The sequence below is a fragment of the Polyodon spathula genome, chromosome 4 (genome assembly GCF_017654505.1).
Source record: "Polyodon spathula isolate WHYD16114869_AA chromosome 4, ASM1765450v1, whole genome shotgun sequence".
Taxonomy (NCBI): Eukaryota; Metazoa; Chordata; class Actinopteri; order Acipenseriformes; family Polyodontidae; genus Polyodon; species Polyodon spathula.
Genome location: NC_054537.1, coordinates 64,555,770 through 64,699,948, shown reverse-complemented (window position 1 = coordinate 64,699,948; position 144,179 = coordinate 64,555,770). Strand labels below are relative to the sequence as shown.

The 144,179-nt window shown below is 38.6% G+C and overlaps 5 protein-coding genes and 1 long non-coding RNA gene across 9 annotated transcripts; 3 read left to right on the top strand and 3 right to left on the bottom strand.

The window, feature by feature from the left end:
* Positions 1-23,460: 23,460 nt before the first annotated feature.
* LOC121314747 lies at positions 23,461-27,014 on the bottom strand. Its single transcript, XR_005950147.1, has 3 exons — positions 26,848-27,014; positions 25,808-25,936; positions 23,461-24,685 (listed from the first exon to the last, which is right to left on the bottom strand). It is a non-coding gene; the product is annotated as an uncharacterized LOC121314747 (long non-coding RNA).
* A 15,977-nt stretch (positions 27,015-42,991) lies between these two features.
* LOC121314746 (transmembrane protein 158-like) lies at positions 42,992-45,875 on the top strand. Its single transcript, XM_041248383.1, has one exon. It carries the CDS (start codon positions 43,219-43,221, stop codon positions 43,888-43,890), a length of 672 nt encoding a protein of 223 aa, XP_041104317.1. The 5' UTR covers positions 42,992-43,218; the 3' UTR covers positions 43,891-45,875.
* A 9,013-nt stretch (positions 45,876-54,888) lies between these two features.
* On the top strand, positions 54,889-75,770 carry LOC121314745 (CUB domain-containing protein 1-like). Its single transcript, XM_041248382.1, has 9 exons — positions 54,889-55,120; positions 64,029-64,241; positions 64,554-64,910; positions 65,714-66,076; positions 69,582-69,779; positions 70,059-70,424; positions 70,882-71,247; positions 72,369-72,456; positions 74,333-75,770. The coding sequence occupies exons 1-9, from the start codon at positions 55,048-55,050 to the stop codon at positions 74,898-74,900; spliced, it is 2,592 nt and encodes an 863-aa protein (XP_041104316.1). The 5' UTR covers positions 54,889-55,047; the 3' UTR covers positions 74,901-75,770.
* A 10,112-nt stretch (positions 75,771-85,882) lies between these two features.
* exosc7 (exosome component 7) lies at positions 85,883-96,313 on the bottom strand. 2 transcript variants are annotated; one of them, XM_041248379.1, is made up of 8 exons: positions 96,212-96,313; positions 95,840-95,941; positions 95,102-95,196; positions 90,273-90,438; positions 89,722-89,792; positions 87,683-87,806; positions 87,103-87,258; positions 85,883-86,284 (listed from the first exon to the last, which is right to left on the bottom strand). In XM_041248379.1, the coding sequence occupies exons 1-8, from the start codon at positions 96,266-96,268 to the stop codon at positions 86,180-86,182; spliced, it is 876 nt and encodes a 291-aa protein (XP_041104313.1). In that variant the 5' UTR covers positions 96,269-96,313; the 3' UTR covers positions 85,883-86,179. The 2 variants fall into 2 exon arrangements, with proteins under 2 accessions (XP_041104313.1, XP_041104315.1); XM_041248381.1 differs by lacking the exon at positions 96,212-96,313 and adding an exon at positions 96,028-96,143.
* Positions 96,314-100,526: 4,213 nt separating this feature from the next.
* LOC121314743 (palmitoyltransferase ZDHHC3) lies at positions 100,527-127,549 on the top strand. 3 transcript variants are annotated; one of them, XM_041248376.1, is made up of 7 exons: positions 100,527-100,860; positions 104,409-104,737; positions 105,642-105,766; positions 108,386-108,482; positions 108,838-108,919; positions 110,506-110,636; positions 125,350-127,549. In XM_041248376.1, the coding sequence occupies exons 2-7, from the start codon at positions 104,435-104,437 to the stop codon at positions 125,557-125,559; spliced, it is 948 nt and encodes a 315-aa protein (XP_041104310.1). In that variant the 5' UTR covers positions 100,527-100,860; positions 104,409-104,434; the 3' UTR covers positions 125,560-127,549. The 3 variants fall into 3 exon arrangements, with proteins under 3 accessions (XP_041104310.1, XP_041104311.1, XP_041104312.1); XM_041248378.1 differs by lacking the exon at positions 125,350-127,549 and adding an exon at positions 117,517-118,889 and having other exon boundaries at positions 100,528-100,860; XM_041248377.1 differs by lacking the exons at positions 110,506-110,636; positions 125,350-127,549 and adding an exon at positions 109,096-109,787.
* An 8,312-nt stretch (positions 127,550-135,861) lies between these two features.
* On the bottom strand, positions 135,862-143,424 carry LOC121314741 (transmembrane protein 42-like). Its single transcript, XM_041248375.1, has 3 exons — positions 143,125-143,424; positions 140,610-140,756; positions 135,862-137,850 (listed from the first exon to the last, which is right to left on the bottom strand). The coding sequence occupies exons 1-3, from the start codon at positions 143,302-143,304 to the stop codon at positions 137,707-137,709; spliced, it is 471 nt and encodes a 156-aa protein (XP_041104309.1). The 5' UTR covers positions 143,305-143,424; the 3' UTR covers positions 135,862-137,706.
* Positions 143,425-144,179: the final 755 nt, after the last annotated feature.

The window sequence follows — 144,179 nt, the reverse complement described above, 5'->3', positions numbered from 1 at the left end:
AACTCCTGCACAGCAAAAAAATTTTATTTTATAAATTTAGTCTCCAATTTTTTTCTTTACACTGGTTTATCTTCCCAATTTAGCGTGCCCAATTATTATCTATATCCTCGGCTCACCGCTCGCAACCCCCCCGCTGACTTGGGGAATGGAGGCTGGAGCACGCGCCCTCCAAAATTATGCTCCTGCCAATCTGTCATTTTTCGTCTGCAGATCCACATCGAGGCCACCAGACCTGGAGATCTGGAGGCTCCACTGCAGAACCACAGGCGCCCTATCGGCCACAGGGGTTGCTGATGCACGGTGAGCCGAGGACTCCCCTGCCGACCTAAGCCCTCCCTAACCTGGCAGCACTCGGCCAATTGTGCGCTGCTGCCTAGAAACTCCTGGTCAAGGTTGGCTGTGGCATAGCCTGGACTTGAACCTGCGATATACCCAGATTATAGGGCACATTCTGCACTCCACGTGGAGCGCTTTTACTGGATGCGCCACTTGGAAGCCTTAGTTAAAACGCCCGTCTTCTGCATTTCGTGGCAGCATAATGGTCTACAATCTTGTCCGTGTTCAAGTTGCGAGTTCTTGTTCTATGCTCAACAAGGCTAGTCCTGATAGTCTTTCTTGACACATGGTACTTCTGGTGTATGTTTTGATCAGCTGAAGTTTAGAAAATGATCTATCAACAGTGGTAACAGTGACAGGAATGGTTAAAATGATGGTCTGTCTCTTTGACTGAAGTAACTTTCTAAATGTTATCCTTTAGTGATGCACGGAAACATAAGAACATGAAAACATAAGAACATAAGAAAGGTTACAAACGAGAGGAGGCCATTCGGCCCATCTTGCTCGTTTGGTTGTTAGTAGCTTAATGAATCCCAGAATCTCATCAATCAGCTTCTTGAAGGATCCCAGGGTGTCAGCTTCAACAACATTACTGGGGAGTTGATTCCAGACCCTCACAATTCTCTGTGTAAAAAAGTGCCTCCTATTTTCTGTTCTGAATGCCCCTTTGTCTAATCTCCATTTGTGACCCCTTGGGTCGACATTGTCAATACCTTTTAGTATTTTGAATGCTTGAATTAGGTCGCCGCGTAGTCTTCTTTGTTCAAGACTGAACAGATTCAATTCTTTTAGCCTGTCTGCATATGATGCCTTTTAAACCCGGAATAATTCTGGTTGCTCTTCTTTGCACTCTTTCTAGAGCAGCAATATCTTTTTTATAGCGAGGTGACCAGAACTGAACACAATATTCAAGAAGAGGTCTTACTGATGCATTGTACAGTTTTAACATTACTTCCCTTGATTTAAATTCAACACTTTTCACAATGTATCTGAGCATCTTGTTGGCCTTTTTTATACCTTCCCCACATTGTCTAGATGAAGACATTTCTGAGTCAACAAAAACTCCTAGGTCTTTTTCATAGATTCCTTCTCCAATTTCAGTATCTCCCTGTCACAGAGACGGCCGAAGTGGGCGGCGTCAGAACCAGGAACGGTAATGCAATACACAAAACACAGGACGGATGAAATGAAGTGATGAAGACGCCTGTTGGCGCCGGTTTAATACAAAATAAAAGGTTTAACAAACACGAAAAACACAGGACACGGCACTCTACGCCAAAATAAATAGACAAACAAAAACAGACTAAACTTAACAAAACGGTGCACGGACAGACACTGACAAACACGGTGAGCGGATACTTTCTCCTCATTATTATTATTATTATTATTATTATTATTACTACTACTACTACTACTACTGCTGCTACTATTTCCTCCGTCTCCAATCCCGTTCTCCGCTCACCGAACACCCAACCCCAGTATGTGACAACGTGCATCTATATATACTATTGTGCTGGGATTCAATTACCAATTAATTATTCACTTGAATCCCAGCACGTGAATTAATAAAGTGCAATTCCCCGTGCTCACATATTATTACATTTTACTTGCACGTGAAGTGCTGTGCAATCCTCGTGCCTAAATACACATATACATTTTAAACACTCGTGTTACACAGACCCGTTTATATCCCGTGTACCAATGTCTATACACCAACATTTAAACACACCACACGCAACACATAACAGATAATATACACAGGGGCGGGCACTTTGTTACATATACCCCCTCCTGTGCAAAGCACACATGGCCTCAATGGCCACCTCCCCCCTTAAAAGCCCAAAAGTCCCGCCCAAAGTCCTTGGCCAGGACCAGAGGCTTCCAGGGGCCCACAGGTCGTAATGCTGTCAGCAGGGTAGCATTCTCCTGCCAGGGTAGTCCTAGCAGCGGAAAGGCTGCTTGGGGTGTGGTCTCCTGACCTTCCCCCTCCTTCGGCGCCGGCAGCTCCCCTTGGTGGGGCTTCAACCACCGTTCTTCCTGCAGGGAAGAAACTGCAGAGGGAGCAGGTCTCCGGACCTCCCCCACGATCTCCGGCGGAGAAACTGCTGCTGGGGTTGGCGGTCTCCAGACCTCCTCCCCCTCCTCCGGCAGCGAAACTGCTGCTGGGGTTGGCGGTCTCCAGACCTCCTCCGGCAGCGAAACTGCTGCTGGGGTTGGCGGTCTCCAGACCTCCTCCGGCAGCGAAACTGCTGCTGGGGTTGGCGGTCTCCAGACCTCCTCCCCCTTCTTCGTGGCCGGCAGCTCCCCTTCGTGGGGTTCCGGCCACAGTACTTCCGGCTGTGATGCGGAGCGGCGGGCAACCCCAGGCGATGCAGAGCGGCGGGCAACCCCAGGCGATGCAGAGCGGCGGGCAACCCCAGGCGATGCAGAGCGGCGGGCAACCCCAGGCGATGCAGAGCGGCGGGCAACCCCAGGCGATGCAGAGCGGCGGGCAACCCCAGGCGATGCAGAGCGGCGGGCATCCTTGGGCGAAGCGGCAGGCGAAGCGCATCCTTGGGCGAAGCGAGGCTGGCATCCTTGGGCGAAGCGAGGCTGGCATCCTTGGGCGAAGCGAGGCTGGCATCCCTGGGCGAAGCGAGGCTGGCATCCCTGGGCGAAGCGAGGCTGGCATCCCTGGGCGAAGCGAGGCTGGCATCCCTGGGCGAAGCGAGGCTGGCATCCTTGGGCGAAGCGAGGCTGGCATCCCTGGGCGAAGCGAGGCTGGCAGTCAGGACAAGCTGGGGTGCGGGTGTTGGCCCTCTTTTCGGCCACTGCAGCCGGGAGGTTCTTCCCCGTGCTTCCCTCAGCAGCCTATGCAAGGGCTGCTGAGGACCGCCAGCATCTAGTCCTGGCCCTTGTGGTGCAGGGAGAGGCAGCTCCTGCTCCTCTCCCCCTGATGGAGGTGGAGGCAGAGGAAGCTCCAGCTCCTCTCCTCGTGATGGTGGGGGAAGTGATACCAGCAGGCATTCACCCTCTGCTGGTGGGGGAAGTGATACCAGCAGGCATTCACCCTCTGCTGGTGGGGGAAGTGATACCAGCAGGCATTCACCCTCTGCTGGTGGACAGGGACCCAGCAGGCATTCACCCTCTGCTGGTGGACAGGGACCCAGCAGGCATTCACCCTCTGCTGGTGGACAGGGACCCAGCAGGCATTCACCCTCTGCTGGTGGACGGGGATACCAGCAGGCATTCACCCTCTGCTGGTGGGGGAAGTGATACCAGCAGGCATTCACCCTCTGCTGGTGGACAAGGATACCAGCAGGCATTCACCCTCTGCTGGTGGACAGGGACCCAGCAGGCATTCACCCTCTGCTGGTGGACAGGGACCCAGCAGGCATTCACCCTCTGCTGGTGGACAGGGACCCAGCAGGCATTTCCCCCTGCTGGTGGGGGAAGTGATACCAGCAGGCATTCACCCTCTGCTGGTGGGGGAAGTGATACCAGCAGGCATTCACCCTCTGCTGGTGGACAGGGACCCAGCAGGCATTCACCCTCTGCTGGTGGACAGGGACCCAGCAGGCATTCACCCTCTGCTGGTGGCGGAGGCAGAGGCAGCTCCTGCTGCTCTGCTCCTGCCGGTGGAGGTGGCGGAGGCAGAGGCAGCTCCTGCTGCTCTCCCCCTGCCGGTGGAGGTGGCGGAGGCAGAGGCAGCTCCTGCTGCTCTCCCCCTGCCGGTGGAGGTGGCGGAGGCAGAGGCAGCTCCTGCTGCTCTCCCCCTGCCGGTGGAGGTGGCGGAGGCAGAGGCAAAAAAAAAAAAAAAAAAAGCTGCTCTCCCCCTGCCGGTGGAGGTGGCGGAGGCAGAGGCAGCTCCTGCTGCTCTCCCCCTGCCGGTGGAGGTAGGAGCGGCGTGTAGTCTCCTGGTGGTGGAGGTGGGAGCGGTGTGTAGTCTCCCCTTGTTACAGGGGACTGGTGCGGCTCTCCCTCACTTGCAGGGGACTGGTGCGGCTCTTCCTCCCTTGCAGGAGACTGGTGCGGCTGTGGAGACAGCGGTGGGACCTCTGCCTTCCTCTTCCGTGGCAGTTCCTCCTCTCCCTCCTGGTAGGGGCAGCGGAAGGGACAATTGGCAAAGAGATGGTCCTGGTTGCAGAGGAGGCACCCCGGCAAGGACTGGTTACATCGCCGGGGATGTCTGGCCCTTAGGCGGCACTCCTCCTCCCTGTCCCTCACCTCTTTATCCTCTTTCCTGCTTCTCCCCATTTCTCTCTTTTTTTTTTTTTTTTTTTGTAATCCAAAGACGCCCCCTTTTTTTTTTTTTTTTTTTTCCCACACAAAAAAAACCTCTCCTGGTCTGACGCTTGGAGGCGCTGTTAAATCCCACGCAGGACACCACGTGTCACAGAGACGGCCGAAGTGGGCGGCGTCAGAACCAGGAAAGGTAATGCAATACACAAAACACAGGACGGATGAAATGAAGTGATGAAGACGCCTGTTGGCGCCGGTTTAATACAAAATAAAAGGTTTAACAAACACGAAAAACACAGGACACGGCACTCTACGCCAAAATAAATAGACAAACAAAAACAGACTAAACTTAACAAAACGGTGCACGGACAGACACTGACAAACACGGTGAGCGGATACTTTCTCCTCTTATTATTATTATTATTATTATTATTATTATTATTACTACTACTGCTGCTTCTTATTTCCTCCGTCTCCAATCCCGTTCTCCGCTCACCGAACACCCAACCCCAGTATGTGACAACGTGCATCTATATATACTATTGTGCTGGGATTCAATTACCAATTAATTATTCACTTGAATCCCAGCACGTGAATTAATAAAGTGCAATTCCCCGTGCTCACATATTACTACATTTTACTTGCACGTGAAGTGCTGTGCAATCCTCGTGCCTAAATACACATATACATTTTAAACACTCGTGTTACACAGACCCGTTTATATCCCGTGTACCAATGACTATACACCAACATTTAAACACACCACACGCAACACATAACAGATAATATACACAGGGGCGGGCACTTTGTTACACTCCATATGATATTTATAAATGCAATTTTTATTTCCTGCATGCAGTACCTTACACTTTTCTCTATTAAATGTCATTTGCCATGTGTCTGCCCAGTTCTGAATCTTGTCTAGATCATTTTGAATGACCTTTGCTGCTGCAACAGTGTTTGCCACTCCTCCTATTTTTGTGTCGTCTGCAAATTTAACAAGTTTGCTTACTATACCAGAATCTAAATCATTAATGTAGATTAGGAATAGCAGAGGACCTAATACTGATCCCTGTGGTACACCACTGGTTACCACACTCCATTCTGAGGTTTCTCCTCTAATCAGTACTTTCTGTTTTCTACATGTTAACCACTCCCTAATCCATGTACATGTGTTTCCTTGAATCCCAACTGCGTTCAGTTTGAGAATTAATCTTTTGTGCAGGACTTTGTCAAAAGCTTTCTGGAAATCTAAATAAACCATGTCATATGCTTTGCAATTATCCATTATCGATGTTGCATCCTCAAAAAAATCAAGCAAGTTAGTTAGACACGATCTCCCTTTCCTAAAACCATGTTGACTGTCTCCCAGGACCCTGTTACCATATAGGTAATTTTCCATTTTGGATCTTATTATAGTTTCCATAAGTTTGCATATAATAGAAGTCAGGCTTACTGGTCTGTAGTTACCTGGTTCAGTTTTGTTTCCCTTTTTGTGGATCAGTATTACATTTGCAATTTTCCAGTCTGTCGGTACAACCCCCGTGTCAAGAGACTGTTGCATGATCTTGGTTAGCGGTTTGTAAATAACTTTTTCATTTCTTCGAGTAATATTGGGAGGATCTCATCAGCCCAGGGGATTTGTTTATTTTAAGAGCTCCTAGTCCCTTTAACACTTCTGCCTCGGTTATGCTAAAGTTATTTAAAACTGGATAGGAACTGGATGACATGTGGGGCATGTTGTCCATATCTTCCTTTGTAAAAACTTGTGAAAAGTAATCATTTAATATATTTGCTATTTTTTTTCTTCATCTACGATTTTGCCATTTGTATCTCTTAGACATTTAACCTCCTTTTGAATGGTTTTAGCTCCCTTAGCAATGTTCATTTCTATTTCTCTCTTGGCCTTTCTAACTTCCTTTTTGACTTGCGTTTGCAGTTCTGTGTACTCTTTCTGTGTACTTTCTTTTTGGTCCCTTTTTAACGCTCTGTAAAGTGCCTTTTTTCACTGAATATTTTTTTTAATTGATCTATTAAGCCATTTTGGCAATTTAGTTTTACATTTAGATTTGTCTACTTTAGGGATGTAATTGTTTTGTGCCTCTAGTACTACATTTTTGAAGAACAGCCATCCTTTTTCTGCGGATGTTTTCTCTATTTTACTCCAATCTACTTCTGTTAGTCTCTGTTTCATACCTTCATAGTTTGCTTTTCTAAAATTGTAAACCTTAGCTTTAGTCATTACTTTGGGGGTTTTAAAAAATATTTAAAATGAGACCATGTTGTGGTCTGAGTTTGCTAGTGGTTCGCTGACCTCTGTTTTAGTTATTCTGTCTTCGTTATTTGAAAAGACTAAATGAAGGCATGCCTCCCCTCTAGTCGGTGCCTTGACAAATTGTGTTAGGAAGCAGTCATTTGTCATTTCCACCATTTCAATTTCATCCGTCGTGCTCCCCACCGGGTTTTCCCATTTTATATGGGGGAAGTTGAAATCCCCCCATTAGTATGGCTTCTCCTTTGCTACACGCATTTCTAATGTCATTGTATAACAGATTATTTTGCTCACCGTCTGAATCTGGCGGTCTATAGCATGCTCCTATTATTATGCCCTTTTAATTTTTGTCCGTTATTCTGACCCATATTGATTTGGCTTTGTTTTCTTTGTCCAGGTTTAACATAGCATTTGACTTGGAAATGATGGTGATTTGTCACTGCTGTACATTTTGTGGAACTCTTCTGCTTTGGCAAAGAGCCCATCACCTGGCACAGAAACCAGGGTCCGTACTTGTAGAATTCCAAATCTTTGAACAATCGCGTCCATGCCACGAAATCGGTTTACCAGCTGCTCCGTTACAATGTCCAAATAAGAATAAAACACTGTAACTTTAAAACTTTCCTCTGGATCTGTTAGTCTCTAATCCTCGCATAAATTGTGAAATTGTCATTTCACTTTTCAGACTCTCTTTTGTTCCATGCATTCTCAAAGTCGTTGCAATAGGCCGTCAGTGTTTCAGTGGCACTTTGAATCAGTTCTGCAGCTTCTGCAGATAATCAGAAAGGTAACACTGGGGGCTTGGTCCAGTATAATAGCATGCATGTTTAATTTGTGTCTGTGTATATTTTTGCACTGCAGGTTATTATTTGTTGATTTATTGTGCACTAAGTTGCTTACTGTTTGTTAAGCATGGTTGGAAATTCTGTAGAGAAACAATGTGCTTCAGGCATTGCATTTGGAATTAACTCCTCAATGTCTGGTGATAAAAATACTACTGTAAATAATGAATACACTGCTAATGCAAGTACTTTGAATCCATTCAGTGGTTACTTTGTAGCAAAGTCAAGTACGTACAAATCCATTTATAGCAAACAATCCTTTTGCAAATTAACAAACTGATGCAAATCAAGTGTCAAACCCTGCGCAGCTGGGCTTAGAGAGCAGGGACACTGCTAACACTCCAGTGAGTGTGGCCTACAGTCACAGCAGTCTGCTTGCTGGCTCGAGAAGCTTGCTGAGTATGACTACAAAATAGTGCACTGCCCAGGATGGTATCAAGTAAATGCTGACAGCATGTCTCGTAGACCTTGCCCAAAGTCCTGTCCCTGTACTACGCCAAACACTGTGCTAGAAAACAAGCAGTGCCATGACCAAGAGGTTCAGTGTGACCTGGGTTACCAGAAAACTGTCTACCTGAAGAATGAGGGAGCTCCAGGTTGCCAATCCCATGTCTAGTGGGGGAAGAAGGACCAGATGAAGATGGTGCTGATGATTTGAGCTCCAACCAACCTTCAAACTGTCCGGTAATGGATTTTTGAGACCACAGTTTGGAGCCAAGTATGCAACCAACATGCACAGCCAAAGTCTCAACACAGTAGTGAACCTTTCAGACCTGTTTAGTGGATGGACCATGGAGTATTTAAGAGAAACACAAATAACTGATCCAGATACTGGACTGGTGCTAAAGTTGAAAGAGCAAAGAGGGGTCCAGCCTAAAAGGTCTACAATGTCTCCTTTCAGTTCAGCCACTAAGGCATACAGGACTCAATGGAAAAGACTGCAACTGAGAGATGGCATCTTGGTTCACCTTTTCTATTCCCAAGATGGTTCCCAATTTCAGCCGCAAATCATTTTGCTCAGAGAATTCCATGCAGGTGTCATGAAGTAGATGCATGATGGTCTTGTTCGGGGACATGTTGGTGTGGAACGAACTTTGTCTCGCATACAGACCCGATACTACTGGTACAAGCTGAGTGAAGACATCATCCTTTGGTGTCAGACCTGTACCAACTATGCGGCCAAAGCAAGGCCTCCTAAAACTCCACAAACTCTGATGGGAACTGTTCATGTTGGAGCGCCAATGGAAATGATTGCCATGGACTTAATGGGCTCACTTAATGAGATTGATAGGTATAATCGCTACATATTGGTGGTGCAAGATTATTTTACAAAGTGGGTGGAAGCATATCCTCTTCCTGATGACAGTAGCTGACACTCTGACCTCCAAGTGGGTATGGCGCATCTTATACCCTTGCACTGTGATCAAGGCTCCAACTTTGTCAGACGTTTTACAGAGAATGTGTGAACTACTGGGAATCGAGAAGACGAGGGCCACACCCTTCCGACCCCAATCTGGCGGTCAAGTGGAAAGGTTTATTGCCTCTCTACAGACGATCCTGGCTACCACAGCTGAATGTAACCACTGGGACTGGGATATCATGATTCCTTTTGCTCTTATGGCCTATTGTGCCACCATGCACAGCTCTATGGCAATTACACCTAACATGATGTACTTAGGCGTGAGATCACAAAGCCCATTGATCTGGTTGCAGGCCACCGATCAGATGACAAGTCCTACCTGACCCAGCCTGAGTATGTTGTAAAGCTACGAGAGCAAATGGAGCAAGCTCACCAGATAGCTCGAGACGTACAAGCTTTAGAGCGAGCAAAGAAGCAATATGACAAGAGAGCCCAGCAGTTTCAGTAACAGATTGGTGACGCTGTCTAGTATTTGGTAAAGGGCACAAGGCTTGTGAAGAATCAGGTTTGCAAATTCCTGCCAGCTTACAGTAGGCCATATTTTGTACTGGGCCAGTTGGACGACCTTGTGTACTCCATTAAAAAGGCTCCCAAAACTAAAGCAAAGATTGTGCACCATGACAAGCTCAAACCTTACAAGGCCCGAACACCGCTAGACAATACCTGGGGGTGTTTAGAGAGGCTGGGGTGTGTAGCCCAGTAGAGGTTCCACCACCAGTACTTGAACCAGACCCATTAGACACTGACCTGAATCTCTCAAACCTGTTTGACCCAGCTGAGGTCTCACATGACAGTCCGCCAACTCCAGCTAGCCTGCCCAGAGATCAGGCTAGTGGGGGTAGTATGGTGTCTCCTAATAATATTTCAAAGAAACCCAAGGGCTCATTTAATAAAGATAAAACAAGTGAGAACCAACCATATGTTCAAAATAGATCCAAAAGATGCAGAAAACCACCTAACAGATGGTGTAGCTGACAGTTAAAGTGTGAAGTGTGAATGACAAACTGAAAAGAGGATATGAATGTTATTACTGCAGACATGTAGCATGTTCAATGTAAAGTTTCCCCTTTATCTATGTGTTACAAAAGTATCTGGAAAAAAGGGGGGGGAAGGGAAGTGGGAAACATAAAAAAAGTGTGTAAATGTATTGATGTGTGTAACTGCAGTTGTATTCTTTAAAAGCAGGTTTACAATCTTGCCATTTTCTATGCATGGTTCTGTATACTGTGTTCTAATGGCATGATCTGATTAAAAGATTAGAAATCTGTTATTTGTACTAACTAACTAAATTGCATAAAGAATGCTGGAACTAATGGAAATCATTTGGTACAATTAAGCTATAAATTATACTGATTAACTGCATAATGTGTTTGTACTATAATGTAACCTTGTTTCCAAATGCCTAAAAGCTTTAAATAGGCACAGCCTTCTGTTTCACTATGGATAAGTGATCATCCTACTATGGGACAAGAGAAGGATCTGCTGTTGAATACTGGATTTTTTTTTTTTTCGGGGGGGTTGTAACATGGACTGTGCAACTGTTAGAAGTTTTCTTTCAAGGATATGGATTTTGCCACAAACTTTTGGACTTTTTCTAAGGACTTTATCAGTTTGTATCTGGCATGTCCTGGGTGTGCATGCTGGCACCTTTTTGACAGACTGTGGACATTGTTACTAAATAGCGGGACATTCATATGAACTGTTGCAAAGCTTTTAACCAGCTTATACTTTTGTTTTATCTGCTCATTTGGAAATATGTGCTTTTTGCATTTATGACCACTACTGTATATTCAAGAAACTGATGGGGAAAGATTGCTTTGAACTATGCTATGTATTGCCAATGTTGTGAAATTCTTGTTTGCACATGTTGATCAAAAGTATTACTGTTTATACCATGTTCTTGAACCTATTCTAATATGCTGGGTTGGTGTCAGGGGCTGACAACCACCCAGAGTAGGGGTAGTGTTATAAAACTATCGGGGGAATCCTGGGTACAATGAGGGAGGGGTGTTTGTGTTGTCAGGGAAGTGATCTGATCTAATGCTGGCTTGACAGCGACAGCTCCCAGGTGTTTAGCCGTCTAATAATTACAAATAAACAGTTATAAACACAAACAAAATACAGAGCTCACGGTTATCTTATTTCTATACCCCTTTTACAGGTCCATTCGTACCCATAACAAAAGGAACAGATCGCTCGGCAACACACCCTGATATACCTTCAGTCACGCCCCCTTTGGTAGCAAGTGCAACCACGTCTCCTCAAATCCTTGACTGACACATCGCCTACCACAGTAAGGAACTGACTTCTAGTATTATGGCTTCGCCCCCTTTTTGGATGGTTGACCTCAGACTACTGTAGGCAGTGAGTTCCACAGTCGAGGTGCATAACGACTATAGGCTCTGCCACTAGCGACTCTACAATTCTAACAGTGTTTGCAAGAAATTTCAGTAGTGATTTTTTATTTTTTATTTAGTGTGCACAATTATTTTACCCACATTTTTAACCCCGATATAGAATTTACAGTTATATTCCCTCATCGCAGAAATTCCCACAACAGCTCAGAAAAAAGGTCAGTGCATGTGCCCAGTTTTGCACAATCAGGACCCTGCGCTTCCCTGACAGAATGACTCACCTTGCACACAAGGCTGTAGTGCCTTTACCAGGTCGTGGCCCCTGTCTTCTAATTAAAACGACAGCTGTATTTAGATTCACCATCTTTTTCAACAGAACCCAGAGCTGGATAATTGTGATTTTCTCCTGTCTACATTTCTTCTATGTGGTATCTGAAATCAGGTGATTTCTAATGAAGCGATAGAGCCCATCGATGTGGGCTCTACCGTGTGGCAGATTATGGAGTTATGCATCCCGAGCCATAGCGTTTAAAAAAACTTCAAAACCTATATTTACCTTGAACTTCTGATATTTCAGCAGGTAACATTCCGCTGAGGAAAATAGTCCCTAACATAATTAGAATAGAAAAACGACACACATAGAGAAAACGTTATTATTAAAATTATTTATTTATTGGGGTCTTACTCTTTCTTATTATAATTTATCTGGACATGTACAATTGTTGAAGAGTCCGTGTATATGGTATTGAGTCTGACTCGAAACTTGTTGTTGGAGGCGGGGCGTCATTCAAGCAGGCAGGGAGTGGATTGGCTGGTGCAGAAAGAACTGCAACAGGGTTGGCAGTTTGACTGGCTGGTTTTGAGGGAGGGTGTTGTTTGATCCAGCTGATGACAGAACTGTGCACCAATCATGTCTTTGCTGTTGATTTGCTGTCCAGTAGCCGCGAATTGAGCCTTCATTATGGTGTCCTGTCACAGACATGATTTCCGTTGTCTCTAGACCAGCGTCAGAAAGTATGTTTAAGTAGCTTTTTATGTTATCAGATTAGTTGTAGATTAGAATGTTAAGGGAAAAAGCCAGTATTTATGCGCGGATTGATTTTAAAATGTAATTCACAGTTAAGATAGAAGTTAATAGAAGCCCACCTAGAAGCCGATTGGCTGTTCACACTCAATCGTTTTCTAATAAAATGTTTAGACCCAACAGGAGTGTATGACAATTCTAAAATAAGTGACCGTTAAATGAGTTTCCAAGTGAGACTGCATTAACTGTATTTAATTTTGGGATTATCTTTCAAAAGACTCTCTGTAAAGATAAAGATACCAACTGTTACAGTGATCTTACAATCACTGTAACATCTTACAGTGATTACAATCATGATTACTATCTTACAGTGATTACAACATCATCTTATCTTGTTTCAGCAGAACATGTTATTATTGTAAAATTCTTTTTTTTAATGTCAAACTTCTGACTTTCCAAAACGGTATTGTCAGTGCCCAAAGAAAGCTGTTTTTAGAGATTCAGGGCATACTTAACTGTAGGTGTTATGGGACAAAACCATCAAAAGGTTATTTTAGCAAAATGCAAGTATGGCTTTCAAATAACGATACACTTATATCCGAAACTGTATTTAAAATATGTACCTGCTATTAGATTGTAACTATTTCTACAGGTGGGTTGAAAGTACAGTGATTTAACTGTGACTTCTGCCATCTTCAGTCACTCTATCATGCAGTGCTTTTTCATTTAGCTCACAAATTATATATGCTCACTTTACTATCTTTTAACACTGTGGGTTCTAGAGAGTTGCAAGCCCATGTTAAGCTCATCCCCATGAAAATGTTCTCAGTGGGAGGTTTGTTTCAAAGAGGACTTGGTTCAAATTGCACAGCTGCTTTAAGAAATTAACCGCTATCTAGAGAGTGATACGGGAATGAAACCTCAGTCCTGTCCCATCCTGTGCTGTCAAACATGTTCTTGTCCCAACCCATACCATTAAAGAGTCATCATTTCCAATCATGTCCCATCCCGTCCTGTAACTGTTTTTTTTTTTTGTTTTTGTTTTGTTTTTTAATTCCTGTCCTTTAAAAAAAAAATCCTGTCGCACTCCCTCCTGTGATATATAAAAGATCAAGCATTGTTTGGAGGTACAGATATTTTTGTATTCATGTATAAAATGAGGGTTTATACGGTTTTGCATTAAACGCTACTGGTATACACTGCTTGTAATTTGTTTTTAGCTTTAGTTTTTTCAGGAAAAACACAGTGCAGGCACAGGGTCTTTATGAGCACAACATGCAATGTAATGGTGTAATATATAAATTCTGTAATATAAAACAACTGAAGAGTTTTGTGTGGCAGTTTCAGTTTCTAAACTGGTTGCTAAGCAACCCGGCTCAGAGATTTTAGTATGTCAATGCCAGAATAAACTGTCAGTGAAATACAGTATTAAGAACCATTAATTCATAAAAAAAAAACATGGTATTGAAATAGTATTTCTTAAAACGTTCAAGGAGTATCCATCTGTGCAGGAATAATCCCAGGCAGACAATTATAATCCAGTTTAGGAAAGGACGTTTATTTTTTAATCCGGGTCTGGTGACCAAAGAATAAGCCCTGGCAATACACAGCAATGTGTAATGAGTGGAGCTGAAAATAACAACGGGTTGCAGCCCAAAACAATAAACACTTTATCCGCCCCACAATAATACTAAACACGGTCACCTGTCCTGGGTGTGTGCAATAGTGCTTATGGTGGGTGATAACAGGCTATTTTCAGTGACTGTAGTGCAGTGTTGATCAAGGTTTTCGTGCTGGCCCAAGGTGACAGCTCCGGATTCGTGATTAGCCGTCTAGTGACAACAAACATATTGGTTTGAGGATGCAACATCCATAATGGATAATTGCAAAGCATATGACATGGTTTATTTAGATTTCCAGAAAGCTTTTGACAAAGTCCCGCACAAAAGATTAATTCTCAAACTGAACGCAGTTGGGATTCAAGGAAACACATGTACATGGATTAGGGAGTGGTTAACATGTAGAAAACAGAAAGTACTGATTAGAGGAAAAACCTCAGAATGGAGTGTGGTAACCAGCGGTGTACCACAGGGATCAGTATTAGGTCCTCTGCTATTCCTAATCTACATTAATGATTTAGATTCTGGTATAGTAAGCAAACTTGTTAAATTTGCAGACGACACAAAAGTAGGAGGAGTGGCAAACACTGTTGCAGCAGCAAAGGTCATTCAAAATGATCTAGACAAGATTCAGAACTGGGCAGACACATGGCAAATGACATTTAATAGAGAAAAGTGTAAGGTACTGCACGCAGGAAATAAAAATGTACATTATAAATATCATATGGGAGATATTGAAATTGGAGAAGGAATCTATGAAAAAGACCTAGGAGTTTTTGTTGACTCAGAAATGTCTTCATCTAGACAATGTGGGGAAGCTGTAAAAAAGGCTAACAAGATGCTCGGATACATTGTGAAAAGTGTTGAATTTAAATCAAGGGAAGTAATGTTAAAACTGTACAATGCACTAGTAAGACCTCATCTTGAATATTGTGTTCAGTTCTGGTCACCTCGCTATAAAAAAGATATTGCTGCTCTAGAAAGAGTGCAAAGAAGAGCAACCAGAATTATTCCGGGCTTAAAAGGCATGTCATATGCAGACAGGCTAAAAGAATTGAATCTGTTCAGTCTTGAACAAAGAAGACTACGTGGCGACCTAATTCAAGCATTCAAAATTCTAAAAGGTATTGACAGTGTCGACCCAAGGGACTTTTTCAGCCTGAAAAAAGAAACAAGGACCAGGGGTCACAAATGGAGTTTAGAAAAAGGGGCATTCAGAACAGAAAATAGGAGACACTTTTTTACACAGAGAATTGTGAGGGTCTGGAATCAACTCCCCAGTAATGTTGTTGAAGCTGACACCCTGGGATCCTTCAAGAAGCTGCTTGATGAGATTTTGGGATCAATAAGCTACTAACAACCAAACGAGCAAGATGGGCCGAATGGCCTCCTCTCGTTTGTAAACTTTCTTATGTTCTTAATTATTCATCTAAACATGATATATTTTCATATTTTAAAAGATAATTCTGAATTGCAACTTTTAAAAAAAGGAAACAATAAACACTGGGCTTAATAGGAACACAAGTGGGCTTAAATGGTACATATTTTGAAAGTTATTTTTTTGTCAAAAATAATATTAGTTTATATAAAAGTCATGAAACAGCAAATTAATGATTAATCTTTCATTTACACTACTCTTAACTGGCAGAAAACCTGAGCTAAATATGTAAAAAAAACTAGATCTGATGGGCTTAAAAGGTACACTTACCCTATTTATTAAAAATCGTAGTATTATATATATGGTACCAATGTAGCGCCGTAGCAGAACCTCCAAATAGTAGCTGCTAAAGCCAAATTACAGCCGTTGGCATCTCTGCCTTATGATTAGGGGTAATATTTATAAAAAACGAAAATGTGCCTATCCTTAATATACTGTACATATGTATATATAGAGAGATATATTAAATACATGCCAGTAGCAATCCACAGTGTTCGATTATTTTGTTAGTATCAATAATTCAAGTATCAATATTGTTAACTAAAGAACTGACATAACTATACAATTATGGGTAATATGAAATATTTTAAGTATCAATCTGTGTTAAGCGTAAGGGTTTTTATTAACCATTCCGTGTTGCCAAGACGCTGATTCTCCATGGGCATCGCTGTCCCTCCGGTCCCCCTGCGTTGGTGTTGTCAGTCTCTCTCAGAGTTTGACTCTTCTAATTCGGAGGCATACGGCTCGAATTGATACGGGAGAAAATCCCTGTTTTCTCTCTCTACGTCAGCCCTTACCATTTAATTTGCTTTCCATGCAGCTGGGTTGTTTTCCTAAAGAGCTCTGATTAAGAGAAAGTGTAGGGGCACTTAAGATCTTGAAGCTTAGACACTACAGAGTGTGATTATTACATTCAGAATTACCAATCAAAGCCTTTGTGACTGAGTCAATTATAAAGATTGGAATACATGATGAGTTAAAGGTGTACGGCTGAAAATACAAGGCCAAGAGAGCCAACATCATAAAAAATGTACACTCACTAAACAATAAGTAGTTAGTGATACATTTATGAAACAGTAACCATTACTCTATATGTTTTTTCTCCCTAATAGATTCTCTTCATTTTGACAAAGCCAAATTCAATTTGCACAGGTATTAGGAAATCTGTTTAGATCATTACAAATTAAGGGCCTTGTGGCAGGAAATGGTGTTGCGGTGACCCAGACCAGAAGGAGGAACAACAAAAACAAAGGTACGGTGCAGTGGCGCGTGCGTAGTTTGATTTACGGCAAACAAAAAATAAATACAATATTTGAACAAAAATAAACACTTGCTCGCAGAGCAGAAAGAAAACAAACAAAAATAAATCTCGAACACAAATAATGAATTAAGGTCCGGCTGGGCAGTAGCCTTCACAGATCCTTATATTCTTTTAAATTTAGTTTCTCCTCTCTCGCTTCTCGCTCGCTCTCGTTCCTCCTCTGAACACCCACCCAGAATGCAGAGAGCTGCAGGTATTTATACAGGTGACCATGTCCCGATTAGCAACAAATTAGTCACTTAACTAATTCGGGAGATGGCCACCTTCTGCACGAGTTTCATAATGTGGATGGGGCTTCCCATCCACGCTGCAAAACTATAACAAAACTAAAGTACTGCTACGCTGTCATACAAAATAATAAACAAACAAAACACACGGCGGTTCGCCGTCATCTATAAACACAAATATAAAACAATAAACAAATACAAAATAACAACACAGGGGCGGAGGGGGAGACCCCATTCTAAAAATAAACAAACAATACGAATAAACAGCAGGGTTTTCCTACTGCCCTGCTACAGGCCTTGTGCAATAAACAGCGGTAATCAGTTTACCACGCAGTAAGCCCGTTACTGCATTCTTTGTACGCCTGCTATATTCACTAACCTGTTTCAAACGACTTTATACGCGAAATGAATTGCGTGCAAGTCATTTACATACAATTAATAATGGTAATCCCTGGAAATGTATTCAAATTCTCTTCCCTAAAACCGCGAGGGAGGGACTTAATATGAAAACCGTATTTACTTAAAGGTGCTAACTTTCCTAAGTGTCTCACCGCGTGTTAAGTTTACCGCTTATTGAAACCCAAGCGGTGTCTGTCTAAATCACAATATAAATAGAGCAGACCACAAGTAGTGCTGTGTGGGAAACATGATAAACCGTGTATCTGCTTTCAGGTACTGTATTTCATTTTTTCCAGGATAAACGGTTGCCCGTGTTCCACAGAACGCTACAAATAAAATGTAAAATGTAGGTTACTCAGGATGTATTTTGTTGGTTTTGTGGATTAAGGGCAATATTTTAACATACAGTGTTGTAATACTATACATAATGATACAATTCTGGAAATGCAACTTACCAAAAGATGACAGCATGTGAACTGCATTACATAATAATTTCCTTTATTCTGATTCCAAACGTGTTGCTTTCTCAATGCAAGATGCTTCGGCCCCTAAATAAAACATTTGATGTTTTAGATTTCAATACATTTTCATTGAATTACGCTACCTTAAAAAAAGATAAACCATTACTCATTTAAACAAAAAAGGCCACTGATCATTGTTTATGAAAGTATCCTTGATTTAAATGAATGGCTTCACAACATTAATGAAGCGATTGCTCAGGTTAGTAACACAATTATTTGTCAACATTTTCTGGTGAAATCGAGTTTAACTCAAATTTTAAAAATTTATTTGAGAAATTCTTTTCAGGCTTTTTTAGGGTTTAACCCTACAATCAGGACCGCAATATACAGTTTGATTATTTTGTACTGTAGTGAATTTCTCTATGCTCGCTTCAGCAAGCCAGCTGTCTGTTGCGTGTCTGGTCTGGCGTAGCTTATTGGAGCAAAGGGTGTGTAGAAATCAGCAGGCAGGGGCTCAAATGATGCCACGGCTGTGAAAGTGAGCATGTAAAAAACATGGCTAAAACCACTGCTACGTTTTGAAAATCAGCATTTCAGAATGTTTTACATTCATTGTCTGGAGACAAAAGTATTTATATTGGTTTACTTTTTGTTTTGATTGCTTTCCTATGTTATATATTTTGTATATTACATCTCAGGCATGTTGCTCAAGTTTTTAGGACAATGTTTTAGACTGAAGACATATTGAAACGTTTGTTAGTGAATTTACTAAGCTTATGTAATGCACTGTTAGAAAGAAAGCAGTACTATCTTAACCCAAATGTACATACCTACTGTATGTCAAATCTAATCTAACCTAAATAAAATTATAGTCAAACTCTTCTTTTGCATTCACTGTAGCACCATCTCTAAAAGTTACCTTTTCATCCATTCCTCTGGATCCAAACCTCGTTCTACTGCCGCATTTTCAGCTGGAATTCCAAATGCATCCCAACCCATCAGATTCAGGACCTGTATCAAAAACAACAGCAGTTTAATTCCACCCGGCAGGATGTTTGCAGCAATCAGAGCTACAAAAATACATAAAGATGTACAGTGATTTAATAGAGTATTCAATCACACCTCCTGGTTTGAGTGGGGCATTTGTTTTTCATTTTAACCCACTGCTCAGACCACTTCCTTAGTAATTATCTTTATATTACTGATAACCATCCACTATCAAACTTATGCAAATGATTTTAATGAGCCAGTCGTCTTACAAGAGCAGTGAAAATGTTATCTACTTTCTAGGAACAATGGAGGTGAGATATTCTATGCCCATGAACTCCATTTAGACCCCTTGTTTGTACCCCTTTATGCAAAAATGGATGAATACCTTTTAATTTGGTACCAATGTACTATAAGTTAATACGTTGTTTGTAGGGTATCTCCTACTGTGCTAACAGATGTCATCTTGTATAGTTTTGATGCAAGGACAACAAAACCTTCTCAAACTGTGCAAAATGAAGTCTCTCATAATACAGCGTATTAAAGGTACATTCTCATAATACAGCACATTAACTGTATATCCACCCATCTGTATATCACACAACATGTGTACATGTATTGTGAAAACACTAGGAGTTAACCCACATACTGCAAGTCAGACATTTTGATATGCTTTGCCATTATTCTAACACCTCATTTGGCTTTCTCTAAATCTTAAATACAATTTTTCATCAAACACTTCAATTTCATTTGTTATTCTATTCTAATCTGTACATACTGGTGATATGTATTACGGGGTCGTCAATTTTTTTCGTCATACTGATGGCTGTAATTCTGAATTTACAGCCATGGCGGGACATGTCTGTTACTGTTACCTGTTATCTGCTGTTCTTAGCATTATTAGAAAGCTTGCGTGATGTGACATTTAAAATACAGAGCTGTCAGCAAGGGAATGCTACATGCACACTGCCCAGTAATTTAGTTTGGAATTGTTTGTTCCAGCAAAAACAGGGTGCTGTTAAAATAAACACCACACGCACAATCCAACTAACAAGGAGGCTGTGATTGCGACAGTACTTAATGTGTATCCTTGGAAACAGCGAAGGATGTAATTTCGGCATTAAATACCATATTGGCATGCTTCAAATCTTAACCTTGAACCTAATGAAGTACTGTACTGAGCTTCCGTAAGATGTTAGCAGTCCTGATTTCTTAATTGGTAAACAGGAACACAATATGAGAGAGAGAGAGAGATCAGATCACTTCCCTGACAACACAGACACCCCTCCCTCATTGCATTAAAACCAAGAAAGATTTCTACAAACAAATTGTTGTTTTTAATAGGCTCTGTCTTAACAGACTAAAGGCCATATTGCTGTTTAATAATGCAGCATCCTCATTTAAACAAACCCTATCGAATATGAGCAGGATGATGCATTCTCACTTTGTGTGTCTACTTGAAAATGAACACCACATTAGAAAGTTAATCCCAGATAATCTCCAACCAGTCCAGACTAGGAAATGCAACCAAATAAACTTTTCATTATTTACCAAACAAAATATCAAAACTGCCCTTGCAGCACTAACTCCAGTTCTAACTATACCGGATGGCTAAGTCGTTTACCGGTTAACAAAAAACTCTTGTAATACAAACAAGATTCACACAGTGCCTTTTTTTTTTCTCTGACCACCCTTACAGGCTTCACACAGACACTCCACTCCAATAACCTCCCCATACTGAGAACACAGGCTCGCTTTTATGCCAAGTGGAAATTATATATATCTATATATGTGTGTGTGTGTGAAAATGAACATCCAGCACTAGCTTTAAAATGTAATTTAAAAAATAAATGGACATTGTCTTGATAACAGAACAGTCTTTTAGCAGCTGTGGGGGGGAATGTAGACCTCGGTTTAACATAGACAGGAGGACTACAAACCCCAAAAGCCTCTAGGGTTAAAGGGCATTCAGCCTAGGGCTAAAGGGCATTCAAGGGGAAACAGATTTACCTCTGATAGGAATGAGATGATTGTTTAAGTGTATGGGTTGTAGAGGAGTGTGGGTGACTAGGAGGACAGTGGAGTGTTTACAAAAGAAAACAGTGTTTAAAGCAAATAACGGCCTGCTTGATTGTCGTATATATTCCTGTAGGGAAGAACTCAGAAACTGGCTTTTGTTTAAAATGGGAAAACAGCTTACCTTAGTCAGGGAATTAATCATCAAAACGCATAGCAAGCATCTTCAAGTGTATTTTGTTTTGCTTGTACCAGTTGTGTTAATAAAAGTGCACAGAAAGCGCTGACCTGCAGTTTCTGTGTCTGGGTCTATTGTTTCAAGGGCCAGTTTACAGCAGGTTGAAAAGGGTTTTGCAACACCATGCAAACTAGACAAACACTGAACACTTATTACCAAGTGATGCTAATATATTCATCTGCCAATCAAACCATCAGGTCACATTATGAATATAGCCTTTTTGCTAATCAGAGATGAGGGGTCATTATCCAAGACGTTGTCTCGCTCCACCTCCTCCTACGACAAACAATTGGGAAATCAAGGATCAGAGGTGCAAATTTGGAGCTAGATTCCTATCGCCAGGGTAACTCATATAGAGCAAGCGACATTAAATTCTGCCACTAGTTGACATGTTTAATTTATTATTATTATTATTATTATTATTATGATGTATTATATTATTATTATTTATTAGTAACCATTTATGACAATAGTTTTTCATTGGGTCTGGACTACTGAAATGACCCCGCCACACTCATCCATATACACAGGAGAGAAGGGTCGTGTGAGAAGTTGTGAGGGGGGCTGGGGGCTTGATTAGAGTGGTATTTCATAATTTAGCACCAGTAGGCTCTCTGGTGCTAAATTTTCAAAACAGTTTAGCACCAATTTTCAAAACGATTTGCAGGGTGGAGCCGCCATCCAGAGAGGGTGGAGCCGCCTTCCTGAGAGGGAGGAGCCGCCGCTCTCAGAGCCCAAAGGAGGAGCCATGGACCAGGGAGCCAGAAGGGGAGAAGGCTGATGCTCTACAGCAGCCTCTACATGTGCTGCTGAGAGAAGCCCAGCGGAGGCGCACCTGATCGTTACGGCAGGTACCAGCCCTGCCTCAGAGGCCACTAGAATGGCCACAGCTCCCACCGCCGGTGGTGGAGGTGCTGCAGCCGTTGCCACTGGAGGAGCTGGAACTGCCGCTACCGGAGTGGCCACAGTCCTCGTCTGCTGTTCCCGAGGGTCCGCCGGTCCCACCTGCTGTTCCAGAGGGAGCCGGGCTAACGTCCCCGTCTCCGCCACCAGAGGGAGCCGGGCCGACGTCCCCATCTCTCCCACCAGAGGCAGCCGGGCCGACGTCCCCGTCTCTCCCACCAGAAGGAGCCGGGCCAACGTCCCCGTCTCTCCCACCAGAGGGAGCCGGGCGGACGTCCCCGTCTCTCCCACCAGAGGGAGCCGGGCCGACGTCCCCGTCTCCTCCACCAGAGGGAGTCTGGCCGCCGAGTTGGCCGATTTGCAGCCTGCATACTTTGTACGTGGGGGGAGGTGTGTGGCAGAGCTCTGCCCTTTATAGATTGGCAGGGATGGGGTTAAATTCCCCTACCTGCCTGGGTTTATTGTGTTCAGGTGGCTGGGGCTGATTGGAGAAATTAAAGATCAATCAGCACCCAGCCACCTGATTATAAAAGGAGGCCACAACTTCCCGTTAGGGCGAGGAGGAAGCAAGCAGATGGTTGTGCTTGTTGTTTTTGAATTTTCTGATCCAGTAAAGGCATCGCCAGCCTGGAAACCTTTTCTGTAAGTTTTGCTTTGTGTTTTTGTTTTGTGTTTAAGTCATCTTAGATAAAGACAACAGCCCCATGATGAAATAATAATGATCATGTATTTTTTATTCTTATTAAAGTTCATTAGTCTATCACCATTGTTTGTTTTTATTTATTTTTAGTTTACATAAAGCTTAAAATTCCTATACAAAGTGTGGGTAAATTGATGCTTAATACATATGAGCCACATTTTAAACATATTTTGTTATAGTCATTTAAGTGTTTATAGGTGTACAAAGATTTTTTTTCTTAAAGGAAATAAGCATGTAGCTCTGAGTGATGTTGCTTGAATGTTGACTGTTTTATTTTTGTTCATAATGCCTGGGTCAGTGCTCTTGAATTGTACTGTTTTTAACAGCCCAATAGCTTTAGATTTTGTCAGTACTTCTAGTTTCTCTTGTTGTGCATCTCATTGAATTTCCATGGCTACAGTAATATTGGTGTCCCCTTTGTATGAACCCTCACTGCTTTGTTTCTTGAAAGTTGAGCCCTCTGCTATTTTTTAATGCAGGTTTACCTGAGTAATAATTAAATGTGTCAATTTTTATATCACTATGCGTTGTGTCTCTGAGTTGAGGTGCACAGATTTAAGAAAACTTCTAAGCATACGGCTGTTAGGATGCTGGTTGCTTTAGAATAATAACTCCAGGAAAACCAATCATAATTAAAAAAGAATGACACTTTTATTAGCAAAATACAGCATAACACCACTCACTCCGCTCCCAATCCCCTCTGCCCACTGCTGGTTCAATGACACCTTATCTAGTGGCCCATCCAACCAATCACCTTTCAGAACAATTGGCGCTGTTTATTCCTAATATGGAACTCATTTATTAGTACTTTCCAACTCTTAAAGGACTTCATATCCCACACTGTTTGTAGGGTCCATGACCTATGTGTTAAATCAGATAATAACTGACAGAAACCAATTGTTTTGGAATTTAGATGACACTGAGGCGTCAAGAAATGCTACAGGCAACCATGGAAACCTACTTCAAGCGTGAATATGAAACAGTTTGTTGTTAATCCAAAGCATTTTGTTTCTGCACAGTATATACACCAACTAAAATAAACTATAAGTCTCAGAAGTATGTGTCCCTTTGATACTCAAAGTGTCTGGCAGATTAATATACAAAACAGTTTATTCAATTAAATTTAATCTTTAATGCAATGAGAGCAATATACACGGAGGATGCACAGCTTTGTGAAGTAATTACCAATTATATTACACTGTGTTGCTTGTCTCTCCCATTAAAACATTACATTTTAAGCATTAAATATACACAGGGCTACATAATGGAAGATGTAGAAATGAATGTAGTCAGTGCTTTTAGGCATTTCACGACTATGCTTAATTTCACAATATGCCTGATATATATATAAATATAGATATAGATATATATTTATATTTTCTTGGAACCTCCAGCAGGAATTCTTTAAGTGGCTATTTAGAAGTGCTCAGGTTTTAGGATCCCTGGCCAAACCCCTCCAGACATGGTGCTGATGGCAACACCTGAACTATTCATAATTGCTGTTTTTTTGGGCATGCATGAAAACACAATCTCGTCTGGCAATCGGTTAGGCTGAACGATGGATGAAGTGGATTTTGTTATATTCTACTCAGTGGGTTGTAGCAGAAAACAAACTCTTATGTAAATCATACAATCCTTATTCAATAAATGTTTATGTGGGAGATGACATGTTATGTGTAGGTCAGTTGACAGTTCTGTTGCATGCAGACCCATGCAGAGAGTCGGCTTATCACTCTTAGCTGCAAACCAATTAGGTTGCATCTGAGGAAAATGATAGCAGGTGAAAGAAAGGCAGTGCAGTGATTGTGAAGAGCATGCACAGCGAGCCTGGCAGCTAGGAGAAGGCAGTGTAGCCAGTGGCAGATGGTAAATTAGGCACCACCCATCAAGCCTCTACTGCTGCAGCACTGAAACAGAGGGAAATGCTAGTCAGAGGGGTTCCTTGCACTCCCTGAGGGAAAGGAGCTGATTAAAACATATCCCCCAGCACAAGGAGCATGGTCCTATCCCCTGCTGTGCTGTTTTCTACAGGAACAATCTCAGACAACAGCATTAATTCTCTTTCTGTAACTTAAACCTTCCTTCTAGGTTTCTTTTTAAAAGTTTTTCCATATGAAGTTCAGGAGAGTTAGTGTACCATGCTTTGAAATGGAATTCAGAGGCTGCTCTTCACTTGTAGATGTGTAATCAGCCAAACTGTCTTTATGAGTAAGTGCAGACGTCATCCAGAGAACTGCAGTGGATTGTCAACAAAACTACAGAAAACGTGGCTCTTACTTCCATAAAGACGTTTGCTGGTCTAGCCCAGGTTACATATATCTCTGGATGGCAACCACAACTAAAGGGCAGAACCTGAACTCAGATGAAACCAGCTTAAACAGCAGGTAGCAGGATTTCGAAATATATAGGGTTATACGTCTCCACGTGTTGCTGCAACTGTTTAAATAACGTGGCTGTAATGTTTATTTTTATTGATAACATCCTGCCCATTTTGTACACTTCTAACTTTAAAGTCTGTTTCAAAGCCCTTTTCAAAATGTCTGCTCTAGTGCACTTGGGTTTGAGATCTGTCCTCTGAATCACTGCAGGAAGAGCGATTGAAAAAAAAAAAAAACATAACAAGTGCTCTGGCTTTTCTGTTCCATACCACAAAACAGTTCCACAATGTGTGCAACAATCCTTACAGTGTGAGTGCACTAGAGAGGACATTTTGAAAGGAGCTTTGAAACAGACTTTAAAGGTTAGAAGTGCAAAAAGTTGTCAGGAACCTAACAATGAAAAGAAAAATGACAGGTCTGTTGTTTAAAGAGTTGTAGCAACACGTGGGGACGTGTAATTATATCCTTTTCATAACCCAACTACTAATGATTTAGCAGACTTTAGAAATACATTAAATATTTAGATGAATTTCAATGGGAACCACATGGGAATAATTGTGTAAACTAAATTAAAAAAAAACATTTAAGTAATTTATGCTCCGTGGTAAATGTAACAAACACTGAACTGCCAGAACCAAAGCCATGCGTTACCTGATTTCCTCTCATCCTTTGAAAGCGTGCAATCATGTCACTGACGGTGTACACACAGACATGGCCCATGTGCAGCTTCCCTGGTGGACAGGGGAACATCGACAGCATGTAAAACTTGGGCCAGGATTTCTGAATCGAAAGATCAGGGAAGCAAATCAGAGATCCATGTTAACCATGATGAAGAGCAACTTGGCACAGGTATGAAATAGTACATCTCTGCTATCTTAACTCATGTGTTCTTCTTCTTGTTAACATTCACATTCTCAGAAACACCTCTTAGTACAGCTGGCACATCAGATGATTATCAATTAAGTAGAGATATACTGGCTACCCATTTCCTGTCATTGCCAGATGATGAAATACAAGGATATGTTTAGTTGTTTCGTTTCAGTAAACAGATAATATTTAAAAGGAGTTTGCTGGAACGACAATAGATGAGCGATTAAATTGCTGTTCTCTGTAGTTTCTTGCTGGTTGCATACTGTTAAGATTATTTTATTCCCCTTTGAAAATTTACCTTTGCCTTTAAATTTGCTTAAAAGCAAGGCCATTCTACTCTAGCAGTTTCTCTTGTGTGTTTCATCAGTTAGGGTTCATTACCAGGCACAGCGAAATCTTGAGCACATTGCCTGCAATCTGGACTTTTAAAGGATAGACTAAAGATGAATGCAGTAACAACTGGAGAGCACAGAGTGAGACAGAAACCAAGAACATTGAACAGCACAAGAATCATCCTTAAATTAGCATAAATTTCTGAGCTAGTCACAGCTTTTTTCTCCAGGTTGTTATTCGCAGAATTTTTTTGTCTCAAAAGAAAAAAAACAATTCTAAAAACGAGTAACTGCTTACTTAAAAGCCCCTAAGTTAAATGCCTGAGTTGCTAAAGACACTTTAACAATAAACTTCCTATAATCATACACAAGACATATTACTCTCATCCTGTTGCCATTGTAACACTGAGTTGTAATAAAAGCATATACATCTGTTTCCGAAGCCTTGAGCCACTGCTTTTTAATGTGAGGATGCCACAACGTCTTCACCTTGCTCCTGGTCTCTGCTTTGTAGTGTCTCTCCCACACGCCCGCCTCGCTGTATATAGTTCTGCACTCTCCTCAGAGTGTCATCCATGAAACTTCCCAGCACAGGGAGCATGGTCCTAGCCTCTGCAGCGCCTGCTGCTTTACTCTGATGTAGGGAGCACATCTCACACCTGCAACGCAGCACAAAAGCAAACAGTGTTAATAAACCCAGCACAGGGAAGAAGTATTCTTTAAAAGAGCTGAAGTACCCCTGGAAAAACTCTACTACTTTTCATTAACGTTTAACCTCTGCAGTACTCGACTGTGTTAGTTTTCCAGTTTGTTTGTATTCGCTAAAGGGTTATTTCAGCTCAAATGGACCAACAGGGTTGCTTAATCTCTTAATCCTAATTTTTTTTTTTTTTTTTTATTGTTGTAAAGCCAGTGAAACATGCATGTTGTAAATCCTGTGAAACAAGTGTAAATGGTAGGAACAGATGGAGTCATTGCTGCCAAATGACGAAACTTCCACAGGTGTGGCCAGCCTTGCATAACCGAATCCCAACCCTCCTACCTACTTGTCTTTCAAAAGCCCTCCTAACACATGGGGAAGAGTCTGAGCCTCATATGGTAACAACCCACACTCCCCAGACTGCTGTATCTCAAGCTATTCAACTTGCAATGCCTGTCTGGAAGAGCCAACATGTTGCTATGGTTACAGTGTTTGAAATCGACCTCTGAAAGGTACTGAAAATAATTCAGTAGTGCGTTTGTAATATATTGGAAAGAAAGAAACAGTGCAGTTCTCATAGATTACAAAATCATGCTGGGCTTGATATCATGACTTACTTTGATGCAAGTTCAATATTTGACTTTGTTTTTACTAAAAGGAATACAAAATGAATACAAAAAAAAAATTATATAACCGAAGGCTTTAAAAAAAATATTTTCTGTAGAGACCCTTTTAAGAAGATGAAATAGAGGCTTTCTCTAGGTTGTACCAATAGGATGGCAAAATAGTCATTAAGACACAACAGAATGCCTTTTTTTTGCAGAAGGTAGCATTTATTACAGTGGAGTTCATCCATTGATGCAATTTCTGTACTGTAAACATACACATTCTGCATGCTGTATCATGCTAGCGTACTGTGTCATTTCAACACTTTACAGGAACGTACATACTATAAGAAGCGCTTTTATTATTTACCAAAGTGATATTAAGGGGTGGAAATCAGTTGCACGACTGCTTAATGTGAGTGATATTAGAGTGTGATGATATCCAAACTGCTATTATTTGCAAACATTCAAGTGGGTTAATATGAAGGAGTCACTGTAGCTGACACCACTCTAAGTGCTTTCCACAGCTAGTATTTTGACAGTCATTTTTCACAGTTTTGTCAATTGAATTAACCCTCATAAACACAACTGATACATAATACTTCAACGGATCTTTGCAAAGTGTGTCTGATGTTGAAAATATGTATAAAAACATTTGGAAAACTGTCTTGTTATAGATGGAGCACAGAGTAATAGAGATGTAACTAGTCCCTTTGGTGATGAAGAGAACTGTCAATGTAGTGTATATTTCAGGGCTGAAGTGACTTCATTAACACTTATCTAGTGTGGACATGAACATGCTCAGCATGCAGCAGCTAGCGTAAAACTATGAGGTGCCATTAGGGACAAACTTCAAATTGACACCTCATATACAGTGCCGTGAAAAAGTATTTGCCCCCTGTCTTGCACATTTGTCATATTGAATTTGGTCAGATCTTTTTGTGGGTTGTATTAGTATATAGAGGGAGTTTGAGGGAAAATATGACACCAAAGTTTGCAGTTCTTTAAATCTGTAAATAATATTCTGTTAGATATTGAGTCTCCCTGCTCCTGTCTAGAAAGTATTGTATAGTCTGCGACCCATCACGAGGACTACGAGTTTACGTGCTCATAACAGCCTTATCATAATAAATCTGAGGGTGATACATTATCAATAGTCATGGTTTGGTTCAGAAAATTGATAGCATCTTTAATATAAGAGAGCAATGATAGTACTAAAGCATTAATGTGGTAATCAGCCTACTGAGATCATGTTATTAATTTTGTCAATGAACCAATTCCATCCACTATGGATGCCCTGATGGATTGAATAAATCTGTATGTATCTTGGCTAATGTATAGGTTACTGGACGATAGGATTACTTTGTAACAAACAATCAAACTTATCTTTATCCGGTAATTCTGAAAACATTTTTGTAAGATATCTGGAATTTATTTCTGTATTTATTAAAATGCCCATGATGATTGTGTTATGTTGGTAAAACAAAAAGTGAATTAAAAAACAGAACTTGTGAACACAAAGGTGCAATAAGGAACCGTGACCCTAAATCATCAGCAGCAAGACATTTTAACCCAATGGGACATGGCATCTGCGCCCTTAGAGTCTTAAAATAAGTTATTGAGAAACAACTGTGTACTATTTTACTGTAATGTTGAATTTCTCCCTTTAAGAATGAGTGAATCAACTAATTGTAATAATCACCGATAACATGATACAAATGTTATTAAGTTGTTTGAATACACACTGAGGAAGACAAGAGCCGAAAGGCCTCTATGCTGTCTGTTGTTTAAAACAAAAAAAAACATACTATGAAGAAGTAATGATATGCGATTTCACTGCCGAAGCGTATTTGATTTCAGTATGTAGAGTATGAGATTTCACTGTAATGCATCCAATTTCAGTATGTAGTGTATGAGATTTCACTGTATGCGATTTCAGTATGTAATGTACGAGATGTAAGTTTGAATCTTGTCCCTAATGGCGCCTCATATACAACAGTCAGAAATAATCAACACATGAACCTGGAGCCAAACCCCACAGTAGAAAAAAGTTAACCGATTATTAACGAGGTACGGTATTTTATAAGCCATGTTCATTACCACAGTGACATTGCGTGGAGTGAGTGAAAATGTAATGCAGCTGCTGCTGCTCCGATATTTAGTAAATAATCTTTATTAAACAATAATGTGGTCAGAGTAAACCTTTCCACTATATATATATATATATATATATATATATATATATATATATATATATATATATATATATATATATGTAGATATAGATATATATGTAGAAATGTACATCAATAATGAACTTTTAACTTGTCAATTTGTACAGTTCTAGTAGCTATTAACTGTGTGTGACCACACGTTGCTGCCGCCGCCGATCTTACTTACTGTATTTTATTTCCGGTGACGTTTTTATTTGCATTGCCTCAGATGAACTTCGCTAAGATTGAACAATCATACGCTCTGTAAATATTATATCATCATTATTACTGAATTTGGAAATGTGTCTATGATTTGCAGTACCAACACAATAAAGTCACAGCTCATTCTTTCCTGATGGGCGCCGCCATCTTGTTCAAATAAAGCTTTATTAACTACTTGAACAAAAAACCTTGCAATCGGATCAGAGCAGTGTGCTGGTTTTATACATACAGTACCTCACTATACATATAAAAAAGGGCCAGTCAAACATCGTTTTTTGTTTTTTTCACATATGCGTGAATTGTACTGTTGATAATGTTAAGTAAATGATCCATGTAATTCAATTGATAAAGTGTAACTGTATCTGCTTAAAAAGTCGTGAGTTGTTATTGCAAGATGAATGAAAACAGTCTCCTTGGATATTTAATTATGGTAACTGTGAATAATTTATTGTTGGTTTGTTTTTGTAAATATTGGGGTTTGTTGTGTAGGGTTTTTGTTTGTTTTTTGTTTCTGGTGTATATTGTTTTTTGGGGGGGGGGTTTTGGGGGGGGGCCTGGTTGGCAGGGTTAATACATGTGAGAATGTGGCCAGGTGTAGTTTGAATGATTGTCAATCAACCCTGGCCACATCGTATATAGGGGAGCTAAACAGCTCCATTGTTTGGAGAGCCTGAGAGCTAGCGACACAGCACGGGTGAGGGGGTCTTTTTGTTTTATGATTGTGTATTGCAAGACTGTTTTTGTTTAACCCTTTATTTTTGTGCCTGTTTGGGTTTTGTTTGTTTTAAATAAATACGCTCTTCGAGTCAGCCTTGACCACCTGCGCGATCCTTTCACAGTAACAAATAGGCTGTTGTTCAATCAAGACTCCAGCTGTTTTAATTCCCTGCTGATAGGCCCAGCTTGGCCTCTCATTATTTAGCTGGTAATTATCGTTTTTGCTCCTCTTCAACTGGAGGCACCTCTTTGTCTGCTCCTGCTGCTCACCACACAGAGGCAAGCACCTTCACTGCCGACACAGGAGCTGGCGTGACAGTGGTCAATATCATGAACTTATATTAGACAAAGTCAAAGTCAAACATGCTGTTCTGTTTATTCTGGTTAGGCTAATATTAGTAAAGTTAAGGTAAATTTGCTCAGCTTTTCACTAAATGTATGCAATTGTAAACTGGACCTGGAAAAAAAAGTTGGAACAGTATATGTTAAGGCCCACCAGAGTAGAAATTATTGTGCAAATAAATAGGAACTGCTTTTATTTATTTTTTTTGCTGAAAAAGAAAACAAATAAACTTGTTTTTACTGATGCTTCAAAACCACACACAACCATTTAATGTTCATCTTAAAACACCCTTTTAAAATGTTTTGCTTCCCCATGCTTTTCCCATGCTTTATGCTATTCATTTGAAGTGCTGTAATAGATTTACCACACTGTATGGTATCTGTACAGTATTAAACCAAAACACTAGGTAAACTAACTAGCTGTAGAATAGCATTGTGTTGTGACATCCTGAGTGTCCGTTTAAAATGAGCCCTTTAAAAGAAATGTCATGTTTTTTTTTTTTTTGTATCTGACCTTTAAGGAATTAATGGATTGATGGATGGCGCAGGTGCTTTTAAGATCTACAATAACCTACAGGAAGAAACATATCGAGTGCTTTAATGTCTGTGAAAAAAGGAAGTTTGAGGCACTGCTGCATTTTCTTAATAGTATACAAAAAAAAAAACATGATCTCCAAAACTAATCATTTGCTGCTGCATAATTACGTACAGCGTTATTGTAGTTTCTAAAATAAAAGCCTTTATTTCCTTTTTTGTACACACATGTATTGTTTTAAATTAACTTTTTTCACAAAAAATATTTAGGAACACTGGCTCAGTAAAACAAAGGCTGATGCATATAATAGAGTGCCTTTGATGAACACGATTGAATTGAGCAGAGTGAACGCTTTCAGGTGGAACTCGAGACCAAGGGCCTTGCATAACGTTCAGTATTTGTGTAACAAAAAAGAATCTCTTGTGACTTCTAAATGCTAAATCAACATTCAAAGGGAAAACTTGTAAGACAAGTCAAATAGACAAATGTTATAGAAAGTGCCTTCTTCAGTAGAATCCCAGATGTGTTCTGTAATAATGTACTGCACTGTATAAAAGGTTGGATTTTGTATCATAGACTGAATATATTATCAATCTTTCATGCAAGTCTCAAGACTCAATGAGACATATTTGGGAAAGAATTTAGAGGATTTGAGGAATGGACATAACATCCCTCTAAAAAAAACTTGAAGACTCATCACATTGAATCAGTGGTGTTGAGTCAGTTGCCAATAGTGGCCCCACACACTTGACAGTGTTATGGCAGGTGTAATACCTGATGCTGATAGCAATAGTAAGGTACTTAATGTGTCTAGTGTCTATTGATTTCTCAAAGACAGCTTTATGGATGCCTGTCTTATTTGTGCCTTCCTATTAACTTTTTGAACCTGACAAGCTGCCACAGGGGCGGCCTGTCATTTTGCTCCATTATGAGGTCGGAGTAGGTTATTCAACTAGGCAGGAAATCATTTTAGTTGTAACTTTTATAACATATTCTTCTTTCACGGGTCTCCGTGGCAGTGCAGGCTGTAATTTGACTTAACTGAACAAAGACACAAAAAAGCTTCTCTCTGAAGAGTTTTCTGCCTAACCTCTTAACCTACGAGCTACAGGTCCTGCAGACTCTCCGCTTATTACCGCTGCAGCAGGGTCTGCTGGTTTTATGAAAATATGGAGAGGTGGAAAGTAAAAGTGAAAAACAAGTGAAAAAGTTTTGAGTTTATCGACAGGAAAGACCACGCTAATTAGGCCCAGAGACATGTGAGCCACATCAAATTGTGCAGGGAATGTTTCTCCTCATTGTTCCACAGCACAGCCTACTGGTCAGATGCCCAGTGAGCTCAAGTAGACACCTGTAGGACCGTTGTAAGATCCTGGGTCTAAAGAGACAATTGGCTTGGTTGTGGGATCAGAGGACACCCACTGATATTCTGTTCTCCTGACCTATTGATGGGATTACTGTGATGTGACTATTCAGAGAATATTACTGGATACTCTACCTTGGAAAGACTGTATATTATTACATGTCATGGTTATGACACCCCGTGGGAACAAAAAGTGCAATATATATATATATATATATATATATATATATATATATATATATATATATATATATATATATATATATATATATATGTACTACTGAGGCAAAGTGGTTTGCAGTGCGCAGGTGTAGAGGTGATGCAGTGCTCAGTAATAACAAACACAACACAGTTCACGGTGAAAAACAGTTCTTTATTTGTGCTGGGTTGCTTGTTTGGCAACCTTAAATAATAATACCTGGCTCTACTGTACACAACAATGTGTATAGCACAAGTAAACCACAGGGTTCAGTCCCGAAATAATACTAATAATACTAATAATAACACACGCTTTATACACACACGATCACAAGACCAATAGTGAGTGCTCCTAGTGCAAGTGGTGATTTAATACAATAATAGGTGGAAACAATAGTGCAGTGTAGTCCGGGTTTGAGACTGGCTTAGCGGACGCGGATATTTAGCCATCTAGAGTAACAAATAACAACAGTTAAACAGACAGATAAGACAACACTAAACACTCACGGTGCTTTTTTAGTTTGTATGTCCTTGTGGCAAAGTGGTGAGTGCAGTGCAGTGCAGATTAATCACACAGACAATAATTCACAAGTGCAAGGGTGTTTATTGACGGTTTCAATGTCCAGAGCCTTACGGCAAACAACTGTAAATAATAAATGTTATAAAGTTATAGCGGGGTTCATCACCTTGTTTGTAATCTCCGGGTTTGACCCGTAACCAAAAGTCCCGTTTACACCGACATGCAACACAAAACACGTACACAGGTACTTCAGAGAGTGAATTAGTGTTAGTGGTGCAAAGAGAGTTCTCCGTGAAACAAAGGGAAGTGCTGGTGTCCGGGTTTGATGCTGGCCTTCGGCTACAGCTCCGGCTCGTGTTTGTAGTCTAAATAACAAACAGTTTTTAATAGACAAACAAACACTTGCATTTCTCCTAACACAGGGTCTCCTTCTAGGTTGTTTCTAACCATTTAGAAAAGAAAAGGAAGGAAGGAAAAGATCACTTACACTACGCCCCCTATTTATACCCTCGCCCATGACCCTCGGTTAACGAGCGCATCCTTTCCTCCAATCCTCGGATGCCACGCCGTCTTGAGTCATTGAGCTTGGGTGCTGTAGCTCAGCCCCCTTCCTAAATGACCAACTTCCACCTACCCTAAGGAATAAATTGTCGTGCCATTTAGTTAAGGGTACTCCGTTCCTTTTACATAGTGCCCTCACAGGTCAGGAGGGACATCAAACACCAAGAATCGTTCAATCTCTGTCACAGTCCTTTACAGGTCTTTCCGTAACCAGAACAAAGGAGCAGATTGCTTGGCCACATCCCCTGCTATACCTTCAGTCACGCCCCCTTCGGTAGCGAGTGCAATCACGTATCCTCCAATCCATGACTGACACATCGCCTACCTGACTTCTGGTATTGTGGCTCCGCCCCCTTTCTGGATGGCCTGGAGGGAGATTGTTGACTACGATTCATTCGCTCTCTGTCACAGTCACACTTCAGAGTTTTATATAGAGAACTGTAATGAAACATGGTTAGCAGATTTAGTCCTGCTCCATAACCACAACTCAGTTTTTAACACTTAGTACTTAGTATCTCCACCTGCTGGCTGATAATCAGAAACCCTGTAATACATTGGTCAGTCGCCCCGTATTAGTGGTTGTCCTACATTTTACAACCAAATAACAAGTGCAAACTTGTGTCTCTGTATAAACATCAGTTCTTCTATGGCTTCAAGATTTAGGTTACTGGCACGTTATCACCTGCTTTCAACCCAGTTAATAATACATGTTCTTTCTGGAAAGAAATTACGTTCTGATCCTGCGAGGCAGAAAGATTTATGATGGAAAATCAATCCTTAAGCGTATATGGAAGGTATTAAGTGATTCCTTTTTGTCAGGAACGTGCTAGGCTGCTTGAACAAACAACATTACTCCAGCTGTTCCTGAATGATAATTCAGCATTATGATGTTCATGGAATGTGCTGAAATAATTGGTAACACTGGTACTCTCTACTTATCGTCAAGACAGAGAAGCGCAAGCAGAGGCAATGGGAGATTTCCTGTCCAAATGGCATGTATATAGATAGCTTGGCCTGGAAAAGACTTAGCTGTTTTGTTTCCATTCTCACTCAACATTTGTTTGTTTTTTATTTAGTCTGCTTGCAAATGTTGCTTGTGAAAACTGTACATGTACTTATTTGAGACTGTTAGCATCCTTTCAAGTCAAGTTTGAATTCATAACTCTTGCCAAAGAGCTTGTGCATCAAATCATTGTTTCCTCTAAAATAGCCCTCACCAACACATGCATTTAGAACATCCAGTAACTATATTAAAGAGAAATTGTTACAGTCAGAGCAATAGTCATTTAAAGCTGTTGGCAGTATGCTGCAATTGCATCCTTACATTTTTAGTACACATTGGCTCTGGTTGTTATTCATTGTCAAAGTATTAGCAGCGCGTTGCTATGGTTGCTGCAGTAAACATGTGTGACGCTCCAGTCTATCAACGTCGGAGCTACAATTGATGTATCTTGTTTTCTTCCAAACAAGCTTTATTCACAGCAGATATATCCGATAAGTGAAACGCCGTCCATCGTACTCAAGATTTAATTTTTCAGAAAACACATTTCATCAAAATCTTTGGGGAATGATGTAAAATTTCAACAGAAATTAGTTTTATTTATTTTCATTTGAAAATATTATAAATATTTTATACTTTATACTATTCATTTGAAAATAAATAATTTATACAGTGTTCATCATATATTTTTAAATGGTTTTTTAAGTCTGTTTCATTTAAATATATTATTATTATTAATCAGTCATTTAACAGACGATTTTATCCAAAGCGACTTACAAAGACTAGGGGGCAATTGTACATGACCAACTAGCTGCTGCTGCAGAGTTACTTACAATAAGACCTTGGTTTTACATCTCATCTTTATTTAATCAATGAACACTGATCAGTGATCAGTTCAAGCTTTATGAACAGGGCCCACAATTTCAAAAGCTATGAGGACAACACGCATAGTTAAAAGCCTATGCCTTTTTAAACAAGTAACAAGATGATGTTTCCGTGGAGACTGTTCTGCTTAGAAAGTAAACTCCACCTTGTGTTTCTTGGTTACAGATCGACAACAGCGAGGCTCATGGGGGAGCACTTAGTGAGAGGCAAGCACTGCTGCTACATGTCTGGAGAGGCACTTGGGGGTTCGTATTTGCGGGGAGCTCCAGGTGGCAGGTGGTGCCCGAATAGACAAGTAAACCTGAAACATGTAGACAAGTCTGCAAAGGGAGGAAACTGTAGAAGAAACTTAACAAAACCAATAGCCAGTATTTCACCACTGTCCAGATCCAAACCTTAGACAAATAGATTGTTCTCATCGTTTACACGTTAACGTCAATGTGCTGTTAATGTCTTCTGCATGTCAAAAAATGAATATAGTTTATACTGGCAGTGTTACATCAAAGTTATGAATTTTTTGGGAAATCAAATCAAATCAAAAACGCGGTTCCCACATGGCCATGCAAAGACCAAATGGCAAGTATTTAAAGCATGCTCTTTAAATACACTTTATTTTTTTTTATTTTTTTTAATTGGACGACATTACCATGCCATAGTAAGACACCCAAGCAGTCATAACACAGACAATATAGTTCCACCTCCAATATCCAGCAAGTTAGACATCACAGAAGGGGTCAAGGAGGAATTCTGTTATAATATATGTTGGATAGGAGCTACATGACATGTCAGGAAAATGTTCTAACCTGCCTTGCCTATCACCTGAAGTGAAATGAGTTTGATATTCATTTCTCCACATCACACTCTGCAGAACTGAATGACACGGGTGTTCAGGTCATTTGCAGAGCTCTTATACTGTAACCACTGCATGGCTATCTCATTTCTCCAGGGCACACACTTACAACATGGACAAAATGAGCTCCCATCCCTCACCCACTTGTGTATTACACCTGTCACACCTAAAAAAACAACCTGGCTTTGTTTATTCCAGATGTCTTCAAGAACACAGTTAAGGCCAATGCACACCGGACGTGGTGCGATTTATCATTGGATGACAAGATATTTTCTCAGTGAGATACCAGAGGTGATGGGACAGATTGGAAAACTGCCAGATAAATAAAACTATAAAATTGATTGCCTCTGATGGTATTTCAACATATATGGCAGTAAATCATAAATGCCAGGCTTATTCAGTGCCTTCAAAATGGACTCCCTATATTACCTTGCAATGTATCTTTATAATTGTGATGGTCTTTGTTATAAAACTCTGCATATTTTTCTATATTTTTTCCACATCATTTTGGATACTGCTTCACCCTGCTGGACCACATGCACTGAAGCTGTTCCCTGACTGGTCAATTCCCTAGTTGATGCACGACAAATCGCAAAAAATAGGATTTCATTCTATTTATTTTGCGTTGCTCCAGTGTCGCCCTGGTGTCACCCCCGTATGGAAGGCCTGGTCAAAAACACATACCTAATATATGCATTGATTTGGACCAATAAGAATACATAAAATAGTATATGTTCAAAATAAATGTAAACTAACGACACATTTTCTGCGTAGTGGCTGGTCATTTTACAGGCACGCAGCATAATTACAAGAGTAGATAGACAATGCTGACTGTGACACGGTTCAGTTTGTATTAACAATGCACGCAATCGTTTTTTTTAAATTTATTTTCTAATTATATTTTACACAAAAAATTGAGTTACAAAGCTACTATTAGATTCAATATCAGATCTTGCAACACTTGTTTAAAATGACATATTAGTTACCGTGGGGTTACCACTGAATTAAAGTGATTTCTAAGGCTGTAAAACCTCCGGCGATGCTCCTCCAGAGAGTCTGGTTCTGTCCATCTTGCACTAGACTACTTAATGCCAAGTCCATATACCACCACGAACTCGGCTGGTAAGGCAGGTGTAAGGCTACTTTTAATTACATCATTTATTACATGTACTATTTTCTTTAAATTCAATGGTTCTCATTTCATTTTCAGTGATCTGATTGGCCAAATTAGTACACGTAAATTACAATTACAACCCATAGTAAACTCAAAATTAGAATGAGTACTAAATCTTTGAAACGTGTACTAAATAACGCATTTTTGACTCAAATGGCCTTCCATACCCCCACACCGCATGTCACGTCATCTGTGGTGTGAAAGATACTTATCAAAAGTATCGGTTCTATTCATTTTGTTGCACCACTGCACAGTTTAGCTTGTCGCATTGCGTCTGGTGTGTTGCAGCCTGTGACAAGCTGGCCTGTGCGGTGACGGCAGACACGGAAGAACAGACAATACTGCAAGTGAATTGAACACGTTGCTTGCGCAATTTAATGATACACAAAATAAAACAGTTGAACAAAACAAAACACTCAAACGGCACAATGGCCAAATGGACAGAGAAACAAACAGTGGACCAAACAAACATCGTGCTTGTTCTCCAGCACGCATAGCAATTGCTAGTTTTTAGTTTTCAATTTACTCTCCTTCTCTCTCCCGTTATCCACTCACCGAATACTCAACCCTGAGTGAGTGAAACACTGCCTCTTTTATGCAGCTTTACCGACTCGATTGCTAATCAATCGTCAAATCGTGCTAATTGTGCTCCCCATGCTTCCACCCTAATACCCAGTTTAATCTGCACGTGGAGTGATTGTGCAATCCCCGTGCATAAATACAACTATATTTTCAATCACTCATGATAACCCAACCCACACTCTGTGCACCAGTACATATATACATATAACAGACAACATAAAACACAAAATACGCATAGGAGCGGGGCACCCTGCCACACAGCCTTTAACCTTGTCGATAAGTTTTCTTACACAATTTAATTGTAGAATTGATCCTTTTTTAAGCAATAAGGTGTTACCAGATGGCTACAGTATATTGCCTAATGAATTAACACTACCGTGTACAGCAACAAAATAGCTACATGTGTACACTTGGCTCATAATTTACCACATTAATTAGCTTTTTACACTTTCCTATACAATGTTATTAGTGCTATGAAAACAAAAAGGTTCCTTTTTTGTTTTTTGTTTCTGGGTCTATAGCAAAGCTTAAATCTATCATTTATTCTTTCTTACTCACTGAAAGTGTCTATTAGACTACAGAGCAACTTAGCAGCAAGCAGTTTTCAAGGTAGGGGAGTGGGCAGGGACTTACAATTACCTTTGAAGAATGTAAACCAACTGGACTGTCAACAATTGTCTTGACTGTTTCTGAATAATGTGCATAGAGATGCAATGCTTAATCAATTAATAGTTTATTGATTAGTACAGCTTTGAATTTGGGAGCCTCAATTAAACATTAATTGATTGATTAATCAACCTTATTTGGAGCTATCTACCAAGTAACGCGTTGCTAGACTGAAACTCTTCTGTTTGTATTTGTTATTGGATTTGTTTGGATTTGGCTAATGCATATAGTTCAGTGCCACATGAACTTCTTGGGCAGCATTTGATTTTTTCAGCATACCAATGACAATAACAAATTTAGTGAAAGCTTACTTTGGAGATTTGCAATTTAGTTTTTCAACTTCACTACATGGCAATACCTAGAAGTTGGAATAATGGCAGGAAAAGTCTTGGGAGATGGTACAACAGGGAGCTAAAGGACACAGTTCATTTGGGAGAAGTTAGGTAACAAGTAGTGGAAGGGTTGAAGAACACAGACAGCAGCGCTTTACCGGGCAAACTAAAACTCTGGTGCTTTCAGTTTGGTCTACTGCCAAGACTGCTGTGGCCACTGACTGTGTACGAGGTTTAATTGACAACAGTTGAGAAGCTGGAAGTGTTAATCAGTTCATATGTCAGGAAATGGTTGGGAGTTCCATGCTGCCTCAGCAGAGTGGGACTTTATGTTAAAGGAATACTGCAGCTACTAGTCTCATTTCTAACCGAGGAGTTTAAGTGCGCCAAGGTCCAACTGGAAATGACATTAGTAGATTCACGCGACAAATGCGTAAGGGAGGCAGCACCTTTGTTGAAAACTGGAAGAAAGTGGGCAGCAAAGAAAGCTGTGGAAGATGCTATTATGGGGCAAGTTCAGCATGGAAGAGGGGGTCTTGGTCTCAGAGGGGGTCTTGTGCCTACATGGCACAAGGCAATCCCAGCTCAACAGTAGAAGCTGGTAGTCAACGAGGTGCAAAAGCAGGAGAAGATGAGGTGTGTAAAGGCCATTTCCCAGGCCAAGCAGGGAGAATGGAAGTGTGGAACAACGCACGATCGGCTGGCAAGACCTATGGACAATGGAACAGAGCAGGATCAGTTTCCTCATCAGATCAACATATGATGTTCTCCCATCACCACAGAACCTAAACCTTTGGGTGGGTGAGGATCTCTCCTGTCCTTTGTTTTCATCACCTGCAACATTAAGGCACATTTTGACAGGATGTAAGGTGGGTCTTAGCCAAGGACGGTTTACTTGGCGTCATGACCAGATGCTGCGATGTTTGGCCTTAGCATTGAAAGACCTTAGCAATTGAATCCCTGGAGCCAGCATTAAACTTCAGCCATCAACACCAGACAAAAGAATATCTACATCATCAGATGGAAAGCAACACAAATGGATGGAGATGCAGCTGGATCACATTAGTTTACTGTAAAGCTACATTTAGTTGGTGCTTATCTTGGCGAGAGCCGAGTTCAAATTAGCATGGAAATCATGTAGTGTATAATGACATGCACATGCATGTTTTCAGTTGTATCGAAGGCTTTTGTGAAGAGTCTACACATTTGTTTTGCTTCATGATTTTGAATAATAGTGTTCTCACTGCATGGATTGCTGTCAATTATTACCGTTCAGAATTTCGATTAGGTAATAAATTAGTACAATCTGAGACATGGCGATGATTTTATTGACATACTTCAATTTAAACACATATTAAAAACAGCTACTTTTGAACACACCAGCACTATTTTATTTAATTTCTGAGTCACAAGGTATCAAATGTGTGTCTTGAACGGAGCAATTCAATGATATCTTGCTGTTAATTAATTCAAGGGGATATGACAGAGAAATAAAACCCCACTTTTTTATGTTTCGAACTAGGGGGAAATTCTCTCAAAAATACAGCATCAGTGTTATGTTCCCTTGTAATAGTTTACCACAGCATTGTTACGGAGTATTCTTGCAGTTTTACCATGCTTTCCCCATGGCTATACTATGCATTCATGATTTTACCATCGTTTACCCAGGTTTGCCATGTTTATTAATATGCTTTACCATACCTTGCTATACTTTGCAATGCTTACCTTTGGTTTACCATACATCCACTATGCTTGATTAGACTTTGTTATGCTTTTACTAGTAAACTATTATGCGTTTTGTTTTTGTTTTTTCACTATGGTGGAATTCAGTACATTTACCTCTCAAGTCTGTATTATTTTTCACTCTTACCTGTTATGCACTTCTAATAGTTTTGCAGTACCACTACTGAGACCTACAGTAATGAAAGTCAACAGCAGCGAAGATGTGTGCTAGTGTATATAACCCCTTTAAGGATTTTACAATGTTAACATGTTAACAAATGTGTCATGTTTTCTTCAGTGGTGTGTTTGGGATGCGTGTCTGGAAGCTTGATTGAGCAGCACAATAAAACAGGGAAATTACACAGTTCATGTAAGCGTTATTGTATTTTAGTTTTTATTGATTTCGTGAGGAAGAATTGCCATTAGAGTTTGCTTTCTCTTATAATGTGGTAGCTATCAGGCAGATTGACGCACTTAACAGTGCAACTGCTCAGGTACTGTATCGAGTATGGGAGTAGAAAAGGACAACATTCTGTATGTACTGCTAAGTACACTTGAACTGGATGCTGCAACAGAGAGGATAAAATGCTAGGGGGTTGGACAAAAAATCTGAATCATACATGAACACAGGACTGACTTTTTAAGACTGCTTATATATTATGTAAATGAATAAAATACCTATATTTTTATCTAGAAATCCGTAACAGTACCTGCATTTAAAATATAAATCAATACGTAAAAAATAAAGTGAACTATGACAGCACTGTGTATCTTAATCTGTAGAATGCATGCTTTATTAATATTAAGTAGTGTCTATCAAATCAGTAGATATCTATAGGCATGAGCAGTGGCACAGGAACTCATTTTAAAGTGGGGGTGCTGAAAGCCATTAAACAAAACTGTAACCCCTGTATATGATGGAAGCAGGTGCACAGCACTTCAATCCAGGGATTGCTGCCGCACCCCCCAACACCCCTAGTTCCAGCGCTCCTGGGTATGACTGCATTTCTGTTAAAACTATTTTTTTTTTTAAATCTAACTGTAATAAATCCTGCAATAATGTCTTAAACATTTGTTAGTAAACGTAATTACTTACTGCACTTTGTAATACTTTATCTCAATAAAAAACATAAAGGTAGCAAGCCTTTAAATAATATTTACATTAAAGTGTTTTATGATGGCAAGGAAGCACACCAAGATTCTACACAGATGACAAAAACTGATCTTCCCAGTGCAACAGAACAAACCAACAGCAGCCGTTTCACACTCCACAGAATCATAAAACTGTTTACTATATAGTGCAACAGGTTGTTAACAAACAACACCGTGACATTGCATTCCTTCTGTTCTGCTAGCTGATGTAACCCAAAACTACACAAACTATACCACCTGGCAAAGCGTCGTTTGCCAGAAGAATAAAATGCCGTTGAAGTAGGAGTAACACAACCAAATGAGTGACGTTTCAATTTTAAGAGGATTACATTCGGTAAATCCTGCATTCTCGCAACAGCAGGAGTGGCGTTGTGTGGAGTGGTGCTGAAACTGACAGACACAGTCACAATGGGCATGACAACACAGAGACCTCCTCCGGGCTTTATCTACTACGAGTAGTTTCGGTTTCTCTACAAATACATTACTAACACCATGCGAGGAGGAGGCTACCCCCCAGTGCCATGCTGAACAACCTCTCGTTTCTTTTTCTGGCTCTGTTCGCCACCGCCAGCGTTTTTAGGTGGTCCCGCTGCTGGAACGACGAGGACCTTCTGCTTCCCCCCATCAACTCATCCAATAAATTCCTTGCAAACTTAGACGTGGACGTACGGTACTCCAAGAGATCCGCAGAATCCGCACTCCAGCCTTTGTGCAACATCAGCGTGCAAAGGTTAATGCCCACCTCACTGGTGGCCCGCTGGGACAGACAGTTCGGCTTCCAGTGCGATGTCCTCATCTACACCACCACCAACCGCGGGCGAGCCTTTTTCTCGGCCGCTTTTAATCGAGTCGTCTCACCTGTTGTCATCGAGCACCTTGGTGTCTCGGCGGGGCAGCAGGAGTTCAGGTTGTGTGTCGGGTGCGGCCTCTCTCGGAGCAGGAGGTTCGGCCAGGCCAGGTCACACCCAACGCAAACTGGGGAGCCCTTGGGTTTCTGCTGTCTAGATTTCAGCTTGGACGAGCTGAAAGGTGATAACAGCTGGAGACTAAACCGCAAGCCAATCGAGTCCACTTTAGTGGCCTGTTTCATGACTTTGGTGATCATTGTGTGGAGCGTTGCAGCCCTCATATGGCCAGTGCCTATCATCGCAGGCTTTCTCCCGAATGGCATGGAGCAAAGGAGACCAAGATAAAACGAAAACTGTAGATTTGGATTTTTTTTAAACTGTTTACATTTTAGCTTCATTTTAAGGGATTGTATTATTTTATTTCTTTGATGGACGCAATCGATCGTATGGAAAACCATTTGATAACGTTTGGTTAGTTGATGGGATAGGCTGCACGCAGGTAACGATATTAAGGCAGTTTTGTTTTACAAAAAAAAAATAGTTTGGGTATTGGTGTTTTAACGTTCTTTTTTAAATAAAAATATTTTTATGAATATTGTTAGTAATGCAGCATACTGTAGTGTATTTCAATTGCTTCTAACACGTGGTATCTAGTATATGTACACAAGCATAACTACCATTTTTATTTTTTGTTTATTAATTGCTGCAAATATTTAAACGATCAATGCTATTTCTAGGAGAGTAAACTGTAATGTTGAAAATACTACATTGGTATTATACTTCACTTTGTAATTCATTATTTTAATACTTTTTAAATGTTTGGAGTGTGTTTTTGTTATATATTTGTTATTGCAAGACATTTTAGATGTTTAGGAGAAAAATGCAGGCCTACAACCTGAATAAATTTGACAAGCAGTTTTGTTAACACTGGACTATTTATAGTCCTTATAACCTGAAGACAGCTCTGCTTTTTTACCAAACGTTTGATAATCAGACACAAAGCAGGTTTTCGGTGGATTTAATTAAAATGTACAGAGAAACAGTGATATTTCTGCAGAGATATTCAATCAAAAATGTCCTGAATGGACAGAATCAGATTGCTGAAAAAAATGAATAACACATGAAGCGCACTGTGCTTGAATAGACAGCCCCTCACTGTTGATTCCTTTGTTCTGCACATGCCCTCTCTGATATGTATTTGGTCATATACAGTGTAAAAGCTACATCTTCCTGCAGCAAGTTTGTTTTAGTCGAATTACTGATGTATCAAAAGGAACAATTGAAAAACTGTAGAATTGTAGTCAGGCAGTTTCAGTTGTGCCTTGGCTTGCCCATGGTGGCCCTACACTGGAACAACACTCAAACAAGTGTTAGTACAGGTTGTTCTCATCTGGCCCCTCCATGTCAATCATATTTAGCTCCCTTGGAAAGGAAAAACCTTAGGTTAATGCTGTACTTTGAGTCCATCCATATATTGCTATGCATCTCGTGATCCTTCTCCGTTTACTGTAGATAGAGCTGTACCTACAAGTGACATTGCATAGTTTTATTTAACTCCATCCAAGGGTTTGCTCAGTTTGCAGTTAGACTGTAGTTCTCCTTAGGCATCAAAAGTAGACAGAAGAACATATAGAAAGAAAACCATATAAAGCCAGAAATACAGCAAGGTTATATAATGGTTATCACAAATTGTTCTCCCTGTTGCACTCCTGCTAAATTAAACATCTGACTTTGATCTAAATAATGCTGAGTGATTTTATTTCTAATCTATATTTATTTACAACAAATCACCCAGTAATCATTGTGCAAAATGCATGTCCTTGCAGATCACTAGCTTCTTGTCTATTTTACTTCTTGTGGGCTTGTACCTCTAAAGAGGATTGTTTGGATTATAACCCATCTTAATCCTGATCTTGTTTCTGCATCTGAACATAAATCAGTAAGTGATGAAGAAAAAAACAATAACAAACACAACAGTGTTATTCATTTTGCAACTGATCATAAAACACAAATGCATTAAAAACTTGCAGCTTAGTTACTTTCCCAGGTTGATTTGTAATATGTTATTTTATGTGATCACCAGTTTCTGTTGCAGTTCATCTAAAGAATGACGGTATTATGATGGAGTACCGGTTGTGCTAAATACTTTCAAGCTCTGGATAATACTACACTTTGGGATATTTAAAAATGGACCCACACAAGAATGCCTTGCAGATTTCAAATCGTATTTGGGTCCAATAAAACATGCTTAAAGTTTGTACCACTTTTCCAACATTTGTGTGTGTATGTGTTTTTTACATCTGTTTTTTACATTTATCTTGTGACCTCGTCATAACTCATTGCATTAAAAGAAAAAAAAAAAAAAAAAAAAAGATGTTGTCCTCAGTGGGCATGGTACAAAACTGTGTTGTTAATCTAAGAAAATCTACAGTGCAATGCATGGCCCAGGGAGCAAGGTGAAACCTCCCAAACGACAACCATTAGACTATCTGTTTTCTTTGGACCCAAGCACAAAAAACCCTTGCAATAAATAAATAACACTATCAGTGAAGATAGGTTCATACTAGCAGAGCTGCCACCAGGGTTGTAATAATAATCAATTCTTAATATGATTACAAATGTGTTTAGTCTTGATTTAGATTTTACTGAAAAAAATATTATCGATAGATGAATAATCTGCAATAATCATGTTTCTGACAGTCATCTAGGTCAGGCAAAAATGATCAGCATCTCTGCTGTTTTGTTGCTGTCTTCCTGTAGACAAGAGATGATTAGATTATCAATTGATCCAAGTCAGCATCGGTTTACAGATTGGCCACATTAACAAAACACATATACACAATGACTGTTGTATCTTAATTAATGAATTAGTTATTACATGGTTTACAGAATAACCATGTTATATCAATTACTGTACTGTTAAACATTACTTAACTGTTGATTGATTAATGAACATAAAATTCTTTCAAGTTGCATAGTCATAGAGTCAGTAGGGTTGCAGTCCCAAACAAAACAAAACAATAAATCACAAATAATCCAATAACATTCTGTACACAAGATGCAAGTGCTCCCTCAGTGCAGGTGCTCTGGTGCAGGGATGAGTGGTGGTTGTGTGCAGGGTTGGTGCTCCAGGGTTGTGTGCAGGGATGAGTGGTGGTTGTGTGCAGGGTCGGTTCCCCAGGGTTGTGTGCAGGGTTGGTGCTCCAGGGTTGTGTGTAGGGATGAGTGGTGGTTGTGTGCAGGGTCGGTGCCCCAGGGTTGTGTGCAGGGATGAGTGGTAGTTGTGTGCAGGGTTGGTGCTCCAGGGTTGTGTGGAGGGATGAGTGGTGGTTGTGTGCAGGGTTGGTGCCCCAGGGTTGTGTGCAGGGTTGGTGCTCCAGGGTTGTGTGCAGGGATGAGTGGTGGTTGTGTGCAGGGTTGGTGCTCCAGGGTTGTGTGTAGGGATGAGTGGTGGTTGTGTGCAGGGTTGGTGCCCCAGGGTTGTATGCTGGCTCCAGGATCATCAGCTCGCAACGTCCTCGGCTGCAACACACACCAAACAACAACACAGCAGCGTTCTGCTGTGGTAGCAATTTCAGCTTTGGTATTAAGATTTGTGTGATATGAACTGGACTGTCATTACAAAATACAGATTTTATTCAGCTCAATTATATTCACTGACCTAGGGGTGGATATGACCAACCTATATCCAGTGACATTGGAACAATTTAAAGTGCAGATGCTGAAAGCCATTGAATTAAACTGTAACCCCTGTAGCCACACCACCAGCACCCTTCCAGCATCCCTATCACCAGGATAAGTCTCAGCTGGATTTTTTAAAGAGAATTTTACAGCACTATGCATCCTCTGCATTACCTTAGCCACTGATTTTAGGGGGCAATTCCCAGAGTGCCATGGATAGATGGTTGATGTAATACAGGGCGATTCCCAGTGCTGTAAAATTCTCAAAAAAAAAAAACAGGTTTAAAAATAAATAAATAAATAAATAAAAAATCAAGCTAAAAAAGTCTAGCAGGTACAAGTTGATGAAATCAGGCTAGCCAATCATTAATACTTTATTCAGCCAAGTATAGCCTGTAGGGCTTATTAATATATTTGAGGAAATCCAATTTTTCTAATCAATATATTGTATGAAAAGCTTAGTACAGTGACATTTCATGAGCAAATTGTGCCATATACCCAGTGAGTTAATGTTGTTTGTCAGCCTGTATTTTAAAAGATCCTATGGCTTTAATTGAAGAAATCATAAATATATGAAACACACGTGCTGTACATGTTTTCACCAGCAGTGGCCAGTAATAGTGCTAAACTTCAGCTGTACGCTCGGCTATTTATACCCAAGTTACTGGCACTGCTATTCATATTGACTTGAAAGCAGTCCGCTTAAGAAGACAATAGTATGATGTGTAAGAAATATCTAGTAGGCGCATGCATTGAATAAATTATACCATCGATTCACGATTTTGATATAAAAGCAATATAGGGTTTTAAACCGTCCTCTAATCCTCTTTCAGCATCTCAGCAAAACTGGAACACCCTCCAGCCCTGGCAGTGATACCCCCCCCTTTTTATTCTTTGAATCGCCTGAAAATAACATATTGTTCGATTGCTTGTTATACAATATGTTTCAGAGCTGTCATTCATAACTTGCTACTCAAGCTGACTACATTAAACATTAAAACAAAAACTATTTGTTTTTATGCCAATACTGGAGAAGCAGAGGAGAATTTCTAGCTCTTAATGAAAAAAGTGAACGTCTGGCGAGTGACCCCTTTCAGGAACTATAGAAACGGGTGTCCGTTCATGTAGAAATGTTAGAAAATAGCCATTTTGGAATCGATTTGGCTACAATTTTGTAAAAACAATAGTGTAAGATAATCAATGAAAATGCTTTGCTTCGTTTCAATGGAATTACTTTTCAATGCAGTCTTCAGGTGGTAGCCCTGCCTGTGCCTCACAAACCACCACCTGTTTTTCCTTACTTATGATGACAGTGTCATTGCTGGGACGAAGTGTCTAGAAACAATTATTTGATAAAATCATATTTAAGATTCTCATAACCAAACTGTCATGTATAAGATCAATGGTGTCTGTTTACCACATTCTGCATGTTGAAATTCCAGTTTTTTTTTGTTTACATCACCAGATGGTAGTTTTAGCTGTGGGACAGAAGCCTCCATTCCCTAGAAACCTCAATTAATAGCAGCAGTTTGAGGTTATAAATAGCTGACCTATGTACATTTCAAGAGAGTAACCTTTATTTCCTTCATTTAAGGCAGATTGTGAATGGGGTCAAGCAGGCAGATAAAAAGCTGGCATTTGTTGCCCGTTTTACCCCACTCTGACATACTGTAGTAGAAATCTCACATTCTGGTCTTTAAAAATTGTCTCCAACAGAATACAAAATAGATTAACAAAATGAATATACTGGTTTGCACTTTTCAGAATATGCTTTGTTTCTGTCTGTCTACACCAATGCACTCACAAAACAGGGGACTACTTTATTAATAAGGGAAATCCTAATGAAGAGGCACAAACAGCCATAAGAACACAAGGTTTAGAAGAAAGCTGTGAAATTTATAAATTAGCGTACACATGTATTTGTTTCTGCACTATGATAAAGAAATGAACTATATTCTATGCATAAAAGAACTACCAGGCTACAGTATAGCTACATTTACATGATAGTAATAACATTTATATGCAACAATGCATCAGTTGCAGAGTCACTTACACCAAAGTCTCACCTGAAAGACAGAGCACAAGGATGGTAAGTGACTTGCTCAGGGTCACACAATGAGTCAGTGGCTGAATTGGTATTTGAACTGTGGACCGCTTGTTACAAGCCCATTTCTTTAACCACTGGACCACATAGCCTCCTAATAGTCTGATTACATGCACAATATTCTATGGTAATATACACAGTACACAAAAGATCACAATACTGGTGTATTTTGTCATTCAGAACACAGTCTTTGAAGACATTATGTGGCGTTCAATTTAATTGGGGTTGCAAACCCTGCTATCCTGTGATAACACAACACAGTGCAGTTTGGTTAGGTGAACATCAGAAAGGGCCTTACTGACAGCAGCCTCTTGCTGAGCCAAATGACAAATGAGCTGAAGCAGGACATATCCGACTTTCTCATCAGATCCCACCACCTTCAAAGATGAAAATCCTAAAACATTGGACTGTGGATTGCATCCATTCCCAAGCCTGCCTCCTCGTCCCCTTGATCTGCCCTGGAGTTATCATACAATCATCAAGAGATTAGAGAACAGGGAAATCTACTCTATAATCAAGATCCAAGTCATTACATTAACGTCCAGTGTGCTAACCTCTACATGATCAGTGGGAAAATTATTTACATATCCAGCTCTAGCCAAAAGTTTTGCATCTCATAGAATTTTAGGATTGAAACATAATTACCAAAAAACAAAACTATATGCACATGTGTAAAAGTGGTTGATTGTGTACAGCTGCAGGAGTGATGTAATGCGTAATTAACAGACAGAGAGGTTTGTAATCCAGTTGGAAATGGTTTATTTTTAATCCAGGTCTGTGACCAAATAATAATCCTCGGCAATAGAACAATGTGTAGTGCGCGGGGTAAATAATACCGGAGTTGCAGTCCCAAACCATAAACACAAGTATCCGTCTGTCACAGAGACAGCCGAAGTGGGCGGCGTCAGAACCAGGAAAAGGAATGAATGACAGAGAGGTGTGGTTTGGTGGAGCTGAGCGAATGTTTCGCTCAGCATTTAATAAACAGAAAATAAAAAGGTTGTACAAACAAACACAAACACGGCACACGTCGCCAAAACAAAACAGACTAGACAGACAAACACGGTGAGCAGATACTTTAACTACGACTACGACTACTACTATTATTATTATTATTAACATTATTATTATTCCGATGATTACTTTTACCTTCGTCTCCTATCCCGTTCTCCACTCACCGAACACCCAACCGCGAGTATGTGGAAACGTGCATCTATATATACTGTTGTGCTGGGATACTAATTAATTATTCACTTGAATCCCAGCACGTGAATTAATAAAGTGCAATTCCCCGTGCTCACATATTATTACATTTTACTTCCACTTGAAGTGCTGTGCAATCCTCGTGCCTAAATACACATATACATTTTTAAACACGCGTGTTACACAGACCCGTTTATATCCCGTGTACCAATGTTTATACACCAACATTTAAACACACCACACGCAACACATAACAGATAATATACACAGGGGAGGGCACTTTGTCACACCATCCCACAAAATACTCACATGGTCACCAGTCCTAGGTGTGTGCAGTGGTGTTCGTGGTGGGTGATACAAGTTTATAAGTGAAAATAGTGCAGTGTTGTTCCAGGTTTTGTGCTGGCCCTTGGCGACAGCTCCAGAACGTGTTAGCCATCTACTAATAAACAAGAACAATTACAGACAAAACAAACAAACACGATATTTTTATCACAGGTTCTCGCACGGGTCCTTCCAGGTTACATTCGTAAACCAAAGAGAAGGAACAGATAACGTTTCTCCATCCCCTTTTATGCCATCACGCATGACTCCTTGGTAAATGAGTGCAGCCGCCCCTCCAATCCGCAACTGCCACGTCGTTTCCCTTCTGGGTCAATGAGTTAATGCACTGGAGCTCCTCCCCCTTTCTAGCTGGTTGACTTCCCTTGAACCCTGGGAAAGAATTGTCGGGCCAGCCTGTCCAAGGAACTCTGTTCTCACTGCTTAACGCCATCATAGGTCGGGAGGGAGATTTACTACTAAAAATCATTGTATTTCTGTAACAGAACATAATTTAGATATTTTATTTAACTTCATGTTATCAAAGAAACTACAAAATTATGCCGCAAAAGTCTACTGGAAGCCAAATTATACATTATATAATTATATTACATTATATTAAATTATAGTACCGTAATTCACGTTAGATTTTGAAATGTCACTAACATAATCACCAAACGTCTGCTTCACCCACCCTGATATCAGAGAGTGATAGATTCTGTGTTTGTTTTTTCATCTTTAAACCTTTCATCTGAACCCAGAGCCATATATAATACCATTAACCAATCATTATTTTCTTGTACTTTCATTTTTATTTTTGCATTTATTTTTATACGTGTAGACTGTGCCTGGATTCCATTGAATGACTGATGGTCAATTGAGTCCCGGCACTGTTGTATATAAAGAAGCATGGACTGCTCACTCGGGGTTGGATGTACAGTGAGGAGGCACGAGAGAGAGAGAGAGAGAGAGAGAGAGACTCTGCCTGCTTCTCTCTGATCACAGCACCAACTACAACTAGGTTTGACCACCAGTGTTTCAGGGAGTTTCAACCTGGCTGTAAAAGCATTAAAAGCAAAAGCACTTCAGGCTTTCGGTACCATAAAGCTTTGATTTGGCAAAACCAAAATACCAATAAAAATTTGGCTCACGCAACAAACTAAAAGTTTTAAATAAAACAAATCACAAACACAAAATACAACTAAAACTAAGGTCAGGCTGGGCAGGTGCCTTCATTGTTCCTTTTTAATTTTAGTTTGTTTGTCTCTCTCTCCTCTCGCTCTCCCGTTCTCCATTTCTGAACACCCTACACAGAGCAGGGAGAACTACAGGCTTATATACTGTGTCCGAGGAGTATAACTAGCTGGTAATTATTCTATTGCCCCTCTGCCACAATCTGCACAAGTTTATTAATTACACTGACAGAGGACAAGCTGCCAAAACTCACCTCTGCCAGAACATACACGGCTCTCGCCACCTTTTAAATAAATACAATACAATAAATAAATCATAATAAACAAAACACAAAATAACACAGGGGCGGAGGGGGAGACCCCGTTCTAAAAATAAACCTTTAAATAACTGTACAGGGCTCCTCGTCCTGTTACAGGCAGATAAAAAAAAATCCTGGGTTACCAGAGAGGAACCGCTGTGCAGTCATTGTGAACTAGGGGAGATTGAAATAGAGATGCATTTCTTGTTATCGTGCTCAAAATACATAGAAATACTGGGGAAATATATTCCTAAATTTGGAGAGACAAATACCAGAATTTAAACTCCTGTTGGACTGGGAGAGGAGGAGTGGTCTGCAAATCTAGCAGTCAAATATGTGTCTGCCTGCCACAGCCTAAGAGGCAGGGTTGACACTCTGAAACATGTTCTGCTCATAGAGTGCTTCGTCTTTCCGCTGGGGCCTGAGCATGTTCAATAAATTTAAGAAAACAGGTCCCACTGAGTAGGTTTAAAGCACATGGACAACCTTTACTATGCTATGCTGTGGTCTGGGAGGTTTCTAATGCTGTCCATCAGCAGTGATCCTGGCCAACCTCACTGTAATGTGAAAAACACCAGTGGAGACGAGTGTGGCTGATTGAATGATAGAATTAGAAATTGGTTTTGCAAGAGGAGCAAATATTTTGTTTTGTTAATGGTTTTAAAGTTTTAGATTTAAAATGGTATAAAAACAACAAGCTGGCTGTTGCCAAGAAAACCAGAGAAAGTGTACACCTAAACCCTCTGCTGTTATAACATTATATGCTGTTAGTTACAGTGCTATAACAAATGTGTTCGCTCAATGAGTCAGCAGTATAAATTTTCCGGTCACCTCACAGCCGTGCCCTGTAAAACTAGTGCCAGTTCCTCTCAACATTACCATATTGCATCACTGCCAGGCATACTTTATAAGAGGCGGCTTTCGGATTTGTTTTGGCTAAACAGATCTTTCTTTTTTTTCTTTAAAACAGGTCATTAAAGGTGATATAACAAGAAAAGATTCAACCCCAAAAGAGGCCCTGGGGTGATACTACCAGGAAGAATGGTAATGTGACAGAGAAGACAGGCAGGGGCTAGACGCAGTTGCAATCATGGAAGAATGAGCTACACTCCTTAAATAGTAAGTAGCGGAGTTTAAAAAAATACAGCGTTACACATCCCCACATGTTGCTACAACTGTTTAGATAACGTAACTGTCACTGTTATTTTCATTGTTAACATACTGACAACTTTTTACGCTTATAACTTTAAAGTCTGTTTCAAAGCTCTTTGCAAAATGTTTGCTGTAGTGCACTGATAGTGCAAGGATTATTGCCCACACTGTCAAACAGGTAACACAGCAGTAACGATCCATGATGTGGTATGGAAAAGAAAAGCCAGAGCACTTGTTGTGTTGTTTTTTAATTTTTTTTAATCGCTCTTCCTACAGTGATTTAGAGGACAGATCTCAAACCCTTGTGCACTAGAGCGGACATTTTGAAACAGATTTTAAAGTTCCAAGTGTAAAAAGTTGTCAGGATCTTATCAATGAAAAGATTACAGGTACGTTATTTAAACAGTTGTAGTAACACGTGGGGACATATAACACTTTTTCAGAACTACATGAACTGTGCCATAATTCATTAACCCAAAGCCATGCCCCATAAATTTGAAGTGTCAAATCCTCTGTGCATTTACAGATTGCATCACTTCCATCAAGCAACTGTACCGTTAACCCATGAATTGCTACATAGGCCTGTTACAGGTTGTAAAGCACTCATTAAAGTCCCAATCCTTCTGGGAGAGTTGGTTTATAATATGACAAACGGTATGGTCCCTTTAAAGGAACATAAGCTTTTTTGTTCACTCTTTATTTAATTAAGTGCAACTAATCTCAGATATATCTATTCTTTTGAATATTATTCTTTGAATATATACATCACCTTGCAACATGCATGATAACTACTAGATCATAAAGGGAGTTATCTTACAGGTTTGGCATTATAGTCTGTTTGCAGGGTACTACAAAACAATCTCACTGATATGTCTAGGAATCCATTCTTGCAAAACCACATTTAAAATATCAGGTGATTATACAGTAATAGCAATAAGACATCCTATGTTAACAAGGATAATAACTCTGTCACATCTTTTTTTTGCCACTCCATTTATAGGATTTGCTCACTTACAGAATAAACAATTTAAGAGTGCTAGTAAGACCTTGAATTATATTAACAAGTTATTTGCTACTAGTGTAAAAAATACAAATTTATTACAGACTTTTAGAAAAAAAAAAAAAAAAAAAACTTGGTTCACATCTAATTCCTTATGCGCCAAATCGATGTTTTTCATTCAGTTACAAAAATGTATTGTTTATTATATTACAATCCTTTTTTTTTTTTTTTCAAGTTCTGACAAACTCCTATGCGAATGAATGGTGCGCACGTTCGAAAAAAATGAATCCTTCTCTAAGCACTGTTAGTTTGTATTTCAACAAAAACCATCTGAGAGTTGTTTAAACAGGCATGCAAACAAAACACGCCCTGTGGTGGTAATGTAATCGGTTAACCCCCACAGTGGACCAGGAAGGGAGAAGACCGAAAGAAGGATCGCACTTCAAATGTTGATAGCGTACACAATTGTGTGTGTGTATTCTAGGTGGCACAAGGACAGGAGGGAGTAGCGTTGTCTCGCATTTTATCTGACATTAATTAGCCACAAAAATGGATCGGTTGACCAGAATTTGCACTGCCGTGTTACCGGGGATACTTCTCGCACAGGTTATAGTAATCAGAGGTGAGTGCAAAATACATTGGAAACGGCAGTTCTGCGAACTTGCAGTTGGTTAGTTTGCGTTAATGTTTTATGTATTTTTTTTTTGTTGTTTTTATCTGATGGTATATTATAAGTTATTACTAATTAGAGGTTGCTTGTTTAAATGATAGAAAAAAAATGTTACGCAAGCTACTCCAAAGAATGTTTTGATAAACAAATTGCAATTTCCTTGTTTTATTTGGGACATGGTGCTCACAACACGTATTCCTAGTACTCCGTATTGCAGTGCATTTAACTATTCCATGACTTACCATTACTGCTATTCTAAACTACTGCGGCTGTATGTAAGTTACCAAAGTGTCAATTAATATATAAAAAAAAGGTTTCCTACACCTGGCTAATGTAATGTAGCATCTGTCAGGACTTGTTTCAAGAGAAGAACGGTTACTGAAACTATGAACTTTTTATTATTTGTCAATGTTTCACATTTTAAAATTACCGGTATTAGGGAATGAAGAACAGCTAAGCTTGCTCGTGGACCACCTTTACTAGTGAATGCCTTTTTTCAGCTTCATTAGGCACATGTACATAATAAACTACACATAAAAAGTCTGACCTTTTCACATTTCTTTTAAAGTATAAACCATAACATACCTGCCCCCAACATTTCATCTGTAGATATAAACGCTGTTTTTTTTAGTGCTTTTTTTTTGGTCAAGTTAAAACAATCTAACAGTTCCTCTTGGTGGTACTAGAGCGTAGTTTGAAAAGATTTTTAAAAAATAAATACATGACAGAACTAAATAGTGTAATATAATTAACATTACTTATTCTTAAACTAATAAACAATATGATAGGATTTCACACCAGGAAATATCTCTAATAATGGTACCTTCGCAAAACAATTTTACAAAGGTGTATTTAAGGGTTAATTAGACCCCATTCACACTTGTGATTTAAGGTGACCCAGGACTGCCTTTTCTCATATGTGAACTCTCCAAAAAAAGAAAAGGGAGACCAGAACCGGCCTAGATTTAGGCCACCATTTCGATATGGCCCAGGGTCTGCAGACCAGGACCTTACATATGAACGCAAAGCAGACTTAGGCCGCCTTTTTGTATTGCATTACTAATTCGATTTTATATGATAACACGGAAAAATGCAGATTTTCTATGTCAGAGATTGTTTTACATTTGGGTCGGAGCAAAAAACATGCAAGGCTTTTTTGTTTGTTTGATGATAATCAAATCAATACACGTATAATATTTAAAAATTAACACTGCAACTTTCCTTTAAATTTACATAAACATACCTGTCTAATAAACCTGCTTCCGATATTCAAGTTCAGTGCTGAGTGAGGCTTCAGTTTACTTGAGTCAGCATCCAGGGCTGTTTAAAGATGCTGAAAACAGTAACAATCACCCCTAAAGATCGAATCAACAAGTTTGGCAAGGAAAAATTTCACGTCGCTGGTAATGTGCTGTTTTGTACTTCATGCAGCAAGGTCTATAGAGTTACACTCTGAGCCAGAGGCAGACCATTGTGAACACATGCGCTAAACATAAATTGAATGGAAGGAAACGTAAACAGCAAACTTGGGATTCTTTTCTGTGCCAGCGTCTCAAGACAATCTGGGAAATAGTTGAAGTAAAAAAATCGTCACATTTAGGCCTGCTTTTCAGTCACCTATCTGAACGTGCAGAGGTGCAAATCCAACATTTTATGCCTTCCTTGCAACAACTACGTACACTGAGTAAATATGAGAATGACTGCCCTGTTGGGTTCGGTTGGTGCCTCATGGTTTGTGTCATGGTCTGAAGGAAATTATTGGTACGTCTTTCTGTGTTCATTTTGGTGATGTGCTACAGATGTACTGGTAAAGCCTGTAAAGGTAGCGATTAAACATAATGTGTTAAAGCAGAAAAAAGCGTTGTCAACAAATGTTACAAAAAATGTAAATGCTCACCTGAAAAACAGTCCATATGTGTGTGTGTGTGTGTGTGTGTATATATATGTCCACCTTTTTAAAGACATTCTATTTTCACTAATTTATCAAACAAAATGAAAACGTACATGCATTATAATCTACATATACAGATATGTTTTTTTTTTTTTTTTTTAAATGTGTTTGTTTTTAATTTGACAAATGTATTACTGGTATATAAATGTATAAAAATATCAATTTAAGAAAGGCAAATGCAGCCAGGAACATAGATATACATTTTTAAATATGTTTATTTGTAACTGCATGGTAGTCAAAAACAGTCAGATTAGACAATATAGATAATATTATTATTAATTCATATATTTGGCAGATGTGGAGGGTTTATTCAATTAACTTAAACAGTGGTGAGGGATCTAAATAACCCAGACATTTAAATCCTCTATAAAATCAGAACCAGTGTTTAAATAAGAACCATCCCCACCATTTTACACATTCTCACAGACAGGCTAGCAGTTGCATGTAAGGTTCAATGTCCAATTTTCTTATTTGCACATAAAAGATCATATTTTAACGATCAAAGTAGCAGAAGTACCTGGTTTTCCGCCTCTCTTTGTTAGCGAGGTTGAAGTGAGTTACACTGTTGCCATGACCAAATTACTCATACAAAGGTAGTTTGGGGTGAGTTTACATTGTTTTGACTGGTTTGGGTTGTGCCTGGACAACTACGGTGTGATTATGTTATAATTGGGGGAAAAAAAAAAATGTATCAAACCACAATTTATAGACATGTCAAACTTCCTTTGCTGTTTATTTGAGTGCTGTTGTTTCTTCATGGTGCTGACAGGCAATGAAGGACAAAGTATTTTACATGAATAGATTCTAGAACACATGCAGTGCCCCAGTAAAACACACCTTGCTGAACAATACACCTTTTCAGCTGGTAACAAAAACTGTAGTTGTGATTTGCATGAGTCTGTGGACCTTGGTTTATGTACTACTTCTGTTACGCAAAAACTGTAAACTACGGATAGAATTATATCCTATACTTCTGCAAAGAAAAAATAGCTCAAATTAAAACTCTAGAAGAACAACTAAAAATAGCAGGAAAATAAGAAAAAAAATATCCAACCAAAACATATACTGAACTTAAATATCAACTAAATAAACCTCTGTCTGACAAAGTATTCAGAATGAACAAAATGTGCATTTTCCAAAGTTTTTAGGCAGGGAGGAATCTGACCCTCCCCCTGCCACCTTACTTACATATATATATATATATATATATATATATATATATATATATATATATATATATATATATATATATATATATATTAATTATACAGTACATCCTCGCTATAACAAACCTGTTGGGGTCCAAGCCTTTTGTTTGTTATATCGAGGGGTTCGTTATAGCGAAAGGACAATCAAAATGAATGATAAACAGTTAGAGTAATTAAATGAGATGATATTGTAAATAAAAGTTCGTCTCATGTATGCAGTATTCTGCCTTTGCTTTATCGTATTTGTTAAAGAATTAAAACAGTACAAAAAAGCAAAAATACAATCTGACATGAATCATTTCAAAGTTAACCAAATCTTAATCCAACATGCAAGAATTCCAAACTGAGCTTTTATTCCATGTCAACATGACATGAAAAGTTTGACATAAAAAGTTAATCAGGTCCTCAAGTTTGTTTTTTTCAATAATCAATGTTGCTTTGCCACATGGTTGCTGAACAGGCCAAAAAACAAGAGTGCTTTTTGACAACCTGTATTCATGTGAGATGTGCCGGCGTTAGTACTTTTTTTTCAAAACGATAGTTGCCAGCTTTGTTGCAACACAAAATTATTTTCTTTCGGAGGCAGTTACACAGCATGCGCTTCATATAAAGTCAAAAGAGTAGACTTCACTGTGGAGGTGGCATCCTGTGAGTACAGGCAGGGATGTTGACAGTGTTTGTTTATATTATCTTTTTTGGTTTTATTAATTTGGGGTCCAGGGGCCAGGTTCATTATATTGAAGGGCGTTATAGCGAGTGTGTACTGTGTGTGTGTGTGTGTGAGAGAGAGATATATAAATATTTTTTTTTTATTGTGGTAAAGTGTGGGGTAGAGTTATAGAGGGGAGCTATATATGACCGCGAGTAGCACAGAACCTATATAACCACTGGATGAGACAGTGTAATCCAACAGCCCTAAGGACAAGGTAAAAACCACACTTCCCAGCAGGCTTTGTGAGTTCCAGGGAATCCAGAACTCCTGTGGTTTATTGGCAGGTATATTTAAAGACATGAATCCACTTGCTAGCTGTCTGTGTTAAGGCTAAAGCGTTTTCCGACTCCGTCACCAGTTTTCTGATACAAAGTGATCTCTTCAGTGTTAAAATGTATTCCGTCACGTTCTACGTTTTATTTTCGCAAGTGCAAATCGGTCATGCACATGGCTGTGTGTCAGGACAGTGTGTCCAGGGCAGCAGAGATAATGTAGCAACAAATAAACAAACAAGAAGAGCGAGTTCAGCTACGGAAATGTGAAACACTTAACCGTCCAGTCTCACTTATCCAATTCGACAAACTGAAGGTGTCCAGGGAATTGGTCATAAAGATGTGAAAGGTAATGCTATATGCAGATGACATATTAGTTACTTCCTCCCTTATATAATAAAACAATTCAGTGATGTTTCAGGATAGAAAGTAAATTGGTTAAAATCAGAAGCTATCCGTATCAAAACTATCCATTCAGGTGGCCTGTACAAGGTATTAAATACTTGGAGATTAAAATTTAAAAAAATATTAAAGATACTGTCAAATTTAATGACACCACTAATTGATATGATTTCAGTCTTGGAATAAATTACCACTGTCCTTATGAGGCAGAATAGAAACCACTAAAATGGCAGTTATGCAATGGTAGCATACACATTGGCTATGCTTCCACTTCATATTTCATTCTCCTGTTTTAAACATATCATATACCTTTCAGTAAATTCATATGGGGATATAATTAGTCATAACAGTGGAGGTATGAATATTCCCAGTCCTTAATGGCATTATTTATCTTTTCAAGAGAGATTGGTTTGTAACCCCTCCCCATAGTGTAAAAGACTTATTGTTACATGGCCCTCCACCTGCTCTGAGGAATAACTTCATCTTTATATTTGCACACTACATTTTCAAGAGATCAGGGGCTGTGTACACTTTTTGATTGAAAAAAAAGATGCCATTTTTATATAGCTTGAAATATTCACATGCCATCCTGCAAATGAAAATGCAACATATTTCTAGCAGTGTGTTTGTAGTTATTAAAATACAACCTCCTGAACTAACTAGGCCTACAAGAATACAATCCTGTTTGACACGAATATGTATTTTTGTAATAAAATATAATTTACCTTAAAATGACTTGAGCTGCCTCTCTCGGTGGAATGCTATGAAAAATACAGCATGTAAAGCTAAGTAGTATCTGGTTTCTGCACACAGACAGTGATCGATTATAGGAATTAAAAATATTATTATTATTATTACTATTATTATTATTATTATTATTTATTTTTTAGACGCATAGAAAAATAATTTTATTACCACGTTGGAAATCCATGAGCCAATGATTAAATTGCAGATTATGATCCTCTTGCGAGCCATAGAGATTATTACCGGTGCAATTCCTAGCCGTTTGTGTACAATGTAGGATACAGTAAACTAGTCAAAAGTGTCTATGATCACTTTTACTAAGGTGAGTAATTACATTTTGAACACATAGGGCCTGCTTCTGATGTCAGCATTTTTGGGAAAATTCTGTGATTTTCCTAAAGTTCCATTTCACATGATGAACATTAACCATTTCAGTGCCCACGTTCTTTTATCCTCTGAATATATTAATGGGACAGACTACTCGCTTTCTGTATCTTACAAGCTGTATCCTCTGATTTTCTTAATGTACTACAGGTAGAGTTCATTAGAAAGTAACCTTTTCACTGCCACATTGGTTTTAACCAAGTACAGAAAGAAGTACTGTACAGTCAAATGCAGCAGATGGGTGTTTAAAACATGGCTCGGCTGTAAATTGAATCTTTTGTGTGGCAAAAAAACACAGTAACTGAGAAATAAAGGCCACATATCTAAGCATTAAACGTTACAAACCCAGGTTAATAAGTAACTAATCCTACCAAAACAAATATGGAGGCTTATATTGCAGTGTAATGTTGTTTACCGGGCCTGTAAAATAACAGGAAACGTTCCCTAGGAAACACAGTGCACAGTGTGCAGCGCAGTGGCTTAAATGAAAATGACAGTTGTTTTTTAAACTTCCTTACCTAACCTGTGGATTTAGTTTTTGCGGTGGCATTTTCAAATCACATTATTTGTAATCACAGTACTGCGTTTTATCATTTTCCTTGTTTTCCCACCATGTTATTGATAACAGCCATCCAAACCTCCACGATCTACCGATGTCAACCCATCAGTCAGTATTGTTTTTAGTCAGGTACTGTGTGAACAGGTTATAGCAGTGACCTGGCAAACTGGGGAAATTTGAGTAAGATTAAAGACTAAGGATTCACCAGTGAAGTTGTCCAGGCCACAGTTCTCTTGTGTCTTGTGATATAGCCAGGACACTAGGAAGCTCGGATTACTGTCTTTAATGTCATCTGTGTTGTAAAGTGCTTCCTAGCTATGCCAGGGCATTGGTTGACCACCAGCTCGGAAGGAAGTGTGCCTACGGAGCTACTCTACTAGCAGCACTTTTTCTTTGATGATCCCCCTTCCCAGATTTCTCAAGTGACCGTAATCTTGAGGGTCAGACCCCCATCGCTCTGATCCTCATGTATGTTCTGGGGCCCTTAAATGATGCTGCAAATACAGGTTTGCCCATTGCCAGCTTCTTCAGTACACAGCTTGGCAGTTTCTTAAACAAAATGACTGGCACAGCTGTATCCAAAACTGAAAGGCTGTCCTAGCATCATACTAAACTGCTTGACAGTGTTTCAGTTTGCGTTGAAACTATACCTGTGTTCTAGTTTCTGCCTCGTAAGACACCAATTACTGTTCTAAACGTTTTCTGTGGGAGCAAATTGACCCTCAAAAGTAGCCTTGCACTTTGTGGTGTCTTTACTGGCTCTCCTGGTCTGGCTATGTGACTAGCTTTCCAAAACTCAGAACTGGTCCACACTTTTTTGGTTTTTTTTTTTTGGTAAATATATTCTCAGAACAGTGCAGGCACATACAGAGTGTCCTCAGAATTCCATAAGAAGTGCAATGCTAGAGTGAGGCTAGGAGTGTAGTATAAAACACAGGTTTGTTGTAGAGTGGTTATCTAGAGTGTTACAGGTAGACATCTAGGTCAGTGAAATAGTTAAGTGAAATGTATAATTTACATTTTGTTTGTTCAAGATAATGCAAATAAGATGGGAGATGATTTTGAATTTCCACTGTTCACATTTCACTGGCGATAGTATTTTCGTGTTAGTGTTCTTATTTTCCTTCCAATCCATTAATTAAGAAGACATATGCTTTTAAGTCTTCTTTAATCTTGATGTTATCACTGCACCTGCACTGCACTAAATTTGGAATATTTGTGCTGAATATCTTTGTAGCTAGGAAAGTAATTCCATGAATCTTACCTATGAAAGGATAGATTTGGTCTCAGGATAGGGGTTTCAGACGAAAGCCCTTAAACTGTAGAAAGAAAAGTGTGGGGAGATGATGTCATGATTATGTCAGAATAGAATGTTCATTTCAAGAGGTTCCAAAGTTCCTAGTTTGAAGGTAAACTCTTTGTTTCCGAGCAGCATTTGTTCCACAGCACTGACTGATCCCACAGATGGTCTACAGTGGGTTATAATTGTTGATATGTTGGACTACTGGAAATGTAGTGGTGTTGATTTGAATGCTTCATAAATGTACCACAGTGGTCTGCTAAATGTCCAGTTTAATGCAGTGTAGTATTCTTTTAGAGGTGCATGTAAATGGTTCATGGATGTTGAATGATGATTTAGTGCCTCAGATCTCTGTTTGGGTGTTAATGTATTTACAGGTAGTGCATCGTGGTCTATTGCATGGAAGTGTGCCTTTGAAAATTTCTCACTGAATCTCACTGTGGGCTACACATTCTCTGCTATATAATATCAGTGGGGGTGCCATAGATGGGTCTTGCTGTAAAATGTAAAAGTTTCTTTGCAAAATATTCTGTCATCTGCTTGTTGTTTACTGTTATTATATAAAGCATCCTTTCTGTTTATATTAGAAATGCAGAATTTAGCTTCAGTGATGATCTTGTCTGGAAGACCACAATTTCCTAACTAAAAAAAAAAAAAAACATTCCTCACATTAGGAGAAAGTGTGAATCGTCACTGCAAATATATCTGTCTTAAATGTGGAATAGGGAATCGAGTCACGCCAAGCCATTTGGTGTGAGGAGTCATTTTGCAGATACGAATGAGAAGCAGGTGGTGTGAAGCAGATAAGGTTTGTTTTAACATGTGTTTCTTTCACAAATGCACATTTGAGACCTATATAGTGCATGGCTGGGATGTTTTGGGGAATTGTTTTGTTAGTTACAAGCACTTTTAAGAAGTGATACTTTAGAGAGCTCAAAAACTCTATGTAGCAGCAGCATTATAATATATACAGTATTGCCGTAATTTAGTGAAGCAAGAAGATTGCTGGAAAAATCTGCCTACACAAAGCCATTAATCGTTAGTCATGAAGAATTTTCTTTTACTTATCTTATATGCTTGTATGAACCACATGAGCGCTGTTTGACCCAGGAGGGCTAGTGTGAATGTCAAGACATGCTGTTACACTTTGTCTTTTATTTTTCATATTTTAGTATCTGGACAATGTGTTCTCGGTTGAATTTTAATACTTTTTTGCCTACTGACATAAGCCAAATATTTTTGCAAAAAATCTGTACTTCTATATATGTGGTGATTTGATCATTTATAGTCTATTTTTTTCTACTTCTTTCTTTCTTTTTCTTTTTTAGAGTGTCAAACTGCCACATTATCCACAGGAGAAAACACCACAATAACCATTAAATCCTCATTTCCAAAGGCCAATTGCAGTGTCTGCGTTCTGAAAAACAAGCAATCGTCCTGTTCATCTGAGCTCCGCCTCCAACCCAGAGAAAATAGGACTTACAGCTTCAGCTGTCCAGATCCCTATAAATTCTTCACCATTGAAATCAGCAAAAACACTGGTGAGTAGAGGTGTTGTTAATGTATAAAGCATGAACACCTAAATAGTTTCCTTTAAAATCATGGTTTTTAACCTGATAAAACATTCAGTCTCTCATTACAATATTTTATATGTGACTTAATGGGTATATGAACACTTGCTACGATTTCCTTTCGGTATATATTTTACCAAGCAACCAAACAGCATTTAAATTGTAAGAATAAATATTTCAAGATATGTTGCAATGTGAACAAGCACTTCCATGCTGACACGCATGCACACACACGCACCCAACAAGTTACCCTGTTTAATATTCCTTCCTTTATTATCACAGTTTGCCTTTCCAACCTCTACTCCACTGAAGTTAAAGAACTACTGTCTTTGGCATTCCCGAAGTTCAACAATACTTTAATCTGGAATATCAGTTTTTCTGAGAACAAAGCTCTAGTACTGGATTTCTTTGGGTCAGGGCTGAGGCAAATTAAACCGTCGGAGAGCTGTCCAGATCAACTAACTTACAGCATCCTCACCTACCTGACTGCTGACATACAAAACATCGGCACTTTCTGCAGGAGGGGCGCTGTTTCCAAAATCCAAGTGGATAAAGGGGCGAGGGTATCTCTTCAGATGTCAGGGAAAGAGGAAGTAGATGAACCTGGTTTCAGTATGACCATTGCCCCCCCAATAAAAAGTAAGTCCAGTATTCATATATTTACTTTTTGTTAGCAGTTTACTTTTAGTAGATTTCATTTCTTTTGTAATATATACAGTAGACATGTGCTGAACTAGCAGACCAAATGTTGACTGTATAATATAGGGCAGGGTTTCCTAATCCTGGTCCTGAGGGACCCCTATGTCTGCTGGTTTTCATTCAAACTGAGTTGTCAATTATTTAATTGAACCCTAAGCTAGATTAAACTGTTTTTAATTGTTTTCAGCTTTTAAACAGTTGGAGATTTCAAGTGAACTATACAATTTTATAAGTAACTTGAAATCGGCAAGTTTTTAGGAGCTGAGAACAATTAAAAAAGGTCCGGTTAAGCACGTTAATAGTTCAATTAAAGTTTCAAGAAAGTAATTGAGAACTCAGTTGGAACGAAAACCAGCAGACTCAGGGGTCCCACAGGGGTAATAAGAGGTGGGATTTGCAGTTAAAAAGTAATATTGTTGCATAAATTGAGCGGAATGCAGCAGGCAGTTGAATTCTGGCACTAATGGTTCTCCAGACAAGCACAAAAGCAAATTCAAAGCCAATTAGGCTGATTATTTCAGCGTCAGAATCCAGAAGTACTAGTATCCAGTATACTATAGTTGTAAATTTGGGTTCAAAATACTTTGGTTTACACCCCATGTTTTTAAGGTCAATGAATACTAACTGATTTTGTAAGCTCTGTGACCAATTTCTTGTCCTATTTTTAGTTCTGTATTGTTCTAGCCTAATGAATGAACTTCTGTCTGTCCTTCTCAATCCTGAAATGTGTTATCTTCCTCCAGAATGTTGCATAATTGAAGTGAGCTTATTGCCGGGGTCTTCTGTGAACCTGCTCTCCCCAAACTACCCCCTGAGTTTCTCAGATGACGACCTAATGTCCTGGATGTTTACCGTCCCTGAGAACAACAAAGCCGCCGTGGTTTTCCTGAACTACACCCAGCCGAACTGCGACAAGAAGAGTGAGAGGGTGGAATATACCCTAGCTGGATACCAGTCCACCATTGGGAAGAGTTTGACTGATCAGCAGCCGTCGTTCATCCATACGAATTTCGAAATGCAGCTGGAGAACTGCAAAATGGACAAGTCAGACCCCGGGAAACTGTCCTTGGAGTTTCGAGTTGAAGCCTTTAATGAGAGCTACCAAAGTAGGTGTTCCACTTTCTGTTTTAGTACTGTGGAGACGCCTTCTTACCGAAGAAGGTAAATTAGTGTCGGGCTTATTTACTTCAAAACACTAATAATAGTGTAGTATTAAATCAAGACCACTTTGAGGTTTTTTCCTCTTCCAGTATTTGCTTGTGTGAGAGGAGTGTGTGGAGTATAAAAGCATCACTGCTTAGAGTGCAGAGAGAGTCATGTAAGCATGGTTGGTTGGGGGCCTATAGGGAACAATGCATTGGTTGGGGATAGTTCAACTCATCACGGTTTAGAGACTTCCTGCTGGTCAGGCACCAATGAGTCCAGGTGGACAAATTCCAGCACGGGCCACTCTTCTAGGGTTCAGTAGCTTGGTAACATCCATTCCTTGAGTTCAGCAGGTGAAATTAAGTGATTGACTAGACAGAGGGAATATGCCAGTTATCCATGAGAGAATAAACAAAAAGCATACTTTGGGACTATGTTATTAATAACTCCTCTTTTTCTGTCATCAGTGATGGAGGGGTAAAAGTTACAGGTAATTACAGGAAACTAATTGCGAGGGAACCTTGTAAAGTAATCGAAAAGATGTGGCAGGAGGAATGGGTTTCACCTGTTTTCCAAGTGAAAACAAAGTGTAAACAAAAATATCAACAAGCAAGAATGTTGTTACGGCAATGAGGATTACAAAATCTTAAACCTTGGTTTCTTGTCAGACTGAGCAATGACCTACCTGTAAATATCTTGGTCACACTTTAGTTTTATTTAGAAGTGTGTTATTAAAGGATGTGAGTACCAGTGATAGGGAATAGTATTTCATTATAATATAATTGTATTAGTGGAAGGCTTTGTGTCGTGTTTTAAAGTATTTGGCTCATTCCAGCTCAAGCAGATCAAAAAACGAGGTGTGTAACTCGTGTCTAAAAGTGGGAAAATGCCAAATATCCATTTTATAGAAGTAATTTTCCTTTTGAGTTCGAACCATTTCCCAACAGTTTATTAAAAAGGTAATAAGTAAAAAAAAAAAACACAGGTGCATGACTCACCTATGTTGAAAATGCCAAGAGAACTGCATTGTTGCAAAACTTCTGGGGCGTTCCTGGACTGCTAATTTTCTGAGTCAGTATCCTCTTCCTGACATCTTCATTTTTTTTGTTAGCTTGTAATCCTTTCAAGGCCATGTTTAGACTGTTATGCTGGAATTCTGAGTCAGGTTTTTTTGGGGGGAATTTTTAAAGAAAATGCACACAGTTGTTTTTAAGAGTCATAAGTCATTCAAATATGGTCTAATCACCATAAAACCATATGTAATTTAAAAGCTTAGAACTTGAAGAATATTATTGTCAGACTGTTTACAGAATTCAGAACTTGGTAAAATGTAAAAAGAATTTACAGAATTGGCAGAAAAAAAGTTTCCCCTTAACAATCTATGCTACTATCCCATTTCAGTGTTTCATGTCCCAAGTTATGTTGCTACAGATAAAGGAATGTCCCCACAAGAGATACAGTAGTAATCTGTCTCCATATGAAGAGGTTTTATTTACATAATGTAGAACATAGTGGAATATAAAATGACACAGAAATGACAAAGTAAAATTACAAACATTTTTCAATAACTATGTATGCATTCACTTCACCATGAAGTTTATACCTATAACTTTAAGTAACTATTGACCTGTGTCAACCAAAATGTAATGCCACCAAGGGGTGGTGAAATAGACTTTTCCAATAATAAGACCATAAACGGAATGAGCTTTGACCTCCTAAATACATAAAATATATAAAATATGTATTCAAAATTATAAATAAAACTAAATATAGTGAATAAATAAAATAGTAAAAAACAAGACCAATAAATGGATTTTAACAAACATACATTAAAAAAAAGATATAAATAAATAAATACAACACTGTTGGGTCACAGTTTAGTTTTATTTTATGTTGTGTGCCAGAATTCAAAACCTGGAGCAGCAAAGTGGAATGTTCCTACAAGCTTTGCAGCCGTACATCTCCACTCGCCTTCTTGACTAGCCCTGCTGATGTCAGTGATCAGAACCCTCATTTCACAATCTGCACTGCTGAAACAGTGCCTTGTTCTCTTTTGAGACGATGAGTAATTGGTGAGCTGCTGTCATCCTCATCAGATATCCTGTGGTGCTCAGCCTGCCTCCCTGATCACCTGCGCTGTCTGGCACAGTAATTCAGAAAGTATGTGAAAGCCACATTCTTGACCGACAAATAAAGTAAAGCACAGTAAATGCATTACCATTTCACATTTATGATCAACTTTTATAACGTTATTTCCTTCATAATAAAATAAAACGACAATTTAGTACAAATATGGTAAGCTGCAAATAAAATACCTTTACTCCAACATTATAACTCGACTGATACCTTTGTACCTAAGATGTCTGTTATACAAGCATTACTAGTAAAAATCTGGTTAAAAAATGTACCCTTCATATGGTAAATTACAAATAAAAATACAAGCCCGTGCAGACATAAAATGCATGACAAGAAAAAGACTTAGAACATCACTTAATAAAGTAAATCATCCACCTAAATAACTATTGATAAGCGATCAATCTGACAGGTAACTTAAATATAAAAACAGTAAATAAACCAAGTTGCAAGGAAACTGTAAAATAACACGTCTAAACATATTAATAATATGCAATGAGCCCATGACTACTATATGTCATGGGCTCATTGCATATTAGTAAAGGGTATGTGAGAAAGAACATAAATAAAAGAACAGATACAAAATCAAATAATGAATCATCTTACCTTCCGTGTCTACAGCGAAAATAAGATCCAAAAGCTCTTCATCTTCTAAATCAGGATCCTCAACCCCACTGGAGTAATCACAATTACTCCCATTCTCCAAAACTAACTGCATTGCACGATCGCTTGCTGAATTCCATTTTTCAAAATTAGCTCTCAGTTTTCACTCCTAATTACAGTCTCATCCAGGTTCAAGGTTCATAGAGCCTTCCGTCCATGTGAGATATATATATCATATATATATATATATATATATATATATATAATATATATATATTAGATGATATATATATATATATATATATATATATATATATATATATATATATACGGGGGTATCTAGAAAAATTAAGAAAATAGGATTATTGTTATTGTTCACAGGTGTGCGTGGAAATTGGTTCAAACCACAAAATAAGTACCTACTGAAAAAATAATAATGCCCCATAGAGCAAGAGAACATGCGTTGCAAATCCAAACTGTCTTGTTTTATATATTATTATTTTAAACATATTTTTAAATATTCTAGGATATAAAGGACGCAAATATAGAATACTTTGAATAAATCTGAATTAGTGATTTGATTAAAGTATAATGGTCGCAACATAAATATGTTGAAAACAAAAATACAAATAATTTAAAACACAACAGTTTAAGGCCTTGGCGACTCTTGGCTTTGTGAAGATATATTTTAAATAGCTCTTGGTGATGTGAAAAGCTTTCCTTTTCCAGATCATTTTTGGATTGACTTGCAAAAAGAAAAAGGGCTCAATATTACGATAAAGCACAAGAAAGTGAATCCAAACTGCCAGATCTGTGTTGGTGCAGCTTGCCAGCCAGAGATCACACTGCATTCTGGAAAGAAGACCAAAGTGATCCTCAAGAAATGTAACCTGGAGGAACTCGGCATGGTGGTCACCAAACACATAGGTAGGAACTGTGCATCATCTTCCTCAAATACCATACCCTTCAAACAACTAAATTATGTCAAACATTTTTATGTTATTCACCTTGATCCCTTTAAGGCATAATAGTTTTGTAGGCCACACCCACACCTTTATAGCAGTATCTAGAGAACAGTTCTTCCAGTTGTAATAAAGCTTGGAATGGGCATTACCACCATGGCAACTGATCTTGTCAATCTCAGGGGGGAACCAGGTGCTTCAGAAATAGTTTCTTATGCTGTAAATTCTTCCTCTTGTATTCCAGGTTGTTATAACTGGGAGGAGTGCCCTGTAAAGGAGATGCTCCTCAAAGTGCCCAGTTCCCTTGCCAGCCTGCCTGTCCCCCTGGAAAGCCTAACCTGGCAGCTGAGGGCTCCCACCGCCAGCACTGTAGTGCTGAACCCCGGCAAGGCTAAGCTGAAGCACCTCCTGCCTGGGGACAAATGCAAGGAGGGCTTCTACTACAGACTGCTGAAGGGGAATGATTCTGAACTGGGCAGGTTCTGCCCTCAGGGATCCATCGAGAAAGTCCAGATAAACTGCAATGTCTCTGTGGTACTGATAGCAGTCAACAACCACAGCCAAATACTGGAACCCTTTTTCAATGTTACCTTTGAAAAAGAAATCGCAGGTAACTCACTATGCAACGTCATTCAGGAAAGACACACATACGCACATTTTTTTTTGTTTGTTTTACCACTTGTGAGAATTGTTCCAGTACTCTTAGAGCAAAAAATGTCTAAACTGTTGGATTTTTACCTGTACAGTATTTCAAATAATACATCAGAACTTGAGTTGGATTCCAAACAAAAACCCAAGGTTTTTATATTAAATTCTATGTTCCCCTTCATTTGTAGCTTGTGTGAATGCTGCACATGTAATGAAAAGCTTATTAAAACATATTTTAACAGCTGGGATTAAAAACCCTGACTGTACTAGTAGCATCAAGACGGCACCCTATCCTGTGAAAGGCTGGGCAGGTTAACAGGTCATGCTTGTCACGGCATACAGTAGTAGTGGTGCAACAACAACATGTCATACAGCATACAGTTAATTAACTTATGTTTCCTTCTACAAAATTCATTCAGAGAGCTATATATTCACTGTGTCCCCTGAACTCGACGTCATGAGCTACCTGGTGACCCCTAACTGGCCTGAGGGGATGGCTCCCTTGTCCTCAGTGTCCTGGAAGGTTTTAGTGCCGCCAGGCCACATGGTTCAGGTCAGCTTCCTCAATGCCACCCAGCCGGAGTGCCGGAAGTCCCACACCAGCATCTCCATCATGGGGCAGAGCTCTGTGGAAGAGGAGCTCAGTCGCAGGGAGGACGAGCTGCTGCCCGAGCACCAGACCATGACGGAAGACTTCTGGCTCAACATGTCCAATTGCAAGCCTGATGGCATCAAGAAGACCTTTAAAGTGATGTGTCAGGTCACGCTAAAAAAGAAACAAAACGGTATCCAACTTCTGTGATTCAGTATTCAGTTTTAATGCTGTTATTTATACCACGAGTGTGGGAATATCTAGCATGGGATATATTTTTGTTGCCCCACTCCAGTGGGATAACACAAGTGGAAAACATGATTTGGATAACATGTTTACCGGGACTTGTTTTTAACGTGTCTTTATTTTCCAGTCCAGTGGTGTACTATGAAATTCAGGATGGAGCTGTGCTTCTGTAGTTCAAACAATGCTGCCACATGCTTTTTACAACTTTTTTTTTCGGCTTAAAAATGTCTGAAATTCAGATTTCTATTGTTGTTTTGATATGGACCCCGATTCTCTTGTGAATGAGTTTAGTCGTGAAATGCCAGTTCCTGACCTGCTTGTTTCTGACTTGGCTGTAGCCCCTTCATTAACACCAGTAACAGTAGAAACAAGAGATGCTGCATTTTGACAGACTTAACTCAACGTTCTGTGTAAAAAAGACAGTTGCAAAGAGGCCATAAACAGGGTTTGAAATGAATCTGCTTCAAAGCATAGTATCTTGGCAATAAGAGTAAAGCTCAGTCAGGTAAAATAATCCCTGAATTAATTGATTTAATATTTTAAAAATTGTTTAAAATAACACAGCTTAACATTTTGTGGACAATGAGCAATCATTGAGCCAGTATGTTCAGGGTTTAACAAAAAATAATCTAAAATAATTAACCAACGAATAAAATATCAAATTACACCCCTGACTTCAGCAAATGTTTCAATATGAAGTCTGTTTTAATGATCTAAACAGTGGTTACTCATAATTCCGCCGCCCTTCAATTTATGAAATTTTTTTCAGCCTCTCTATAGTGCTGAAAGTGAAGAGCTTTCCAGTCATGTGACCTTTCAACTCTGCTGGTCCTACCTATAAATGTAGCAGCTGGCAGATTGAAAGATAATTTAGGGTTCTACAGACACGCTCCAAAGAAAGTTGAAAGCCAAAAAATGAAAAGAATATTGGACAAACATAATCTAGAACCAGTCAGAATGTTTTATGATGTTTGCAACCAATGTCGAAAAGGAATTCAATGGTGCTTGAAGCTACTGTTTTATCACACAGCACTAATTTTGTTTTACTTTTTTTTTTTTTTTAATTAGATCTCATCATGAAAATCGCCATTTCAACTCTTTCAGCTCTTTTGGTTATTGTGGCTTTCATTGTAATTATTAGCTGTGTTATGAAAAAGTAAGTACTTTCTACATTTGTAATGACACAGTATGTAACTACATATGTATGTAACTAAATATGTATATAACACAAATGGTCGAGCTAACAGGAATAAAGCATGCTATTAAGACAGTGGAGGGTCAGATAATTGGAATGACAAAACTGTCAGAAACCTATTGGGTAAATTGCAACATACCACATACTTAGACCGTTATCCTGGTACTAAATTCAGGTCTGGTTCAAACCCAGTTAAACCATTAAATATGTCTAAATTAAACCCCATTTCAGCATACCAAACACTTAAACCAATTAATTGGTTAAACGAGACCCATTTAGATGTTTACATTAGACCCATTATAACAGGGGTGTGAAACTCCAGTCCTCTAGGGCCGCAAGATCTTCTGGTTTTCATTCCAACTTAAGCTTTCAATTAACATAATTGATCTAATTATTTGTTGAGTTTGACATTTAGTATTTTTCAAGATTGTTTACAGTTGATGGTTTTAAAAATGCACTTGATTCAAGGTACACTACCTATGAAACAATTTGAGGCCAGAAGAGAAGTGTTAAAGATGTCCACTTAATCAAATAATTAGACCAGTTAAGTAAGTGAGAGCTCGGGTGGAACGAAAGCCAGAAGACACTGCGGCCCTCCAGTATCTGAGTTTGACCCCCCTGCATTATAAACTAGCTCTATTTAAAGACTAATGTCTCACATTAACCTTTTTTTTGCTAATCCATCTACAGTGTCAGTTGTATCTTGTAATGTTGAATGTGCCTATATGAAACCTAAAATATTGCATTTAAATGACTGTATTGTACATTTTTAAATGGTTTAGCTGCAATGTCTGGAAAATAAGTGGGGAACAACAGCACCGAGCCAAAAATCTTGCTGGTGGAGTGCATCAAAAAAAGACATTGTGTATATATATATGATATAATGTTTACCATACAATTCTACCCAATCTTCTACATGTTTGTGGTTAGCATTATACTACACAGTCCAGCATGTATAGTGACGACACCGCTACAATAGCTATACCTGCCCCCAGCCATCCAGATGGCAGATACCTGCCATTTTTACGCATTAACCCTTTACGGTCCATTTATTCAGCGCCTGTCAGACGCATCAGTTCCAATTTATTTTCACATGCGCTGTTTATTTTACACACACTGTTTAAAAGTAATTTTATTCGTAGTAAAACAGGTTTAATGCAGGACACTCAATACTGCATCTCCAGCCCCGTCCCACTCCTTGTTCGCTGTGTTTTCCACATATCTCTTCATAATAGTGCATACACTGTTAATATATGTAACTCTTCAAAAAATCAAATTAAGAACAATATAAAAATCTAATATTAAATAATTAAAGCACAGCATGAGCTGTAGTAGCTATTGTTTGCAAAACCTAAACAATAGTTATTTATATAATTTTTTTTTAAATTCGAATTTTTTTTTATATAAAATAAAAATGGCACATGAATATGTTTTATGAACATCTTACCTGACGTTGTAATATATTTCTATATATGTGAGTGCCTTAACAGATGCAAACACTGTCCCTTCAAAGGTAGAAACCCACAGTTAAACCTGCTGCTACTTGGTCTAGATTAGAGCGAAGAATTGTTTGATGCTGTCATTTGGATGACAGGCCAACAATACATCAACCAAAACTCCCTGTTAATTGAAATGTGTGCAATAGGGCATAGGTCTATTATACTGACAACTCAACATATCAGTCAGCTTACTGCTATTGTGGTAAGGTCTCAGCTGCCTAGCCTTGAATACAAAGCAAGACTGTCCATACTAGCCCTCAATCAAGTAGACCAAGTTGTAAATAACTACACTGTTTAATAAAAGCTAATTTGTTTACTATTGGTTTTGCTTCACATAGAAAGAAGAAGAAACAAATCCAGACATCAATCTATAATCCAAATGTCAACACCTTTTTTCCCGGACACCCGCTGTTCTCAAAAGGGAGGCGAGACAATGACTCTCACATATACGCTGACATAGACGAGACCATGATGTATGGGCAGCTGCTGAGGGAGCGTGGCATGACACCTCTCCCAGAGGTGGACATCTACCGGCCTTTTGAAGGCCCTGTTGGAGACAGGCCCCCCACTCCTCCCCCTCTCTTTAACCGGGGCAAGACCAAGGAGGTCAGTCCAGAGGTGGATGTCTACAGGCCTTTTTTAGGTCCAGTTGGAGAAGAACCGCCCATTCCCGTTTTAAACCAGGAAGCCAGCATGGAGGCGGTGGCGGACAGCCGCTTGGTGGACAGCCGCTTGGTGGACAGTAAGTTGTACACGTTTCAACAACACGAGCAAGAGGCAGAAACAGCAGGCAATGAGGATGAGCTGCCACTGCCTCCTGCTGACGAAGAAATGGAACAGAATAAGGTCCAAATTATAGCACCGCAAAGGATGCTGGACATCCAAAGCCCATCCAAAGATGTCTAATATCTTCACTATTTAGAGACTAAACAGTACAGCACTACTTTGTTTGTCACTCTCCTATATTATGGTGCTGTTCTAAGTGAACAGAATTCTGTGTTGCAAAGTGGCCACCTTGTTTTATTAACCACCATTCAGTGAATTTTTTAAAATATGATTTAAATGTATGTCTAGAAACAACACTGTTTTTATTATTATTATTTTATTAAATGCATTCTTTTGTTGAGCCTTCAGTAGCAGTGCAAGAAACTCAGTCAGCCTCAGGGAAAGGTGAGATAGACTAAATGCAGCTTTGTATTGTCACTGCATACAAAGGCTGTTAAATATTCCTTTTAGTTGTATAATACTGTAGATGAATAGTGCAATATTATAAAAAGACTAGAGAATAGTTATATTGCAAAAGACTTATTGTGTAAACATTTGCCTAATTTTATACAGTGACTTCCCTGTTCTCAGGTCCATTTTGGAACCATGGGTTCTTGTTGTTATAACTATACTGTTGATGGCAACAGGCTGTGTTTTGAAAAACTCTCATAGCTGTAACACTGTTTTGAAGGGCACTGTGGCCCCAATACTAGGGCTTACAATCTTAATATGATGGCTGAAAGCGCTCACCCTTGAATACCTACCCTAAATACATAGCATATGTGATTTTAGTTCCCATGTCATCTACAACCCCTGTGTCCTTGTGCAGTTCAATATGGTAGTTAGTATTAACAACTGGTTTGCATGTTTTTTCTTGTTAAACCGGTATTGTTATCATTCCTGTGTTCTGAGGTGGAATTAGTGTTCCCTTCCAAGTGAATGTTTGATATAGTTTTACTTTGTTATATATTCATCTATTTTCTATGTTAAAAAAAAACATCTTTGTATATTTATCATTGTTAGTTGTGTGTGTATTTTCTTTTTTTAAATACAGTTTTTTACAAATGCATTTGAATACCCTACACAAACACCTGTGGAGCACATGAGGAAGACTGTCTAGTGTTACAACATCACACCAAAGGCTGTGAGCATATTGAAAAAAGTTTCCACATTGGCACAGAATAAAGCAATTATCACGTCACCATTATACAGCACCATACATTTAGTTAAAATGATAAAATGAAACCCTTACATAGATATTAAAATAAATATCAAAACTCTTAAAAAATAAACTACTATTTACTGGAATGCTCAATACTTAAATTTGACCAAAATATTTGCAGAATACAGTTGTGTACAACATTTGAAGCCAATATAGTGTTGTGGTCTAGTGTTGGTTTTAGGTTTTATATGACTACAAACATGGAGTATCTCAAATTTACAAATAGAATGTAATTTTTATATATGATTCTGTTGTGGTTAGGTACACAGTATCTAGACTGCTAAAGTAAGATATGACCAACATCATAAACTTTTTAAGTATTTATGCTTTTTTTAACATGGCAACAAAATAAGGTTTGTTATTAAACACACTGTAAGATAGCTCTACTTTGGTTTTGTTCTTGTTTTTTACTGCTGTTCATAATAACTTATGTATTGTGTACAGTTTCTTATTTTGTGAATGTGCTTGATTGCTAAGGACAACACAATATTTTTTAACTTATACACTTGCGTATGAAAAATATATAAATTGAGTGAAGTGTTGGGGTGGATCAAATGACAAAATACAGAGTGGATTACCATATGAAATTGAGGTATAAAACACCAGGGAAAGATGTATCCTAACTACCTAATTATCCCACACATATAGGTTCATACAGGCTTAATTTATCTATGTAACCTTAAATCGGAAACTTGTACAGTAGAAGCACCTTTTTACACCAGTATCAATCCCCCTTTACCTCAATGTTTAATACAAGAGGTTATACAGTAATTAATACCAAACTCCTACTTTTTAGTAAAATACTAATATTATAGTTCTGCTGAAAGAATATGTAAAATCCCCCAGTGTAGTATTCGTTAGCTTTAGAAAACATAAAGTAGAATAATGGTGTTTCTACCAGTTTATTATAAATATCCAGGGACTTACTTGTTTTACAAAGTCTAAACCAATCTCTCTCTCTCGCTCTCGCTCTCTCTCAATTAAAACAGCTGTAACATTCTAATTGGCCATCATCAAATTCCTCCATGAAACACAGCCCAGTTATGATGGCTTTATGTTTTTTCACTCAGTCATATCGTTCTGGGTTTCATCACTTTGTGTTTTGCGATTGGTTAAGCTCTTTGTCACAATGGTTTTACTTTGGATCAAGTTTCTGTTTGTATTGCTGGTAATTAACTACTATAAAGGCACTGCAGTGATTTAGTCTGTACTATACCTGTCAGGTAATTAGAGTTGAAGAGCAGCTTCTATACTCAATCCAAAGCACAAGACTATATGAAAAAGGAAGAAAAAAAACACACTATTTGAGTAATTTGCAATATGACCACTAAGGGGACAGTATAAACATTTAAAGTGCAATTTTAACCCCTTTACTGCCCTGGGTATGTCCCATACCTATTTAATGCCTATTTTCTCAATGTAATATGTATATTATACTCTGGACAGCAAAGGGTTAAGATACTCTTTCAACTCTTAATAAATATAAAGTAAGATGAATCTCCCCATCCTGCATGTTAGTACATTATTTAGAGCTGTGCAAAAAATGAGGTGGGACAATACACAGTAATATGTAAGGGGCTTCTTAATCTGAACCATTTTATTTATCATATAACATTGATAATCTACAGAATGAAAGACACGTCTCATATTTAACAGTATGATTGGAAATAGTTAATTTTAAGATAAAAAAGGGAATAAGTACTAAATAGGAAACAAAATAACAAAACAAAAATGGGTTATATGGATAAACACATGTAAAATATATAGATATTTGTATAAAACACAGATATAAAATCCAGAACTAGATAATAAAACCTCAAAGAGATAAAAGATAGAAAATAAAGAGTAATGTTCCAGTAACTGGTTTGTAAATGGATAGGTATTTAGTGGCCTGAATTGGAGTCCATATTTGGATGTTGTATTTGTAAGGGTCATCATACATTTGGCAGCCAAAGTCTGTATTCACTTTCAGAGCAGGCTAAAACTTGGCAGCAAGAGTTTAGAGAGAAACAGAAAAAACTATTTCTGTTCAAATTTGTTTTTGATAATCTAGTAGGCTTATTTCTAAAATGTCATTTAGAGTTACAGTAGCATTTTAACAAACAACGTTGGGACAATCCATTGAAATTTACTAACTTACAGTGTGGGTTGCATAAACTATGCATATCACACATCATTGTGTGTGTTTTTGAAAATTCATGAAAAAGCCTAGTCTTACTCCACAACTTTACGTGTGGGTCAGGTTATATTTGGCATACGTTTGGCAATTCTGCAAAGTCCAGCTGCACAGTGATTTCAGTCTCTCGGTTCTTGTACTGGATGCAAGAGCCGGTCACGTAGACCCAGGAGTCCTCAGAAGCCACGTTGTTGATCCCAAACCAGATCTGGGTGTGTGCACCAATGAATCGTTCTCGTTACTTTGGCTGTGGTGCTCAGCCCACCCCTCAAGGACATACATTTGTCGTTGGCTGAATGGTACCTCTTCTGCTCGTTCACCGCCAGGTAGCACTTTCCGTGTATCTTGGTTCCTTTCAGGCAAACTGCAACATGCCAGCGGGGTGTAGACTAAACTATTTACAAGGTGAATGGTTTGAAGGATTCAATAACTAGAAGATACAATATGAACGCTAATGCAGTACTGTAGTTATTCCACAAATGAGGATGTCCTAATAAACAAGAGCCTCTGATGGGGTTGAGTGGGTTTCTCTACGGCCATCTTCACAGGTGAAATTACCACAACATCACCCTGTGAATGCTCACGTTCATCTTTATATAGCATTGTGGCAGGCTGGCGAGTGGATAGAGGTCCAGAGACAGTCTGTAGTTCAAAAAAATAATTTTTATTATAAATACAGAAAAATAAAAGGGCACTAGGGCCAAAACAAAGCAATTTAAAACACAAAAAGAAAGACAAAACAAAAATAACAATTTCCAGACTGGGCAATGCCTTCACTGGATTCACAAATCTCAAAAATCACACACCAAAAACCACCAACCTGCTTCCTCAGCTCCCGCCTCTCTAATGAGAAGCAGAGACCTCCTTTTATGTCAGGTGGCTGGGCGCTGATTGATCGTTAATAAGCTAATCATCCAATCAACCCCAGCCACCTGAACACAATGAACCCAGGCAGGTAGGGGAGGTAGGTAGGTAGGGGTGGTGGTGGGCGGGGTTGATGTCGGAGCCCCCAAGCCTTCTTAGGTTGAGGGGGCCCCCGAATCTCCAAGGTAGTACGGCGACGGCGGCCCGGCTCCCTCTAGTGGCGGAGGTGGTGACGGCGGCCCGGCTTCCTCTAGTGGCGGAGGCGGCGACGGCGGGGGACCCTCGGCAACCCTAGAAAACAAAAAGGAGACACCAGCAGTCCCAGGCGATGCGAAGCAGCAGGCAACCCCAGGCGATGCGAATGTGTCATCCCTGAGCGGAGCGGGCATGGCATCCCTGGGCGGTGCAAGGCAGGCATCCATGGACGGTGCAAGGCAGGCATCCATGGGCCATAGCTCCTCCCCTCTGGGCTCTGAGAGCGGCTCCGGGGAGCCGCGGCGGCTCCTCCTCCCCCTCTGGCTCCGGGGAGCCGCGGCGGCTCCTCCTCCCCCTCTGGCTCCGGGGAGCCGCGGCAGCTCCTCCTCCCTCTCTGGCTCCGGAAGCGACGGCAGCTCCTCCTCCCTCTCTGGCTCTGGAAGCGACGGCAGCTCCTCCTCCCTCTCTGGCTCTCGGGAAGGTGGCTCACCCCTCTTTATTGGAGTGACCGGAGCATCTCTCATGTCTACCGCCAGGTAATTAACCACCATGAGAGCAACCTCTGGGAAGGACATTGGGTGGTGTTGTTCCTCCCACTGTTCCCACCTCTCCACCTAACTATGGGGAGATCGTGGACGAGGTCTGCCTCAGGGTGCATCAACCAGTCCCAGATCTCCTGGGACGGTGGTGAAGGTGATGGTGCTGGAGGTAGTGGGGTGGCCCCTGATGCCCGGGGTGAATACTGCACCTCTTCCTGGGCCTGGTTGTACGGGCATCCTGCCCAGTTGTGGCCGTCCTCCTCACACCGGCCACACCAGTTTGCCGGTGGCACATCTGGGCAAGACCGCCAACGATGGTCCTCCTTCCCGCACCAGGAACACCAAGGGAAGAGGCTGGCCGGGTCCTCCAGCGGTGGCTGCAGCAGCTTACATTTCTTCAGCTGCTGCTTGTCCTGCTTTTGCCGCTGTCTGCTCTTTCCCATTTTTTAAAAAAAATAAATAAATAAGTAAGTACTGCTCTGAGCCTCTAGGTGGCGCTATCCCACTTCTGACACCAAATGTGGTAGGCTGGCAAGTGGATAGAGGTCCAGAAAATAATTACTTTATTATAAATACACAAAAATAAAAGGGCACAAGGGCCAAAACAAAGCAATTTAAACACAAAAAGAAAGACAAAAAAACAAAACTAACAAAAATAACAATTTCCAGGCTGGACAATGCCTTCACTGGATTCACAAATCTCAAAAAACCCACTAACCTGCTTCCTCAGCTCCCTCCTCTCTAATGAGAAGCAGAGGCCTGCTTTTATGTCAGGTGGCTGGGCGCTGATTGATCGTTAATTAAGCTAATCATCTAATCAACCCCAGGTAGGTAGGGGAATTTAACCCCATCCCTGCCAATTTCTAAAGGGCAGAGCTGTGCTCTGCCACAAGCATGTTCAAAAAAGAAAGTATATTTAAATAGTGCAATAGTTTTTGAGCACAAACTATTAGTGAATGGGCAAAGTGTTTCATTGTTTCAAAGGTACATTTCGGGATGAAAGACAATAAAACTGTTGAATTGGCAGTATGAAGCACAATCAGTGTCTATTTAGCGAGCAAATTGACAGAGCAAAATAATGAAAATAAAAGGGGGTATCAGTAACCCGTACTACAGGAATGTCCAAAGTTTATAAACAGCTGTTACTTTTTTTTTTTTTTTTTACCAATGAACTATTTAAATTAATTGAATTTGGAAGCTAATTACTTTTTTTAAAAAATCATCACCCTGTTTGTAGAAAATATAGTGTGTCAGTCTGGCGGAAGAAAAAACATATTTACCAAATAAAACTGGCCTGATCTATTGTATGAAGGAACGAGTCTGTGTCTCTAAAGCCAAGATGTTTTCAATCTGCTTCTTCAAGTCGTCGATTATCGCTGCGTTCACTGCATCTAGTTTCAAGTCAAACAAGCTGGGCAAGAAATAAAGAATCACATTTTGAACGGACAAACTCATCACTGGATAGTTACGATTAAGCAGCTTGAAAGGGACCTGCAGGGCCATTTTGTAAGCCTTTTTTCTTTGTAAGTGTAGCATAATGTTTATAGAATCATATTGGCTTAGTTACATGCAAGACCAAAAAATAGGTCTCACATTTTTGTCGGGTTATTTTGTTAGTATCTTTTAGGGAAATTGGGTTTACACGTAGTTTAGGGAGAGAAATTATTCAAAATTATTCAAAATTAACCTCAATAATATGAAAATATGGTAGGGTAGATTTAAATATTTCTGTCAGTGTTCCAATTTGGCTTTGCATGACTACTGATATCGTGAAGCTTTCTTAAACCACAAAGTTTTGAGGTTGTGTTGAAGACCTGCAAGTGCAGCCTGCCTCATTTTGGCCAAAAAAAAATTCTTAGCAGTTATCATAGTACAAAGTATCAAATATCACATTACAGAATATCATAACACGGATATGAAAGTACAATAAAATCAAGTAAGAGCAAAATAAAGCATACAGTGACTTATACGTAAGTTCAGCAAGCATGATTGCTTCTGCATTAAATTATTTTAAGTTGCTGAATCCCAGAAAACGCTATTTTACTTCCCCTGTTTCTGGAACAACATATCGTACACAGAGTGCTAACTTGTCCCTTGCTTCGTCTGCCATTATCGCATCAATTCCTGATGTGTTTAATTCACTGACTACGCTGGATGTTACTTCTTCTGAACAGCACTGAGTAATCTCATTCTGACACGACAGATAGCTAGTTTTGAATGGCTCTTTGTAATTTTGAAGAAAGAGGTCACATTTTGTCAGTAAATTGAAGCACTCCATCAAATGCCCTATTTTGGGTACGTTCTGTTTCGTCTTGACCTCTAAATGGTATTCCTTGTTTCCGAGATACTCGTGTCTTTCTTTGATTTCATTTTCATTTTCTGCTTGTAACTGCTGCATTAAATCGCCATGCACCTTACTATCTCTGAAGGCCACCCATGCCAACCTGCTGGCCTTGTGCATTGCTGCCTTTTCCTGCTCTCTGAAAGAATAGTTATTTTCCAATTGTTAAAGCCATTATTAAACAATGTATCTATGTTACATCTGGTGTGTTTTGCACCAAAATAAATAATAATAATAATAATAATAATGCATTACATCATACCGAAAACCAAACTCACACTTGCTGTATAATTTTTACTATTTCTCCCAAAAATCCCCCAAATGAATAAACATCTGATGGTTTATTAACACTCCAAACTCTCCATTAGTATTATTTATATTAGTTATAATGCAGCAAGCTCTATGCACCTCCATAAAAATACAACACAACTGGATACTGCATTAAAAAGTGAATCAACTATTGTACCACATCCACAGCTTATGAAAAAATTGTTAACATCGTTCTCAAAAAGATTTGTTTGGTTTGTTTATGCTGTTAATAACTGTTGTGTTAAAATTAATTCTCATATTCATAATTACTGTTAGCGCTGCATTTTTACCATATTTAGGGGTAGCTTGTCAGTTGGTTTATTATTATAGTTTAATATATGCTTGCCTTTTCTCTTATTATGTTGATGCATGTGCTTCATGACAAGTAATAAATGCATTTGTACTTATTGATTCTTATCGTGATTGGCCTTGGCATATTGGCCTTAGCAAGAGACTGCTATAACAGAAACTTCATAGATATCATCCTAGAGTATCATAGTATTAGCAATGCAATAAACACAAAAGTTGTGCAGTGTATTAAGACTGTTCTCTGTATGCCACTGAAAGGCTACAGAAATAATCAATAGAATGGAACAGTAACTGCACACCCATCTTTCTTTGGCCCCACATCTATCTTTCACTATCCCACAAAGTGGAAAAACACTGTAATGAAAAACTTCTGTGCAATAAATCCATCCAGTTTTAAAGCAGCCAAAAGTTATTTTATCTCACCCACTGGCAGACACCGCTTTTTACAAGCTAGAGATTAAAGGTCAGGCATGACAAAGCACACAAAGGTGGGTAAAATCACTGCTATCTGATAAGCCACAATGTTAAACAAACTTTGTTTTTTAAGGATATGCCACAGACACTGCAGATGGTTAATGTTACTGAGGTTGTACAGTACTGGATTTTCATAACCTACCAAACTAAAATGGTGTAGTGTATTTTTTTTACCTTGTATTGCATTTGTAGCATGAACAATGTTAAATAACATTACCTATGGAATACAATTATGGAACCAAGTAGCACAGGTTAGGGGCAGCAGTGCAGAGCTATTTACAGCTTCCTGGCTTGCAGTTGAGAGAGTTCACTTATGAATTATTAAGCAAGTTCTGGATAGTGTTTTTGAGAAAAACAACCAAAGCTGTACTTACCTGTACAATAGGCCGCAATTGTATCCTTACATTGTTCAATTTTACCATTAGTTGATTTCAATGTGCCTGCTGGCTGTAATCAAAATTCATCTTGACAAGAATAGTTTAAATCTACTTATTTGGAAAATGTACCTGATTAGATGGCAGTCTGTTGAAAATTATTTTGCATGTTCTGCTGAATTTTTATCAGTCAGAAAAAGATGATGATGGGACTGAAGGCGATTTTCTTATTTTTATTCCTAAACAAATACACATTTTATATAAACCATAGCACAGCACATTTAAAAAGCAAACATTGTCAGAGGTTTTATTTTTGTTCACGTAAAGTTTAAACAAAAATTGCAAATTATGCTGAATTTCATCATGTACATGTCTTATTGTGGCAAAGTGGTTAGCAGATGGCTGACTTCCACCTGACCCTGGGAATAAACTGTTGTGCCATTTAGTCCAGGGTATACTGTTCCCTATATGCAGCTGCCTCGCAGGTTGGGAGGGAGATCTAACACCAAGAATCATCCGATCTCTGTCAGTTATGTATTTACATTTGTAAGTAAACAGACTGTGAAGTGGTGGGCATATTCCAGCAGCACATCTGTTTTCAATTTGCTCCACTGGATGACCTGCAATTGAAACATGGCAGACCTTACATAACAGATTACACTGCATTGTCTGCTGGAAAATGATGCAGTCCCCTGGTTTCTCTCCAGCATTTAATCAACTACACATTCTGATATTTGACGACAATATGCCTGTGTAACAAAACCAGCATTAATTTGTTTGTTGGAAACAACAGATTTGAAATTAAGGGCCATATTTTCAAAGTGTTTTCTTCAATCTGTAACACACTTTGAAAGACTTCTTCCAAATTATTTTAAGCACTGTCAATGTGTTTTGCATCTCATTTTGTAACATTAACATTTTTTTTTTTTTTCTCCTTTCAAAAAATAGTTAATGAAGGCTTTTTCTGACAGTAGCATTTGCCATTATTTCATAATAGGGAGGGCAGCCAAATAAATTGAGTCAGAAAGAAACCCAGATCTAGCATATTCATGGAGGACTCAAACGTCATTTCTCTGTGTGGATGGACTCAAGCTTGGTCATCTTGTATTTTGTTTAAAAGTTAATGTCACTAGGGTAGGGAAGCTCTTATATTGGAAAGCTTCCTTGGAAGAAAAATTTCAATCAGGATTTCACACTAAACATAGCACTGAGACTGCACTTGTCAAAGTGGTAAATTATCTATGTTTAAGTAGGTTTAATGAAAGTATATGAAGCAACATTTGTTAATTCTATAGGATGATGCTAAACTTTTGGCCTATGTATGTATGTATGTAACATATATACACACAGTGCCCTCCAAAAATATTGGGAGAGCGAGGTCTAACCTGTTATTTTTGCTTTACAGTCAAGCAATTTGCATTTGTGTTCACAGCTATTTTATGAGTGCCTAATTACCCAACAACAAACACCTGACCAACAGGAGACGCCTGTCAGCCAATTGTACCAATACTTTCCAACACAATGAATTTGTTTAATTGACCCAAGAGGGTAGAATTGAATTGACTTCATTAAAAATAACACTTAAGTTGTACTTATCAGTCATGTTTTTATTTATTTTTTTAAAGATTATTTTTAGAGTTCATAGTGAAAATCCCAGTTTAAACTTCACTGTTCCAATACTTCTGGAAGGCACTGTGTAAATTATTTCATATATATATATATATATATATATATATATATATATATATATATATATATATATATATATATATATATATATATATATATATAGACACACACACACACACATAGTCAAAAGTTCAAAAGTTTACATATCCCAAGAAATTTCTTGAAAAACAAATAATTTTAGGAAAAATCTTTTGTAGTAAAAGTTTTGCTTTTGTGGATGAGGGGGAAAAAAAAAAGTTACAAGAAATAGATGTCTACAATTACTTATTTCAGCAATTGTTTTGCAAAACTCCAAAAATGTTAATTCAAAAGTATTCATTCATAACCAGGCAAGGAAAATTAAATGAAACCCTCAGCGGTCCATTTATTCAGTGCTCGTCAGGTCCAATTTATTTTCACACGCGCTGTTTATTTACATGCGCGATGTCAACAGCCATATAATTAACTGCAAGTCTGTAAAGCGCACAATTTCATAGTTTACGTTCAGTAGGAGAAACAAGATAATTTCACCAGATACCTGAAAAAACACCTGGACCTTTAAAGTTCACCTTGTCACTCAAACACAAACCAAAAAAAAAAACAGGGATGATTATATTATTATCTCATATTTATCCAACAAACAAAAATAAGACTTGTTAAACAAGTGAAGTTTAATGAAACAAAATATCTGAGTGAACAGTAGCAAAGAGAGTAAAAATGGGAGATAAACAGCATGTTTGTGCTCATTAAAGATGTTTAAACACATCAATGTGTTTGCATTTTGAATGTACTGGTTTCTGTCTTCTACCATATACGGCTCAAGAGTCATCAGCTAGATAGCTCTGGGATAAAGTAAAAAGACCAACTGGAATCCTTCTTTTGAAAAAAAAAAAAAAAAAAAAAAAAAGCATTACCAAAGACCTTTTACTGCACAAATAACCAGTGCAAATTATCCCAAGAAGCCAACTTTGTGTCGTTTCTTCCCCAGGCTCTCCTCTTTCTGCAGGATCTCCTGTAGAGGTGTGTGCAACGCCTTGCCAACCCGTTTCCCTGTCTTTGGGGGAGCACACAGCAAAGAAGAGTGAGGATCAGCAGGGGAAGAACAGAAGTAACAATACTAATACTAATACTAATTGAAAACACAGCCTTTTGTTTAAGCTATATAAAACGGTTCTCAATATTCTTAGAAAAATATTATTATTTTTAAAGGGGCACCAACAGATCCTAAAAGCTTTCTACACATACTTTTACTGAATTTCACACATGATGAATGTAATAAAAATACAGTATTAAGTAGTAAGTTGTGCTTGTGGGGGGGAGAGGGGGCGGTGTTCAAGAAGTTATATATTGTCTTATTTGTAATAGCTCTAGAGGTAACTGAATGCACCTTACAATGCTTGCTTTCAATACTGTTGTGAGTTTTGGCTTCCTAAAAAGGGATTGTGAAGGTAACATACAGGTCCAGATTAGATGCAGGGTTAGTGCAAGACAATGCACTTATTTGCATACACAACTGTAGTTATGATTCAACCAAACCAGACCCCAGTCTGTCCCAGAGATCGTCTGGCCTTGACTGTTTTGGTGTAATGATGCACTGATGTTACAATATCATACATATCATGATATGCAGGTCATGAAACAATGTGCATCAGGATACATGTCATGGCACATATTAGTATCAAATTATCATTTAAAGACAGAGCATTTTGAATGTCAGTGAGCTATGCTGCGCTTTTAGTCTTGCATCACAATACAAAAGATACTTACTTCTATTACGATAGATCATGTAAAGAAAATATCGCGATTCATTGTGTATTACACCCCTACATGCCACCGTCTCAAAAGGAGTTTCATAGACGTAGACGACTTTACCTCTATCATTTCAAATACGCTTTCCGGATCCAAACTGCCTCCTCCAACCTTTCTGACACAGGTGACGGTTCCCTTCTTGGTCACTGCAACAAGCAGACTTGCCATGGAGCAAGCCTTTTCTTGAAGTGTAGCGTCAACGACATGCCTGTGGCCAATCTGTTAAAACATGGCAGTGCACGGAATCAGCAATTGAAAAAAAGTGCAGGACCGCTCACAACTTATCCTATTCTGTGTTTACAGTTCTTTCTTTAAAATTCAGTGCACAAAGCTACCAGCAAAAGCAAGTAACCAACACACAATATTGTCAACAACTGTTAGTAGACTCTGTGACCAAGCTTGTAAATTTAGATGCCATAATGCCTGTCTATGTAAATGGTAATAAGGGGTTTTACAAGATACCAATGCCTTACTCATGTCTTGCCTTATGGATTATCAGACAGTAGGGTCATCCAAGCTTAAACAGACCAACAGTGTGTACTCAGCCTTTTTTGCCAATTACGTATTTTTGCTGGAAATCCTTTGAAATATGATTAAAAACGCTAACGTTGTTTGTATAGATGCATCTAAAGCAACGGTGTACCTTGCACAGAGTCACAATACAGGGGACGTTTTCTACGTCGAGTCTCATGCAGTCATACGGGTCATCTGACAGCTCAATTTCTTTTGTACCCTCCTCATCCTCAATCATCTGGACTTTGGGGATCCTGCCAAGAAAAACACAAGTTATTTTTGTGATCGTCTACATTGTATACAGTAGTGCTACACAAACCGATTATTCGGATCAAGCTCTCCACAGGTGAGGGTCTTTGGTGTTGACTGGGCTAATATACCAGTCCAAGTGAAACAACTGAAGAGAGCTGCTTGGAATTGTGTGGATTGCTGTTCTCCACAGACTCGAAGAAAAGCAGCAATCATCTCAATCAGAGACGAAAGGGAGGAGAAGTGGCAGGAATCTGGGATCCACTGCCGTGTTGGATTTTTTGCTCAGGAACCCAAATTGAATGAAGTTAAGATTCAGATTACACCTGAAATTAGAATGTATACCGAATAATACAAACAACTGCAAACAAAATTACATAAATTGGACAGTAAAATAGGTTCTGTGAAACTTGATGCAAGTATCCAGTCAAATAAAGTTAAGGTAAAATATAGATTTAGTTTCAAGTGAAATCTATTTTCTTACCTGTGCACTCCCTTTTAATTGTCAAAAAAGGTAAAAAAAGAACTATGTACACCTACAATTGCTCTTGTTCATTTCTATTTTTTGTGGCACCTTCCTTTCCCTCCTGTTTTTTGAGCTTTAATAATAATAATAATAATAATAATAATAATAATAATAATAATAATAATAATAACAATAATAATAATAATAAACATTTAACCTACAAAAGAAGCCATATAAAATGCTTTCAGTGTGGCACACACAAGGAAAGACCTCTTGAACTTGAGCTAATCATCCACTAGTTTGGGCTTATTTGCAATACTAAGCATTTAATATTGTGAACGTTTATTTTAAGCACAAAGTTGACATTTTCTGCTTCATTTTATATTACCATGGGAAAAAATGTAAGAAAATAAAAGTGCTAATTATAAATACAAACACTAACTGCTTAAGTCATAAAAGCTTAATAAAACATTTTTTTTTTTTTTTTTAACTTAAAAAAGGGTCTGTGTACAACTTGTTACTGCAACGAGTATTTATCCTGACTGCATGTTTTCTGCAGAGAACATGGCTTTCCAACTCCTTACATCCTCTTGATCCATAATCAGGGATGCACATAACTGGTACGCAGGTAGTCATGCAGATCAATAAAATGCAGGCTTAGTTATTGTTGTACAAGACGCAAGCATACCATCAGTATATTTTTAACAGGAAAGCATTTATATAAAGGCAGAGCTGGTGTTAACGGTTTGAAGGTGAGCTACACATGCCTAATGTATGGATTATTCCAGGAGAGTGGGGGTCTACAGGCTTTGTCAACAATGTCCACGATCAAAACACCCCCCCTCCCCCTACCCTCGCTGCACAAGCGAGACAGAAAAGAAATATGTATGTATCTTCATTTTTCACCGGCACGTTCCTTTCATTTCATTTTTCTTTTCCATTTTCTGCAATGTGAACTGTAGGACTGAACCATAACTCTAATTCACAGCACATGTCTGTTGACAAATGAAACAGCAAATGGCCAAGTCAGCCATCACCAACTGTCAGAAATGTGTTAATTGCTTTAAAAAAAATGAAAGGTTAAAAAAAAAAAAAAAAAAAAAATTCCATCAAGAACATTTTTTTCCCCCTGATCTGCACTGATCACATCATTAGCACTGAGTAAAAGCGGAAAACCTCCAATCAAACTCAAACAATGTTCAACATAAAAATGCACCAGTCAGAGTTACTTCCTCCGGTTGTAGGTGCATTGTTATAGTTTTAAAATAAAACTTCTGTTTGGATAAATATAAAATGCTGACATAATGAATAAGTACTGCAAGTACCCATGACCTGCATTCTAAAACGTACTTGTGTTATTAAATATTCATGACACTGTTAGGTGCAGAAAAATGTCTGGACATAACCTGTTGAGGAGCAAACTTCCTTCAAGTTGAACGAGTGCATTCTCTTACCTTGTATTAAAAAGCGCAGCCTTGATTGCAACTGAGATTGCATCAAAAAGGTTTCCATCACATTGCAACAGCTACGAACCAAAAAAACAGAAATGTTAACAAGACTTCTACTTACCGTTATTGGTATCTCAGCTTCCTAAAATACAGATTTTTTTTTTTTGCAGTACTGTTATTTTCCTAGTAAAAATGGACTAGCAAGTTTTTTTTTTTTTTTTTTTTTTTAGAAATGACACCTCAACATGCTCAACTTTAAATCGCTGCCCTTTCTGCAGATACGATTTTGTATCAAGATGATCCATTTACTAACTTGTTGTTGACACATCCCTAGTGGTCATTTCTAAAACCACCTCTCGTCAGAATTTTTTAAAGCATCCTGTGTCACTGAGAGAGGATATTAGTTAGTAAATCTGATACATTATAGAATAAAAATAAATAAATTTTAAAAAGTAATAATCTAATGGATGTATGGTGGCACTAACAAAAATGTTTAAAAGTGACTTTCTATAGCCTTAGGGTTATTAGCGGTATTCACTTTATACACAGGCACTTACCAATACATCTACATACAAGGTCCAGCAGTGTTCCATGGGACAAATGCAGAGGGACTTGAGGTCTATGTTGCGGCCATTATCGAAGACTCTGTACAATGTGTTAGCAATCTCTGTGCCAAGGTCCTCCCCTCCTCGACCTTCAAATTCTGGAGTTGCATTTGCAGAACTGGACAGAAGATAATGTTACAAAAGAAAAAAAAAAAAAAAGGTAATGCATAGAAAGAGGAGGGGGGCAGCCATCTGTGGTTTAACCAGTGCTTGACTGCTAAACCACAAGCAGCTGTGGTGGACACGTCAGTTACAGCTGCCCTGTGGTACCTCAACAGGTGTCACTGTTTGACTATTATTTTTTTTTTACTTCTATGAAGGGGATTAGGGCAGAAATGGTGCAATTTACAACTCGGAACCGTCTTAGGTTCAATCAAATTAAAAGATTATTATAAATTTGAGACACCTGTTTACACTTAAGCACACACCTAGGCTGGCTCTGTCCCCCTATGTGCACGCATAGCCCCTGAACTGTAACCCTGACGACATTATCGAACACACATGAAGACATTTCCCCGCGGATGTGTTAAAATCAGCAACAAGCCTGTCATTGTGTCACTTGTGTTTCTACTTCAAGGTGGTCGTTCTGTGCCAATTAAGATTGCATTTTGCCATCAGAAATGGAGCAAGGCATTGAAAACTTAAAGGAACAGGTGGTATTGTGTACATTTACACATCAGTATGACTCTTATAGGAATAGTAAACAAAAACCTGTCTACTTTAAGCAAAACTCATTTATTTAATAACTAAAAATAAACATCTGTGACTTTCCATTGTTTCCGATCTAGACAAAAATTAAGGGGATGCCTGAGTGATAGCCCTATTCACATCATGGCACTTATAAAGATAAACTTTGAAAAGAAGTTTTAAACTTCCACAAGTTTGCGGTTTTATTTTTGGAATTGTATCATTATTAGTGCTGTTCTAAATATAATTAAACAAGCGTTCAGTCTAAAAGCATGTTACTTTAAACAAAAGACTATTTGCACCGGGAAGGAAACCTTTTATTTTCTTAACGACTTTACTATAATGACTTATTTAATTCTAGATAGAGGTACCCACAAACTGAACATTTGCTCATACTGATACATATCAAAATGAGATCACAGGTTACATTTGTAGAAGTGTGAAAAATTATATTTGACAACAAAGTTTGTATTTGTATCTATTTGTTTGTTGTTTAAGTAACAATCTCATCTTCCTGTTGCCCGTTGGTCGCCGACAATGGCTGCGTTCACAGAAGTGAAAAAGTGGCAAAAGTGCCTTTGTGGTTTGGGAAGGGGTTTAAAGGTTTGATAAAGGTTTTAAAATCCAGATTACCATTTATTATAACTAGTAACATTAGCACCAATGCCCACCCCTTCTTTCTGTTAAAAGTACTTTTGGTTCTTTGCTTTTTTACACTAGAATTTGGTATATGCAAATACACTATAGATGAAGTCTGCCAGGTAAGCACTGACTTCATGCATTGTACTTCAAGTTAAAATTACAATGAGCTAGATGCAACCAGATCATGTGACCATCTGCAAAGGTACCAGGATGTAGCAGTTTATCTATACTGCTGTATTTGAAATATTATATCCAAAACCAAGGTGTTAACAGTAAACAGATTCTCAGCACAACAAAAGTGGAACCTGCAATAATTTAAATAAAGACTAAACTGCTTTCACTCTTACCTCCAAGGCGTAAACATCCTAATCAACTTATGCACATTCATTTTGGATCCAAGCTTATTCTACCCATCACTCTGTAGATGACTGACATTTTAGTTCAATGCTTCTGGGAAGCTGTTGTGGCTACAATCCATTACTAAATATAAAAACTTAAATACACAGGTGTGGGAGACATGCTGAATGTGCCTTTGATTTAACTCCCATTTCAAACCAAACATTTGGACCAGGCTGATGGCTGACTCCACATGCACAATGGGAATCCATTAGTTTTACAAATAAAAGTATTCTTCTCTGGAAGACTTACTCAACCGATGGCTGGAACATGACCCATTAGTTGATTCCCAACTCGTATGGTAAGATGCAGCCGTGTTGAAAAATATAAATAAAAGTGCGTGGCCTGAAAACAGGGTCATTCAGTGACAAATCCCAACAGGTAACACCCTACTCCCTCCGATTTCCACAAAACTCGGTTCTCAGGGTTCTTCATGGCAAAAAAAATCCCAAACATTTACATTTTCAGCCTGATCGGGCAAATCTGGTTGATTTTGGACACACAACCTTGAATCGATCTTTAATTCTGAAACTACCTGAGCTAGAGACTTGTGTTAGGTGTCTTTTTTCATGATTGCATGAGGAATCCTAAAATGACATTAAGAACACTTTCAAAAAACAAATAAGTAAAATTTTTAGCCTTTAGTATAAAAATAAATATAATCTGAAAAATGATACAGAAATGTCAATCTCGGCTTCACATATACGAAGGGAATATTTTGTTTGCCATGAAAAATATAAACACTGTTTCAGTCTTTCTGAAACACTGATTTCAAACCCACAGGTTGTATTCTCTTGTGGAAGCTGAAGTAAGACTTCAATGAACACTGTAGAGCACGTTCTCAAGGGGGATCCAGCATTTCTCATCATTCCCCAGCCAGAGGAACTGCCCCATTTACTCACTGGATGCCTGGATTCGATAAATAAATCAAAAAGTCTCCAAACTATTCAGAGAGGTAGACGCAAGAAGCTAAACTTCCTCTCCTGTAAGAAAATATCTTCTTACCTCAGTGGATCTACACAGGAAGCGATTGACACAAACAAATCATTGAGAAGTAACTGGAACGTATTGGTGTGTCTACACCATGAGCGAGAGGCGCGAGCGGCCAGTCTGGGTGAAGCGAACAACTCCACAGGAATAGACATGTGTCTATTTTTAGCACCAGTCGCGAGTGACTACAGTGAAACGGACCAATCAGAAGCAAAGTTAGTTCCCGACCCACTCACAAAACCACACCCAGGATCAGCTTCAGTCCTATTTCCAGGCACTGCCCCAGGGTTAGTCCCAGCCTCTTCCCCAACCCCAGGATAAGCCCAGTTTTAATGCAGAATGGACTGTTGGAACTGTGGGAGATGCTGGACGAGAAGGGGTAATTATGTAAATAGTTGTTTGTGTACTGTTTTGTGGGCACCAGAGTAGTATTGTGTTGTATTACTGTGAGCGTGATTGCGTGTGTTTTACCTCTTCCTCTGTCAGCAGGACCTCTCTCTCCCCTGGGTGTGTGGCAACTTCGTTCTCTCTTTGTTGTGTGTTGCTTTTGCTTGCTTGTTCTGTAATCTATGTGCTGCATGAGTGGTGTTGTGAATGGTTCGCCTCTGTCTTGTGTAGGATTGGGTGGGAGAACAGCGAGAGGGATAAGGACGCCGTCACGTGACAGCTTCTGCTAAAACATTCGATGCAGATACAAAATTTGCTTGCTTCCAGTGCAGATCCACCTTTAGAGACAAGAGACTTTAATCTGGATGTGAAAATTAGGGATGAATCGGGTGTAGATATTGTGCATGCCTAAAGTGATTGTAGTTAACAAAATAGTTACATAAAATCATACCTGCTTCTCTTTCATTAGCTACCCAAGTCTCAAATGTTCAGTTTTGAAGAAGGAAAAAAGATGCTGCAATAGCAAGTATGTTTTAAAGTAAAAAATACATTCTCAGGTTCCATGCCTTTTTCTCAGAAATCTGTAACACTTACACTTCCTTTGTCATTTCACATCAGCAGTGTCTTCTGGGTCAAATATTGTTGGTTAAAGACAGGAAAGAAGCAGCTGAAGTTGTGGGGACACTTTCAACTTCGGGATAAATGACCAAGCAAGTGCAATACTATCTGAAAGAAGGGCTTGCCAACAGAGATTTCTTTAACCAAGAGTAGTACAAGATACCATGCTTTTAAAACAACACGTTTCTTTCAAAATTGCTTATTTCAGACCTACAGTATATAATGAATGGAAATGAATTATTTTGTAATCTACACACTGTAATGGTCAATTCTAATTTGCATCTTTGTCTTGGGTTTTCAGCACTGACCATGATACATTTAACATTAGCTGTGCACTACTCCCAATCCAAACTTTTTCTAACAGAAGGAAAAACTGCTGCAAAAATGCATTTACATCAGTGATAGCTATGCTGACCACACAAAACCAGAGGATATGTTTTCATTCTGCAAGACTGTCTTCCACAGCATAAGCTTCTCCTGTCTCTGAAAAAGAGATCATGTTCACTGCTGAAAACCTAGTCACAACCCATTTACCAGGACTGGCTTCAATCCTCTTCCCTTCCTTTCAGATACAGTTGTGATAATCTCTTGGGATGGCTCAGATGAAAGCAAAAGAAAAAGACACTGGGCATACAGGAAAGGGGGTTTTGTTTTGCGCACATATGCAGCTACAATTTGGATTAGGATGACTGAAAACCTCTCTAAAGAATTTGGAGACTTTGGAGATTTCTCACGAAATTTCCAATTAAAAAGACACCCAAGTCTAGCTCAAATAGTTTGAGTTAAAGATCGATTAAATGTTTGTGGGTCCAAAATCAACCATAACTGACCCCTTAACCCGATAAACGCTAAAAACGTATATTTGTTTTTTTGGGGGTTTTTTGCAATCCAATATTTTTTTGGTGATTTGTCATGGAAAGTGAGAAATAACAGGAGGAGGGGAGAAATGTACAATTGTGTATAAATAAAAAAGAAACCACTTAGTTGCAGGAAGGTCAGTATTGTTCATACCAGTTTTATAAAATTTAAATCATTATATTGGAAATTCTAACTTTACTTACCAGTCTACAAAAAACTCCAGACACCCTTCATTAGGTTTCTCCAGCTTGGGTCTGCTCATTTCTGCTTTCACTCCTACTAGAATGTCAGTGTGTCCCTGTGAAAAAGCCAGTGTGGGGTGGGGTGGGGTGGGGTGGCTTGATTTAATTATTATTATTTTTTTAATCTTAAACAGACTTAAAGTTAACCACAGTTAATACTTTTAACTCCATACAAAAACCAAGACCTGAGGGCAGACTTCATAATAGCACCTAATCACTTCTTATGCTGTAGGTTGCATTATCCAATTACTGTTAGTAAATCTTCAGGTAAGGATTAGGTACCAGGAAACATTAAAAATGACCCTTTTTTAATGGCAGTGTTGTGACATGTTACAGTGTTGTCATAGAACTTCTGATCTGATAAAGAATGACGGAATTTCATATTATTAGCAAGGAACACACCACAGCACAGGAAATTACAAATTCCTTATTATTAGCAAGGAACACACGTTTACGTCTTCCTACCTGAGCCACCCTTAATAAATTCATTCTTATAATCCTATTGTAAGTAGTCATATGGGGAATATCTTTAGGATTAAGAATCACTTCTAGGCAAGCAGGGTTCAAGATAAAACAGTTCAAACAAACTGGTCTGTTAATAAGGTCTGCTTTCTGGTAGGAGTCACAGAATGATTAAACACATACACAACACAATGCTAAAGATTTTCTAACTCCGTAGCTCCCTGAAAAAAAACTTACCAGTTTTACTCTGGCAGAACCACTTGTGTTTGACACCACGTCAGTTTCAATCTCCATATGTCGGTAATCGTCGCACCCACGTCCATCTACCCGCAAGTCATCCTAAACAAATGTACAACACTTTACAAACAACAAACGTATATAGTAATATCGACTAGCGGACTACATAAAGAAACCAATCCACCTACCATCATAATTATAATGTAGGATTAAATTATATGTCCTACTTTGCAGCCGGTGAATCTGACTCATGCGAGTGGACAATTTTCACCTTTCTAAGTTTTTCAATCTGCTTGTAACACCGCTGATTAATAATTCAATTCCTCCCATCCCCTGACGTACCCAAATCGCAGATACATCCCAAACTTTTACCTGCACACCGTGTATGATGTACACTTTCTCTGCTTCGCTCAATTGAACTGCAGCCATCGTTGAAACACACTGTACTACCTCATCAAAAATCGACAGAACACATTGGGGGTTGCGCAACGTGTTGAACCGCAACAATACGCCTTGCAAAATACATCTGTCATAAAGTAATGCGAATTACTCCTGAATAATCACTCTCACGCATTCCTCATTTTATCTCACGTATTATGAGTTGAAAAGAAAAAAGTGTATAAAGATTTAAAATATTTTTACTCAGGCGCTGCAAGACACAGAATACACCCGGCATGGGGCTTTGGTAACCAAGGAGACGTCCCCAATACCTGCTCTAACCAATGATGCCGCGTATATATAATCAAAATGCTTAAAAATGTTAAGTTCTTCTGCGTTCATGGAAAATGATAGAAACTTGTGTGGAATTTGAGTAATTTAGCTATGGTTTGTTAGCTTCAATTAAATTAATTTATTTTACATTAATTTATTGTTTTGGTGTATTTATTTGATTTATTTTGAAATCTGATTGCTTATTGTAGAACGTGCTGTAAACGTAGTATGACGTAATCTGAGCAAATAATTTGACTTTGAACTCTAAAGTGTTTTGAATGCTTATATATAAAATAAACATATTGTTTGATTTATATCAAAACAGTTTATTCTATGCACGAACTGTGCCACCAGAGGTTATCAACTCCGGTCCTTAGGGATCTCCAACTATCCACATTTTTTGATCCAACCACCAACTAATTGTTTGTGTATAGCAGTTTATTTTAGAATGTACACTGTTTAATATTGCATATGAAACACTTAAATGTTCTAATTCATATATATATGAACACACACACACTGGTTTCCATTGCATGTATAACTCACATGTACTAAATTTTAGTATGAATTAGAACACTTAAGTGTTTCATATGCAATATTAAACAGTGTACATTCTAAAATAAACTGTTGGTTGGATTAAAAACTTGGACCATTGGGTATCCCCAGGACCAGAGTTGAGAGGCCCTGCCTTAAGCAACAACATCAACTGTAAAGTCTCACTGTTTGGATCTGGAAGTCTCTCTATTTGGGATTGTCATCCCTTGGCATCTATGTATATACAGGTTCATTAGAAAGTAGGTTTACCACATCAATGCGCCATATCTCACAAAATGTACGGCCTAGGAAGGTGAAGTTGTACAAGGCTTTTAAGGGAACCATGGGGACGAAAATGCCACAGTTTAGTTTTTGTCACTAGGGGGTGCCACTGTGGTTACTGCTGTGTATTTCCATACTACAGTACTGTGGCTATAAATACTCCTGTCACTCAAGGTAGCTCAATCAAGCGGACAAGTGGGCAGAGAGGTGAACTGGGTTCCCCCCACCCCCCCAGCAAAGGAAGAAATGCCGAGGCAGCTTTCATGCAATACCGTATCGTGCATAATATCTACAACGGGCCATGTTCAAGAGTTGCTGTTCACAAGTTAATAACAAAAAATTGAGTTAACAGGTTGCACTTATAAGCCTTGTAGCGGTTGACCACCAACACCAGCTGCAGTTGTCGCAGAGATCAGTCATGCTGTAGCAGAACAACCCAGCACAAGCACACAAGCTATCGCACACCGCCTGGATTGCCCAATTCAGCGGTTTCTAAGGCTCTTCGTTCAACTCTGCGGATGTTTGTCCGGGTCCTCTATACTGTTAATTCCAAGTAGATGTTTTTATAATTATTTTTATAACCCTTTACCCACAGGTTGTTTTGGATTTCAAACTGACCACCCAGACTTCCCCAATGAGTGTACACTAACAACCAAGTAAAAGAATGATTTCTTTATTACAGGATATTTAGACAAATAAAATATAACTTATTTTATCAGACAATTTGTAAACTCCCCCATTTCAACCACCCTGAACAATATCTCCATACAAAACCTATTCTTAAAACACCTAAAACTGTGTGCCAAGTAATATTTTTACAGGCTGCTTGTGACTTCAGAGGGCTAATAGTGTTACAATTATTCCACTCCACACAATATTATTACAACAGTCCCAAACAATATAAGCAGCAGTTTGGGGAAATGATAGTTCCAGTATATTCAAAAGGCCTAGAAAACTTTATAGGTCCTGTACTTAATCCAACTCGCCAAACACTGTCCCGGTAGAAAACACCAATAAGGAAAGATAAAGTTGAAGGTGACTGAAACAAGAATCTCCTAATCCATTGGTTTATCCCAGTGGAAGGCTTGTATTTAGCTCCCTTCAGGCCCGGTCCCCCCTCTCCAGCACCACAACAGGATCCTGCAACGGAAGCACAAACAGCACTTGATCTCCACATTCCCTCCGTGTCCTTAGTCATGCAGCATGTACACCCTACTCTGGCCCTCCTTACTCTGGTTTGGTTTTCCAACCCAGCCACTGGTACTTAACTTGCATGTCGTGTGTGTACAGGAAGCTGGCTGTCCCTCCCTTGGCTGGTGCCTGTTTGCTCTTCCAGGGAGTCAGTCATGGAGGGGGTTCCAATACAACCCCTTGTCCAACTGCCATGAATACTGGTAATCTAAATATTTCTGCCAAGTGTCTTTACCACTAAAGCATTTGTCAAATGCCACATGGTCCTCAGAGTAATATTAGTAGTCCTCTTTTAATCCAAAAAGCGCCACTTCAACAGTAGAATTCAAGAATAAATACTCATCACTTTCTGACCAGTCCTTCCTTCCATCAGGCTGCCGTGTCTGTCTTTCTGTATTCCCTTTAAAGTTCCAAACACTCAACGTCCATCCGTCCGTCCGTCCGTCCGTCCGTCCGTCCGTCCGTCCGTCCGGTCGGTCGGTCGGTCGGTCGGTCGGTCGGTCGGTCAATTCCCCCTGGAACCATACACTCCCCCCCTGTACTTTTGGTTCCCTTTTTATAATAGACTGTCAGTGATAGTTAATTGGTGATAATGGAAAACACCTAGCTACATTTAAAATTATGGAATGGGACTAATTTCTCTTTCTGTCACCTGTGCTATATTACAAATAATAACACATACCTAAAATAAATACATAACACAAAAAATATAAAATAAGCAACACAAGTACCTCGATGTGGGTAATGAACAGAAATAAAGTGTGACACATAACAACTGGAAATGAAACCAAATTCGTATGATACAAAAGCAAAACACAATGTGCACAACCCCAACTAATTAGTCACTTGTGACATTTCTGTACAAGCTGCATCATGTTCAGGCATTGGAGGAGACAGATTTCATCAGACATGTTGATTTTACATTGCAGTTCTTGGCATGACTTGAATTGGATGACCAGTGGCCTGCTAATAACCTGTGGACGGATGAAACACACTTCACCCTGTCTGGAAGTGTGACACGCACAACTGTGTTATCTGGTCAGAGACTAATTAACACTACAGTCTTCAATCATGATGGGCCCCTCCGCATATTGGTAACCAGGTGAAACACGTCTTGCAGGAGCACTTTCGGGACAAAACCATTTTGCATCACTTTCCTTGTGAATGGCCAGCTCGTTCAGCGGACCTTACACCAGTGGATTTCTGGTTATGAGGGTACTTTTTCATGTTATTGAAAATTACCCATATTGTTTGCCTTTCAATAACGTCTCAGTATTGTCAAGTCATATTAAATGTAATGTAACGATCGCGGTTAATGCAGACAGGCGCATCACACAAGGCGAGGCAATCCACACACTGGCAGACGGTGGGCGAGAACCCGGGGCCTCTCGTACTAAACCATAGCGCCGATACCCCTGTACAAAAGAGCTGGCTGTGTGTGGATTGGCTTGCCTCGCCCTGTGTGAGGGCCCCTGCCTGCTGGAACCGAGACCGCTGCAGTATGTACAGGTTATGTCAAATGCCCACCGACACACAAACCACCTGTTGAATCTACTTAGCAAATATGCATTGCTATATGTGTTTCAATATTAAAAATAAAAAATAAAAATAAAAGTTTCGTTTGATTATCGTTGTCTGGCAGCCAGGTGTCATAGCAAGTTTCGCCCCCTGTAGTCCCAAACGAGTCACGTGGCGATCTTGTTTCGCGATTCACAGTGAACAGAGTAATATTATATTGAAAAAACATGAATTAATTTGAATACATTTGAACTAATTTTGTCGCACACACACACACACATCCCAACAGTGTTGTTTGTTTTGACGAGTAATAATAACGTTTGTTATATACTTTATTGGGGAGGGAGATGTCGGAAATTTGGCAGGAGGTCGGAATTTGCCATGGCAGCGGCTGCTATGAAAAGAAGTTTGGCTTCAACACGGTAACTAACTGTCGCCAGAGACAGGAAGTCTCGCTTCATGCTTCAGACTTCCTGGTTCGTTTGTTTCAGAGGGGTATTTTACACAGCAGGAAGAGGCCGTACTCGGTTCGAGAGAATGTCATATCCTCCTTATGTGTAAAAGAAGAGCGTGTAGTCGAACAGATCTGTATTAAAACCGCAAATATATTGATACTTAATAAGGAACCGTGCGACGGTATCAGAAAAAAGGGTGGTGGTCGAGAAAGGGTGTGTGACGTTGAAATTGTATTCACACAGCAGTGCAGTTGTGGGGTTGATACAACAACTAAACATTGCGGGGCAACGCTTTGCAGAATACAGTGTCATCAATACACATTAAAACAGGTACGTATGATCGTTTCAGAAATATCTGTCAGCTGTCATCGCATGGAAGGGGAAGTTCTTTTTCGTTCAAGGTTTTTGTTATGTTATTCCCTAGAGATTCTGCTCTGAAATTCCATTTTGAGTTTGTACTGCATTGTCAACGTTCCCTGCGTTTGCATGTTGTTAAGTAAACCGCTCAATTATACAGCACAGTAATGCAGTAGCACAGAATGTGACAAAGTAACGATTTATTCCCCGTGTTTATATATGTTTAGAATTTGATACATCTCTCTATAGTAATTCACATTCATTAGTATTACCACAAATCAGTTTTACAGTATCCATTCATCCATACTGTGGCTTAATGCCTCCATGGCTTGACTTGGCAGCATAGACAGCAAACACACCTGAATGTTTCTCGTGAATGGCATTTTGGTGCACCATGCTGGTTGGGGCTGGGAATAAGGACAGTTGCCTACAGTACCCACCTGAATGGTACATACCTGTGCACCTTGTCTTAGACCTTCTCAAGGAACACAATGTAAAATGAGGGAGGCCTGATTGTAACAAATAATACTTTTTTATTGCTAATTTTAATGGCCTAAATGAATTGCATTAAATTATACAGTAATTTATATATTATCATTAATTTTACCTTGTCAATTATTTGCATGGCTAGTTTATTATCTGTCATCCCCTATATTGCCACAGTGCAGTTCGATGCATTAATCTACAGTAGAATGAATCATGTGAGTTAACCTGCATCACAGTATCACAGCGCAATATCTGTTCTAAACAAGGATTGATACTGTTCTTTAGGGGAACTTTCCCATCTGAATACTACAGTCCACAGCCTACCAATGTGGCTTTATTTTATGTATATATAGGAGCAGACCAAAACCTCAGGACTCATTTACATATGAATTAGAGAACCATTATCATATTTTGTACTGGGAGTTAATTGTAGGAGAGCACAATTTCTTCTTCCTCATTGGAGACCCATCGTAGCTGCACAAAATGATAAATATTCTAAGTGTATACTCTCCTGTAACATTCTAGAACACACCAAACGCCTTGGCTCTCATTATAGAACATCTGTAGTTTCAGTCACTGTTTTTTATCCCATTATGACATCTAGGAGGATGGTTTACAATTAAATCTTGTGATGGTCATTCAGGGAGATTCTAGTCTAGTTGTTTGATTGCACCACCATCTCTCAGAAGTCGCCAGACTTCAGTGTTCCAATATGGAGGAGTGTAGGGTCATCTGCTTCATGTGACCAGTGGCTCATCTAGTAAAGGCCCTACCCTGCAGTGAGCCAGTTCAATGAGAGTTCCCTTTGTGAATCCTGTCTGTGGTAAGTTGACTATCTTGGTTGGGGACCCACAGGGAGCACTGCGTCGGCCACCAGTGTGTTAGGGAGGAAAATTGGCTGGAGGTGGTTTAGGCTTTAGAGGATTAGCCAGACTGGGCCTCCCCTCGATGGTTTAGTAGTTTAGTAGCATACGTTGCTTTGGTTCAAAGAGTGAAAAGAGGCGTTCAGCTTGACTGACAACAAAGATTTTCTGTTAATTGTCAGTCCTTCTAATCGCTGGGGTGCAGCAATTAGGCAACATTAATAATTGAGTATGAAAGTCGTGGTATAGTGGTGTGGGGGGCGTGTCATCTTGGCACTGGAAAGATACATGTAAGCAGTTGTGATAATATAACATTACAAATTGATAGTAATAAAGCACACTATATCAGCCATCCAGAATGTGAACTGGGAGTGGTGTCCAATTGGGCAGAGATCCAACTGTGTAACTATAAACTAGGTCAGCCTGTTAATCACTTTTGCAGGAGGTTTAACTTTCTTGTGCCTCACAGTAGCTTTAGTGCCACAGGGGAGTGGCCATGGAACAACAGTGGGTAGTCATTACTGGAACTGTGTAAAATAAAATAAAATAAATAGTGAGGTAGGACCTGATAATACCGTAACGCAGAAGCTGATTCCAGTTACTAATTGAATGCAGCTCCTCTTCCCTTTTGAGATTACATACTGTAATAGGCTGATTATCATATAGCGCCAGCAACGATAAATTCCTGACACCAGCAGTAGACATGTTTTCTTTATTTTTGTAATTCTTTAGCAACGTAGGTGATAGTTTTTCATTGGGTCTGGACTACTCACATGACCCACCCACACTTCTCATCATACACAGGAGAGAAGGTTTGTGTGGGAAGTTTAACTGCAGAAACTGGTTGCAGGCATGTTTTCGCAGTGCACATTTTACCCAATTATCAGTTAAATCAGCAAGTGAAAAAGGTATGTGGGCAATAGTAGACTTAACGGGTAACAATAAACATTTTATGTTTTACAAAGATTGTAAAATAACGTTTCGTGTTCTTAAGCCTCTTCATTTTACTGCAAAAGTTAAACATGTTTTAAAAAAAACATCCTTGTTGATTAGATGCCTGTAACGGATTTAAGGTAATTCCAAATCAGTTGTTGCAGCTAACTGTAAATCGAATCCATCAATACAATGAATCAACAATGTGCACAGCTTTCTTTATAACTATTGAGTGTAGCTGAATTCATGAGCTATTGTTTTGTTAATATGTCAAACATTATGGCTACTCTGGTCTGCAGTCTTTAGTTTCTTAATATTGCAATTTTCGGCTTAAGCGATTATACATATAAATATATAGCACACAATTCTGTCTAATACAGTTTAAACAAAGCAGTTTAGCACCAAAACGATTTGCACCCCTGCTTCAGTATAGCAGTATTAAAATAAAGTAAACACGAACCAACAAAGTGCAGTTAAGGGGTGTGTAATGGTGCAAATCCCCAAAAACATTACAATTAAATGTAAAGTCTTGGTGATTCCTCTGTGTACAGTACATCAGCAGTCAAGAGGGTGCAGACATAAAGCCAGATGTGTTAATCCAGGGTATTGCCACAGCTGTTCCATTAGTTAATACAGTTCTTGTATTTCTTGCTCTTGGTGTACTGAAGGCGAAACAGTGTATCTTTCACCAGTATCATTCTATTCCAGTCCTGGACCTCGTTCCCCCTAAGGTCCTTAGTTGTCTGTTTGGGTTCAATTAAAAAAAGTGGTTGAAACAAGATGCTGGAGCGATCAATTATAATGACAATGATGGAACAAGGCACTATACTGGATTGGAATTAAATGTTGGTAAGTGGTTACTAGTCAGTGCCACAATTTATTAAACCGTTAAAATTGAAAGTTCCAACCCCGTTGGCTAATGCAAGGTCACATGACCAAAATGGTTTGTCCTGTTTAATTAAACAGATATTGACTGCAGTTTTCACCCTATAGTGGAAAGCAGTTCCCCTGGGATTAAAAAGGTGACCTCCAGTCTGGGCATCATTGCCTGCTGTGTCGCTTTTTCAACCATTTAGGGTAAAAGTTTTCCACTGAGACACATCTGAATTCAGTATTCGTGTAATATCCCACCCCATTTATCACAGCCTATCACTGATTGTAACCTTGATGCCCGTAGTCAAACATTTTTATATGTATTTGTCTCAGTGTGGTTTTTTTTGTTTGTTTTGTTTTCTGCAGTGCGACAATGGACCGCGCATCCTAGAATGCGCAGCCCGGCTCACCGGTGCAGGGATATCGAGAGGCAAGCCGGCTACCTGCAGCCTGACCAGTGTGTGCCTCCCCCCCCTCGCGCCACCACGGACAGCATGTGGTTCATCCAGGATGGCTGCGGCATCGTCTGCGGCGTTATCACCTGGCTGCTGGTCTTTTACGCAGAGTTTGTGGTGCTGTTCGTCATGCTGGTGCCCTCCAAGAGCCTAGTGTACAGCATAATCAATGGAGTCCTTTTCAATGTGCTGGCCTTCCTCGCCTTGGCCTCCCACTTCAGAGCCATGCTGACAGACCCGGTGAGTACTCCTGCTGAACTTCACTTTGGGGGGAGCATGGGCTTCTATTGAGCCTGTTGATTTTACACACCTATAAAATCACACACATGTACAATCTTAACTTATGATAACCCAGAAATACCAGCTGTACAACACATTCCAACCAAGGGATGCACTGTAGGAGAGCTCTAGGTGAAGGTCCTAAACCATAACTAATATAACTTCTATTAAAGCTAGCAATTCAATATAGTGCTCATTTGTTATTCCACTATTTGACAACAAAAAATACTAGGGGCTCCCAAGTGGCGCATCCAGTAAAGGCGCTCTGCGTGGGTGCAGGATGCACCCTATAGCCTGGACGTCGCCGTTTCGAGTCTGGGCTATTCCACAGCCGACCGTGGATGGGAGTTCCCACGAGGCGGCACTCAGTTGGTGTCTAGGTCGACCAGGGTGTCCTCGGCTCACCGCGCACCAGTGACTCCTGTAGTCTGGCCGGGCGCCTCTGGGTTTGCCTGTTAGCTGCCCGGGAGCTGCGTTGTCCTCCTACTCTGTAGCTCCTGGGTGGCTGCATGGTGAGTCTGCAGTGTGTAAAGAAGCTGGTGTCTGACGGCACACGCTTCGGAGGACAGCGTGTGTTCATCTTCGCCGCTCCGGAGTCAGCACAGGGGTGATAGCAGTGAGCCAAGCATAAATAAATAATAATTGGCCATTTCAAATAGGGGGGGACGGGGACGTAGGCAGCAAATTAGTGACACGCCTTTATGCATTAAAGTACAGTACACCCATCAACATGGCCAAAATATCAGACTTTTGTATTATAATCTAATGTGATGTATGCATTTAGGGATTCAGGGTCATGCTGTGCAACATTGATCCGGATAGCATCCTGTACTTTTCATTGGTTGTCCTCTTTCTTCACTTCTAGGGAGCAGTGCCAAAAGGGAATGCCACGAAGGAGTTTATTGAAAGTTTACAGCTGAAACCAGGCCAGGTGGTCTACAAGTGTCCCAAGTGCTGCAGCATCAAGCCGGACCGAGCCCATCACTGCAGGTAGGGACCAGTGTGAACAAGGGCTTGTACAGAACAGGTTTTATACAGTAGACGTGTTTACGAAGAGCAAACAGCTAGCCACCAGAAAGTCCAGTATAAGCCAATGTAGTAGTAGTGCCAGTTTAAAAGGGATCTTTTACCAGTTGTTTATTTGGTGATGTCCAAGGTGTGGCCACTTTATTAGAAAATTAAGTTTGCAAGTCAGCAAAGTAAGTAATGTATCAGACCTAGAGCAATTAGTTAGTTGGCCTGAAAATGGGTGGAAGCCAAGCTTTGTCAGAGATTGAAAGGGGTGTGATTGTGGGTGTCCGACCAATCAGTTGAATATGTAGCTCAGACTGCAACCTGGGAACATCAGGGACCACTCTGCTAGTTCAAGAGTCATTAAAGAGCTACTTTGGTGTGTATATAAAATATCAGAAATACCTTGACTAATGTATTCATTAATCATATTTCAGAGGAAATCACTGTACTTCCTAGTAGTTGCTTTGTAAACGTTGGGGCATTATACATTAACAATGTTAGGTATGTAACTGTGTCTATAAAAATCAGTTACAATCATTGTAAAACAAAGCACTGTAATACAGTGTTTGGGAATTTACTAAATAGCATTCCACAAACAGTTCTTACCTGCTTTCTCAGCCTACGCCAAAGTAATCCAACAGGTTTGTTTGCACTGTGGGTGTTAACCCTGGACAGAAACAACAAGAAGAAAGCCTGCACACAAACACAAACTGGCTTTGAGGGCAGCAAAAAAATATTGTATAAGCTTTTTAACAGTACAGTGATTCAATGAATTCCTTGCTGTCTTGTTTTCTTTTGCTTAACATGGCTAAACCGAATTCCCAAACGTCTTTTCCTGTTTATTATTTTTTTTTTTTTTAATTATCTGGAGCTGAATCCATTCTGTCCTGCTAAGAGCTGATTTTGCTGTTTTTAGACCCATAATAAAATGTGCATTGATCAGTTTCCAGATTATGAAATGTTGTTATGCTCTGTATTTTTTATTTAACTTAAGGTGGTATTAGGATAGGGTTAAAAACAAGAGTTTCTATGACCTTCCACAGACAAAGGCAAGTGAAAAGTTAGTGAGAAGGAGGTACTCTATAGCATGTGTCTGGACTTTGTATTGAAATGTTTGGTGGCAGCGTTAGCCCACAGATTCAGACACGGACATTTGTAACCATTTATAGATAACCTTGAGTAAGATTTAAACTTGCATAACCTTTTTGTAATTTTAATAACTGATTATAACAGATGGTAAAGATTTGAAGCAAACAGAATGGTGTAACCAGAATAATGCAGACTATTAGGTGAAACTAAGAAGCTCTTCTGAAAGATGTCAAATTAGGTTAGGGTTACAGCTGGTTTTTAGAGCTTTTTGTTGGAGCAGGAAGAATGAAATAAAGACTGCAAGACTGTCTATCTGGTGTAGTGGTAAACATTGCCTTATTAAACTTAAATATTTTTCTATTTGAACAAATACTTTGGGTCAATACACAAAATAACACATGTGAGACGGTTAGCACAGTGGTCCATAGATTAATAGAGGGCAGCACTCCAGATAAGGTTTTGAGTCATTGACTAATTCACTCTCCAATTTAAACACTGTGGGGCTGATGTAAGGATACATGCAAAGTCATTTGCAGCTGCAAAACACCCATATTTCTGCCAAAAAACGTGCTTAGCTGGCGTAAAGTGGGTCAAAATAGTAGGGATGGGAAATTTAAATGTATGAACTCCAAAAAAGTGTTAAAACGTTGAATAATATGCTAGACGTCTAACCGGTCATGTGACAAATCTCATCAAACGCATATTTTTTTTTATGCATTAAGTTTAGTATTTTATCATCAGTATCCGTCGTGTATCAGACTGCTCTAGTGCCACAGTAAGGACCAATATTATAAAAAGGAAGGGGTTGGCAATTGTCTCCAAGTAGCTTTTCTAATTGGTGCAACAGAAAGATTGGCACTGGAGCGGGGTTTTGTTCTTGTTCGATCTGGCGCTTCATTGGTGCACTGTGTGTGTTCATGCCTGTAGTAGGCATTTTATGGTATCAGTTCCACGATAGGATAATAGTTTTAATGACAAGCATTTTTTCTGAGTTTGTTCTGTATTTAAAATGGCATCTCTAAACAAAGGAAGCCATTCTTAGTCTACTGAATTCCTTGCATTCAATTTATGTTTAGTGCTTCCCGTGTGTTCTACAGTGGTCTATCTACGAGTGTAACAGCACGTTACCATCAGCGTGAAATTAGTGCTTGCCAAACTCGTTGACCTGATCTTTAGGGGTGATTTTGATTGTTTTCGGACATCTTTGAACAGCTCTGAATACTGAAGTAAACTGAACTTGAATACTGGAAGCAGTTATGTTTACATAAATTTGCCTGCATTAGTGTTTATATATCATTCATGTATTGATTTGTTTTTTTATCAAACAAACAAAAAAGCCTTGCATGTTTTTTGCCCCTCCCCAAGTGTGAAACAAAAAAATCTCAGAAAACACAGAAAATCTGTGTGTTTCCATGTATATAAAATTCAATTTATTCCGCAGCAAACGGACACCTAGGATCCCTGATTCACACAGTATATGTTATCAAACATTTTCTTTTTTCTCAGTGTTTGCAAGAGGTGTATTCGGAAGATGGACCACCACTGCCCCTGGGTCAATAACTGCGTAGGGGAGGAAAACCAGAAGTACTTTGTGCTGTTTACAGTGAGTACAGCTGAAACCGCCCACAACACGAATTGGTTCTAAGAAGTTGAATTCTTGGTTTTTTAATTATGTTATTTAATGATCTTTTTTTTTTTTTTTTCACGATATCAAAGACAAAATGTGTTTTATCATCTCACCTGATTTACGTTAACATTTTAAAACATAAATCTAAATGAATGGTTTATGTAATATATATAGTGTAGGATCTCTTTTGTATAGTTTGAGAAAAGATGACATTTCTTCTATAATGAGACGCTGTACTAGCAATGTATAAAGCATCCCTGTAGGATGCATCGGCATGCAGCATGTACCCTCTATTGCAATCGCTGAAGTGGATATTCAATTTGTGTTTCAGATGTATATAGCGCTGATATCCTTGCATTGCCTTGTGATGGTAGTGTTTCATTTCCTTTATTGCTTCGAAGAAGACTGGGCAAGTAAGTTATATCAGACCTTTTTTTGGTAGAATTTAAATGTAGTCTTAATGCCAGAAAGTACTGAGGAGTTTGTGGTATGGGCAACTCATGCTACTTACTTTTTTTTATCTTTTTATTTAGTAATCGCCAATAATTGTATTATTTTTTCCCAATTTGGCATATCCAATTGTTTTTAGGCTCAGCTCACCGCAGCCACCCCCGCACTGACTCTGGAGCAGCGAAGCCGACCGCTTGCTTTCACACTGCAGACTATGCAGCCACCTTAGAGCTACGGCGTCGGAGGACAACGCAGCTCTGGGCAGCTTACAGGCAACCCCACAGGCACCCGGCCAGACTACAGGGGTCGCTGGTGCGCGGTGAGCCAAGGACACCCTGGCCAACCAACCCCCACCCCCGCCAGGCCATAGGGCGCATCCTGCACTCCATTCGGAGTGCCTTTACCAGGTGCACCACTCGAGTCCCTTACTACTTTCATTTCTTGACTTTTTAAGTGCATGTTGGCGACAGCACATACGGACACACACACGCACTTGCATACATTACCGTCCTATACTGTATGGTATGCAAATCTGTCAGACCACACGTTCTCAGAGTCGCATCTAATCTTTTGAGTAAATCTGAGTGTAACTATGAACCTGTCCCCCTGCAACTCTACCCCTAGTGAGTACATGTCTTCCTGATGCACTGTGTATCTTACCTCCACTAGAGGCTCTGTGAGCTCTATAGAGACCACCGGGGTGTGTTATACTTCTTTTAAAAAGTCATGCCACATGGTGACTAAAACAGAAGCTGATATACAAAGTGACTCTAAACAAGAGGAAGAATATGTAAGTTAAAATGTCATACCCATATATAATTTAGTTATCAAGCTTTGAAAATCAGCCCCTTAGCTGGAACTCTAGCTGAACAGCTCTGTAATTTGTGTTGCCACATGTTGCATTGCCCGTGCACAGTGCAACAGAAACATTAAAAAGACTGCATGGCACATTTATACATGACTCCTGCCTGGAAGCAATTTAAAAAATAAGAACGTCACAATTAAAACAAAGACTTTCAATGTATGTATCTGACTGTTTCTTGTTTTTACCTGGTAGACTGTCACACACATTTTATTCTCTGCATAAAAATAACAACATCCTAATGGACCTTCCATTCTGAATACACTTTCACTCTGTGCCCTTTTAGTCCTCTTTTTGGCGTGTTTGCAACAGAAGCTTGAATTAACCTTATCCACTCCTTTCAGGATTCTTTAAATATTTTACCATACTGTATCTTATACCATGTAGTGCTGGGATTAGTCTAATTCTCCTTCACTGTACCTTTTCCAAGTGCAACAATGTCTTTTTTTGTTGTGAGATGACCAGAACTGTACATTGTATTTAAGTACACACATATCTAACTAGAGCCCTATATAATCTTGGCATAACTTTCTTAAGTCTCTAAGTATAAACTCTGTTTGATTTCCATTCAGCTATTTGTGAAAGGTTTGACTGTACCCTTAAGAGTGACACACCCCTATCCACCCAGCCACACTAAAATAGCCGGTTCTCTCCAAACCCCTGTATAAATGTCTGTGTTCTCCCCAGAGTGCAGTACCTTCTCACCTCCTGCGACAGTGATCCTGCTCATCCTGTTGTGTTTTGAGGGGCTCCTTTTCCTCATTTTCACATCTGTGATGTTTGGGACCCAAATCCATTCAATTTGTACTGATGAAACAGTAAGTGCCACTTTCCACCTCATTGCACCTTTTCCTTAACCCTTGGAATAGATGTTTCTGTTTCTTAGTTAATGTATAGGGCTTAAGTTTTCTCACTGTAATGTCGCAGGAACCATAATCACATGGAGAGCATTTGCTTATATACTAGCCTGTAAGTATTGGATCAGATGAATAAATGGGGGTGGGAGATTTCTATTTTAGTATCTACATACAAACATCACAAACAGTTAATGTCAGTCACCAAAATCCAGTTTTGGGGTAAGTCCCTCTCAGTTGTTCAGAATTGCTAATAATATATACAACTGTTGGGACAACCATGAATTTGTGAGATTTAAATCTTTTGCAATTATCTGAAAATGCCAAGATATTTGTTGACAGGGTGGTGTGCGGGGTGATTCAGTGAACATTCTCCACACCAGTGAGTTTATTCATCTGTTTCAATACTTGCTGGAGGGTATTGTACAGTATATGACCAAAGTTACACACATCCTGTGTATTTCAAGCCTGAGCATTTGAGCTGGCGCTGTAATATAGGAATAGTTACAAAAACATTTAATTCACAAGTTACTTACAGAATGATTTTTCAAAATCTGTTATGATGATTTGATTAATTTTATGTTCATGAAAGTGTTGTTGAAGGTTTTGCAATCCAGAAAATTAAACACAAATCAAATCAAAAGTGTTCTTTTCAACTTGCAAATACTAGCCTAGGCTAACTAATTAAGTAGTTTGTGTCTTGTACTTAAATAAATACATTTGGCATAGATGGGTTCTTTGTATATTAGTTTACTGGTCTGCTGTTTTGAGTGGAGATATATGTCCTATACAGTACTAGAACGGCCTTCAGATTTGAAAAGAGTTCTTTGCTCAGCCTGCAAACAGGTCTGCAGTGTTGAAAGGGTTAAATAACTCCCAAGTTACGTTTTATGAATATATTCGTTTATTAGTAATTGGTTTTAAACTGGAAGCTACTGGTAGTGTTTCTTCCACATGATATACGAGATGCGTTTATTTCATGTGCTGTAGGATATAGTTCACAGCAAGCTTTTGTCACAGAGGCAATCTGAGGTACATTGTAGATGAGCTGCTGATCCAGTGCTGCTTGTCTTGTTTCCTTTATTGACCAGGACAGGGGAGGATATTTACAGTTTCTTTGTAAAGAGAGAGACAGTTTACTACATTAATTGAAAAGAATTGAAAGTGTAAAACTACTATGTCCTCCATGTGGTTAGATGTGGTTGTGTTGAGGACAGTGCTTTTAGGCTCCCTTGATTTTAAAAACATTGCCGTTCAGCGCTGACAATTTAAGGGTGGATTCAATGTTAAAAAAAAAAATACAGAGCTGCTTTTTGACCTGCCTTCATCTACAAACTAAGACAACACTGTCAACTGACTGTCAAGACATTGCTCCTTTTTATTATTATTTTTTTGTATATAACAGTTCTAGAGACAATACATTCCTCAGTGATTATTGCATCTACTACACGAGTCTGCTTCAAAGCGTGCTCTCCAGTATGGCACGAGCCATCACTTTTTGTATGCATTTTTGTATGTATGCAAGATGTATGCATTCTTGCCAATCGAGTGTCCTCTTGACCATTGAGACTGAACCTGACTTAAAACGGGGAGATGCAGCTTTTATGTTTTAGTCAGCTTTTGTCTGCAAGGATAATATACGTTTTTGCGTGGCTACATGGAAATGGCACTGATGCGCGAGCACTATGGCAACTCGAAATGCATCATAGGATCAGTAGTCCCAAAACAGCAGGCGCTATTTTGTCTTCCCTGGGAGGCTCCAGAATAATTCTCACTAACAGGAAATGTGTGTTGAGTGAATTCACATTATAAGATTATATGCAGTTGATAAAACCTTCTATCATGTACAGTACCAGTCAAAAGTTTGAGTACACTTGCTGGAAACTAGGTTTTTTTCATAATTGACAATGTTTTACGTCGCATACGTTTCTGTAAATGCTTGAAAATTAAAACACATGTTACAATATACAAAACAAAACATAAGGAGTATCAAAGCAATGTTCAAGAAAATTGAAAATTGTCTCTAAATCTTGGATTCCTTAAAATAGCCACCCTTTGCCTTAATAACAGCCTCACAAAAATGAGGCATTCGGTTAACAAGTTTCATCAGGAAATCAACCGACATGTCTTCCCAGCTCTTCTGCAGCAATTCCCAGAGATGTAGGGCACTTGTGGGTAGCTTTGCTTTGACTCTTCTGTCCAGTTCGTCCATACAGTTCTATGGGATTGAGGTCTGGAGACTGGGCAGGTCAGGTCATTAGATTGAGTTGTCCTTCACTTTCCTTCTTCGCCAGATCTTGTACAACTTTGAGGTGTGTTTCGGGTCATTATCTTGCTGAAGAATGATGGACTGCCCAATAGCCATGCTAGTTGAGCTTGCCATGGACTTGGTAAAGATCACCAACTCTGTCACCAGCAAAGCAACCCCAGACAATGACACTGCCTCCTCCGTGCTTGACAGTGGGAACCACACATACAGAACTCATGCGCTCACCCTCTCTGTATCTTACAAATACTCGACGGTTGGACCCAAATATTTCGCATTTTGACTCATCGGTCCATAAGACCGACTTCCACTCCTCAAACGTCCAGTTTCTGTGTTTTTTGCCCCAGGCAAGTCTCTTCCTCTTATTCTGCACTCTTAACAATGGTTTCTTTGCAGCAATTCTTCCAGTTAGGCCAGCTTCACGCAATCTCTTCTGAACAGTTGATATTGAAACATCTGTACTTCTAGTAGCATTTAGCTGAGCTCTGCTTCTGAGGTCATTCTTGGCCTGCCTGACCTTGTTCGGTCCTCATGAGCGGCAGTTTCTTCAAATCGTTTGATGGTCTTGGCCACAGCTGTTACAGACACTTGCAAAGTTCTTGCAATTTGTCTTAAACATTGACCTTCATTTCTTAAAGTAATTACAGACTGTATTTTTTTCTTTGCTTAACTGAGCGTATTTTGCCATTTTCTGCTCCCTTACATTCAGGAATGACAAACTTGTGCCTATGCTACCTATATTTATAGTAATCACGGACCCTCACCTGTTAACAATAATTGGTGACAAAAGGTTAATTAGGTAACATGATAGTTAACTCAGAGAACATCTAACAAAGACACTTTTATACTTAGGCCAGTGTTCTAACATCATGTTATACACATTTCAGACTTTTAACTGACTTGGGCTTCAGACTGAAATCCCCTTGCTTTAGGTGACCATTTCATTGAAATTGACAAGATTTACATTTTCATTTAAAAATTACATTTTTGAATGCAATTCACTTATGATTATCAGCTTATATAAGTACACGTATCATATAATGAAATATTATGTGTTTATAGACAAGTTTATACAGTTAAAAGCATAGATAATCATGAAAAAACCTGGTTTCAAGCAGGTGTACTCAAACTTTTGACTGGTACTGTATTTAGGACCAGAGTGTGGATGATAAGAATATTTGGTATTGTGCGTGTTAGAACAATGAACACATGTTCCACACCAAAAGTTACCATGTACTGTTTTAGTAAGCCAATTGTTATTAGATGGTATTGATTATATATATAGAAGCGACTAACACATCCTTAATATTCCTACCATGTCTAAAACAACATCTAGGTGGAGAGGTAATGAAAGGATGAAGTTGAGGATCATATTGGTCATATTATTATACTCCATGACAGAAGTTAATCTTTCTTGTGTAGTTGAATCATTAATCTTTATAGTTTCTATAAGCTCAGTCACTATGTTCTTTTATTTCAGTTCTGCTAAAAGTGGTATCAATTAAGTTCTTGCTATACTCCGAGATCGAAAGTGAGCCTGCATGACTTTAGCTTTCATTTTAACATATCACTATATTTTTTTTTTGCCGTACAAATTGACCATATGGTATATTTTTGATCAAATGTTTTGGGTGATCTCTATCAGCATGCAAAATTGTATTCCGATGTGTTGAGTTATGAAAAATAGAGCATTAAGAGAACCCTCATCATTTACTGAAATTAACAAATCTAGAAAATGTATTTGTCTGGCTATAGTCCATAGTACATTTTTAAGTTCAATTGGGATTGTTTATGTAATCTCTAAACAAAAATAGATCAGTCTCAGATCTCGTCCATATTAGTAACACATCAATATGTCTTTTCCAAAACATCCGTATGAGTGGGTTCGAGGCAGTTTCATTAATACCATAACTAAATTTATGTTGGGATTAAATTACTTCTTATTTAAAGGCACAGCCATGTGCTCTGCTTTTGCTCCAAGCTATGCAACTGTATATATGGGATATTGGGAAAAACATACTTAACAATTGATTCTAAAACCATTTTTAATTAATGAATGCTATGAGGTGAAAATTGTCATCTGGAATTTTAAATGATGTCTATGGCCATTATCCAATTAATAGTTTAATTAATGGATTGATTGGTGTCTGTTATATCTAATAAAGTGGTGTTTTTTGAATTGACAATCACTGCAACACCTGATGAAGATACACTATGTGTCGAAGCGCATTGTGTTTGTTTTTTGTTTTGTTTCAATAATAATGCGTTTTGTTTTGTACGAATTTAAGAGGAATCTGCATATAATTATTATCTGTTAAGTCTAAAAGAAGAAGATATTTCTAAGTGTGCGACCAACCTTGTCTCTACGAGCATCATCAAGCAAAGTATACATGGTTTATATGTCACTGCTGTTCACTAATTAACTCGTTTTGGAAAAAGCTTTGCTGTGCACGAATGCCTTAATGATTTCAAAAGAAAATGTAAAAAGTGTGTGTGTGTGTGTGTGTGTGTGTGTGTGTGTGTGTGTGTGTGTGTGTGTGTGTGTGTGTATATATATATATATATATATATAATATATATATATATATATATATAATATATAATATACAATTTTTGATCAGTAATAACTTTAAGGGCATTAGTTGATTAATCAGTAGATTCGTCCCTGCACATTTTTAATAAAGGTAACAATCTTATAGTGGCTGTCCTGCATAATAATACATACAAAAATCTATAGAATTTAAAATAAAATAAGCCTAATGGGAATCTTGTCATTTTAAAAAGCATTTTTATTTTAGTAAATGTGACATATTTTCACAGAACAACATCAATCTGTGAAATAGTTTAGTAGCAAAATATTCACAAGAACTGAGAATGGATATTTTTTTGTTGTCTCTCATGCAAACATCCCGTGGATAACACTAGTGGCTCCTTATGAACAATCTTTGTTTTATTTCTTTTTTACATTATATTTAGGGTTTCTGGGTTTTCAGCATTGTTGAATTTAAAGTAAAGGTTAATTTAGAAGTTAGTGTTTTTTTAGTGTGTGTGTGTTTGTGTATAGATGCACACACACACACACACATACATACATACAGTCCCTTTGATTGAATGTGGGTCATAAATCGGCTGTAATGTTTGATTAAATCCACCCTTGGTTGTATGAGAATCCCATCATTAGTCAAATTATTGAAATATGTTCAATGTACCAGCACTTCTTGTTTGTTTGTCTGCCAGGGTTGTAAAGACCTTTTTTACTATACACTTTGCGTAAATTGACCACGCTTTTTAAAGCTGTTTGCTGCATGCTATTTGTTAACAGTGCTGTTTTTGCTGTCTTTTAACCCTACTAAACTAAAATTCTCTCTCATTTTTCATATCTTTGTCTGCAACTGTGTGAGTGAAGTTAAGTAGCCCTCCTTTGTCAAAACCTACTAATTTAAACCCTTCCCTCCTTCCAAAATTGGACATTTCCAAATTTAAAACTGAATATGTAGATCCAGAAAAAAATGCTTTTTCCATTAGTCTCAGATTATTTTTATTTTTTATAAAACATTTTATACAATACATCTGAATCATACGATTTATATTTTTACAGCTGTACTTGATAGCATTTTAAAAGCTATAGTACAGTCACCACATCCAGCTCACTTTTTAAAATGCCCCTGTGGCCTCTATAGAGCTTGCCTGTCTGTTTCCACCATTAACCTGCCCCTCTGTCCCTAGCAGATACAGTTGGAAATACCACAGTTTAACACTGTGGTGTACCAGCTGAACAGAATACGGTACGAGTTACAGAGCTCCTCTGAGGCCACAGGGGAGCTTTCAATGGCTGAGTTTTAATAGGTCACCAGAATATAATAGCTGAAACGGAAAATTATATGCAGTGTGATTATAAACAAGAATGAATTAGTTCAAATAACTCTGATATTGTATATCCGTACCAAGATGCTCTTTTAAAGCACATGGACATGTTCTTCTCCACAGTTATTACTAATTTAAACAAAGCAGTTCTGAGCCTAATCCAAGAATGGTTTCAATTTTGGGAAGGGAAGTGGTAAATGTTTGTTTCAGTTATGATTCTTGATTCCTTTGCAAAGTTTTTAGCACAAGGAGGTCTGTATAAAAAGTTGGTTTTTGCTTGTTTGTTATGCATCTAGTTGTTTCTTTAATTTTAGTGCTTGAATAATTTAAAAAAAATAGAAATTAATCAAGTTCCACAAAATAAAATGTTGTAATCTGGCAAATAACGCCTGAATGTGATTCCAGTTTGATTAGATGCCACTATCTGTTTGACATTTTTATTATGCCTGTTGAACCATTTTGTATTTAAATATCTACAGTGTAACATTTTCCCTCCCTGAACAAATCAAGCATTTCCCCTTAATGGTGAAGGTCAACACCACTGTCTTGTTGTCACCCTACAAAATGAGCCATCTTGATTGTTGTTGCTGCCAAGGAGGGGGCTTCTCAGTACCGCTGAGGCGGGAAAGGATAATGGAACAGCAACAAGGGGAGTTGAAAGAAGAGGAGAAGCAAAGTGATTTTACTGAAGTTCTGGTTGTTTCTCATTTTCAGGGGATAGAGCAGTTGAAAAGGGAAGAGAGAAGATGGGCTAAAAAAACGAAATGGATGAACATGAAAGCAGTGTTTGGCCACCCCTTTTCTATAGCATGGCTTAGCCCTTTTGCGACGCCCGACCATGGCAAATCAGACCCCTATCAATATGTTGTCTGAAAAACGCAGAGAGAGAGAGTGAGAGAGCGAGAGAGAGAGAATTGCCATTGTATACATCAGGGCAACACCACTACCACTCACTACATTTCAAATTATTGTAACCTTGACATCAAACTACGGTCTAATTTTTTATTATTATTATTAATTTACTGCAGTTGCAGGGGAAACTAATAGTCCTCTTAATCTGCGTTTGTGAAATCTTGACAACTTTCTTTGTCTGGAGCTGTCGATGTATTAACTAAACTGCTGTCCTTCTGTTAACCACAATGCCAACTCAAGCCTTTTTTTCTGTTTGATTTCTAATTTATTTCTATAACAATGGGGAAAGATTACTACTACGTATTACTGGGGTCTATCTATCTATCTATCTCTGTCTATCTACACACAGGTATATAATAATTTTGTATTAAAAATAAATTGCAAGCAACCTATTGAACTTCATAAATAAGTACCTAGTAAGTTGCTCCATACTTGTCGTACCCTTATGCAATTTATTTTAAGGTTTAACTGTGTACCAATAATGTATTTTAAAAACCTTTCTTTTCAGTTTTTTTTAATTAGAATTGTTTTAAGATAGATAAGATTTGTGGTTTCATGGTTTTATCAACTGAGGCCTGCTTTAGACACACATCTGTTCTGTCTGCCTAAACTTTGTTACTACACCTGTTTTAAATAAATGTGTTTTAAAAGCCAGGTTTCGTTTAAAAATCGTGGATTAATTGTATAGTCACTTGGAATACAGCATAGAAAGTTATGGTGGCCGTAATGGGCAGTTAATCCACCACTTCGTGTCCACTTCCCTTTTTCCCTTTTGTTAGTGGGGGTCAAGATGACTGTGTGATATAACAGGACCTCCAGATGTTAAATTGTTGATCGTCTGATGTGTAGCTCCCTTTGCTGGCTCAGTTAACAAGCTGAAAAAATGGTTGTATAAGACGGGAATTGCACCTGCAAGTGACGACCAAATAGAAATATTTAATGTGGAAGGTGTTTCACCTTTAATGGAACTACCATAAGGTATATTTCTGAAAATGCACTTGTCTATTGAAGGTGAAACAACTTTCCATCTTCTAGATTTTTGTGCTTTTCAAATGCTTATCTATTAGTCATCTTCATATGTAGAAAAGTAGCTCCAATCCCTTATAATCATCATTAACATCTATAATGGCCTATATATATATATATATATATATATATATATATATATATATATATATATATATATATATATATATATATATATATATAAAAAAATGCTAATTAATAAATAACTAGCCCAGTTTGTTTGTTGCTTATTTCTGCAGCACGGCTTGTTTACAGGCTCTGACGCTAATGCTGTCTACCTTAATAACAAGACCCTCTATTGTAACGTATGCTGTGGTAACAGGCTGAATTCAAGCAATACAGAATATGGTGTTTTTGTTTTGTCTCTTAAAATAAAGCTCTCTGGTGGATATGTACATGTTACTTTCTAAACGTCTGCACTAACCTGCATGGACATTTTTTTCTTGGTTCAAAGCAGTACCTGGTGTTTAGAAAGTGTGTTAGAGGCAGTTTCCCAGTAGATTTAAGAAGACTCCGTGCCCTGGGTATGACTATAAAACTGTAACATAAAAGTGTTCACCAAATAGTTTTATTAAAAGGTAAATAGTTTCAAATGTCATTCTATATTTTTGTATTTGTATTATTACTATTGTTTGTTTGCAGTTGTTCTGGGTTTGGTTTGCTGCAAAGTTGAGTTCTCACCCTTTTTTATTCAGTCTTACTTGGCTTTGAGCATGTCTAGAGATTCCAAAATGCCAGTACCTTTCTCATACAGTTCTAGTCATGTAAAAATGGTCCAGCTGGCTCATCCACATACAGTAGTGGGAGAGAGAGTAGATTGGGCTGGCGGAGTCACTGGCTGGGTTTCCACACAGCTCTCCACAGTCATCATTAATGTGACGTTTAGTGTACGGGCTACTTGACTCTTCTTTGCGAAACCATCATGTCTATGTGGGAATGCAAAATGTTTTTCCTTTTAATATGAACTACAAAATAACCAACTTTAAAGCATGTTGAAGACAGTGGAGTCAATCTGAATTTAAATTCACCCACAGTGCAGTGTTATATATTTAAAAATGTCAAGGTTGTTGAGCAAAATAATTTGAGAGAGCACTAAGGAGACTGCCCTAGGACACCTATTTAATTGGTGTATATGGTGGCAAATCTAAATATTACATCATTCAAAAGGAGCCTTTCTTCTGGTATTGCACATAATGACGCACACAGAGAAACGCTACGAGAAGCTGATGTGCACTGTTACTTGTTTCATTTCCAACACTGTCATTCATGAGATCAGATTGAATGCCCCTAGGGAAATGCTGCATCCTGCCATTTTTCTAGTGCAGCTTCTTTTTTTATGGGAGATTGTTCGTTTTGATGCAATGTATTTTGCATAGAAACCAAAGCCCTATCCACATGGTAAAATTTTTGTTACATAAGGCATGTCAAAGTTTTTGTTGAAAGAGACCATGTTAATCAACAAATGGTAGTCATATGTAGTGCTGGTTTCCCCTGTGACCCATAGTACAGTAGAATGGCTCCAGCTGCCAGGTTTGGTACATCTGGGATGATTGTGCTTTCCACAAACGCTAAATACATACATGTGACATCATTTTAAATACAGTTATTTGTGGTATTTTAATACAGGAGGATGTTGGAGGCCAATAACAGTGTTTTCTTGACCACGTATTGCGAACTGCCAGCCTGACCGCATCACAGGCTCTGTACAAAAGAGAGCAATAAAATCATTTGGCAAGAAACTGCTCTACCACTACAAACAATGTGATTCAAGTTTGCTTAGGATAGGGATGAAAAATCTGCAAAAGTAGGTTCTACATTTCCTGTTTGCAGCTAAAGACAAGCAGACTGGAAAATGGCACAACAGCTTAACGTGGTCTTTAGTTATTATACAAATATGTTTCTAAATATTGAAATACTTACCTGAATAACAGCAAATGCTAGCTTGCGCAATATTTTGGTTTTTATGTCCACATTTTTAAAGACGTTCTATTTATCAAAAAGTAAAAACCGTAAATAGAAATAACAGGAGACACTAGAAATGTTCCTTTCCTGTACTGGACAGAGCTATCTTTAACAAAAATACCTTTCCAAGCTTTGATGCAACTGATGTCTTTTTCGTTGAAGGCATTTTAAAGAAATTGTGCAGCTATAGGCAGTGTGTTTAACCATCTACCCAAAACAAACTGAAGTGGCTGCCAGGTCCCTAAATGTGACATGTAGTGTGTCAGTAAAGTAAACGCTTGCTGCATTTATAGTGCCACATTTTCTTTTTTTTTATATTAATTTGTTCTATCAGAAACTGGAATTTTCACAGTGAACTACATATTACACAGCAATGGGTACATTTCACAGAAAAATAAACAGGTTTGCTTCTGCATCTATTAACTTTTAATACATTTTTAAAACTCCAGGACAGAAATGGGTAATTTTAAAATGTGAGTAGATTCAGTTCTGTCCAGGAGGTTTAAAGTACTTATACTCTGTGGAGATTTTTAAACAAAGGAAAATTGTGAGTTGGTGTAGACCTCTCGTTAAGCATTAAGACTGCAGTTCCACTTAACCTCTGCTCACCGTTCATTTAACATCACAGTAACAAATATTAACTTTAAATTAGCCAACATGTTTTTCAAATTCCAAAAAAGTAAAAGAAAAAGAAAAAAAAAAATCACTTTGTTCTTGATAATGCTGTTTCCAGCAACAAAGTCAAACATTCACTGCTGGTAATAATTTTATGGAGAACAAACTGATTTCTGTTCTTGGGCCACTCGTCAATTATGAACAAAGCTTTCGGTTTGCTACTTTGTTGGAACTGAAAATTAATTTACTGATACAGGGTTACTGAAACAGATCTGTTGCTCTTCTTAATTTCTTCTCTCCTGTTGCTAACAAGTCACCTTTGAAGAACAAATGTCTGACAAACTAACATGTCTTCCTGCGTCAGTACTCCTAAAATTATGGATGTTGCATTCGTACTAATGTGCAAAATGATAGTAACCCACACACCTAACATTGCTTATACCTTGTAGTCTAGCCAACCATCCCTCTACAATACCTATCTCAATTACTTCTCAATCAAGAAGTAATCAGTTGGGCTATCAACAATTAGGAAACCTACCAAAAACACAAATAAATAACATTTTACTCAGTACGAATTAGGTAATGTAAAAACAAATTTAATGTCACATTATAAATCTCTTTGAGGACATACATTTATAAAACCCCTGGGAGGATGTATTAGTTAGCCCTCCTGTCTTGTTTATTGAAATCCGAGGCGCCAGGAGTTTTACCCATATAGTGTATAGAACTACATTCTGTCCTGCAATTTTGAGAAGTTTTTCAGATGGGGGTAGTCAATTAAGAGGCCGACAGGTAATAGGGTGCGAGCTAGAAACACTTTGAAATAGTACATAGAAGTCAAAGGCTTGTGTTGACAGTCGGGAGAACCCACAGTTTGGATATTAATTAAAATGATCGCTTTAAAATATACAGCCTTATCAAACAAATTGTGTCATAGTGTCATTTATTTTTTGGGGGGGTTGTTTTGTTTACATAGTCCTATTAAGAAAACTTTCAGGAATGTTTTCATAAACATTCTCTCAGGTTACTCGAAGGTTGTCCTTTAAAAAATGAAAATAAACATTAGTTTGAACTGCCAACTTAATCAAAATGGGCTTAAAAAAACAAGACATTAATTAAAATAGTCCTTAAAATTTTGTGAATAGGGACCATATCTTGCTACATAAAAAAAAACAAACCTTAAACTGTGTTCTGTTACTCTACATTGCTAAGGTTTTTGTTTTACGTCATATTTTTGAGGTGGTTTGATTTATCCAGTCGAGCATGACCTGTAAAGTATTTAAAATGACAGATACGGTAATAATCACATACCCCACAGCTGGTTAGCTAAAGCATGTGAAATCTCATGAGATGTGTTAGTGAAAGTAGGCCACTGTTCTGTTTGGATAATATTATACTGTACAATATGTGATTGGTTACATCTTCAGTACACATACGATTAGTCTCATAGGGCAATGTTCCCCTGGAAACTCATCTTGCAGTGTAGAATTGGTAAACTGGGAGTTAGTGGGACCTTGCTTTTTTGTTTCAGAAGCGGTACACAACATTTTTAGATGTGGAGAACAGACTTACCTAAATCATTTATTAACAAATACTGCTGGTTCTTATATAGTCACTGAAAAATGTATAAAAGGTGCTGTTTTTGGGCTGTATTGTAAGCGATCATTCTTGGTCAATATTTGTTAATTGTTATAGTAAGTCTTGGTTGAAAATCATCAAGGGACCCAATTGGGAAAACAAACAAACAATACATTGGCACGTGCATAAGCCTTTAAAATCCATGCATGCATTGCGTTGTTTTTTAATGTGTAATTTTGCCTAAACTTTTAATAAATCTGTTGACTGTGACAGAAATGTTTACATGTGACATCAGGGACTTTACATATACAAATAATGTTTGCTGTTTTTATTATTGTGCCATTTCAACAAACCAAGTTCTATAGATTGATATTTTCCATTCATCAGCATGCACTACATGGAAGTCAAGACTATAGGATATATATACTATAGGATATATATGATATATATATATATATATAGATATATATATATATAATATATAATATATATATATATATATATATATATATATCTATATATTCTCTATTTTAATGAAAAAAAAAACCCTTAAAATGTTGAAAAACCTTGAAAAATAACAGCTTGCTCAGATACAGTAATTCAGTTTTCACTAAGGGAGTGGTTTCCTTTCTGTCTTGTAAATGAAGTATTCACAATGTGCTTTTCTTTAAAGTGTTTATCTAAATTATGTGTATGTTCTTTCAACTACGTCCACTTTGAAAATAAATGCAATAAACACTTTTTTCCAAAGAATTGCTTTTTTTCTCTTTCCCTTTGGCATGTCATGGAATGGCCTGTCTGCAGTGGCATCAAACAGCATCCAAATGAAATCTGGAAATTGGTGTTAGGGAGGTACCCACTCTTCTCTGCATGCTAATAATATTGTGATTTCATAAGCTGATCCAATCAAAAGTGGATTTTGATGACACATGGGGACGGGAGAGGCAGGTTTATTTAAACAATCTAAACTGTGGAGATCTTAATATCTGTGCCTAAACTGTATAAACCTGATGAAGTGGAGGCTTATGTATGTCACACTGTACCATAGATCTGTGAAACTACTTATCCCATTGTGATGTCATTTTCTATTAACATTATTTAGCATAAATTATTGAGAGTATTAGATGTTGGGGATGTATGGGGACGGGGGGGATCCATGCATTTGTCCATCTATGTGTCATGCTTACATTTTTACATGCGTCTTGAAAACACAAAAAGTTTTTCCGCTTACTGTAAATCAGTCACTTTAAAATAATAATGTGCATCTAGCGCTTAAATACCACTCAAACCATTCACTGACATTTATTATTCTATTCTTTTGAATTTACAGCCATGACGGGATGTTTGTGATGGAGCTATTTTTATTGACTGAAGTAATGTTAATAAGCAGGTGACTAAATCACATTTGGGGGAAACTGGATTATAGTTAAAAAGTATTGGTATTTAGATCCAGCCCTGTTTAGATCAATTAAATAGACCCCACAGACACACAGTAGTGTTAAAACAGAGCTGTCCCAAACTACAGAAGCACATGCCTTTGAAAATTATCTAGATATTAAGTAATGCTGTATTTCTTTTCAATTTGGTGGTAGTATTAGAAATGTAAGTTTGAATTTGGTTCACTGCATGCAAAGTTTTTGGCTTCATTTAGTTTTTTCCTGGCTGTTTGTTTTGTTAAATAGCTGTTAGTTTTCATAGATTAGTACTTTTTGCTGTGCTTTGTGTCTGTGGGGAATATTACGTTTACATGATTAGGGTTAGGTTCTAAACACAGCAGTTGCAGTTTTGGTCCAAATCAGCTTCATCTCATTCTTATTTTAAGTGACTGTGCAGATAAATGTCCTTATCACTTTTGATTTGGGTGCAGTTTCAGTGCGCCGGCTCCAATGGGCAGTTAAGTAAAAGTACCTTTTGTATAGTAAAATACAAATATTGTCATTGCTATGTTGGTGCCTGTTTTACAATTTCAAACCATTAGCCAGTGTGCATTATATTTAGAAGAGCACACCTGTCTTCAGGAACAGTCTTCAGCCTCAATATGCTGTGTGCCGCTCTACCCCATAGACAAGTGGTTCTCAAAGCTGTGCATGTGGGCAAATTTGGGCCTGCAAGACCAGAGCCTTGAGCCCACAACAATTGACATAAGAAAGCAATAACACGACAGTGTGTTTGTGTGGTCCAATATCTGCCATTGGGTTTTTTGTGAATGAGGGAAAGTGGTTTTAAAAGTGCTCAGCTGTGCTAGTATGGTGACATATTTACACAGGTGGGGTCACTTGTATGAGATTGGTGCCTCTATCCTTGCCATTTTATAGTCTGGAATACAGCAATGTTGTATTTCAGATTTACAACAACTGGTATACTGCAAGGTATGTTTCACTTTCATTTTGCTTACACGTTACTTCTTTACACCTATTTTTTGTTTTAAGTGTAATTCAGTTATTTCTCTCCCAGGGAATAGAACGGCTTAAAGGCGAGACTCCCACTTGGGAGAGGAAGAGGTGCTGGGAGGGGATGAAGGCTGTCTTTGGGGGCCCCCTGTCCCTGGGCTGGTTCAGCCCTTTCTCTGGCCTGAGCTGTGAGAAGAGGCCGTCCACTCGGGTCCATGCTGCGGAGGGAGAGATCATCAGGGAGGATGTCATTGAAGTCCTGGAGGAATGCTAAGAACTTTCCTGTTACTGGATCTGTATTGTTACCTAAAGTATACTCAAACCTGAGGGGACCAATATAATCTGTGCCTTAACTGCTTTTATACTTGAACTCAAAAATAACTTGAGGTAACTGACAAGGTGCTCAGTATGCTTACTTACCCTTTCTGAAAACAGAAATAGAAAGTGAACTTGTGAGCCAAGCCATAAACCTGCCACGTGGAGCCAGCAAATATAATGTCCAACAAGATTTAAGGACTAACCCCATACTCCGTAAAAGGTATTCTAATGTATCTTACAGGTGTAGGTGTTATTGCATCACTGTATAATGTGAGGCCAATTTGCTTGAAAGTCGAAAACAGTTTAATTGAGATGCTGCAGTATTAAAAACCTCAGAATATAGCCTTTTCACAGGGACACAATGTGGTTTCTTTTCAAATTGACCTCCAGTAGCCACGTTAATGTTACAAAACAGAAAAACAACTGGAGAGAGTTTGAGGGACATTGCATTATGTCTTAGTTTTTTGGTTTGTGTTATTGTCAAATGAACAACTGTTTTTTCTACATAAAAAAAAAAAACAAGTTAATTAAAGACAGGAGGAAAATTGAATAGGTGGCATCCAACAAATTATACAATTCCTATACAGTTCCTTAACATCTATTTAAGAAGACACTTGACTAAATGATCAGATTTGTAGTTTAAAAGTATAGATCCAAAATTGGTTTTAATGTTATGTAACCTGCAAGATCAATAAAGGTCCACCAGGTAAAGGCATATCTGCATGGCTGACTGGGTTGTTCCTGGTCTGTGCTGGTAATTCCAAGTTGCGCTTATAATATTAGAACACAAATAACAATTATAATATGACAAAGATGTCTTTGTGGGTTTACTGGTTGATAGAAGCAGGTGACTGCTTAGTTAAGGTGACCACAAAAACAAAATCGATAAAACTTGTTTGGAACATGTAGCTCCCTAATGCAAGTGTAAGAATAACTGATCCTGAAATATTTATAATTTTCCATTGATAATTTGATGCAGCATACACTGTGAGGATGTTTGGGTTGATGGTTATATCCCCCCCTGCAAATTAGATGTTGTGCTTTTGAATGGTAATAATTGAAAAAAAGCAATCATACATTATATATTGTATCTAAACATTCATGCCAAGTTGGCTAATTAACAAAATTACTAATTTACTGAAATTACTTTTTTTTTTCAAATGTCTGTTTTTTATTGTTTTTATTTTATAAACGACAGGATACAATTAAAAATCTGAAGTCTGTACTACCCAGAGATAGAAAAAAGTAAGTTTTTAGACTTAAAATGTCCTGCAGTGCTATAATTTATCCCCCATTATCGAGTATTGAGGGAACAGTTGGTAAAAGCTAATACTAATGTACTGTATATGCCAAAGCAGCCAGTATGGTGGTAAATGTGCTGATGTATTTTTAAGTTACACAAAGAAGTCAAAATATAACTTCAAAGCTTTTATTGAATTCAAAACATAATGGAGGATGCCAGGATGTGGGTCAATAGGGAAAAGGATGGTTAGTGGACCTGACCCCACAACAACCCCCAGGAACCGGAAGCCAGTCCATGGTGGAGGGGAGGCAGATGCTTAAAAACAATGACAGGAGGCGATACAAATTATGGGGTATGTCTTCAATTCAAATAATAAATAAAAAAAAGCTGTTGCTTTCATAAAATCTGTCCTGTGTTCTTGGAGAAGTCAAAAATTATTTTGTTAGCAATTGTACATTTAGAAAGCACGCAGATTACTTTGACCTAGGCTCAGAATGTATTGAACACCCCTCTTCTTATCTCCACCCTGTTCCTTTCATTTCAGTTGTCAGTTCCACAGCACACCCGCTATTGGCATGTCTCGGGTGTCATGTCCAGTTAGTGTTGGTGGATTTCTCAATGGTACGTCCATTGATCTGGTCCGGGTTGATATTTGCAATGATCTCACCCTCCCAGCTTCTCCAGGGCGTGCACAGGATTTAGGATCTGAAGATCCCATCAGCTGTCATGTTCCTTGGAAACAAAGAAATATACTTTCTGAGTTCATACCAAAGTATACTTGCATTTTGCTGATGTGAAAACAATAAGGAATCATTTGCAATGCCTGTCCACTACAGTCTTAAAGTGCTATCTTACCCTTGATTGAAAGTCTCCAGGCTGAACAGACCCAGCCCTTTAATATGTAGCTTGCATTTGTCAGTGAGGATGCCCGTTCTTAAAGGTGAATGTGTGCGTGAATTGTTCTCCAATCTTTGTAGTTCCTGGCATCTATGAATTCAATTTAAAAAAAAATGGAAACATAATTAGGTCACAAATTTACCAGCAGCCAGACTCCCATGTCCATATGGTACTGTTGTCATTATTAGTTGCCAATAGGTCACACAGCATGTACAAATTAATTGCCTACAGAAATACTATAATAATATTCTATTGTACATTTACATATACAGTATTTTTTTTTTATGTATTTTTTTTTTTTTTAATAAGACCCAGCTATTGGTGTCTAATAGTTGCATGGAGGGTATGGAAGGCCACACCTACATACCAATAAGAAAACCTGATTTGCACATGAAAGTTGTCAGTAACCATTGAAATGACACCTGACAAACAGAATCGGAAGAGCTGGAACAACAAGTGAGTAAATATAACATTTAGCTAGTCCCCTTGGTTTCACCCACACCACTGACTCACACAAAAAGGTGGTCATTGACAGCAGACAGGTGTTTCAAGTAGTAGCCACTATCTCAGCTGGGATCTCAGTTACTACCAGAATATCGCAATAAAAAGGGTTAATTTGTTTTAATGCTGCAACCTTAAATCTGAAAACCCAAGCTGGGTAAGAATCGGAAAAGGCTAGTTCGGCATCATCTAACATAACTACAGCTAGATAGCTTGAAGAGTTGCATAAACCGTTGCAGAAAATGATGCCTGAATGTTACCTCATAGCTCTTAAGTTACTCACAAGACTTCCCTTCGATCTTCACTTCCTGTTTCAGAGCCTCAATGTTGGCCCCATTGGGCTCCACAGGCGGCGTGGTTTGGGAGACTGTCTTGAACAAGTAGCTCAACAACCTGGAGTCTAGGGGGCGGTTTTTCAGACTTATAGATGGTGCAAACTTATTCCATGGCCTTTCAGTTGTGCCTAGGGAATAAATAAGTTCAAGTACTCTGATTTCAACTATAACAGAAATGAATCCGGGTCTAGTTGATGTGGGTTCAAATCAATCGTGATTCCTGATAAATGATGCACTTTATTTAGCATGTTCAGTGTACATGTTAGGTAATTAATTTTTTAAATTTTTCAGAGTAATTATGATTTATTTATTTATTTTTAAAGTATGCCGCACAGAAAAAGTATTAATTTAGCCATTTGGTAATAGTTTTATTGATACTGTAAGTACTTTGATGTTTCCACAGTGCACTCCTGCTTCTCTGTGTTAGGGCTGTCTACACACAGAGGAGACGCGCCGCCCTGGAACAAACCTTGAAATTAAAAACAAAAAAAAGAGTATTATCGTAACCACATACTTGAATAGAAAATGTATTTAACTATTTAAAATAATAAATAAAAACACTTCAAATAGTAAAGGAACTACTTCAAGGATAGATCTTTTTTTTTTTTTTAAATCGGCAGATTTCAAAGACCCTGGAAAACCCTAATCATGGATTGCCGTACCTACAATTATATTAGGTAGTCCAGGATTAGTGCTAATCGGATTAAGTAATTCTTAGTTATCACAAATGCCCAAGCATAGTTTTAGCAAAACAAACCAAGATAATTCCAAGATGTTACCTTCAATAACTTAGCCAATCAGGTGTCAGTATATTGAAAAAGTTTAAGACTTCCTAAACAAATTGAATAAGCAGTTCTCTAGGTGTTTGTAAAAATGTGTGACAATCCCATGTGGAAAAATTATATATATAATTCATATATGTACTATAGTAGGTTTCATATAAGTTTTGTTGTATGAACCATATATGCACCTTAGTGAAATATGGCCAGTTTCTTATAATTTCACTTTATACAAGACAGCACTGTTTGCATATGTGCCTCATACAAGCAAACTCATATGAACCATATATGAATTATGGTAGAAATACGTCCACTGTTTTATTAGAAAATGTATTAAAAAGCACATACTTTACATATATGTTTCATATAAGCAAACTTGTAACAACCATACATGTGCTGTAGTGCAAATAGGGCAAGTTTCTTATAATTTCACAAGACTGTACAGTTTGCATTTGTGCCTCATACAAGCAAACTCATGTGAACCATGTAAGTATTGTTACAGATAGCCCTTACAAGGACATCCCAGAAGCAATCACGCTGATGTGACAGAAAATAACTGACTGAACACTCCATGAATGCTCATGCAGTTTATTATTGCAGAGCCCAAAGGGGCGGATTCTTAAACACTGTAAAAGAAGGTATGGTCACAACAGAGCAGCGTCCCTCGTCCCCAAACCACCGCTACCCAGTACCCCCCACCCCCCCAAATTATGGGTTACCCATGACCCTACGCACTACTTTGCATAGTGCCCCCGCTACAACTTTTTTTGTAATTTTTGTCATATAAAAAAAAAAACATATATGAAAAAAAGCTTTAAGATACAATACACATACACACACAAATACACATTTATATTAATGTATAGTTAAAAAAAAAGTCTGCACAAACTTCACCAATCTTTAGATATATTTTGTAGAATGAGTTAATCTTGACATATTCACTGCGTCTTTCCTTATCAGGAAGTGTACTTTTACTAATCAGGAACACATATTTTCAAATGCAACACACACCCCTTACATAGCTGTGGACATTTGGGTAATTTATCATGACAGTGCAGTCTTTTTTTTTTTTTTTTTTTTTAATTTTTTTTTTTTTTTTAACAAATCATAGACTAATTATAAAATGAAAATGCTTCCTTTTTATAAAATTAAATATTATTTTAGTTTCCTAAACAAGGTTTTTAATAGTTTATACTTTTAATATATCTATAACTTATGTTTCTTTTTTAATAACAGGATAGGCCCAACAAAAAACATAATTTCAGAAATTCTACTTGTGTTTTGTTTTCACTAAATAAAGCAGACTATTGACTGTTTTGTCTGTCTTATATGTCAGCACACAGATTGAAAGTATACATTACTTTTTTTAAAGGTCACCAGTTTGCAGCTGTTTGTAATGCATTTTAAAACAAATGTTAATAACAAATAATGCTAATGCTCTTTGAAGCACTTCAAGTATACTCATAAAAAGTAGTGTTTTTTCTTATGTGTTACTTGAAGTTCCATGTTATTCATTCCTATCCTTATCGTGGCTCCAATAAGTATTTGTACACTTTGTATACAAATCCTTATTGGATCCAGTGTACCTGTATGTACAGTATATATGACAGCCATGCAAACACTAAGACACTAACATTAAGCAGTCCTACATGAGTCAACATATAAAATCCAACCTGTCTGCCCTACATGTTGATTTTTTCCATAAATGTTAAATATATTATACATACATAACATAGAATAAGCCTGTATAATTTGTATATATTTTTTCCATACGGGACGGGGCATACTGTACAAGCTTCTTTTAGAGGGTGACTAAAGGAAGTCAAAACTGAGTGCTGGACTTCCATTTCAACTTTGAGCCTGAGCACCACGTCAAATCACGGAAAGCTGTTACCTTCACTCTTCTCTTGTGGGGCAGAATCAAGTACTCAACAGCTGTCGTATCCTGCAGGTAAATTGAATCTTTTCATCCAGACATCGTTCCACATGTGGAAATTCCTGCATTAAAATAGTTTCATAGCTTTTTGCACTGTTTATAGTCAATAGTCAATAATATTGGTTTTCTCTGTGTCATGAGCTGATGTGAAGTTAGCCACGCTTCTTGATGGAATTCCTAGGCACCTCCTATGTTGGGAAGAATATTTCCATGCATAAGTTACTAATGTAACGTACTGTAGAAAAAAACTAAATGAGAGAAAACAAATGTCATTTAAATCTGTTTATCAATTTCTGATAACGCTGAAACCCTGATCATAGAGACCTGCCTGTTAGTTGACCTTGTATATACTCTAATCGGAGTTTAACTGCTTAAATAACATACAACCTGAACTTCCAATTGAGGGGGCACTGACCTGCAGCAAGAACTCCAGAGTAATAGTGCTGCTGCACAATGGCAGAACTCCGGGCAGTAAACCGTTATGGTTTTGTTAAACATAATACTTGTAACTGTGTGCAATATACAAAAAATAAGCGTAGTCGCTTTCGTTTTATTTTGATCTTGTTGGCAAGGGCAATCCATTCTAAAGAACTGTTGCAAATAACGCTGAATCAGCTAGGCTGGTCAGTAAAACATTGAATCCTTTTGTATGGAGAATCTCAGTAGCTAAGGCTCATGGTTCATCAACTGATTCAGATTCAGTTGTATTGAGTTTGCCCACTAATGTTGATAAACAAACTACAAGTTGGGTGCCTGCTGATATGAAAAACAGTAAGTTTTGGCCCCCTACTGTATTCTGGATGAATGGCATCCCTTCTAAAGTGACCTTGTGTGAGCAGAAAGAAGTGTATAGTAACAATGTGTACAGATCCAGAACTATTGTACATGGTGTAGAAGTAACCCTGACACATAAATTAAAACATAATCCTCTTGTTAATTGTGTATGTAATATGTGCCAAAGCAAGTCATCAGTGGCTGGGCCCAGACTTTGTCCGGCATGCAGTCATTTGGCTAAACACTGTAGAATCTTGTTTGAAGGCAATGATTCTGTAGGTGTTTCTTTCTCTCGTTTAAATGTAAACCCCAAAAGATATTAAGAGGATTGAATGCATGAGTTGTGAAAAGGTTACTTAGTAAAATGGGCGCATCTGGGAAAATTAGAATGTGAGGAAGGTGTCCCTACTGAGCGTGTATAAGTGTCTTGTAGGTACGAAGTCAAGGCCATGGCGACTCACACCTGTGATGCGAGACGATGGATTCGAGAGCCTATTGTCGTGTTCACTGAGCCAACCCGAGCGGAACCTGAGACCGAAGTGGAGTCTTGCTGGGAGTGAGCTGAAACCCTGGACATGGATTGGAGAATTTAAAATGAAATGTATTAATGCAATAATATGTGTTATAATCTTTTGTAGTGTTTGTATAATCTTTAGTTTGGAAAATTATGTAAATGTGTAATCAAATGTAATGTTTAATGCTGCTCTAATCAATAATTGTGAAAATCATGTGTTCTTTAGGTATAAAATAATACAGTAAGAAACTGATATAATTTGATACATAGCCAGCTTTTGGGCAGTGGACAGTTTTTAGGCGGTTTCTTATCAAGATGGGCTTGATTCCCAGAATTGAATGCTAAGTTTCTGCAGCACCCTTTTTAGCCTAAGAAAATGTTGTTAAATGTTGAAATAAGGTTTAATATGCTTGCTTTTTACTATAAACAATTTGTGCGTGTAAGACCATATGCTTAACACTGCCTGTTATAATAATATACATGAAATTGTTTCTCGTCAAGATAGGTTCGCATTTAAAATAGTTAATAATCGTGTTCTATAGGGAGTAAACTGTTTGGTTTGACTCTGGCTTAAAAGATGACGCAACATAAAGAGATGTTGTTTGAAATATAAAATAAGAAGTTTAAACAAATAATAAAAAGTAATTTTAAAAAGAATAGAAGATGGGTTTTAAGAAGGTAAAACTTTATAACTTGCTGTGAGCCTGTCTTAAAGTCGTGCCAGAAAGTGAAGGGATAGTTGGCATGAAGAGCGGAGTTCTCTAATCAAACAGCGTCAAGGTTAGAGTGTCTTCTCGCCATAGAAAAGTTGGAAAAAATCTTGATTATCGCTGGAAATTGGAAAGCTAAGTGCACAGCTAGCGAACCGGTTTTAGCTGTTTTTTGTGCCGCTGAAAAAAATAGGAGGTTGTCTGCAGTTCAGCTGAGTTTGTGCTGTCAGGAAACTCACAGGACACATTATAATCTTACACTTAAATAAAAAACAAATAGATTATCCATGAAGAAGAAACGCTATATTGGAAAAACATAAGATGGAAGTTCCCTATAATATCTGTTAAGCACACACCTGTAAAGAGAGAAGGAAAACGAATTTGAAGAATAGAATGGCATGAGGGAATATATACTCAGACATTAATACATATAATCAATATAATCATAACTAATATTGTTGTATATATTTCAGACAACACTCATATATTCAAAATAATATTATTCCATTTGCCTGCACATATGAAATAAAAGAACAGCAAGGGTCCTGTGAGGACAACAAGAGTCCAGTGAACTATGTTTCACCTAGCTTTTTAGATAGAGGAGGGGTCGAGAGATGAGCTGGTGAGATCATGATCGGATGTGTGGACCAGGTGTCATATCTTGAAAAATTGCTGACACAAGGTTCTAAATTTTTAGGCTGTTGTGTGCCAAAGAGATAAGAATTGGACTTGATAAAGATTCTCCATGTATTCCTATAGAGACAAATGCTATAAAACCTCACACTTTTCGCAAAGGGGCACCACAGTCAAGACTCAGCTTGGCAGAGTGATGTGGTCCATCACTTGCAGATCTCCACAAGACATTTTTGATTCCTTTGTTCACGCTACTTTTCCTTATAATAGGAGGTAAGCATATTACTAACATTGTTATATCTTACATGTATTGGTTGTATTGCTATAAGGTTTTGAAACTATGTTTTGGTTTTAAGAGAGTGTTATATTGAATGAAACTGAAATATAGAAGTGGGTGCTTGTAGACCGCATGTGTTGGAATTTGGAGGTCTGATCAACCTACCTTTTTCCAAATATTAAAAGCATTTTAATAAAGCGGAAGAGCCTTGCTCTGATTCGTAAAACTTAAAATGAATGAGTCTTGAGTGTCTTTCTTTCCGATTAAATAAAGGTTAAATGGACATACTTACAGCTCGCCCAGTGCTCGAACATAAACCACTAGGAGTTTATAACATCTCTGTCCTCCTAACGTCTCCCCTGAGTTAAGAGCGTGTGCAGAGTAAATAGAAAATAAATAAGACCGAATAAAAAGAGTACATGAAAATCTGCGAAACGCAGCAGACGTGACAGAACCCCCTTTGTCACTTTCTAACATTTCCATAACCACTAATACGGCCCCAGGAGTCTTTCTTGTTGTAACCCATGAACAAATCCAGAACATCTAAAAATCTGCATAATGGCTGAGTTAATCCACAGCTACTGCTTTTCTAAAGTGAAAAATGTGTGTGAGTGTGCGGGTAACAGACTTCTGGATACAGTCTATCCAGTTATTGGAATCTATCTGACAGATACAAACAGCAGTGAATTCAAATAGAGTTTGGATTACTGAAATATACCCTAAAGGGCTTTATTTGAATGAATGATGTGTACAAAACTTGTATTGCTGATGCTTGGTTATGGAAAGATAAACAAGAGGTGACGGTTTTGTTCCCAGACTGACTGTGCCCGGCCAGGCCCTGGACACCCCCACGGGGTCCTTCCTGATTACACTACTTATAAAGTATGATGTGGCAAAAGCAAACATCCTGTAAGATACACCAAAAAAAAAAAAAAAAAAAACCTAATTAATAACAATATCCGGCACCTCACAAGTGCAGTGGTGTCCCATATAGTTTCCATTTAGCATTAAGTATTTAGATTATTTTTTTTTATTATTATTTTAAAACTGCAATGGGGACTGCATGACATTAAAACATGTCTCAAAGGGGTAAAAAAACCCAGCAATTGCTCCACTTGCAGTCATTTTGCATTGATATTTACAATTATATTTCCTGGAGGGTAGTTAGATTGTAGCATACTTGATGTGAATTCAAAATTAACCAATGGTTTTAATTGAAAATCATGTTACAGTTTATAAACAATTGCATTGTTATTAATGAAACCTAAAATGAGTGTTACCAAGGAGTAAAGTTTGAGGAGATTGAGAGCAAATACTGTCATAACAGAGTTTTTTTCACACACTGTCTCCCTAATTGGATTTGACATTGCCCTGGTGTGGGGCGTGTTCTCCTGGTAAACCCTGGGCCCCTGGATTATTCTGGAAGGCTGAACGAACACAGGATTTTAATAATGCCCTACCAGGATTTTGGTCTGTCATCAGCCTTGAGTGCTGAAAAAAACCCCACCAAAAACAAAATTTCTATTTTCAGTCAGGTCAGGGAATCAGCCTTTGAAAGACTGGTTTCCTTGTGTTTGTTGTATACAGCGCTCAGTGCATTAAGAGACCACTGCATGCAACTTTATATATACTTGACTTCCCTTTATTTTAGCCCTGCAATTACCTTTTTTTAGACATGACTTAGGTTCCCACCTAGCATTTTACAATGATATTTATTATAATGCGGTGGCATGAACAGATATACACATGAAATAATAATTCTGCCATGCTTGTTTTTTCCATGGACTAAACATTATGTTCCGAGTCAGTATGACAAATGTAGCAAAAAAAAAAAAAAAATAGCATAATGGGTAACATAAGATTACGATGACAAGAACTGTCTCTGTTATATTAATGTGGGTTTTACAATATATTTTTTATTTTTTATGCAGTATGTGCAATTTTTTTTTTTTTTTTTTAAGCAAAGCTAAATCTGGATACATCATTAGGGTGCTACGAAATGCAGTTTTTCGGGAACTTAAATTATTATAGATATAGGCAATAGACTTAATAACCCGCAAATTATAGCAAATACTTTTGAAATATGAAATAATAATTTAGACACTCTGAAGGCACAATTGGCCTACCGAGTAGCTGGGCAGTAACATGGTACCTGGGATAAAATCTGTCATAAAAGATGGGGAACCTGTCAAGAGCGTCACAAGTGAAAGTTTATTCAAACACTTGCAGTAATTTATGTGTACATGTTTCTCAAACTGCAACAACAACAACAAAAGATTTTAAGCCAGTGCTCTGAACTAAAAAAAAAACAAAAACATACATATATTTACACTGCATAACAGTTCACTTTTATTTATCTTAATACAGAGGTGTCAAGTATGAAATTAATGTATTGCTTCCAGGAATACTTTGGATATGCAGTTATCAGGGGCCACTGTTGGCACTGTGCTACAGTATGCTTTGAGTAAACAATCCGTCACTTAGTCATTACATTAAATGTGCCAGCCACAATGCTCTTGTTATCGCCAACCCCAAGAAAAGTACTGTATTGTAAGTCTTGTAAGGAGAGTTGACTATATGGATTGCATATGTTTTTCCATATCAGCTACTACTATTTTTTTTACTGAATTGATTAAAAAAACATTTAGCTATTTGTTGAGTTTCAGATTATAGTTGTTACTGTTGTTACTCTTGTATTTTTAGTGGAAATATCCAAATATATTTTGCATAAGATTTGCCTTCTCAAATTAAGTACAGAACTGTAGTTGACATCTCATTTAAAACATACTATAATGTATACAACCCAAAATACAATAGAAAACTAGTGTTTTTGGACAGTACTATAGTGCACCTAATCTTGTGGAACAAATGCGATCTTGCTTTTCACATTGATTGCACATGTTAAATTCAGTAATCAAATCACTCTAATTACTCACCAGCCAAAAAAAGCAATTGCACTGCTCCATTCTGCATTTAAGCAATAGAACTCTGAAATGGTGCATGTACTTATATTGTAACATTTAAATGTACAAGTTACTGATTCAAACATTTTTCAAAACAATTAAAAATGATGAGGAGGAAAAATAACCCACAATAATTTCAGATTTTAGAAAACTGCATTTGGTTGGTAATATGAAGGAGAGGTTATCTGAAACTGACAGAGATTACTGATTGGTAGACGAAAATTATGATGTTTCTAGTATTGCATAACCTATGCTAACTTAAGAACTTTAACAGCATGTTAAGTTTTGGTTTAGGCTAATGATGCATTTTTTTTTTCTAAGAAATGCAAGACTGAACCTGCCTCACAGTGTCTGAGTTACCCTATGAGTGGAAAACATGGCAGACAAACTCATTGTCAACCATTACAGGTAGAAATCCTTCATCAGATGGCTGATGTGAACAAGTGCAATGATGCAATGTGGGCCATGTTTCAAAAGTGTTACTTCCAGTTTTACTGGAGTCTGATTTGGTTTCCAGCAGGGCGTCTGGTCCTGTTGAGTTTTAATGCTCTTTCTTATCAACAGCCTGTTCACCAGTGTGTGGTGCAGCAGTGTGCAGCACGAGGAGTCCCGTGAGAGTGAGAGAGATGCCCACCCACCACAGCATGGCATGGGCTTCTCCGAAAATCAGGTGCCCCAGGAAAGCCTGTATCACAATACAAAAAAAACACCCTTTAAACCAAAACAGAAATGGAAAGGTTATAAATATTTGCATAAAAACAAGAGTTTATCTGATTGTATAGCTTGGTGAACATTGGTATAAATCAAGGTGGTTATCGCGTTTACCCTGTACAGTGCGATCAGCGTATACAGGTCCCTGTTTATTGAACAAGGACCCAAACAAGGGAGAGCTATACTAAAACTCCATCTGTGGTAACCACCACTAGGCACCACATACCAAAACATGCATTACTATGCTGACATGTATGCATAAATTATTGTCCTGCTGGATTTGTACTGTAGCCAAGTGGCAAGGCTTTAACAACAAATAAATCAGACTGTGCCAAGTTTCTGACATTTGAAATCTAAAATAAGAACCGGTTTAATGCATTTTTAACCTTCAAGGGCTATTCACACTATAGCGTTTATTCGTTGCGTTTTTTACACCTGAATTTTCGCAGCTATTTTTGTATTCAGACTTACATGTCAAACATCACAGGCAAGATGGGGGAACTATAGCGGTGTAGAATATCTTCTTCTTTATGATAAGCAGCACAATGAGGAATATGAGGAAATCAGAATGTAAGCACTATTGTTTTGACTACAGGTTTTTGTTAAATGTCTGGGTGTAGCTTCTAGAAAGTGCATGCCATGAGATACAGCAGCCCATTATTAAATATAGACTGAACTACAAAACAAAATCACGTATCTAATTCGACCCAGTAGCATGCGTAAGTTGTATTGTATTTACAGCAAATTAAACTGTATAAAATGGTTTTAGGTCAATCATATGTGTTAGTATACGTGCATTCCCCCCCCGGATTCAGGGTGCCCATTCGCACTACACACACCCAACCTATCAAGGACATACATACACACATATATATATAAATATATATATATATAGTGGCAAAGTCCCTTGTCCGTTTAGGTCCAGACTTTACCGCTGTTTTATGTAGGTGCGCCAATTTATTTGTTCAGGATCAGCGGTTCATATATATATATATATATATATATATATATATATATATATATTACAATTAATTTAGTCGTTGCAACGGTTAAAAAAATAAAAAAAAGAGGGTTAAACAATTACTGGTTAATAAAAATAAATACAAAAATGGAGTGACGATCACTGCTACCACCCCTGTGCTGTGCTACAGCGTAGGAGGACAACGCAGCTCCCGGCCTGTCGATTGGCAAGCCCGGCGGCACCGGGCCGGATACAGGGGTCCCTGGCGCACCACGTAAGACATTCGGTTCTGTGGGAGGCCGACCTAGACCCCCCCCCCCCCCCCAGCGACGCTCAGCCAATCGAGCGCCGCCTCCTGGGAACTCCCATCCACGGTTGGCTGTGGAATAGCCCAGACTCGAACCGGCAACGTCCAGGCTATAGGGCGCATCCTGCACTCACGCAGAGCTCCTTTACTGGATGTGCCACTCGGGAGCCTGACAAGTATATTTTTAAGTATGTAAGTGCACTTTTTATTAAACACAAAAACACTTGGGGAAATAAACTTGTTTTTCATTAACTAAAGGGTTGGGACGGCTAAGCCGTTTTCCCAACAAAACCACTCTTTTAATTAACCAGGTTAGTCAAAGCCTTCACTGGTTTTCTTTTATTAAACCAGACAGCTAAGCTGTTTACTGGTCGTACACATATACTCTTCCAGTACAAACACACACTACCTTCTTAGCTCTAGACACATCACTCCTTGGATAAACACACAGTACTTCCCCTTATTACCAGCTCCCTGGCAGTCCTCTCCCTAATGGAGCTTCAAGCTCCATTTTTATATTCTACGGTTGTTCCCAATTAGCACCAATTATCTCATTTGGGAACAGCCACATTCTCACATGTATTTGGCAGGGACAGGAATTAACCCCATCCCTGCCAACCGCCACCAAAACACATAACATTTTATTTAGAAGTCAGGGTTCTGGTCTGCCACAATTTATTTATATATGTGTGTGTGTGTGTGCACGATAACCTCTTGAATGTCACAACTACGTAAGTGATCTTTCTTTTTCTCTTCTTCGGAGCAATAACCATAAGGCAGCTTGCACCCGAACCATATTGCCTTCAGATTATATCCAAATGTCACGCCGTTTTTTGTCCACAAATTGAACCTGTTTACATTTTTGTTTCGCATTTTTTTTCTGCAGCGACTACGCTCAAATGTAAAAGATAGTATTGAATTCCATAGTTTGGATTTTTTACCCTAAAAAACTCAGCGAATAAACGCTATAGTGTGAATAGCCCTTTATTGATTAATTGTTTGTGCTCTTGAAAGTTGATAGGTTGGCAGCACTGAAGACTGGAGGACTGACCAATGAGTAGGGACAGCACAAGCGGTGGCAATGCGAGCTTCCCATCCAACCCTTGGTCATTGTTAACATAATTCAGGGTGTCTAAATTGCGAGGAGGCTTTGTGATATGGATTACTGTTTAGAGACCACCAAACTGTCACCTGTAACATATGACAGTCCATACCCAGAATAAGTCAAATATGTTCATGGACTAAAACAACACAAGGAGGGATACCTTACATATTTAACACACTAGCGGTATTATAACAAAGATGGTAACCAATTCCTTTACTAAGTGCTCACATGCTCTAGCTGGGGGCTACTATAAGCAGTAGCTAGCATACTACTCTGTGCAGGTACATGTACATGTTTGGGACAATGTGTGCTGTACAGTGTATTCTGTTATCAACCAAAATAAATAAGCAGTATACTTACAGAAGATATGAAGTTGGACGCTGTAGTGGTCACAGTGGCTCTTGCTGAAGAGGAGGAATACCTGAGTGCTTTAGCGAAGCAAGTCCACATGACAGCATTGCAGGTGAACAGCAATCCCCCGCACAGCAGCCTGAGTGGTATGTGCAGCTAGAATAGAGGAACGAACTGCCTTACTGTACTTCAAACACCAAGTGAACTATTTCTCTCTGTCTGTGGGTTTACTCATACTGTTCATGCAGCTATAAGAGGCAGAGAATTTATTTAACATCAAACTCCTGTCTCTTGATCATTTAAACAATATACTTGTTTGACGGTAGTTCTGAAACCCAGGGCTGGGTGCAGTGCTAGTGTGAAAGAAAAACAACCCACAAAAGAAATTCCCTGGTTTATATTTACAAGAAGCTACATGGCATGGTAATGGTGTATGTTACTCCAGCACAGAGGTAGCTATTAGTGTCATGTAAGCAGGTTTGAAATACCAAACGGTTGATCTGATCAATCTATCTATCAATACCTCACCTAAGCCACAGCTAAAAGATTCTGAGTATGTTATAGCACTGGGGCATCACCCTGGGATCTCCCCCTAGGAATAGATGGCCAATACAGTCCAGGAGCATGTGGTACAGTAAAATGCTCTAAAAAAAAAAACAGAACTGTATGTATATATAATAATATATATATATATATATATATATATATATATATATATATATATATATATATATATATATATATATATATATATGTTTAAGGTATTTCCATGCAGTAGTAATATTGTTTATAGTACTAATGTGATCGGATGGGTCAATTTTTACTGCATAATAAAAAATTCGTATACAATTTTAAGTATGTTATAATTGTGTATTACATGTATATTATACTACAAGTGGTAATCATGTTTACCACAGTGACGTCTACCAACACTGCAGATGGTTGAGTCTGGTGGACTCCATTTAGACCCATCTTCATGTGCCAGTACGACGGGTACAAGCGTTCTTTCGGTGAAATGGGGGAAGATAAACCCGATTCGACGGAGAAGCCTAATTTTGTTGCAAGGGCGCTGGACAATAACACCCGCTTGCAAGGGAGCTGGAACTAAGTTTGCTGGGGGTGCGAAAGCACCCCCTGGCTTTGCATGGCTTCCATCATATGTCCCATATAGGGGTTACAGTTTTCTTCAATGGCTTTCAGCACCCACACTTTAAAAATTGTTCCAGTGCCACTGGTCAATTGTCTTTCATGTAGTCTTCGGCATTGTACTAAAAAATAGCTGGTAACAACTCTTTAATTAATAAAGGAAACAGCGTTTGTCTTGGTTTGTTTTCAGCGGCTCCAAAGTTGCTATGCGGTTACTTTGTGCACGTGCACCAAATTGCCCGGATGTCCTCGCAAACCTATAGGTCACGCATGAATGTATTCAATCTAGCTGAGAAGTTCATAGTATCTTTTTTGTACTTCTCCTTTGGTTCTGGATGTTGTTACACCAATTGCGTTCACCTTATTTGCAATTTCGCCCCATACTTTATTTCTGAAAGACACGTTTCTTTTTTGTTCCAAGAGTTGTTTTTCATATTTTGCAACTTCCTCAGTGTAACCTCCAAACATTCTTTAGCAGATATTTTTTCTCTCCTTCTGGGGTGGGTGGTGGTCGTGGGGTTTAACCTTAATAATGCCAGTTGTGGCAGTGCCAACACTGTTTTCTGGTGCCTCATCTTCTTGCCCCGCTGCTGGTGGCAGTAACAGTGCCGTGGTGTGCTACAGAATGAAATAATTAAACATCACCATTTACCCATATATTTGTACACAAATAGCTTAGACATACTAGGGACGCCAGGGATTCCTGCATATTTTCGTAATTTCTTTATACACGGTTAATGGTTAAAAGACAAATATACCACTTTGCTTTTTTAAATAAACGTTTTTCAAGCGCGGGTTCCTGTTATTAGTAAAACCGGGCATAAATTATCTTTTGAAACTGTTTGTTACTCCATAGTCATATATTCGATCGGTTATCGTCTGCTTTTCCCTGGAAGGAACATCATCTGTCTGTTACTTCCTGTCTAATACATTTCCTTTTAACCGATTAAATCTTTAATTGACTGATTGCACCGACAGATTTAAGGTGGAATGTTGTGCTTTCCGAATTTCCTTATTACAGGGTATTATGTTTGTGTATCTCTTCGACTTTCCGACAAAATAGTAACAAATTCGCTTCGATAAAACACACTGAAATACCGAACGTTTTGAGTGGAGCTCACCTTTTGCAGCACTTTAAATGACCGCATTTTCAAACAAAATGCAACACAGGGTTAAACATTACGTCACTAGTGCTCGAAATAATAATAATAATAATAATAATAATAATAATAATAATAAATAATAATAATAATAATAAAAATACGAGCAATCTAGGTCAGACGAGCCAGGGCTGTATTTCAAGATTATAAATCACGGTGGTCTGTTTTCAGTCCTTGTGTACATATGTTATCCTTAAACAAGTGCAGCGTTGTCTTACCCAGTCGCAAACTGTAGTGTCGTCGGCTTGCCTAAAATGTCTTTCATCTAATACCCATGATTTGAGCCCATTTTCACAGACCCCTTTGACGTAGTCAGATCCGAGGGACAGTTTTGCTGACGAGGAGGCGACGGCTCCAAGAAACCCTGCCAGCAATGCGTAGCAGACACCAGGGAACATTTTCTAAAGTATTTACAAATGTTAACGAGTACAAATGAAAATAAATGCTTCTTCGTTATGTTTTTATTTTCTATATAAATTTGTAACAGTCACATAAAGTACTTCCCACTTAGGAGTGTCAAATCGTTTAACCAATCAGAACGGTCTGGAAAGGATGTGCTTTGTTGCTTGGATTCTGGGAGATGTAGGCTAGTGTGTGTGTGTGTGTGTGTGTGTGTGTGTGTGTGTGTGGTGTGTGACCACTCCCCAGTAATTGCACTATGTTATACAATTTTTGTTCCTGGGTAGTTAGTGTTATTTCCTAATTGCTTATGCCTCAAAAGTATAGAAAATGGCTATTATTCCCCACAAACTTTGCTTTTGTGACCAGGACAGGTAAATTTCAAAATATCACTATTTCCAATGAGAAAACGGGCGCTTTTGTCAGTAAAAAACAACATAGGAATCCAAATTAACATGTGTTTATACTAAAGTAATACAAAAATGACTACAAATGATTTATAAGTGAGAAGTTTTTCGAGATTTACGATTATACTGTAAATTATGTTCTTTGCATAATGAACATAAGAATTCCGCTATTTTTCATAACATAGACTTTATTTATGGATACAGTTATAGTGTTCATTTAAATAAAGTAGTACGATTTAATCAAAAGAAAACTCCCAATATTACAACTAAAGCTGTTCACACAGGAATTGCCTATACTGTTGGCACAGCAAATGAATTCTAGCTAGGTAAAGTGCACTGAGAATATGTAACTGTATGTAAGGTACAGTAGCTTATATGAAGAAATGGATCAGCTTTTGCAAGGAGTGGACAGCTTGCACACGTGAGAGAATTGGAACATGAAAGATGTGCAGGATAATAGTCTGTTG

Bases quoted from the DNA above. Each gene is read 5' to 3' on its own strand.
- exosc7 (XM_041248379.1), bottom strand. From the start codon at position 96,268: ATGGCTGCAGTTCAATTGAGCGAAGCAGAGAAAGTGTACATCATACAC. The intron at 95,942-96,211 runs GTAAAAGTTTGG...ACATTTGTTTAG, and splicing joins ACATCATACACGGTGTGCAG to GATGACTTGCGGGTAGATGG. The intron at 87,807-89,721 runs GTAAGAGAATGC...TTTTCTTGGCAG, and splicing joins GCTGCGCTTTTTAATACAAG to GATCCCCAAAGTCCAGATGA.
- LOC121314746 (XM_041248383.1), top strand. From the start codon at position 43,219: ATGCTGAACAACCTCTCGTTTCTTTTTCTGGCTCTGTTCGCCACCGCC.
- LOC121314745 (XM_041248382.1), top strand. From the start codon at position 55,048: ATGGATCGGTTGACCAGAATTTGCACTGCCGTGTTACCGGGGATACTT. The intron at 55,121-64,028 runs GTGAGTGCAAAA...TTTCTTTTTTAG, and splicing joins ACAGGTTATAGTAATCAGAG to AGTGTCAAACTGCCACATTA. The intron at 69,780-70,058 runs GTAGGAACTGTG...CTTGTATTCCAG, and splicing joins GGTGGTCACCAAACACATAG to GTTGTTATAACTGGGAGGAG.
- LOC121314743 (XM_041248376.1), top strand. From the start codon at position 104,435: ATGCGCAGCCCGGCTCACCGGTGCAGGGATATCGAGAGGCAAGCCGGC. The intron at 104,738-105,641 runs GTGAGTACTCCT...CTTCACTTCTAG, and splicing joins GAGCCATGCTGACAGACCCG to GGAGCAGTGCCAAAAGGGAA. The intron at 108,920-110,505 runs GTAAGTTATATC...TGTTCTCCCCAG, and splicing joins CTTCGAAGAAGACTGGGCAA to AGTGCAGTACCTTCTCACCT.
- LOC121314741 (XM_041248375.1), bottom strand. From the start codon at position 143,304: ATGTTCCCTGGTGTCTGCTACGCATTGCTGGCAGGGTTTCTTGGAGCC. The intron at 140,757-143,124 runs GTAAGACAACGC...CCTCTATTCTAG, and splicing joins ACACTACAGTTTGCGACTGG to CTGCACATACCACTCAGGCT. The intron at 137,851-140,609 runs GTAAGTATACTG...ATTGTGATACAG, and splicing joins CGTCCAACTTCATATCTTCT to GCTTTCCTGGGGCACCTGAT.